Genomic DNA, 144,179 nt, shown 5'->3' with positions numbered 1-144,179 from the left:
AATGAATGACTTTTCGTCGATTTCGAGTTCTTTCACCAACCATTGTGGGGTTTTTTTCTTTCAAAAAAAGAGTATCAACAGTTTCGTCCACATCTGTATCATACTTTGTGTGCTCGTGTTGCTGCTCTTTAGATGTTCTTCCTTACCGTACGTGGTATTTGGGTTAGTTGGGTTGTGTTTGTCTTACAGGATAGTATATAAAACACAGACTTGTTAGCTTAATAGTTATTTTAACTAATGTTTATAAGCAGAAAAACAATCGTATTCCTTAGCAATGAATATGTTCAAAGACATGTGAACACTTGGCCCACATTATTGGTCTTTTAGACTCTTAATTACTGAGCCTGAACGTCTTCAGATAAATGTATCATTTTAGGGAATACATTTAATAAACCATCTCTAAGGCAGGGGCTTCACGGTGGCAGAGGGGTTAGTGCATCTGCCTCACAATACGAAGGTCCTGAGTAGTCTTGGGTTCAATCCCGGGCTCGGGATCTTTCTGTGTGGAGTTTGCATGTCCTCCCCGTGACTGCGTGGGTTCCCTCCGGGTAGTCCGGCTTCCTCCCACCTCCAAAGACATACACCTGGGGATAAGTTGATTGGCAACACTAAATTGGCCCTAGTGTGTGGATGTGAGTGTGAATGTTGTCTGTCTATCTACATTGGCCCTGCAATGAGGTGGCGACTTGTCCAGGGTGTACCCCGCCTTCCGCCCGATTGTAGCTGAGATAGGCTCCAGCGCCCCCCGCGACCCCAAAAGGGAATAAGCGGTAGAAAATGGATGGATGGATGGATCTCTAAGGCACACATAAAATCTGTTCATTTTCTCAAAAATCAACAGTGTATTTATATTTATGAAACAGATAACTTTTGTTAATATGTTAAAGGTGTTTATAACTATACAAGCATGTTTAACACATATAGATTCCTTTCTTTCATGAAAACAAGATTATAAGTTGGTGTATTATCTGATTCTGATGACTTGCATTGATTGGAATCAGACAGGACTCACAGTACTGCTCATTATTTCCACATTTTCGAATTTACATTGTGGAGGAGAAAACAAGTCCTCCTTTCTGTCCAATACCACATGATAGTGGTTGGTTTTTGGCATCTTATTTGTCCAGCTTCCATACTCGTTTTTATACACTTCACAATAAATACATTGACGGCAAACTCAGTAGCTTGCTAGCTTGTGTGTGCTAGCTTTCTGAGACTCTTATTTTGTTAGTGCAGAAGACAGGAACTGTACGGTCAGTCTTTAGGCTTTTGACAGCAGGTACGGCGCAAGAGTCTGTTGAAATAAAAAGTGTTTCTTGCCTTCCTGCCTGTTATTTTTTTATTAATACTGAATTTGCAGCAGCCAGCGTCATCTAACAAGATCCCCGAGTGCCGTGAATGTAAATCAAGTGTCGAAAGTGACATCATAATGAAGTTTGATGATTGCACATTTTTAGGTCTATTTTTTTAAAGCATGGCTGGCGATCAGCTAACACAACCTCCGCGATCGACCGGTAGCTCGCGATCAACCTAATGGACACCCTTGGTTTAGATTATTGTAATGCTCTGATCTCTGGCCTTCCCAAAAATAATTGCAGAACTCTACAATTATTACAGTACTCAGCTGCACGCGTGCTGACGAGGACCAGAGGTCGGGAGCACATTACACCAGTTTTAAAGCCACTGCATTAGTTTCCCGTCCGCTTCAGGGTGTATTTTAAAGTTATATTATTAGTTTTCAAATGTCTTAATGGCCTTGCCCCTTTTTATCTATCAGACTTGCTTTTACTGTATCAACTATTGTGGATCCTAAGATCCTCTGACTCTGGCCTTTTAGCTTTACCAAATACTAGAATTAAGACCAGTGCCATGCCAAGTTTTGTTTTTGTTTTGTTAATATCAATAGTGCTGTGTGTGTGCACGTGTGTATGTGTGTTTTTGTTTGCCACTTATCTGTGAATGAAAAATGCTATATAAATGAAGTTTGATTTGACTAGGCTACCGTAGGCAGCTGTGCTTCAACATACAGGTATTATTACGGTGTGCTTAATAAGGACCCTGATGTGGCACCTATTAGGAGACATTATCTGCCGTTTTGTTTCAACCTATTATGTAAACCCAACTTCTCTTAGCTATTTGTACCTGCTGATGTGTATTTGGGATCTGCATAAATCCTGAAAATGTGCGTGTGCTCGCCATAGTAGTTCGCGCCGTAGTCAATAAGCTCCTTCTTTTTTTCTATCCTCTCGTTGTGGGGCATTCATCATCCGCTGTTACCATTTCTAATATGAAGTATTGTACAGTTCTAATTTATATTTTTCAGTAGACTTGCTAAGGAAGTGCTAAAAACTACCGGTGTAACAAAGATGACGGGGAGGAGACACAGTCGAAGTGGAGGCACGTAAATAAGACAGCCAACAAAACGGTGCATCCTGAAAAGATAGCCAGAAAGCGGCATAAAAACTGTTTGTAAAACATCATCTTTGCAACATTTTGACCAAAGAACCATCATTACATGTTGTGTAGACCACAAGGAAGTGTGTTAAATGTACAAAAAAAAAATCATCATGTGACCCCTTTAATGCACCATTTGTATGAAAGTTGTCATGTCTGTGTGATCATGTTTTGTTTTAGTCATGTTCGGTTTTGTTTTTCGACTCTTTGTGCACTTTTGTTTGTTTTGTCACCATAGCAACCCATTAGTTTTCACCTGTCATGTCACGCACCTGTTTCACGTTTTGAGTCACGCACCTGTTTTCACTGATCATGTCACTGCTATTTAAGCCGGTCTGTTTATGTTGTTCATCCTGGTGACATTATGTATCCATCTATACTACCTCTGCTACCCATGATATTCCTGTTTAACATAGTTCTTGCTTCATGCCATGCCACAGTAAGTGTTTTTGTTTCATGTTCATAGTTAATTGCCTTTGTGCTAGTCTTTTGGTTTCATTAGTCAAATTTGTTCTCCGCCATTGTGTGCGCCTTTTGTTTGCTTCCTTTTTTTGTAGTTTGTTAGTGTTTTAATAAATCATGTACTTACATTCACGCCTTTCCCGCGCCAACTTTTCTTTGCATTCCGGGAAAACAAACCCCAAGGTCCACGTATTGACAAAAGTAGACCTGAATAGACCCGTTCATCGACAGTGCGCCTCATAATCCGGTTCGCCTTATGATCCGAAAAATACGGTACTAAAGGAAAATAATGCATATACTGTATATGTCTGAAATGATATCAAACTTGATCCTTTTATCAAAATATATTTTCTCAGAGGTCTCTAAGAGTTCAACTACTAGGACCGCAATGGGAGAATAACTCCAGACTGCACAGTTAGGTGGCATAGATATGGTGGAGAAGCAGAAAAACTCCGTCCTGAAAGTCCCGAGTAAAAAGAAAGATTAGAGAAACAAAAGAGAGGAAAGAGGGTTTAACGAAAACAAAGCTTGAGGGTTATATTCATCAGTGAGTTATATAAGGTTTCTAAATGAGTCAGTGCACACGTCTGCACTATCAAACTGGTGGAGGTGAAAGACGAGGCCAAGCAAACACTGAAAAATAATACAAATGAGAGTTTGAATGGTTCTTCATGACCAGTTGCCGCACTGTTTGTTGATGACAATTTAATCTAATCTAAAACCCAACAAATACTTCATGTTTTTGCCTCGAAACCAACTTTACTGGCCAGTACAGTCAAATCTGATTTTTGTTTTTCAAATCCATGAAATAATCACACACATTATTATTGCAGTCCCATTGTGTTGTACATTTGCCAACACACAGATATGCATAGTTGAATAAATATAGTAAAATTGTGTGTGAGTGTGTGTGTGTGCGTGTGTGTGTATTTTGGAAGGCAGCTAGCTGTAGACATAGATAAAGACGATTGGAGAACATGTGAGGGTATACAATTTCACTTCGCTAAATGCAACTTCCAAAATGACCGTAAGCGTTTGTTTTTAGGGACGTACGTGTGTGTGTGTTAGAGAAAGAGAGACGCCACAGAGGCCAGGCTGTAATGGGCAGCTCAGTTTGTTTGCACAGCCACCCAGCAGACCCAGCAGGTCTACAGATTCAATCAGAGAGGATGTGGTTTCACTTAACGCTTTGCTCAGTCTGCTACGCTATGAGTGGCTTTTGACTTGAGTAGTCAAGGTGTGTCTAAGTGTGTGTGTGTGTGTGTATGTGTGCTTGTGTGTGTTTGTGTGTGTGTGCATGCCCACACTTGTGTTTTATCTAGCATTCATACCTATCCTGCAAGAAGGATGTTGTTGGTGAAACATTGTGAGGACTATTTGCCAAGTTTGTCTGCACATGCATGTGCACACACACGCACACACTTACAAACCCTGTTTCCATATGAGTTGGAAAATTGTGTTAAATGTAAATATAAATGGAATACAATAATTTGCATATAATTTTCAACCCATATTCAGTTGAATATGCTACAAAGACAACATATTTGATGTTCAAACTGATAAACTTTTTTTTTTTTTTGCAAATAATCATTAACTTTAGAATTTGATGCCAGCAACACGTGACATAGAAGTTGGGAAAGGTGGCAATAAATACTGATACAGTTGAGGAATGCTCATAAACACTTATTTGGAACATCCCACAGGTGAACAGGCAAATTGGGAACAGGTGGGTGCCATGATTGGGTACAAAAGTAGATTCCATGAAATGCTCAGTCATTCACAAACAAGGATGGGGCGAGGGTCACCACTTTGTCAACAAATACGTGAGCAAATTGTTGAACAGTTTAAGAAAAACCTTTCTCAATCAGCTATTGCAAGGAATTCAGGGATTTCACCATCTACGGTCCGTAATATCATCAAAGGGTTCAGAGAATCTGGAGAAATCACTGCACGTAAGCAGCTAAGCCTGTGACCTTCGATCCCTCAGGCTGTACTGCTACAACAAGCGACATCAGTGTGTAAAGGATATTACCACATGGGCTCAGAAACACTTCAGAAACCCACTGTCAGTAACTACAGTTGGTCGCTACATCTGTAAGTGCAAGTTAAAACTCTCCTATGCAAGGCGAAAACCGTTTATCAACAACACCCAGAAACGCCGTCGGCTTCGCTGGGCCTGAGCTCATCTAAAATGGACTAATACAAAGTGGAAAAGTGTTCTGTGGTCTGACGAGTCCACATTTCAAATTGTTTTTGGAAACTGTGGATGTCGTGTCCTCCGGACACGTTATAGGCGCAAAGTTCAAATGCCAGCATCTGTGATGGTATGGGGGTGTATTAGTGCCCAAGACATGGGTAACTTACACATCTGTGAAGGCGCCATTAATGCTGAAAGGTACATACAGGTTTTGGAGCAACATATGTTGCCATCCAAGCAACGTTACCATGGACGCCCCTGTCTCCCATTGAAAATGTATGGCGCATTATGAAGCCTAAAATACCACAACGGAGACCCCCAGACTGTTGAGCAACTTAAGCTGTACATCAAGCAAGAATGGGAAAGAATTCCACCTGAGAAGCTTAAAAAATGTGTCTCCTCAGTTCCCAAACGTTTACTGAGTGTTGTTAAAAGGAAAGGCCATGTAACAGAGTGGTGAACATGCCTTTTCCCAACTACTTTGGTACGTGTTGCAGCCATGAAATTCAAAGTTAATTATTATTTGCTAAAAAAAAATAAAGTTTATGAGTTTGAACATCAAATATCTTGTCTTTGTAGTGCATTCAATTGAATATGGGTTGAAAATGATTTGCAAAAGTATTCCGTTTATATTTACATCTAACACAATTTCCCAACTCATATGGAAACGGGGTTTGTAGTATATATACTTTATTTGTCGTTATTTATACTTTCTGATTAAATTATGTGATAATGTTCATCAGTCAACTCATTGGTGTTAATTTTCAATCTATTTCAATTACAGGATGTTATTTATGTAGTTTGATCATTTTCCTCGACTGATGTACAAACATGTGGTTTATTTTGTGCATGTGTTACATTATCTACAAAGATACAAATAATTGCTATTCTTAGACTATCTTGTATCTTAGACTTAGACTTGTCTAAGATACAAAGAATTGCTATTGCGACATCAGGTGGACACATTTAGAACAGCTGTTTCCGTTTCTTTCAGGTTAATTTTTATACTTAACAAACTCATCCCGCGGATAATACCTGTTTGCGGGCCTAATCCGGCCCTCGGGCCGTACCTTTGACACCCCTGATCTATATGGTTGTTGAAAATCCCAACCATTGTGGGGAGCATATCAGAATATTTATTTTTTGTATTGTATTGTATTCTTGTATTAGACCTTGTTCTTTATTTCATTAAATCAAAATGTCTTCTAAGACAAACCAAACTGTCCAATTCTATTCGATTGAATGGCGTGAGAATACAATGACCAGGATGAATGAGAACATCCATAGACATTTTATCCTAATTATGTAGCATACAGTATAGTATGCTTTGGCATAATAGGCTTTGTTTTATTTGTCAGAAACGGTCTTTAATGTAACTTCTGAGACATGTAATTATTTTTGTGTGTTTATCTTTTGTTTTGTTGTCCAACTTAAATTGCTGTGTTTCTGCCATTCAATGTCTATCTGTCCAATTTTATTTTATTTTTTAAACAAGCACCTGGAGACAACCTTATTTTTTGTTGTTAGTGGTTTTTGCTCTCTATTATCTATCTCTATGCCTTCTGACAACAAGCCAAAACAAGCACATCAGCAACAAATATTGTTGTTATTGTTTGTGTTGTTACTGTCATAGCTTTTTGCTCTCTCTTCTTCTGCTATCCATCCACAGGTTTCCCACCCAGGTCCCAACAAGTACTGTATCAATGTCGTACTTGTTACTTCATGCTTTTGCTTACAGCATGGTTTACCCCAGTCATCTTTTTTCCTCCTCCCTTCACTCATACTTCCTCTCCATCTCCCGTCTTTCCCCTCTTAAACCATGCACTGTCTGGTGGCATTCCGAATAAAAAAATACACAATAAGAGGAGTATTCAAGACTAATTTGGGACAGGTCAGAAAATGGCACTTGAAGGTTGAATTCCGTATAGGTCAGATGTAAGCATATTGATATTTATGCATACTATCCATTGTTGTAAGCAGCACATTTGATATTCACTACAGTTGCCAACATTTTTTTATGCCCAGCATTTATGGAGAAACTATCAGGCTAGACAACCTATATTAAGTACTACGGCTGAGAACTTGAGGTTCTCATCTAAGATCTGGTACATGGCATCATTCATGGGCTCTTCATTGTAACCTTAGCAGAGAAAAACTCCTAAAGCAGAAAGTTTGACAGTGGGGATGGTATTCTTGGGGTCGGAGGAGCTCCATTTGATTCGAGCTGACCACATCGAGTTCTCTGTTCAGGCAAACTTTAGAACAGGCCTGGGCAATTATTTTGACTCGAGGAGCCACATTTAGAGAAAAAAAATGTGTCTGTTGGGCCGGTATATCTATCTATCTATCTATGTATACAAAATATACATATGTAGATACACATACACATACACACACGTATGTATACATATTTATACACACACACATACACATATATATATATATCAGTGACGTGCAGTCACTAGAGGCAGGTGAGGCGGGGCCTCACCTGCCATCATGGAAAGAAAAAAAATGTAAAAAGAAAAACAAATTAATTAAATTGTTATATGTATCCAGTGATTATACTAAAGTTATTTTCCATTTAACTTCACTAGTTTTAGATTATTTGTATTCAAAATCGCTGAATTTTCACATTTGCCGTTCAAATACTGAGAAGAGACGGTGCGGTGAACAGCAGCCAGTCGAGGCACGTCACTCAGTGCCTCAACATGGACAGACTCGGCTAACTGCCTGTCTGCTGTGCAGTGAGACCGTATTGCTATATGAACTATATTATACATTTCCATAGTTTAGTTAGCTGAGGTATATAATGTACAGTGTATTTTGTCAACAACTGTATGTGTGTAACGTATTATTTGTGCTGAGCATTCATAAAACGGCTGCAAAAGACGTACTGGCTGAGGCCAGCAGTAATCCGGCCTCCTGGTGGTAGAGGGCGGTAGTGATCCCAGAGATCATTCCTCGGCCCCAGAAGAAGTGAGAACAAGCAACAGTTAGCAAGTCAAGTGCAGCGGTCGTTTATTATTTCCTCTCGCCTGAACTTTTATTAAAAACATGGAGGATTACATATGTAAAATAAAACAGTTTTCTAAACTGGACTTTAAATCGAAGCAGGAGGTAATAATCAAAGGTAGACCAACGCCGGAGCTAAAAGGTTTGCTTCAGACTTCGGGACAGAAGACCCGTTCTTTTCAAACGGCGTGGTACACACGTAAAGGCTGGCTGTGTGGATGTCCAGCAAGAAAGGTAAGACCATAATAATGTTTTTTATTATTAAATGTGCTTTTTTGTGTGCTACAGTTTGTATGTGTAAAGAATAGGGCTGAAACGACGCGTCGACGTAGTCGACGTCATCGGTTACGTAAATACGTCGAGGACGTTTTTGTTCGTCGACGCGTCGCATATTTACGTCACACTACCGTCATGGCGGAGCGCAAAGCAGACGATGCGAGCGGTGCGAGCGAGGGGAAAAAAGCACGCCAAAAGTCGTCAAAAGTGTGGGAGTATTTCAATAAACGGCCTAAGAAGAAACGCTACTTTTACTCCGCTACTTTTATCTACATTCAGCTCGCTACTCGCTACTAATTTTTATCGATCTGTTAATGCACGCTTTGTTTGTTTTGGTATGTCAGACAGACCTTCAACGTGCCTGCCTTACTGGTGACCTTTCACTTCGTTCCACCAATCAGATGCAGTCACTGGTGACGTTGGACCAATCAAACAGAGCCAGGGGTCACATGACCTGACTGGCTCCGAGCTAACTTCGGGTGTTACCATTTAGTGGTCAATTGTACGGAATATGCACTGTACTGTGCAATCTACTAATAAAAGTTCCAATCAATCAATCAAAAGTGTGAAGGAAAAAAGACCCTTTTTTTATTTCAACCGTAAAGACTGACTGCACAGTTCCTGTCCTCACAATAAAAGTCCCGCTCCATCGCGCCTGCACTTTCAAAATAAGAGTCTCCGAAAGCCAGCGCAAACAAGCTAGCAAGCTACGGAGTTTGCCGCCAATGTATTTCTTGTAAAGGGTGTAAAAACGAATATGGAAGGTGGACAAATAAGATGCCAAATAACAACCACTTTCATGTGGTATTAGACGGAAAGGAGGAACTTTTTTTCTCCTCCATTTGAAAACGTGGACGTTACCAGCACTGCTTCCTGATTACAATCAATGCAAGTCATCAGAATCAGGTAATACACCAACTTATATTCTTGTCTCCATGAAAGAAAGGAATCTATATGTTAAACATGCATGTATAATTATTAAAACACCTTTAACATGTAAACAAAAACGGCAAAATAAATAAATATAAATTATAAACTGTATATATCAATGTATATATATATATATATATATATATATATATATATATATATATATATATATATATATATATATATGTGTGTGTGTGTGTGTGTGTGTGTGTGTGTGTGTGTATATATATACACACATATATATATATATATATATATATATATATATATATATATATATATATATATGATATGTGTGTGTATGTTACTCAGTACTTGAGTAGTTTTTTCACAACATACTTTTTACTTTTACTCAAGTAAATATTTGGGTGACTACTCCTTACTTTTACTTGAGTAATAAATCTCTAAAGTAACAGTACTCTTACTTGAGTACAATTTCTGGCTACTCTACCCACCTCTGCTAATAATGTTGTTGTATGCACACTGTGTCGAGCGGAAATGGCCTATCATAGCAGCACAACGGCAGCGTTCTTGCCATCACCATCAACTAGTCAATCGTCCGCGTGAGTATACGTTGTCATCATTACACAAAAACATGAATGTGTCATTTGTATCTGCGTTGTAAATTCATAAACTAAAGCACCGTTTCGCTCTGAGAGGAGCGTTTGGCGTGCCTGTTCAGTGTTTACAAAGACGCGCTCCTCTTTAACGCTAACGTTAATTAGTTGTGCAAATACCTTTTACAACATTAACAATTACGTATACTATGTACAAACGAACAATTAACTTTCACTTTAATCATACTATCATTGTTGTGTTATTAAGCAAAATAAGCAAAAGTTTTACTTTTGTTGAAATGTTTACACTGTTGTTACAGAATATTTCGTTTTGCACTTTTTTGTATTGGATGTTTATCGTTATTTTTGCACATTTTAGCAAATAAGCAATACTTTTACTTTTGTTGAAATGTTTACACTGTTGTTACAGAATATTTCCGTTTTGCACTTTTTTGAATTGGATGTTTATCTTTATTTTTGCACATTTTAAAGCAAAATAAGCAATACTTTTACTTTTGAAATGCTTATACTATTGCAGAATATTAAGATTTGCACTGGATGTTTACTTTTATATTTGCACATTAAAAGCAAATAAGCTACTTTTAATTTTGTTAAATGTTTACATTTTTACAGAATATTTTGTTATGTTGTTGTCAATGTTGACTGAGTGGCCATACTTTTTTTTTTGTAAATAAAATCCATGCCTTTTGAAAAAACTGGCCTACATTTATTTTTTCATCTTCATTTTAAATAAAAAAAATAATCGGTAAAAAGAAAAATAATCTATAGATTAATCGAAAAAATAATCTATAGATTAACCGATTAATCGAAAAAAATAATCTATAGATTAATCGATAGAAAAATAATCGTTAGCTGCAGCCTTAGTAAAGAATGCTGGTATGAGCTTTTAAACATAACCCTAACTGCTGCCAATCAAATGGTGAATAAGATACTCTTTAGGGTTCATATGTTTGTAAATCTGACTGTGATGAAGTCAGTGCCTCACCAGCCATGAACCTCACCGCACGTCACTGATATATATATATATGTAAGCTGTGAAAATCTGCTGTACAGTATGTGTTTGGGTCCTATTTTTTGGAACACTAATACAAAACCTCACAATAATGTTTGATTGAATGCTAAAAATTTTATGACAGACAGCCTTAAAAAACGAAATGCCATCCATCTTCTTCCGCTTGTCCAAGGTCGGTTCGTGGGGGCAGCAGCCTAAGCAAGGAAGCCCAGACTTCCCTCTCCCCAGCCACTTCGTCCAGCTCTTCCCGGGGGATCCCGAGGCGTTCCCAGGCCAGCCGGGAGACATAGTCTTCCCAACGTGTCCTGGGTCTTCCCCGTGGCCTCCTACCGGTCGGACGTGCCCTAAACACCTCCCTAAGGAGGCGTTCGGGTGGCATCCTGACCAGATGCCCGAACCACCTCATCTGGCTCCTCTCAATGTGGAGGAGCAGCGGCTTTACTTTGAGCTCTTCCCGGATGGCAGAGCTTCTCACCCTATCTCTAAGGGAGAGCCCCGCCACCCGGCGGAGGAAACTCATTTCGGCCGCTTGTACCCGTAATCTTGTCCTTTCGGTCATAACCCAAAGCTCATGACCATAGGTGATGATGGGAATGTAGATCGACCGGTAAATTGAGAGCTTTGCCTTCCGTCTCAGGTCCTTCTTCACCACAAGGATCGATACAGCGTCCACATTACTGAAGACGTCGCACCGATCCGCCTGTCGATCTCACAATCCACTCTTCCCTCACTCGTGAACAAGACTCCGAGGTACTTGAACTCCTCCACTTGGGGCAGGGTCTCCTCCGCAACCCGGAGATGGCACCCCACCCTTTTCCGGGCGAGAACCATGGACTCGAACTTGGAGGTGCTGATTCTCATCCCAGTCGCTTCACACTCGGCTGCGAACCGATCCAGTGAGAGCTGAAGATCCTGGCCAGATGAAGCCATCAGGACCACATCATCTGCAAAAAGCAGATGCCTTAAAAAACGGAATGGAATTAAAAAAAAATTTCACTGAATGAGACACCCACAATGTACATGAAAATAAAGAATGTGGGATTTACAATATTAACTATGAACGATAAAACACTGAATATTGACAACATATGAACGTCACACCCCCTCTCGGTCGACATATTTTACAATTAAGCGAAACGCAACAAAAATGCAACAAACAGCAAAATATGAACCCGAAGGGTAAAAAAAACTCCACCTACAATCTGATATATCTGATACATCACTAAGCTTTAGAACTTTGTTGTAAAAATCTCCTTCCGCGTCTGTCCCTGACACCCGCATTTGAGGCTGGCCGCTCTGGAAACACTCTGTGGAAACGCTCCCCACCCACACTGCTTGGTGCCTCATTTGAGCTGCTGTGACTTACATTACCATAGTAACTAATATATCATGCAAAAGCGCAGATTTCAACCATTAAAATACTTCGTATTGTTCAAGACTTGCAGCATACTTGCCAACCCTCCCGGATTTTCCGGGAGACTCCCGAAATTCAGCGCCTCTCCCGAAAACCTCCCGGGACAAATTTTCCCCTGAAAATCTCCCGAAATTCAGGCGGACCTGAGTCCGCTTTCCCACAATATAAAGAACGTCTACAGTAAAGCAGTCCGTCTGCCGTAAACAGCAATGTTGTGACACTCTTAAACAGGACAATACTGCCATCTAGTGCATTTGATGAAGGCACTTCTGTGCGTGCCACACAGCAATGCATCATCAGAGAGGGTGTTTAGCATGGTTAGAAAGATAGTGACAGAGAATAGAACAAGGATGGACAATTCAATCCTTAACTCAACAATGAGTAGTTGAGTGTTATGTGTGTGTATATGAGTAAATAAATGAACACTGAAATTCAAGTATTTATATATATATATATATATATATATATATATATATATATATATATATATATATATATATATATATATATAGCTAGAATTCACTGAAAGTCAATTATTTCTTATATATATATATATATATATATATATATATATATATATATATATATATATATATATATATATATATATATATATATCCATCCATCCATTTTCTACCGCTTATTCCCTTCGGGGTCGCGGGGATATATATATATATATATATATACATATATATATATATATATATATATGAAATACTTGACTTGGTGAATTCTAGCTGTAAATATACTCCTCCCCTCTTAACCACGCCCCCCGCACCCACCCCCCACCTCCCGAAATTGGAGGTCTCAAGGTTGGCAAGTATGACTTACAGTCATTTGAAAACATCACTGCACATCATAATGCCAGCTACAGTTTCCATCTTAAAGATCTAAAAAAATGTATTTGGGAATGTCCGGCGGGCCAGATTGAAAAGCTTAACGGGCCGCATGCGGCCCCCGGGTCTTAATTTGCCCAGGTCTGCTTTAGACCATCCTGTACATGTGGTTTCTTGAATTTGTGGATTTTGCGGGCACTGAGGATCTCAATCCGTCAGAGCAAAGTATGTTACCAATTAGGGATTGATAAGATTATTCCGGGTTCGATTCCACTTTTGATTCTGCTTAACGGTTCGGTTCTTTAACGGTTCTCTTATCGATTCTCATTTCGGAAAAAAATATAAGAAAAAGATAGATTAGCATCAATTTTATTTAGTTTAAAGCTACAATGGCCTTCCAAAGCCAAAGGTGAGGTCTTAAGAGGCATATAACATTTAAAAAAAACTCCGTAAAATTCAACAAAATAAAATGTTACACAAGAATGTAACATTTCGTAACATTTTTAAAACTTTGCCATCCACCTAGAAAATATACCGTGTAAAGGTTTGTTTAGATTTACAAGGTGAAACTAATATAATGACATAGGCTCATAACATGCAACACTAAATATTTCAAACCTTCTTTTGATATAATGTTGATGTTTATTGCTTACAGCTTATGAAAACCTTGAATTGAAAATCTCAGAAAATGTGGTGTACTGTAAGCCATGATCATCAAAATGATATTATATAAATGCTTGACATAACTCACTTTGCATGTAATGAGTTAATATCACATAGTTTCACGTATGAAGTTAATAGTTGACATAAATTGACTTTTACACAATATACAAATTGTTTTAGTTCCACCTGTATAATATAATGACTGAGAGAAAATGTGGTTGAAGGAAAACATGCAACTTCTCTGACTACAATTGAACATTCACCTACCGAAGGAGCCTCTATGTGGCAAACTGCTGTAAGCTTTTAACCACAAACTTAGTCACTGCTCAGTGACATTCGCCGTTCCTGGCCGAGTGGTACTCTTCCCTGCCGCAATGAAAGCTTGCGGCAGATGTGAACTGGAGCCATTACTGCCCGCATCCAAACCAGTCAGAATATGCCTCCTAACGCTCATCTAAATGAGAAGGCATTCATTTCAATTTAAAAGGTAACAGCGCTAATGTAAGATGGTGTTCGTCCATCCATCCATTTTTCTGGATTATTAGATGGTATTCGTGCCTGTTGTAGTTACATCAGATGACTTCTGCTGCCTGGGATGAGATTCATCGCATGCTGTGTGTTCAAATGTTTCAGCATATTGCTCGCTTGTCTTCCTCTCGATGAAATAGCAACCTTTGAATTATTAAAGTAGCGCTGTTGCAATCTTTTTTTGTAAAATGTCGGCAAACTTTGGTGCGCTTTTTCCGCCCGGTGTCGCCATGTTGCTGTTGTCACTACACACGTTGTGTAATGACGTCTTCCCCACCCGGAAGAACCGTTAAAAGAACCGCTAGACAAAATGACAAGCGATTCTAAGGAATTGATACACTGGGAACCTGTTCTGAATAAGAACTGGTTTTTGATTCCCATCCACTAATGGTTTTCTTGTTAACACCAGATGCCTAAAAACAATACATTTTACCATTAAAAGAAAAGTGGTACCGTTTTTATACTGTAAAAATCAACATAAATTGCACAGTAAAATTCTGGCAATTCCAGTTTATTTTACCGTAAAATCTTTTTTAGTGCATGTAAAAAAAAATAGTAAAACAAAGACGAATAATACAGTTAATAGTTAAATATTTAATTATTAAAATTATTTTTAAAATCCATCACAATAGTGTTACGAGGTCGGAAATTAAGATTTACGAAAGCTATTTTTGCAATTGCCTTGTTTGAATATAAACAAGCTTTGGGAAAATAAGCACTTTTTCTGCAACCTTTCTGCAACCGGTGGATGAAGAGGAGATGCAGACGCTTTTGCAAGCAATGTAGAACGCATAAAACACATGAAATGAATTTATTTTACGCTATAGTAAGCATTAGAGATGCGCGGATATGCAATTATTTCATCCGCAACCGCATCAGAAAGTCGTCAACCATCCGCAATCCACTCGATCTAACATTTGATCAGAACCGCATCCGCCCGCACCCGCCCGTTGTTATATATCTAATATAGACGATGCAAGGCATTAGTGAGGTTATAAAGCTTTTGCCTGTTAAAGAAAGGAGACTGATCCAATGCAGCACAGACATTCGCGTACCACGCTGTCACGACCCAGACGCACACCAGTGCGCAATCATATGGGAGCCGCGCTGAGCGCACCTCCAAGCGTGTCTCGCTGCCGGCGACGGCCGGGGATATGGGCCCGACGCTCCAGCGCCATCCATTTTCAGGGTTAGTTGATTCGGCAGGTGGGTTGTTACACACTCCTTAGCGGGTTCCAACTTCCATGGCCACCGTCGTAGCTGCTGTCTATATCAACCAGGGTGAGCCCCACCCCTTTCGTGAGCGCACTGCGCGCGGAGTGACCCCTGTTACGCGCCCCCGGCAACAGGGGTGGCGGGCAGGTCAGCTGCGCGGGCGGAGCGCGCGGAGTGACCCCTGTTACGAGCCCCCGGCCACGGGGGTGGCGGGCAGGTAAGCTGCTTACCTGCTGCGCGTGACGCCGGCCGCGGCGAAGGCGGATGAGGCGGGGTGTCGGTGCGGTGGGCGCGGTGGTGACCCTGGACGTGCGTCGGGCCCTTCTCGCGGATCGCCTCAGCTACGGCTCCCGGTGGGGCCCTCTCGGGGGAAGGGGCCTCGGTCCCGGACCCCGGCGAGGCGTCCCTTCTCCGCTCCGTAAAAGTGTCCATCTCTTTTCTTTTCTTTTTCTTCTGTTGTGGCATATGCTGCAGGTGCCTGCTCGTTTTTCGTATGTGGGTAACAACATTTAACTATGTATATATATTTCCGAATTGGTTTAACTGCCACCCGCCTGAATCTATTTAAAATCTAATTTTTTTTTATTTCAACCACCCGACCCGACCCGACCCGCGGATAAAATCTAATTTTTTTTAATTTCATCCGCCCGATCCGCGGATAATCCGCGGACTCCGCGGTTGTGCCCGCAAACCGCGCATCTCTAGTAAGCATATAAACATTCAACAATACATCGTATTGAGTGCGACAAAACCGAATTAGAAATGCTAATAACGGATATTAGAGAAGCTTACATTCAGAGAAACCATCTTTGAGACCAACTCGGGGGTGGTGAGGATGCTCCAACTTTCCAAGCCAGAAATCCGACCTCGAAGGACGTTTCAGTTGAAGTTCCAACTCCGAACTCGAAAAATCCGACTTCCCAGTACAAATGGAAGGCACCATAGGTCTGCGCCATGCGGGAGGACAATTGTGTCTTCCAAGCAATAAAGAGTTTATATATTGTTACACGTTGCTATTTCTGCTTCGTCTACACAAAAAACAAACATAAGTTTTGATTAGACAATTGACGTCATGCCACTCAGAGACAAATATTAATTGGCGAAAATCAAGATGAATGGCCAAAATGTGTGAGGAAGTTGCGGACATTGGACAAAGTTGGTCAAATGTGCGTGAAATGGCTTCCTTGTTCAGACCCAAATACATGTGGAAATGAATGAATTTCCCTTATTTTTGTCTTTTATACAGGCACATTATACATGGCTTTTTTTTCATACACTTTTGTCTTTGTCTTTAAAATGATTGGGTTCCTTAGTGGTAATTGTCACAGTGAGTGACAGCAATAATTGTGTTAAAATGTAAAAAATGCACAATGCTGTAAAGGTAAGTCAAATAGAAAACTTGCTGATACAAAAGCAATAGTTTTCAGTAAAAGTTGTGGTGTGGAGAGATTCACACATTACTCAATAATTCATTTTGTCAGTGCATTGATGTGGAAGATGACATACAAAGAAAGTCCTTTGGATGGCTCTGTTCTCTTTGATTCTACGGTTTTCCAGGTTTTTAAACGTCTGTGCCATAAGAGAACTATTACAAGTTCATGTTTCTTTTAATGCCCAAAGAGTCAGACAGGAGGAAGCTATTTCAGCTCAGATGACAATCATTCTGGCATCAGCAGGGATCATTTCACTGAAGTAAAAGTGGCTTCAGTGTTTCCAACATGTTGCATGGAGCTGCTTGCATGGAGTCTTATATGCTTCTCTTTTTTTTTTAAAAGAAAGACATTTGATAAACAGAGTGATTGTCTTCCAAACCTCCCATGGTGTCCTTCCTTCTGTAGGCCAAACCTCCCTGCTTCTTCTAAGGTTACAGTTGTTTATCTCTAACATCTGCAAGGAAAATTAGACCTCTGAAGAAAAGATTCTCCCATACTGGACAAAAAAACTCCTCTGCCTTCCATAGTGAATGACCTGTATGTTAGTGTATGTATGCATGTATGTTAGTAATACCCTGCACTGCTTGCTTTTGCTTTCAGTGGGCATTCATTATGAGAACTCTTGAGTTTCAGCATAGTAACTATTAGGATAAATACTTCAAGGTGGAAATCTAGAGTAAGGGCCATTTTGGTTCTTCAATGGCACGTAATGGAGGCCATTGAGCGATGCCTGGACAGGAAACCAGGGGCCGTTGGGGGTCGTTGACAGGTGTCACAGATCCCCTTCTCTACTCATCTGTAGAGAAACCAGAGCCCCCCCGGCTGACAAGACAGCATCTCCTCATATACGGAGCTGGCCAGAGATTTGTTGCTAATAGCTGAGGAATGTTGATTGTCCCCCACGGTCAGGTTACACAAAAGAGACCTTTACAGAAGGGCGACAGGGAAGAGATAGTGTAAAACAATTGCGGATGTAAGCGCCTAGAAACTTGACAGCCAATTAATTTACCTACCGTATTTTCCGGATTATAAATCTTTTAATTTTGTCAAAAAATCAACAGCGTGCCTTATAACCCGTTGTACGGATTTATTCTAGTTTTGCTTACCGACCTCGGGCAATTTTATTTGGTACATGGTCTACTGATAAGCATGACCAGCAGATGGCAGTCACACATAAAAAGATATGTTTGGACTGAAAGTTGACATCTGTTCAATAAATGACGCTAGCAAGTAAGGGTAAGGATGCAACACCAAAACTTTGACGTCTCATTGACAATATAGAACATTACACACGGTGCTCAAAAATGTTTTGGTAAGCTCCGAAGCCGCACCGCTTGATGGATTGTCATGGCATTACGGCTACCGTAGTCAGACGTACTGTGCTTCAACATAGTAAAGTTTTATTATGGTGTGTGTTTAAGGACCCCAAAATGGCACCTATTAGGAGATATATTATCTGGCGTTTTGTTTCCCAATATTATGCAAAACCAACTTTTCTTACATATTAGTACCTGCTGATGTGTATTTGGGATCTGCATAAGTTCCAAAAATGTGCGCGCGTCCGCCATTGTAGTCTACGCCGTAGTCAATAAGATTCTTTTTTTTTCTCTATCCTCCTTTCTCTATCCTTTTTCCTCCTTCCGCTGTTGCCATGCACAGTGCCTTATGTTACTGAAAAATTATTGAAAGATAATTCCATGATAATTTATTATGGAAATGTCTCATAACTGGTTGGGCCTGATCTGTTTGGTTTGCATGTATTAAAACAAGTGTAAGCTTGATTGCACACGCAAAGCTGATCTACTAAGCTTGTGCCCAAGATTGCTTCTCTTTAAAGAGCAGAATAGCGAGCACAATCCATTTAGCGTGTCTGTCCTAATGTAAATGTGAGCAGTACTAAAGTTACTTATGAGTAAAAATGCCAGTTTCTTAAAGAAGAGAGACCCATAAACCACACGCGGCATGAAGGACTTACGGCTTTATTTGAACAGAAAAACTTACAATACATTAAACATGTGTTTCTTATTGCACTCAAATAACCATTTTAGATGGTTAAAAATTAAAAGGCTTTTCTTGTTGCACTCAATGAACAATTTATAATTTTCCATATTACATGTAGTCTGCCATAATCAAGGATTAGGTTAGAATAGAATAAAAAATACAATTATTAGTAAGTACTAAAATCAAAGATATAGATAAAAGTACACAGATAAGCCATGTAGCAGGTAAAACACACATTGTTAAAGATAAAACACATTGTAGGAATTTGTAAGTCATTTCATTTGCATTAGTTGACGCTAGTTGGGCGGTTTTAACTCTGCTAATATTTGGTATCAAGCCAAGCAGCTGTGTGCGCGTCTACTAAAGATGCGCGGTTTGCGGACACAACCGCGAAGTCCGCGGATTATCCGCGGTTCGGGCGGTTAAAATAAAAAAAAATTAGATTTTAAATAGATTCAGGCGGGTGGCAGTTAAACCAATTTGGAAATATATATACATAGTTAAATGTTGTTACCCACATACGAAAAACGAGCAGGCACCTGCAGCATATGCCACAACAGAAGAAGAAAAAAAAAGAGATGGACACTTTTACGGAGCGGAGAAAGGACGCCTCGCCGGGGTCCGGGACCGAGGCCCCTTCCCCCGAGAGGGCCCCACCGGGAGCCCTAGCTGAGGTGATCCGTGAGAAGGGCCCGACGCACGTCCAGGGTCACCACCGCGCCCACCGCACCGACACCCCGCCTCGTCCGCCTTCGCCGCGGCCGGCGTCACGCGCAGCAGGTAAGCAGCTTACCTGCCCGCCACCCCCGTGGCCGGGGGCTCGTAACAGGGGTCACTCCGCGCGCTCCGCCCGCGCAGCTTACCTGCCCGCCACCCCCGTTGCCGGGGGCGCGTAACAGGGGTCACTCCGCGCGCAGTGCGCTCACGAAAGGGGTGGGGCTCACCCTGGTGAGCCGAGTGGGTCACTTTTGGTAAGCAGAACTGGCGCTGCGGGATGAACCGAACGCCGGGTTAAGGCGCCCGATGCCGACGCTCATCAGACCCCAGAAAAGGTGTTGGTTGATATAGACAGCAGGACGGTGGCCATGGAAGTCGGAACCCGCTAAGGAGTGTGTAACAACCCACCTGCCGAATCAACTAGCCCTGAAAATGAATGGCACTGGAGCGTGGGGCCCATACCCGGCCGTCGCCGGCAGCGAGAGCCGCGAGGGCTAAGCCGCGACGAGTAGGATGGCCGCCGCGGTGCGCGCTGAAGCCTCGGGCGCGAGCCCGGGTGGAGCCGCCGCGGGTGCGAGGGACATCGCACCTCCACGCGCTTGGAGGTGCGCTCCCAGATGATTGCGCACTGGTGTGCGTCTGGGCCGTGACAGCGTGGCACGCGAATGTCTCTGCTGCATTGGATCAGTCTCCTTTCTTTAAAAGGCAAAAGCTTTATAACCTCACTAATGCCTTACATCGTCTATATTAGATATATAACAACGGGCGGGTGCGAGCGGCTGCGGTTTTGATTAAATGTTAGATCGGGTGGATGGCGGATGGTTGACGACTTTTGTGATGCGGTTGCGGATGAAATAATTGCCTATCCGTGCATCTCTAGCGTCTACGTATCTACATGTGCACAACAGGGGACCTGGTTTACTTATGAGAGTAGCGTATGTGTGTTTGCGAGAATGGCAACGTGTTGGCTGAGTGACGTCAGTGAGTGAGTGGGCGAGTAAAGAGAGAGAGAGGTAGAGTGTGCAATATGCACTGCGCAGTAGAGTGATGAACGGGTCTGGTTGTGTCCTGAAAAACTAATAATGAAGCGATTGTCACAAATCTGACCTGAAACTGGAGCTTAGCAGACACTTTGCCGGGTAAAGTAAAGGGTGTTACCCCCGACGAAAACATCGGCCCTGGAGGGAACGTCGGCCTTGTGCTCCTCGACTATGGTCTGCATGGCAGCCGAACAGCTGGAAAGGTGTAACTACATTATTACCTGTCACTCTTTATAACTCGTTGTGCAGATCTGAATGCTTATTATTTAAATGTTTACCTAAGTTTTGGACGCAAAGGTGGTAATACTAATCGCCACGTTTGGCGAGGTGTCTTTTAAAGCAACACTTGCATCACCTTTATCGTTAGTTTATTGCGCTTCACACACCCTCTTTATGAACCAGTAGAATTTCCATTGTTTGCCATTCTTCCTCTCCACAACCCAAAATTATTTGGATAAAAAAACGGTGCTGGTATTGTTATTGTTATCGTTTCCAATTAATTAGTACCGCGGTATTTTATAAGTACTCGTATACCGCACAACTCAAATGCTTATGATAGCAAGGACAGGCATAGGCTCTTTTAGCGTGGGTACAAAAGTGACAAGCATCAACCTGAGTGAGTAGTCTTTTCTGTGAGTCCGTCACACGGCGTGTGGTTTAGTGTCTCTCTCCTTGAAGAGACTGGCCTTTTTACTTTTACTTTTACTTTTACTTTTTACAATGGCACATTTGCCATTGTCGACAGGATGGAACAAGTAAAATGTTATCTTAGCTACGAGGTGAGCTGTGTCCAATGCAGTTTAACTCTCATGGTGCCATCAGAGACATTTTTTTTTATTCTCAGACCCACGGCGCCTGCAACAGGAGAATATGCATGAGGTATGCTAAAAGAACAAACGTGAACTTCTCAAGTCTTGCAAGATTCTAGTATCATGGAGTGGGTGGCTGCTTTTGCTAGGTCTCCCACATGGTGCCCTGGGTCCTACCATCCCCCACGTTAAGTCTATGTACAATGTATGCAGATTATAATAATGTTAACAGTACTTATATAACGTCTGTATTTTGCACATTTGATCGTTACATGCAAGCTGGCACAGTTACATACAAATAGCTGCAGAATGAGGTGATCAATACAAAATGTAATATGATAGTGAACCTTCCAAAAATTCATATATTTTATCAAAAATACAAATCCACAGAAAAACGTTGGTGTCTGATAGTGTTTTTTAATTTATTTTATTTTGTTCGTTTTTTCATATATGAAAAATAAATATTCTTGCAAGATGCCTTTTCTTGCGTTTGGATCATTCCAGCACATCACCGGTTATTGTCGGTACCATGCGGTCTGTCAGAGTGCATCTTCAAAGTGCTAAAAATAGGTTCTGTTGCTTCTATATTGCAGAAAAGTTCGTACAGATTATATATGTGTGCTGCATGTTTCTCAACATAACAAAACACCACAGGTTGGAACATGATAACATGAATGTGCAGTAAATGAGTGTCTCCTTGTGGAAGCACTAAGCAAAATCCTTGTTTAAAATAGGGCGGTCTGCACCACTTTCACACTTGTTATCAATTGCACACGGAGTCTTAGATCATCCGCAACTCGCCCACTAATAGCGCATGCAATTGTATAGTTTGCAATTGCTATTTAGCGCTTATTGTTTAGATTAGGCCTTTTTTGTCTGTATTAAAGTGTTTTCTCATCATTAGACCACCCACTAAACAGGAAACACACAATAAATTACAAATAAGATTGGATTTAAACAACTGGTGAGGGATAAATGTGAAGCCTGAACATGAGACTCGCTGCGTCAACAGGCCTGGAGGGGGTCACTGAGACAAAGGTATTGTCCCTAATGCCTTTGTTGCAACAGCAAACACGAAGCCAGACCATGATCTAAACCTGAAAGGCATTTTGGGATAACACAGCTGACCGAGGGCCTAAATCCTCAACGGACATCCATCCATCCATCCATTTTCTACCACTTGTCCCTTACGGGATCGCGGGGGGTGCTGGAGCCTGTCCCAGCTGCACACCGGCGCATAGGCGCCGATCTACATTTCTGCCAATGGGTGCTCGGGCGGACGGTAAATCTGACGCTACTTTTCTGAGCATGCGCGGTTTTTGCTTGGTGGTGAGAAAGAATTTGCATTCAATCCCACGTGGGTGCTCGGCATTGTCCGTGGGTGCTCGGGCCCCGAAGCACCCACGGGATCGGCGCCTATGCGCAGGTACACCCTGGACAAGTCGCCACCTCATCACTGGGCCAACACAGATAGACAGACAACATTCACGCTCACATTCACACACTAGGGCCAATTTAATGAAACTGAAAATAAAATAGAATGAAAGGTGTAGTGCATTAAAGGCCTACTGAAATGTGATTTTCTTATTTATTCAGCAGGTCCATTCTATGTGTCATACTTGATCATTTTGCGATATTACCATATTTTTGCTGAAAGGATTTAGTAGAGAACATCGACGATAAAGTTCGCAACTTTTGGTCGCTGATAAAAAAGCCTTGCCTGTAGCGGAAGTAGCAGACGAGTAGCGTGACGTCACAGATTGTGGAGCTCCTCACATCTGCACATTGTTTACAATCATGGCCACCAGCAGCGAGAGCGATTCGGACCGAGAAAGCGACGATTTCCCCATCAATTTGAGCCAGCATGAAAGATTCGTGGATGAGGAAAGTGAGAGTGAAGGACTAGAGAGCAGTGGGAGCGATTCAGATAGGGAAGATGCTGTGAGAGGCGGGTGTGACCTGATATTCAGCTGGGAAGGACTAAAACAGTAAATAAACACAATACATATACATACTCTATTAGCCACAACACAACAAGGCTTATATAATATGCCACAAATGAATCCCGCATGACAAACACCTCCCCCCTCCCGTCCATATAACCCGCCAATACAACTCAAACACCTGCACAACACACTCAATCCCACAGCCCAAAGTACCGTTCACCTCCCCAAAGTGCATACAGCACATGTATTTCCCCAAAGTTACGTACGTGACATGCACATAGCGGCACACACGTACGGGCAAGCGATCAAATGTTTGGAAGCCGCAGCTGCATGCGTACTCACGGTACCGTATCTGCGTATCCAACTCAAAGTCCTCCTGGTAAGAGTCTCTGTTGTCCCAGTTCTCCACAGGCCAATGGTAAAGCTTGACTGTCATCTTCCGGGAATGTAAACAATGAAACACCGGCTGTGTTTGTGTTGTTGCTGGAGCCGGCCGCAATACACCGCTTCCCACCTACAGCTTTCTTCTTTGCTGTCTCCATTGTTCATTGAACAAATTGCAAAAGATTTACCAACACAGTTGTCCAGAATATTGTGGAATTTTGAGATGAAAACAGACGACTTAATAGCTGGCCACCATGCTGTCCCAAAATGTCCTCCACAATCCGTGACGTCACGCGCAGACGTCATCATACCGAGACATTTTCATCAGGATATTTCGCGCAAAATTTAAAATTGCACTTTAGTAAGCTAACCCCGCCGTATTGGCATGTGTTGCAATGTTAAGATTTCATCATTGATATATAAACTGTCAGACTGCGTGGTCGGTAGTAGTGGGTTTCAGTAGGCCTTTAAGTCTCTGCTCTCTGAAACGTTGTAACACAACGGTACCACGATTTTTGTACCCCCCACTTTTTGTAGGATTGTTTTTTTTATTTAACTTTTCGCTCACGGTTATTGAATGGCCAAACATTGAGCCCAATAAACAAGTCATTTTGCCAGGATACATTTTTGTGGACTCGGGTTCTCAGACGAAAAAAAATAATTTTACGCGTTGGTGACTTACCGTATTATTAACACAATCATTGGCTGACCTACATTCAAATTACTACTTGCAGCACCAGTTATGGATGGTGACACCATGGTTAATCAGGTCCAGCTTGCATGCTTACAGAAGCAAATGTTGCCTCTCGAGTAAATCTGTTAGTTTTTATGGTCAAATGTTGAATGGCAATGTGTTTGATAAGACTTTAATGAGGAATGTCCTTTTGACTAAATTACAGCCCATTAAAGAAACAATTGCACTAATGTAATTTTTGCACTGTTGCATCTCAAGAAAGTTCCAAGTAAAACTTCAAAATGCAAAAAGAAATAATAATAATTGAGGATGACATTATTGCAAACTACCAATAAGTTCATCAGCCGATTAAAAACCAAACCCCCGCTAAAATTGATAAAGATAGTAATACTTAGTAATTAGTCGCTGCACCATTGTTGGAAATTAATCACCTCAAAAATTGGTTTGGGAATGCTTGATGCCAGTGTTTCCAGGAGGCCGGTGGGAGTGTTGCTCCTAGTGGTAAAGATAGCTTCACGAAGGGCATCCACTGTCTGGTACTGATGTCTATTTTTGTAAAACTCCTCACCAAATCTCCTTTGTTTTAATAACAATATAATAATGGATTAGATGTTTATTTAGTGCTTTTCTAGACACTCAAAGCGCTTTACAGTGAGAACTGAGAAACTCATCATTCATTCACTCCACATTCACACTTTGCTGGTGGTAAGTTTCAATTGTACAGGCACAGCTGCCCTGGTGTGGAAACATGGCTGTCACTTTGCACCAATGGCCTCTTCCACCACCACCAAACATTCATTCACAGTCATAAACCTGTGTGAGTGGCACTGGAGGCAAGGTGGGTGAAGTCTCTTGCTCAAAGACACAACGTCAGTGACTAGGATGGAGGAAGCTGGATTTGTACCAGTGACCCTCAAGTTTCTGGACGACCACTCGGCCATCCATCCACACCACCAACAATTGGATTTAGATCAGGGGAAAATGCAGGTTGGTCCAAAAGAGTGACGTTTTTCCTCGCAAGAAGTCTTTTGCCAGGTGGGCATGTGTGAACTTCAGCATTGTCCTGCTGAAAAAGCAATTATTACCAATTAGACAAGGGCCTTCAGTCATGGGGGGTGCCCCCCGCAACATCTCCACAGAGCAAGCTGCCATTTGACATTCAAGCACAACTTGAAGCTCCATTGTTCCATTGAAGGAAAAATATGTTAGTTGATCTTAAAACCGTCTGATAGTTATTGGACTCCAAGAGGTAACAATCTTAATTTGGGCCGAAGACCATCTCGTGTCATGACGGTCAATTGGATACTCAAGCTAAGGGAATGTTTTTGTGTCTACCACTTAACTTCTTTTGTTTCATAGCCCCCGGGATTTTTAAAGAAGTTTAAAATAATAATCTTAATAATAACCCCTGCATCCAATCACATTGATTGATTGATTGAAACTTTTATTAGTACATTGCAAAGGAAGAGAATACATTATATGAAACAGTAGTACAGTTTACACGGTACAGTACATATGCCGGACAATTGGCCACTAAATAGTAACACCCGAATAAGTTTTTCAACTTGTTTAAGTCAGGGTTGACGTTAATCAATTCATGATAACAGCGATGGTGCGTGCTCAAGGCCTTGCTTATGCAGCTAAACAACCTGACCAAAGAGAGAAAGCTGTTTTACCTTTGACATCAAGAGATCATGACAGTGCGAATATATGACACAAAATGACCTTGAATCCACATTTCTGCAAAGATGTTTGGCTTTAAAAGGCTTTGGTCTTAAACTTTTGATCAGCTTATGAACAGCATATTTCAGTTTAATGGTTAAATAATTGTTTTCTTATTTCCTTTCTTCTTTTTGCATTTTGGAGCTCCAGTTAGAATAACTTTCTTAAGATCCAACAGTGCTAAATGTAAATTCTTGCAATTCTTCAACCGGTGTTGTAACTTATGGGTTATATAGTTCATGTGTAATGATCATTCATAATTTGCATGTTTGATTTAATTGCTGATAAATTGATCTATGAATATTTACAGCTAAAGAGTTAAAAGGGAATTAATTGATTTATACATGTATTTGATATTGATTATTTGAGAAACACTGACACTGAATTGAGTTGTTTTCTACTCAATAGCCGAACAAAGGGTCAACTAAAAGACTGCATGTTCCACAATGCATTGCGGTCAAAACCGGATGTTAGAAAGACCGGGAGCAGGTGCATTGAGGTTGTTGAGATTGAGGATTACGAGCCTACGGGTGATGAATGAATGACAGATAACAAGATATAAGGATCGTTTTGTACCGTTTTGTATGCCATTTTTTTCTTATATAAAGTACAACTTTATTACACATTTCCGACGTCCTGTCCAATACTTTGATCGTAGTTAATCTACAATCGGTCTTAACTTTTTTTTTTATCCGCATTGTATTTCGTTGGAATATTACATCTCACACCTAACCTACAAAATGGAGGCTTTGGCCTGAATTGTAGTGGCTATATTGCGGCAAATCCTTATAATTTACGCTAAAATGTTCAAATATTCTGTCCTAATTCTGAAATAGGAATAACACTCAGCCTCTTTTTTCCACTTTCACACTCTACCCAACATGGCAATTTACGCTGGCATTTCTGAAGTGCTATGATTGGGTGCTATTACCGAGTGAATTACAGTATACATCTAAGAACATGTGCTCGCTTCAATAACACTGCAAATGTACATGCAAATCTACACACACACTATAGATACACACTTACAGCAGCTGGTGCAAAGCTGTACACCTCAAATGCTGATAGAGCCCCATTACTTTAATATGAAAATTGCAACCACATGAAATTTCTCCCATGCTTCAAACATACAGCAGCTGGCAACCACACTGTATGGCAGCCTGTCGATCCAATCCCGTTTAGTTTTTTTTTCTTTCCTCTACTCTCGCAACTCTCGATCAGGCACTTCAAGGTTTGCCAAGAATAACACAGTTGGCACAGCATCTGCCCCCCCAATCACTGTCGTGCACGCAAGTGTTGTTTCACTTCTTTTTTTCTTGTATTTTTTTTCTCCATCATTTGTTTGTTTAGCTTTTTCATCTATTTTCCGAATGGAAATTTTGAGGTTGACTGGTGTTGCCAGTACAGAGCAAAGAGTTGTGCACACGACGGGTAAGATGGGCAGAGACTTGGAGAGAGACAGTGAGAAGTCACAAGGGAAAAATCGGATTTTAACCAGCATTGAGGGGGTTTCAAAACAACTTCCATATGTTCCTTATTTCAACTGGGTTTAAATTTGAAATAGAGTAAGGCCAGAGCTGACTAAATCCTTAATCTAAAACACAAGTACTGATGACAATGCACTAAACACGTTCTCTACACTAACTATCATTGTCTATCACCACCACTTCTATATGGTGTATAAAGTGATATACAACTTTATCTTTTAACTTCCTGCCATTTTGGACATTTTTATGAATATTGTTTATAGAAAAAACTGCAAATATTTTTTTCAGCAGTGTTTTTTGCATTCAGGCCAGGGAGAAATCGGTGGACTTCCTGCTGTGCTCAACTTCATTGTCAAATTAGATGTTTTCTTTTGTTTAACTAATTTTATTGTAATAATTTAAGCCTAATTGAAGACATGCACCTGGGGATAGGTTGATTGGCAACACTAAATTGGCCCTAGTGTGTGAATGTGAGTGTGAATGTTGTCTGTCTATCTGTGTTGGCCCTGCGATGAGGTGGCGACTTGTCCAGGGTGTACCACGCCTTCCGCCCGATTGTAGCTGAGATAGGCTCCAGCGCCCCCCGCGACCCCAAAAGGGAATAAGCGGTAGAAAATGGATGGATGGATGAAGTGCTAACTTTTGATTGTAAATATTGTACTTGGTCAGGTCGCTCTTGGAAACCTTTCATGTAACAAAGGCCAGCCAGTGTGACTGTGTAAGTGTATGTTGGTAAACCTCACTACCTCAACCCTTGAAGGAAAACTACACTTTTTTTTAATTTTGCCCATCACCCATAATTATTTTGTGAGACAAGAACACACGTCTTTCTCTTTTCTGTGCATTCTAAATTGTAAAAAAAAAAAACGCTAGTAAGAGGTGGACATGTTTCAAATAAATATACATACATTTTTTCAGCTAGATAAATACAGGATATAATAAACAATACATGTCAACATTTACATTTCAAAATATGGGAAATTTCCCAGAAAAATAAAGTAAAATAAGATTTTTCCATCGCCCCATTTGATTGAATCGTGTTATATGAGCCCTGGCTTTTATGTCCCTGTGCAGTGGTTTGAGCATGTTTTATTGGCAGGCTTTTATTTTGAAAGCCTGGCTTTCTACAGGCTGCAAAATGCATGTTACGTTAATGTTTAAAGAGTTTTGCTGAGGCTGAATTGACCAACAGCTGTGCAGCTTCCATAACTGCAGTAGGAAGTATATAAGGTCAAAATACGGGGACGTGAAGACACCAAGGAAGATGGGCAAAATAATTATTTCGCATGACATAGCCACAATTTCCATTTTGGAATTCCATGTGCAAATAGAAGGACATGAGATTGACCTACAGCGGAACTATTCAACCACATAATGAAAAAGGCCGCAGTTTCAGGAGCCCAAAGGCTCAGGGGCCAGACATTGAAATTTCTATGTTTCGTCAGAAAGTGCCTTCGCAGATTTATTCCTTTGAGACTGCGTTTACCTAATTCCAATATAAACACATCGGCTTTCACACTGCACTGACAATAAACTCATTATTCTGCCCTCGCTACTCGTTTCCAGCATGTGCAGCGAGACAGATAGTTAACAGAATGAAAAAACAGAAGCTCCAGAAGTTTTGTGGAGGGTTGATGTTTCCTTCTTTTGAATTATTTTTCTTCCTCAGTTTTATTTCTTTACACATATTTCCAAGGCTGATAATATAAACATAAAATAAACATTACAAAAGTATAACATCAATTTTGTATTCATATAAATCATGTCCATTGTGTATTTTACAATAATAAAACAGAGGGTTTAGTGTTGATACATTTACACAATAAACTACGGATGTTTATGTATATAGAAACTAAACAATATCCACATTGAAACCCAAGGCAAGGCCATTCAACTTATTTATTCTGGGGGCCACCATTTCAGAAAGCTAAAGGCTGGATTTCTCCCTTGACTATTATGAGAAACCAGCACCCTCTGTAGTGAACATTTGTTTTTGGGCTATTTCTTGTATTCCAAATTCCACAGTTCAGGACAAAATAGCCCTGTTATGTAAAATGCAAGGGACGCTGGCCTTTAGATGGTTAAAATGTCAATGCAAGGATCTGCCAATCTGCTTACACTGTTCCAAGTTCTTCTATACAACAGAAGTGCTCTATTGTTTTTTACGAATTTACTGCGAAAAAGTCTCCCACGTTTTGAACAGTTTGTTCAGATTTCAAAACAACTTTATCCCAAAACAAATAACTGAAAGTAAATAAACCTGTTGCTGTTAAACTGTCGCTGTTTTTTGAGCTGCAATTTGACGTTGTTTGTCATTGTTAAACACTCTAGTACTAATACAAAAAAATATTCTTCTGTGACGAAAGGCTAGGGTGAGATAAACGTAGCTCTGCAGATGTGCAAAGCTGCATATTGGGCCAATGAGTCTTAGCTGTGACGTTATCTTATATCCTATATTAAAGAAAACCTGTGTGTTGTATATAGGATGAAACTGTCGATCCCATGTGTATATGTATTCCTTTATGTCGTCATGGATACACAAGTACTGCAGAGGACGTTAAGCCCTTCTCAGTTTGTTCTGCTCTAAACATGAAATCACTTTCATGGTGGTGGAATGCAGAGACGTGTGTGTTTCTGTGTCTACGTGTGTGATTTTGTATATGAAGTTTTGAAGCACGCAGTGTCTGTTTATCCTCACCCTCACAAATGTCAGCAGTATTGCTCAGCCCTAACAAATCAGTTGTATCACTGTGTTGTATTTCATAGAGAAAACAGAGCTTGCATGCTCTTTGAAGGAAAATCCTTGAGGAAAAATGTTACATACATTATGGCTAAACTTGGCTTTTGATGGCGGACGTCACTCTAAAGCCCAGTTGATGCCAAAGTCTGAGTTCCACAATTTTTAGAAATATGTTGGTCTTGTAGTACAGTCTGGTGTGCTGTGGGAGATTATGCAGTTTCACCTATTTGGGTTAAAAATATTTTTTGCAAACTAGTAATTATAATCTGCAAATAATGTGCCGTTGTTGAGTGTCGGTGCTGTCTAGAGCTCGGCAGAGTAACCATGTTATACCATACCATATCAGTAGGTGGAAACCGGTAGCTAATTGCTTTGTAGATGTCAGGAACACGTCGTGTGAGACGACGATGGTTTGTCGTGATCACAATATGCAGGCAACAGCGGGATACAGCGTGCAGGTAAAAAGGTATGAAATGCTAAAACCAAAAATAAACAAAAAGTGAGTGACCCTAAGAAAAGGCATTAAAGCTTAGGGATGGCTATGTAGAATGAAACTAAAACTGAACTGGCTACAAAGTAAACAAAAACAGAATTCTGGACGACAGCAAAAACTTACAGCGTGTGGAGCAGAGACGGCGTCCATAAAGTACATCCTTACATGATATGACAACATTGTCCACACAAAAAAAGATAGCAACAACTTAAATATTCTTGATTGCTAAAACAAAGCAGGTGCAGGGAATTGCGCTCAAAGGAAGACATGAAACTGCAACAGGAAAAGCCACCAAAATAGGAGCGCAAGATAATAACTAAAACACTACACACGGGAAAACACCAAAAAACTCAAAATAAGTCACGGAGTGATGTGACAGGTCGAGACAGTACACCTACTTTGAGACAAGAGCTATAGTGATGCATGGTTGGTTATGGTTTAAATTAATATCCAACAATTGCGACAACGACTTTTTATTGTCTACTGAGTTTAATTTTTTTATGATTTCTGCTGGTGGTGTGCCTCTGGATTTTTTCAATGAAAAAAATGCGCCTTGGCTCAAAAAAGGTTGAAAAATACTGTTGTAGTAAACACATTCTGTGTGATTCAACGTTTTTCTCTGAAAAACACGGCTATTTAGTCAACACTATTAGAATAGTGATTTGTAGTGTAGTGTCTCTTTATGTACCCTGTGAATAACTGGCGACTTGTCCATTGTATACTTGGGACAGGCTCTCGTTCCCTGCGACCCAGAACAGGATAAGTGATACAGTAGAACATAGATGGATAGATTTCAGTGTTTCAATGCAGCCCGTCACAAATACATTTTCACTGCCACAAATAGATTTGCCGCTGACTGTTACGCCTCACTCAGAAACACATTATAATTAGACTGTCTGTGGAACTAGCTTGTTGTTACAGTTCCGTACAATAGATGACATTGTAACTCTTCCACCTAACACAGCTCATATGCATGTGGTGTGCCAGAGAATAAGAAGACGTAGCAGGAGGAGGGCAGTGTTGCCAACTTAGCGACTTTTTATTAACAAGTACACTTGACCGTATTTAAAAAAAAAATGAACTGGGAACAAATCTAGCAATTTATTCTGGCCTTATTGGACACTTTTAGGGACTCAAACTTTAAAGCATGTATTTGTCTTCTGAACAATACTCCATCTAAAAGCACTGACAACATTTGTGGTATACAAAAAATTATACATCTAGATTTTAAATTCTTAAGTGTACAATAGCCCACTCCCTGCCATAAAGCCTTTCACAAATTAATTTACAAGCTAAAATTGATTGAAAAGATGTGGAATTTTGATACAGAAAAATTTACAATATTATTAATTATGTTTTTGTGAATTGGTTATTTTAAGATAACGTGCTGCAACAAAATCCACTTTAAAACAACTAATTTATGGTATTGAGTTGAGAATTACTGCGATGAGGTGGCGGCTTGTCCAGGGTGTACCCCGCCTTCCGCCCGATTGTAGCTGAGATAGGCTCCAGCGCCCCCCGCGACCCCAAAGGGAATAAGCGGTAGAAAATGGATGGATGGATGGATGGAGTTGAGAATTAGTTGCCATAAAAATGCACAAGTATAGCACTGGCTATATTGGACATGCCCTCTGGATTATTGCACTGTGAAGTAAAATTATTTTTGTGCTCTTTTAGATAGATACTGTAGCAAGGTCAATGGCTGTTTAAACATTTTTTTAATATCAAAGCCCAGAAGACATCTGACTGACTGCTATGTGAGAGTTAAGTAGAGTGGTTTATGTTATACTTGTCAACCCTCCCGATTTTTCCGGGAGACTCCCGAATTTCAGTGCCCCTCCCGAAAATCTCCGGGGCAACCATTCTCCCAAATTTCTCCCGATTTTCACCCGGACAACAATATTGAGGGCGTGCCGTGATGACACTGCCTTTAGCGTCCTCTACAACCTGTCGTGGCGTCCGCTTTTTCACCATACAAACAGCGTGCCGGCCCAATCACATGTTGAAAGCGACTTCTGCAGACACACGTAAGTGACTGCAAGACATACTTGATCAACAGCCATACAGGTCACACTGAGGGTAGCCATATAAACAACTTTAACACTGTTACAAATATGCGCCACACTGTGAACCCACACCAAACAAGAATGACAAACACATTTCGGGAGAACATCTGCACCGTAACACAACATAAACACAACAGCACAAATACCCAGAACCCCCATCTCCCGAATTCGGAGGTCTCAAGGTTGGCAAGTATGGTTTATGTTGATGACATGCACATTTGGAAATGCATTTATTTTATCTATTTCATTTTGACATGCTAAGTAACAACACACTTCATAATATTTTCACAATGGCAAGATGGTGTTTTTATGTATGTTTTGTATAGGTTTTTATCCAGAAAAGAAAGGGTCTAAGGCATGATAGAGATTCAGGGAGTGTGGCTCAGGAGCTAGAGCGGGCCGTCCAGTTACAACAGGATTCCCAGGTCGAATACTATTTCCTCCATCTCAGTCACTGCTGCTGTGTCCTTGGGCAAGGCACTTCACCCACAAAGATCTGAATTATTCATTTTGTTCCATTTTAATTGAAATTTATTTGGAATAGCCCCTTGAAATGCTGCATCTCGTTATAAAAGCGACCCCTACACGAATACAGAAAATGTACAATAAAACACAACACAGAGACACACTGCTCTACCACTTCCACAGCACCCCACATCACGCTTGATAACACACTTTTACATAAAACATTGCAATAGATTACAATACAATGCAACATCAGGAGCAACAGAATACAGCTTCAACATCAGAAACAAGAACAACCTGTTTGCTAGTGGGAAAATACATTTGATTTAAAGATAAAAAAAATAAGTAATGGACTTTAAAGAAGCAAGAATATTAATCCAATGAGATGGGGCTTTAAACTTGAATGAAAATAAGTGGGCCTAAAACAGAACCTTGTGGACACCTCTTTCGACTAACATTTGATTGGATTGCCAACCATTGACAGAAACATATTATTATCTATTGTGAAGATTAGAGTTCAACCTAAGGACAACATTTTGACTTGGTCCAAGATGATGCAGTTGGTCCAGGAGAAGATAATGATCAACCATATCAAAAGCTTTTGACAAATCAATAAAAATTGCACCTGCAAGTTGGGGTATGTCAGATGCAGAAGACAAGTCATTTGGAATTGTACAGAGGGTCAAAGTTTTACAAAAATTGGGACAAAAACCAGATTGATTTGGAGATAATATATTAGCTTGAGTGACAAAATTAAATAATTGATGAAAAATAAGTTTTTCAAAAACTTGTTTGTGTAAAACACCAGAGATTAAGATATTTATTGTTACAGCAGACATTTATCAATGAAACTATGGAGAAGCTGCTGATTGTGTGTTTAATGGCAAAGCAGCTCAAAGGAGATATCGTAGAAGTCTCACTCTCTAATGCTTTACATTATTTTTATATTACTTCATAAAACTAGCGTAGTTGTTAGTAGTACATTCTATTGTATTGTTTTTCATTTAATATTTTCCTATCAAAAGTTTGTTTTTTTTCTTTACAAAAGACATGTTGCATGTTAATATGGCAAAGTTTTTTGGGGAGCTAAGCACTTCCTAAATTGATTTTAATTAAGTTCAAATGGCAATGCGGTTTCACAGTTTTTCGAAGTTCAAGCTGCGTCACATAACCAATTCAACGTGTATCCCCAGTTGCCACTGTATTAAATAGTTTCGCTAAAACAATGTTTAAAAATAATATTTAAATCTGTCCTTTTCATTTGGAATGCAACAAGTTAAACATCTCTAGCAGCGGAATAGGTTGTCTTAACAGCTGGACAGCTAAAAAAATAAGCTGCATAACTTGATTGTCATGTGACTGTGATTATGCGCCTAATGTCACAGAAATGTCAAAAGATCACTACTAAATCACTTGTGCTACAGCCCGAGTAGACATACACACATACACAGCAAGCACATTGGTAATGGCCTCCCTCCAAATTGGAAAAGGTATGAAATAATGGATGACTGGGTCATGCGTCAATCAAAACAATCATCACTCCCCAGGCTCTCTCATAATGTTTAAACACACACACACACACACACACACACACACACACACACACACACACACACACACACACACACACACAAACACACACACACACACACACACCCTTTTAACCGTTCAAATTGAACCAATCTTCCCATGTGGGAAGTTAACGGCACCGCGCATGTGGCTGAAATGCTGTTTTAACGTTATAGAAACTTCCATAGGAACAATCCATTACCCTCAGCAGAGCTCTTTCGGCACCTCATCATCAACACCTGCGCCACCAAGGCATAACAGTCTTGGGGATTGATTTAAGCTTCACTGCAGCAAGTGCAGGCACTCGATGATGGGGGCTGTGCAGCACAGTGATAAAATCAAACATTTGGATGTTTTATCTGTCTGAGTTTGGCAGTTGTGCTGTCTGGCTCTGATGTTTGTTAACATTGCTATGGAAATGTTGGACATAACAGTTATCATAACGGGAGTCATGATGAGGGGATTTCCACTGAAGGAGTGCATGTGTGCTTAAGAGTCAAGCGATGTGCACATATACTTGTGTGTGTGTGTGTGTGTGTGTCTGTGTGTTGTGTATCTGAGAAGGAAATGCAAGCACAGATTGGAGAGATACGTGTGTGGTGATACGGGTGGTTTGGAGTTGAACATCATGCAGGTTTGTGCAGCCAAGTCCTCCTCTCCATCTATGCTGCCTGCATCCGATCCTCACTCGTATTTCCCTTCTTCCCTCATGCATCCGAAGGATTTATTATAGCAATTATAGCGCTTTTTATTCTGTGACCTACCAGTTTTTGTAACTCAGAACTAATATGAAGCTTCAATAACACGACAAAAAACGTTCCCCTTGTACCTTTCGACTCCAGACTTTCTTTTGAGATAAATAATTTTTGGGAGGAATCAGTCTGGTATGTAACTGTCCAGTTAACATCATTAATTATAATGCATGATGAAGGTAAACATTCTCCTACTAGTCATTTAAAATCAGTGTTGTCAGAAATATGGTAATTATTGTATTTGTATGGTATTTTGTCATTTTACCCTCTGTACGATCCATCATTTCAAAAGTCCCATAATGTACGATAAGTTGACCCCTTCAATTTAAGGCTATTTGTAAACATACTTACTGTAGCAGATAATCAAGTTGGGTATGCACTAGGGTTGTACGGTATATCGGTATTAGTATAGTACCGCAATACTAATGAATAATTTTCGGTCATATTCCGCCTCTGAAAAGTACCAGTCCGCCAGCCCATCCCCCGATACCATATTGGTATCGGGACAACACTAGTATGCACAGTCATTTTCCTCAAAATATTATAATTTTAAGCTTCTGGTCAGTGAATATTCTGATTCATCAGGTCATTGCATTCTGAGGGCATTCAATCAATTGCAATTGGACTGTTCAGATTGTCTTAGAAGACTTTTCGCTTCTCATTCGAGCAGGCATCATCAGTTCATGCACACAGACCGAGAAAGGACAGCTCTAGTCTAAGAAGATGGTGCAGCATTCAAAGTCTTCTGAAAGTAGGGACAAGCCCAGATAAGGATGGTGTCCCTCCATTGACAGTTCATAAGATACAATCGAGTGAGGCCTCTGCCGGCACAACAACAGTTATTGGGATCGAATCACCGTCGTCACACGTGGGTTAAAATCAACACAACACCACCTATCTCCCACATACAATGCTGGTTTCAGGTGTGCACTTGACAATAGATACAACCATAGTTCATACTTGCCAACCCTCCCGGATTTTCCGGGAGACTCCCGAAATTCAGTGCCTCTCCCGAAAACCTCCCGGGACAAATTTTCTCCCGAAAATTTCCCGAAATTCAGGCGGACCTGAGTGACGTGTCGACAGCCTGTTTTCACGTCCGCTTTCCCACAATATAAACAGCATGCCTTCCCAATCACGTTATAACTGTAGAATGATCGAAGGCGAGTTCTTGGTTTCTTATGTGGGTTTATTGTTAGGCAGTTTCATTAACGTCCTCCCAGCGCGGCAACAACACACAACAACAGCAGTCACGTTTTCGTCTACCGTAAAGCAGTTCGTCTGCCGTAAACAGCAATGTTGTGACACTCTTAAACAGGACAATACTGCCATCTACTGTACATGCATATGTGACAATAATATATACGGCTTTTAGAGAGTGCAGTGCATAACTGTGCACACAACATGGAGACGACGCAGAATGCATTATCAGAGAGGGTGTTCAGCATGGTTAGAAAAATAGTGACAGAGAATAGAACAAGGATGGACAATTCAACCCTTAACTCAACAATGAGTAGATGAGTGTTATGTGTGTGTATATGTGTAAATAAATGCAACACTGAAATTCAAGTATTTCTTATATATATATATATATATATATATATATATATATATATATATATATATATATATATATATATATATATATATATATATATATGAATATATGAAATACTTGACTTGGTGAATTCTAGCTGTAAATATACTCCTCCCCTCTTAACCACGCCCCCGCCCCAACCACGCCCCCCCCCCCCCTCCCGAAATCGGAGGTCTCAAGGTTGGCAAGTATGCCATAGTTGTACACTGTTGTTGTGCTGGTGGAGGCTGCACTCTATTGTATCGGTTGTTTTGCACAAGAACAGAGAGAACTATTTTTGTCTGGACATGTCTCCACTTTTAGAGGATCATTTATTTGGATCCAGCACCATCCTCTCAGACTAGTGCTTTCTATCCAAGTGTGTGAGCAAGAACTGACGATGCCTACTTAAATGAAATATGAAAGTCTTCTAAATCAAGCTAAACAGTCCACTTTCAATCAATTCAGAGTCATGAGAAATTCTTCTATAGTCGTTTTTCATTTGCTACTTGCCAACACTGGTTAAAAAGAAAATATTATTCGTTAAACACCCCTAACTTTAATGACAGATGATGACTGATATCAGCTGTTGCACCTCACACATGTTATATTTAATATTAACTCTTACACAAGTGCAAAACAAAGTCAACTAATTCATGCAAAATGGTCAAACATGATACATCCATAAAATATACATGTTATACAGGTGACATGCACCTGGGGATAGGATCACTAAAAGGCCCCTAGAGTGTGAATGTTGTCTCTCTGTGTTGGCCCTGCGATGAGGTGGTGACTTGTCCAGGGTGTACCCTGCCTACCGCCCGAGAGCCAGCTGGGATAGGCTCCAGCTCCCCTGCGACCACGAGAGGGACAAGCAGTAGAAAATGGATGGATGGATGCGCCTATGGCAGCTAGCCTCTTAATGATTAGCTAGTGAATGGCAGCTAGCATGAAAAGCTAACTTGTCAAACAGCACATACAGATAAAGTATAAATCATTAATCTACAAAAAGTGCCTGGATAACAGCCCTGTCAAGCAAACGGCAATTGAACAAAAGTAGACAAAAGAGACCAAACTATTACTTAGACGTAAGTAGATGTATTTTAATTATCCCATAACAGCAATTATATTGCTAAAGATTTACATACATAAAGTCACGTGTCCATATGTTTGCACTTATTCCTTGTGGATTTTGGTACTTGCTTTGAATGATTGTGAACCGGAGGACAATTTCATGGTTCACTAGTCCTCTGCTTCTTTGTGTCTCTGAGTGATGAAAGGCTAAGCATTAGAGTCTCACAAGCACTGCTTCTTAAAAAAACATATATATTTTTTTGGTTTTGCTATTTTTTCAGTAATTTTTTTCTACCATAAAATTTCACGTAGATAGTTTCATTTCAACATCTTGACTCATCAAAATTAAATCATCTATACATGTGTCAAACTACAACTGTAGTCCATTTTGTTCAACAATCAAGAGTTGCTTTATCCATCCATCCATGCATTTCTACCGCTTATTCCCTTTGGGGTCGCGGTTTAAATCTTTAAAAATTAGGAACTGCACTTGTTTTAGAATTTTGCACATCAATCATAATCCTTGTGTCAGCAGTAATACATGTATTTCTCTTTTCTGTGCCTTCTAAATCATAAGAAACTGCTAGCAAGAGGCAGGTAACAATGTTTGCTATCCTACGTGTCCATGCATCCATCCATCTTCTTCCGCTTATCCGAGGTCGGGTCGCGGAGGCAGCATCCTAAGCAGGGAAGCCCAGACTTCTCTCTCCCTAGCCACTTCGTCCAGCTCTTCCCGGGGTATCCCGAGGCGTTCCCAGGCCAGCCGGGAGACATAGTCTTACCAACGTGTCCTGGGTCTTCCCCGTGGCCTCCTACCGGTTGGACGTGCCCTAAACACCTCCTTAGGGAGGCGTTCGGGTGGCATCCTGACCACATCATCTGGCTCCTCTCGATGTGGAGGAGCAGCGGCTTTACTTTGAGCTCCCCCGGGACGGCAGAGCTTCTCACCCTATCTCTAAGGGAGAGCCCCGCCACCCAGCGGAGGAAACTCATTTCGGCCGCTTGTACCCGTGATCTTGTCCTTTCGGTCATAACCCAAAGCTCATGACCATAGGTGAGGATGGGAACGTAGATCGACCGGTAAATTGAGAGCTTTGCCTTCCGGCTCAGGTCCTTCTTCACCACAACGGATCGATACAGCGTCCGCATTACTGAAGACGCCGCACCGATCTGCCTGGGGATCTCACGATCCACTCTTCCCTCACTCGTGAACAAGACTCCTAGGTACTTGAACTCCTTCACTTGGGGCAGAGTCTCCTCCCCAACCCGGAGATGGCACTCCACCCTTTTCCGGGCGAGAACCATGGATTCGGACTTGGAGGTGCTGATTCTCATCCCAGTCGCTTCACACGCGGCTGCGAACCGATCCAGTGAGAGCTGAAGATCCTGGCCAGATGAAGCCAGCAGGACCACATCATCTGCAAAAAGCAGAGACCTAATCCTGTAGCCACCAAACCGGATCCCCTCAACGCCCTGACTGCGCCTAGAAATTCTGTCCATAAAAGTTATGAACAGAATCGGTGACAAAGGGCAGCCTTGGCAGAGTCCAACCCTCACTGGAAATGTGTCCGACTTACTGGCGGCAATGCGGACCAAGCTCTGACACTGATCGTACAGGGAGCAGACCGCCACAATCAGACAGTCCGATACCCCGTACTCTCTGAGCACTCCCCACAGGACTTCCCGAGGGACACGGTCAAATGCCTTCTCCAAGTCCACAAAGCACATGTAGACTGGTTGGGCAAACTCCCATGCACCCTCAAGGACCCTGCCGAGAGTATAGCGCTGGTCCACAGTTCCACGACCAGGACGAAAACCACACTGTTCCTCCTGACTCCGAGGTTCGACTATCCGGCGTAGCCTCCTCTGCAGTACACCTGAATAAACCTTACCGGGAAGGCTGAGGAGTGTGATCCCACGATAGTTGGAACACACCCTCCGGTTCCCCTTCTTAAAGAGAGGAACCACCACCCCGGTCTGCCAATCCAGAGGTACCGCCCCCGATGTCCACGCGATGCTGCAGAGTCTTGTCAACCAAGACAGCCCCACAGCATCCACAGTATCCTACGTGTATTCAAGTTAAAAAAGATAAGGTTGTAAATCATCATTTGTCCCAAAGTAGTCGTCGTTGGCTCTCACAAAGTCTGTCATAAGGCCTTTTTCCACCGCAAGAACTTGAACAAGAACTTTCCCATTTACCCAGGTAAATGGAATACACCCCTGCATTTCCACCTAAATATACCCGAAAAAGAATTTATCCACAGGAACTATTTTAGCTCCAGGTAGTGAGGTGGGACTTTCAGAAGTTTCTATGGAACTTTAGAGGGACAGGTTGTGCTGTGGAACACAGTTAGGGCGGTCCTAAAACGTTGTATTTGGAATTTCAGCCGTCATTACAGTTTGCAGGGACAACTTTTTTGTATCTTATTTCGTGTGTATTTCTATCACAGCATACAATGACAATGGAGAGAAAGTAGAACAATAGAAACTTTCGACTTTCAGGAACTGTTGTGGGGGATCACATTTGACTAACTACACTAGAGCAAGCCCGGTCACAGGCAATTACAGAGCCTGCTAGTCCGGGTGAGGAGTCAGTTAAGCTAGAACTAGCCAGCACCAGGCTGGATAATTCCTGTACGCATAGCAATTTTCTTAGAATAACACACAACTCACATAATGTGTTTTCTGTTGTGAATGTGTCCGGGGTAGATATGCATTCTACTGAGGTGGCAAATCATGATGCGTTCAGTCGATCGCAGCATCAAGCAAACAATCTGAAAATTCCCGTCGTATCAATTCCTAGATATGGTCGAAACTATTTAAAGTGCACTACGTATAATAAACGCAACATTATTAATATTTCTACTACGGATAATTTAAACAAAAACTCGTCAAAACAGCCCAATACTTATAATATGGGCTTTTTAAACATAAGATCATTGTCTCCCAAAACGTTATTAGTTAATGAGGTCATTAGAGACAACAATCTTAACGTCATTGGTCTTAGCGAAACCTGGCTCAAACCAGACGAATTTTTTGCCCTAAATGAGGCATCTCCTCCTAACTATACGAATGCGCATATTGCCCCTCCCCTTAAAAGGGGTGGGGGGGGGGGTCGCACTAATATACAATGAAAACTTTAACCTTACCCCTAACCTAAATAATAAATACAAATCGTTTGAGGTGCTTACTATGAGGTCTGTCGCACCGCTGCCTCTCGATATGGCTGTTATCTACCGCCCCCCAGGGCCCTACTCGGACTTTATTAATGAATTCTCAGAGTTCGTTGCTGATCTAGTGACGCACGCAGACAATATAATCATAATGGGGGACTTTAATATCCATATGAATACCCCATCGGACCCTTAGTGCGTGGCGCTCCAGACTATAATTGATAGCTGTGGTCTTACACAAATAATAAATGAACCTACGCATCGCAACGGCAATACGATAGATCTAGTGCTGGTCAGGGGTGTCACCACCTCCAAAGTTATGGTACTCCCGTATACTAAAGTAATGTCCGATCATTACCTTATAAAATTCGAAGTTCTGACTCATTGTCAACAAACTAATAATAATAATAACTGCTATAGCAGCCGCAACATTAATGCTGCCACAACGATGACTCTTGCTGACCTACTGCCTTCGGTAATGGCACCATTCCCAAATTATGTCGGCTCTATTGATAACCTCACTAACAACTTTGACAATGCCCTGCGCAAAACCATTGATAGTATAGCACCGCTAAAACAAAAAGGGCCCCTAAAAGGCGCACCCCATGGTTTACAGAGGAAACCAGAGCTCATAAATGATCATGTAGAAAGTTGGAACGCAAATGGCGCGCGACCAAGCTTGAGGTTTTCCATCAAGCATGGAGTGATAGTTTAATATCGTATAAACGCATGCTTACCTTAGCTAAAGCTAAATATTACTCAAATCTCATCCGCCTCAACAAAAACGACCCTAAATTTTTGTTTAGTACAGTAGCATCGCTAACCCAACAAGGGACTCCTCCCAATAGCTCCACCCACTCGGCAGATGACTTTATGAATTTCTTTAATAAGAAAATTGAACTCATTAGAAAGGAGATTAAAGACAACGCATCCCAGCTACAACTGGGTTCTATGAACACAGATACAACTGTATCTACGACGGATACTGCAATACAAAATAGTCTCTCTCTTTTTGATGAAATAACATTAGAGGAACTATTACAGCGTGTAAGTGGGATAAAACAAACAACATGTTTACTTGACCCACTTCCTGGGAAACTTATCAAGGAGCTTTTTGTATTATTAGGTCCATCAGTGCTAAATATTATAAACTTATCACTTTCCTCTGGCACTGTTCCCCTAGCATTCAAGAAAGCGGTTATTCATCCTCTGCTCAAAAGACCTAACCTTGATCCTGACCTCATGGTAAACTACCGACCGGTGTCCCACCTTCCCTTTATTTCGAAAATCCTCGAAAAAATTGTCGCACAGCAGCTAAATGAACACTTAGTGTCTAACAATCTCTGTGAACCTTTTCAATCCGGTTTCAGGGCAAATCACTCTACGGAGACAGCCCTCGCAAAAATGACTAATGATCTACTGCTAACGATGGATTCTGATGTGTCATCTATGTTGCTGCTTCTTGATCTTAGCGCTGCTTTCGATACCGTCGATCATAATATTTTATTAGAGCGTATCAAAACACGTATTGGTATGTCAGACTTAGCTTTGTCGTGGTTTAACTCTTATCTTACTGACAGGATGCAATGCGTCTCCCATAATAATGTGACCTCGGACTATGTTAAGGTAACGTGCGGAGTCCCTCAGGGTTCGGTTCTTGGCCCTGCACTCTTTAGTATTTACATGCTGCCGCTAGGCGACATCATACGCAAATACGGTGTTAGCTTTCATTGTTATGCTGATGACACCCAACTCTACATGCCCCTAAAGCTGACCAACACGGCGGATTGTAGTCAGCTGGAGGCGTGTCTTAATGGAATTAAACAATGGATGTCCGCTAACTTCTTGCAACTCAACGCCAAGAAAACAGAAATGCTGATTATCGGTCCTGCTAAACACCGACATTTATTTAATAATACCACCTTAACATTTGACAACCAAACAATTACACAAGGCGAATCAGTAAAGAATCTGGGTATTATCTTCGACCCAACTCTCTCGTTTGAATCACACATTAAGAGTGTTACTAAAACGGCCTTCTTTCATCTCCGTAATATCGCTAAAATTCGTTCTATTTTATCCACTAGCGACGCTGAGATCATTATTCATGCGTTCGTTACGTCTCGTCTCGACTACTGTAACGTATTATTTTCGGGTCTCCCTATGTCTAGCATTAAAAAAATTACAGTTGGTACAAAATGCGGCTGCTAGACTTTTGACAAGAACAAGAAAGTTTGATCATATTACGCCTATACTGGCTTACCTGCACTGGCTTCCTGTGCACTTAAGATGTGACTTTAAGGTTTTACTACTTAAGTATAAAATACTACACGGTCTAGCTCCGTCCTATCTTGTCGATTGCATTGTACCATATGTCCCGGCAAGAAATCTGCGTTCAAAGAACTCCGGCTTATTAGTGATTCCCAGAGCCCAAAAAAAGTCTGCGGGCTATAGAGCGTTTTCTATTCGGACTCCAGTACTATGGAATGCCCTCCCGGTAACAATTAGAGATGCTACCTCAGTAGAAGCATTTAAGTCCCATCTTAAAACTCATTTGTATACTCTAGCCTTTAAATAGCCCCCCTGTTTGACCAGTTGATCTGCCGTTTCTTTTCTTTTCTCCTCTGCTCCCTTTTTCCTTGAGGGGGGGGGGCACAGGTCCGGTGGCTATGGATGAAGTGCTGGCTGTCCAGAGTCGGGACCCGGGGTGGACCGCTCGCCTGTGCATCGGCTGGGAACATCTCTGCGCTGCTGACCCGTCTCCGCTCGGGATGGTGTCCTGCTGGCCCCACTATGGACTGGACTCTTACTATTATGTTGGATGCACTATGGACTGGACTCTCACAATATTATGTCAGACCCACTCGACATCCATTGCTTTCGGTCTCCCCTAGAGGGGGGGGGGTTATCCACATATGCGGTCCTCTCCAAGGTTTCTCATAGTCATTCACATCGACGTCCCACTGGGGTGAGTTTTTCCTTGCCCGTATGTGGGCTTTGTACCGAGGATGTCGTTGTGGCTTGTGCAGCCCTTTGAGACACTTGTGATTTAGGGCTATATAAATAAAGATTGATTGATTGATTGATTGATCTATGTGCTGAAAAACGTCGATTAGTAGAACTATCTTGCAGTGTTTTTCAGCTGTAGTCTTTAAACTAGTATACAGTTTAATGTTGTTTATTGTTTTTTTAAAAACATAATTTCAATATGCAAAGCTAGAGAAGTGGACGGACTCTTTTAAAACTTATTTACAGAGGGTTATGAAGTATTTGGCTGGTCTTTGAAGCAGGGAGGCGAGCTTTTCACTGGGGCTGTTTGTTTTTTTCCATATACATTTGAAATAAAGGCTGAGTGGAATTAATATTTACTTTTCACTTTGTTACATGTTGTAAAGATATTCAGTGACACAGCATTTGTGTAGTTATTAGTCTCAACCCAAATGAACCGAATGCTAATGCTAAAAGGCAACAACTAAATCTGATGGGTTTGTGTTGTGGCCATGAGATAAACACTGGCATTTATTATTTATGTATTGTTATTTACAGCGACTTGTCCAGGGTGTATTCTGCCTCCCACCCGAATGCAGCTGGGATAGGCTCCAGCCTCCCCGCAACCCCGAAAGAGATAAGCGGTAGAAAATGGAGGGATGTTATATACAGCTGAAATGGACCATGCATCATCGCCTAATTCATGATTTACTGAGGGGACAACTTTTTGACTGTTGGACATGGTGTTTTTTTTCTGTATAGCTCTTTGTGTTTGCCATTTGCCTGTGCATGAAATGTGCTAAATATAAAACGTTTGATTTGATTTGATATTTCATGTAGTTACACTTAAATTAAAGAAATATGATCTAATATTGCCTGTTTATATACACTGTATCAGTGTAGAAATATACTTGACCACTCATCTATACGTTATCAGCCTGATTTGTATAAACTACCCTAAATTGTGAAATGCGGTGGACACACAAACCACACACTTCTACAGGAAGGTTTACTTGCCTGAACTTTTAGTGGAAAAAGGCGTATAGATGCTGTTGATGTAATTAGCTATCCTTGATATGCGCACTGTAAAATGAATGCGCCTAAGAAAGAAGTTCTGGTAATGCTTAACATTACCAAAATACTGTAGGAAAAAGACATGTGTGTTTGTGTCTTGCATAATTGTGAATTAAGTCCAAAACAAGTGCAGCTTTTATTTAAATGTGTCATATTATTGGCACAGTATCAGCCACAGTGATGGCGATAAACATAAATAACTGGCAGGTGCATTGAACCAAAACATTATGTGAAGACGGTCTTAAAGCATGGCGGTGTGGACTGGGCTGCCTGCCTTAGGCTTCACTACACTTCCCAGGCCCAATCAACATGCATCTGACCTCCCCAAATCCCGAATTTTTCATGTTGACAGCAAGTGGATGTTGAAAAAAAACTAAAAGACTAGGTCAAGATACATTTATTTTCCAACAATAGGTATATTAAAATAAGAAAATATAACGAAACCCTCTTAAATGCCGTTTCATGGCCTCCATCGGGTCACCTGCTCCTCTTTTTTTTCAATGATACAAGGCTAGGAATTTGTTATTCCATTGCGCACTCAGCGACAGTGGGGAAATTATTTGATTTCTTTGATCAAAGCAGCCCTACATTAAATAATAAGTAAGCAGACACAGAAGGTTGGAGTAAGATCCAAGGAGAAAGCCATTATTTTCTTTTCTTTCTATTAGTTTCCCCCACCTACAACTTCATACACTTATGTCCTGCAATCAAGAGCAAGCAGGAAGGATTAGTTGGACATTAACTATGATTAATGAGAAATATAAAAGAGGCAGCCAAACAAGGCCTTGACTTGGCATCTCTTCGCTGCTTTGAAGAGGCCTCCACTTTCTTGTTCTTCTTGTGGGCACTCTGCAAGCAAACGCACATGCCGCAGAGAGCACACACACACCACAATATGCATAGCTACACACTCCCCCCGACACGAGACACACTTTTCCATATGCCTTTTACTCTGACTTGAGGATCTATAAATCAAAACTTGGAAGAAAAAGGGACCTTGGGCTTGTGTTTCGGCACGGTATAAAGTGGCAGTGTGTGCAGATGTGTGTGTTTGTGAATGATTTAAAAGAAACCGTAGAGCTATAAGCGCCCTGGATGGAGAAAAATACTCTGGGCAGACGTTCATTAATCTCTTTTTGCAGGCCTCCATTGGAGTGCAGTCAAACAAACCCTTGCACACGCACGACCATTTATAGAAAACAACCTGCCTGTGGGAATACAAACTCTTAAAAGCAACATTTGCTCTACTGCTTCATATATGTATTACAATCCTGTGCAAAGGGAAAATAATGATTTGCGTGTATGGCAAGAAGTTCCCATGCTATGGAGTGTCAAGCAGCTGGCTGGACTGCAGCCAAGACAAACCTGTGGCCAATGGAAGTAAAGCAGGCCAACACTGAGATCTCAGTTCCTATTATCCAAATCACTGGGCAATAGAGAAGAAAACCTGATGAGACGTCTTTCCTGTTTCAAATTGATAGACCTGGGAAAGCAGGATCAACTGTCTTGTAAATGTCCAGCGTCTGCACAAAATGAAGCCACATTTCCAAATTTCACTCAGAAGGATGGACGCATGACTCTCCTGTTTCTACTCGTTGTCTTCATTAGGGAGGCCGACCACCGGGCCTCACGCTGAAGGAGGTCGAGTTGAACGATCAGGGGGGGTTTACTTACAGACTCCATTTGGAAGCCGTTCTTTGCTCCGTTGGGAATGTTTGCACTTCTATGTGGAGATGACTGCAGTGATGTCACACACTGGCACAGCGTTGCTGTGTCAGGAAAGAGGGGGCGAGGAGAAATAAGGGAGGAGGGAAGCGGGAAAGAGAGAGTGAATTGCTGAAACGCCAGTTTTTTTCCCCCCTTTCTTACCACACTGTAAATTAGTATGCCGGTTCCTTGATGGAAAACATTTGGGGGGTGGAGGGCTGCACAGAGGGGGCCTCTGAGACCCTGGAAATGCGAGAGTCAAAGTGGGGGCGGTTCTGGTTTTGGTGTTCTTTCAGTTGAAGAGGTTGAGGTCCCAGTAGAGGAACTGGAGCCTAAGCGAGCAGATGAGCATGGCTGCTTCTAATAAAGTCCCTACAAGCTCTGTATTTTATGGAAAAATCAAAGGCAGTATAAACAGCCCGGCCTCGCACACTTCTGGAGATAATTAGGTCAGAATAGGCCAATTTCCACTCTCTAATGTTGACTGTTTCTTGAAGTGGGACATACTGCAATCTCAGTACTGTACATACTCCAAGTTTATTTTCCCTCACAAATCCATCACAGTCCGCTGTTGAGTAGGATGAAAAAGTGTTTGTCCTAATTAATGTCAACATAATTTACAGTCAACCTGTCAACCACACTCTTACCATTGCAATAATATTTATTATCCTAGGGCCAGTTCAATGTAGGGCTGCAACGATTAAACGCGAATACAACAATTAATTTGATAAGAAAAAAGCTTTGATTCATATTATGTTGATTCGATTAATCGTTAATTGATTGTAACTAATACAAGTTGATAAAAGCCGGACCGCATGGATTTCCCAGAATACGCGGACATAGCTTACACACAGCCACTGCAATAGACTTAGACTTAAACTTCCTTTTTATTGTCATTCAAATTTGAACTTTACAGTACAGATGAGAACGAAATTTCGTTACATAAGCTCATGATAGTGCAGGATAAAAAAGCCATAAGGTGCATATATAAATAAATAAATATATATAAATACTATACAAATATATATATAAAATAAATAAATATATATAAATAAATAAATAGATTACTGTACAGATAAATATATTGCACTTTTTTACATGCGTCCACGTTTATGGATGTATGTTATATTGTCTTTTTTATACCAGCGAGTTTATCCATTTTGGGGGGAGTTGAGGGGATAATTTAATTATGATGTGTTCAAGAGTCTTACGGCCTGAGGGAAGAAGCTGTTTCAGAACCTGGAGGTTCTGCTTCGGAGGCTGCGGAACCTCTTTCTAGAGTCCAGCAGTGAAAACAGTGGGGGTGGGAGGAGTCTTTGCAGATTTTCTGAGCCCTGGTCAGGCAGCGGCTTTTTGCGATCTCCTGGATAGGAGGAAGAGGAGTCCAGATGATCTTTTCCGCCGTCCTCACCACTCTCTGGAGAGGCATTGCAGGCTCCAGTCCAGATACAGTATATAATATAATAGAGCGCACATCAGAGCAGTGATCTGTGTTCTTATTATTACACACATGTTAAAAGTGTAATTTCAGTGTTGATAATGTGCATTTATTAGAAAAATGAATGGAGGTTATGGCAAACAGAACATTTGTTGATTTCAACTATTTTTCTACCATACACATCGAGGCTGTAAAGTGTGTTTAATTAGAATACTTGATTATTCGATAGATTACTCGTTTACTAAAATATTCGATAGCTGCGGCCTTAGGTCGTTGTCAAGGTTTGACTTCATCTACCAAACGTAAAAGTTGGTTTGCAGGTTAATTATTTAGATAATTAGCAGGATTATGCAAAAACTACACAAGTTATTTTACATTCACTTTTTGCCATTTTGGTTCTCTGTGAGATGTTGACACCACACTAAAAGGAAATTGGTACATTCCCATATCTACTCATTCACTTCTTCCAGCGGAATTTTTTTTCCACAATGAAAATACAATGTATTGAACATGTACCTGTAAGGCTCGCAACTATTTTTTTTTTTACATTTGGGAACTGTTCATCTTTTAGAGAGGTTTATCAGTTTAACTATTAAAAATAGATAAAAACCAAACACAAACGTTCCTGTGTGGACAGGGCCTTAGTTAGTAATCTGGTTTATCTATTATTCTTTCGTAAAGTTTGAAAATGCCAAAGTTTATTGTTAAGCTATCAATAAACTACCTTGCTGTGGCAAAATTGACTTGGATAAGGTTGATAGTGCCCTATAGTGCTATTGAAACCTTGATTTTAAGGGACGGTGTGGCGCAGTGGAAGAATGGTCGTGCGCGACCCGAGGGTCCCTGGTTCAATCCCCACCTAGTACCAACCTCGTCATGTCCGTTGTGTCCTGAGCAAGACACTTCACCCTTGCTCCTGATGGGTGCTGGTTAGCGCCTTGCATGGCAGCTCCCTCCATCAGTGTGTAAATGTGTGTGTGAATGGGTAAATGTGGAAGTAGTGTCAAAGCGCTTTGAGTACCTTGAAGGTAGAAAAGCGCTATACAAGTACAACCCATTTATTTTTTGTTTTCCAAACTTGTATGTACTTGCTCAATTTATTATGCGTATTTTATATTGAAATTTGAACATAAAACAATATATCATATCTTATTATTAGGGGTGTCCCGATACAACTTTTTCACTTCCAAACAATAGTTATATTGGAGCCTTGACTGACACTGATATCAGCACAAATCATACATACTTTTATTATTTTGTAGTGTGGAATGTTATTAAAGGCCCACTCAAGTAAAATTACTGAAACAGAGAACAATGATAGGTATAAAAAACACTAACCTACCAGTATTTATTACTAACTGGAATGGATTTAAATTGAAGTGGAGTGGTAATTGTTTTTGGTGACACCTAGTGGTCACAGTAATGCATGAAGTTAAGCTCATGAGTAGGGATGATACTCGAAACCGGTTTTCCCGGTTGTTCGATAAGAAAAGAACCGAGTCCTCGGACTCGAATCCCTTTTTGAGAACCGGTATCCGTTATCGAGACCACTATAGTAAAGAAAAATAGTTGGTTCTTTATTCGAATCCCTGGGAACGAATCCCGTCTCGACCAGAAATGCCCTTTGAGACATCACAAGAAATGACGTCACGTAGCTCAGTCATTAGGCGCAGATAGGGAAAGCAGGAAAAACAATGGACCGGAAAAAGCGCTCCAAGGTGTAATAAAGTTCAAAACAAAAAGGTATAATCCATTGAATAACTTTACTGAGAGATTTGAGCAGGGTACAAACACATGACGAACACTTTTATGACCACCGGAAACATAGCAACCAGGCTAGCAACGCACCTCATTTACGGCAGCTGTCGCAACATTCTTCAAGCAACCGCAGCACATACATATATATACAACATATATGACATGATCTCCCTTTTTTAACTTTTGTTTTTCTTTCCTTGTAAACAAAACAAAATCACACTGTATATGTGTTGTCTGTCTAATTATAAATAATGCAGACGAGGCGTGTTGGCTGAGTTCTTGACGTTTACTTTCACAGCGTGCTCATAACCTCATTCTTAGCTGCCAGGTGGCGACATGCAACAACACTTTTCGGGGCTACAGCGCATGCTTGTCACTCCCGTTGCATGCTGGGTAGTGTAGTTGTTATATTCCCTAGCCTAGCTCATAACATCACATCTTTCCCCCTATAAAGAAATAATGTTAACTAAATAAAGTGTATTTCTATTTTTAGCTTTAACTTTTCATTTTTTAGCATTGTAACCACATTTGCAAACAACTTTTCTCTTCATAGAATTTTCTTTCAATAAAGAAATAAAGTGCAAAAATGTCAAAGCATCATAACAAACAGTTATGTCAAATAGCAGCAGAAGTGCACTTTTTGTAGAGCTGTATTATTTTAAGTTTTGTGCCCAAGGGACTGATTTTATTTAACACTATATTATTATTTATACACCTATAGTGATCACAGAGACAGGTTGTTTTTGTGTTACCGTATATATTTGTTTTTCTGAAAAATCCCGCTTAAAGGGGAACATTATCACAATTTCAGAAGGGTTAAAACCATTAAAAATCAGTTCCCAGTGGCTTATTTTATTTTTTGAAGTTTTTTTCAAAATTTTACCCATCACGCAATATCCCTAAAAAAGCTTCAAAGTGCCTGATTTTAACCATCGTTATATACACCCGTCCATTTTCCTGTGACGTCACATAGTGATGCCAATACAAACAAACATGGCGGATAGAACAGCAAGGTATAGCGACATTAGCTCGGATTCAGACTCGGATTTCAGCGGCTTAAGCGATTCAACAGATTACGCATGTATTGAAACGGATGGTTGTAGTGTGGAGGCAGGTAGCGAAAACGAAATTGAAGAAGAAACTGAAGCTATTGAGCCATATTGGTTTGAATCGTATGCAAGCGAAACCGACGAAAACGACACGACAGCCAGCGACACGGGAGAAAGCGAGGACGAATTCGGCGATCGCCTTCTAACCAACGATTGGTATGTGTTTGTTTGGCATTAAAGGAAACTAACAACTATGAACTAGGTTTACAGCATATGAAATACATTTGGCAACAACATGCATCAGGTTAACCATACCTAAATAGACACAAAATACTGCATTACACAAGACTACCCGAATGTACTCGAATGATTGAAAAAAATTAATGTTTTTAAGCTAAATTATTGGTAAACACAGTTTATGTATAATAATTTACGTAAAACCGCGAGTAATGAATAAAGTTTTCATCAATTAATATATTCTGTAGACATACCCTCATCCGCTCTCTTTTCCTGAAAGCTGATCTGTCCAGTTTTGGAGTTGATGTCAGCAGGCCAGGGAAGCTAGGGTCGATATTCTTCTCTTGATCATCTTCGGTGGCATAAGGGACGGTAGAAGCGGTGTGAGCCAAGACATCCAGGGGGTTTAGCTCGCTCGTCTGCGGGAACAAACTGCCGCCATTGTTTTCTGTGCTACTGAGGTCCTTTGTCCCTGAATAGCTCACACACTCCGGCAGATTCAATGGGGGTCTGGCGGCAGATTTCTTTGACTTTATCGTTGGAAATGAATCTGCTTTGAGTGTCGCAGGATATCCACACATTCTTGCCATCTCTGTCGTAGCATAGCTTTCGTCGGTAAAGTGTGCGGAATAAGGCTGAAACGACGCGTCGACGTCATCGGTTACGTAAATACGTCGACGCCGTTTTTGTGCGTCGGCGCGTCGCATATTTACGTCACACTACTGTCATGGCGGAGCGCAAAGCAGACGATGCGAGCGAGGGGAAAAAAGCACACCAAAAGTCGTCAAAAGTGTCGGAGTATTTCAATAAACGGCCTAATAATGTTGTTGTATGCACACTGTGTCGAGCGGAAATGGCCTATCATAGCAGCACAACGGCTATGAACGAACATTTGAAAAGAAAACCCCCGACAGCGTTCTTGCCATCACCATCAAGTCAATCGTCCGCGTGCGTATACGTTGTCATTATTACACAAAAACATGAATGTGTCATTTGTATCTGCGTTGTAAATTCATAAACTAAAGCACCGTTTGCTCTGAGAGGCGTGTTTGGCGTGCCTGTTCAGTGTTTACAAAGACGCGCTCCTCTTTAACGCTGTGGAGAGGCGGCGGCGGCGAGCGAGCGGCGAGGCGGGGCGCGCCGGGAGCGACGCCGCAAGAGACAGGGGACGACGAGCGAGCGAGGAAGAGGAGCTGAAAAGTGAGGAAAGAAAGAGAAAAGAGTTGGAAGAGAAAAGACTTTGTGTAAAATTAAAAGATTGTAAACCTGGCAAAGCCGTCTGGCGTTCAGTCTGTCGGTCCTGAAAGAACCCCACGGCACAAGACGTGTCACAAACGCTAACGTTAATTAGTTGTGCAAATATCTTTTACAACATTAACAGTTACATATACTATGTACAAACCAACAATTAACTTTCACTTTAATCATACTATCATTGTTGTGTTATTAAGCAAAATAAGCAATACTTTTACTTTTGTTGAAATGTTTACACTGTACACTTTTTTGTATTGGATGTTTAGCTTTATTTTTGCACATTTTAGCAAATAAGCAATACTTTTACTTTTGTTGAAATGTTTACACTTGTTACAGAATATTTCCGTTTTGCACTTTTTTGTATTGGATGTTTATCTTTATTTTTGCACATTTTAAAGCAAAATAAGCAATACTTTTACTTTTTAAATGCTTATACTATTCCAGAATATTAAGATTTGCACTGGATGTTTACTTTTATATTTGCACATTAAAAAGCAAATAAGCTACTTTTAATTTTGTTAAATGTTAAAAGTTTTAAATGTTTACATTGTTACAGAATATTTTGTCATGTTGTTGTCAATGTTGACTGAGTGGCCATCCTTTTTTTTTTGTAAATAAAAGCCATGCCTTTTGAAAAAACTGGCCTACATTTATTTTTTCCTCTTCATTTTAAATAAAAAAAAATATTCGGTAAAAGGAAAAATAATCTATAGATTAATCGAAAAAATAATCTATAGATTAACCGATTAATCGAAAAAATAATCTATAGATTAATCGATAGAAAAATAATCGTTAGCTGCAGCCCTAGTGCGGAACAAACGACTGACCATTTCGTCGGCTTGCTTCCCGATGTGACGTCACAACGTCATCGCTCCGAGAGCGAATAATAGAAAGGCGTTTAATTCGCCAAAATTCACTCATTTAGAGTTCGGAAATCGGTTAAAAAAATATATGGTCTTTTTTCTGCAACATCAAGGTATATATTGACGCTTACATAGGTCTGGTGATAATGTTCCCCTTTAATATACTTTGGGTAACAACAGTCAATATTTATTTATTTTATTTTATTTTTTTAGGGGGATAACAGTCAATATTTATTTATTTATTAGATTATTATTTTTTTCTTATGTAATAAAAGTGAGCTTTTGTTAAACCAAATATTGTGTGTTTTTTTTTCCATATACAACAACCTATCTGGACTCGATAAGAGAATCGATAAGGAATCGGTTCGATAAGAGGATTCGATAATAGGCTCGAACTCGATAATTTCTTATCAAACATCATCCCTACTCATGAGTCCATCCATACATCCGTACATCCATTTTCTACCGCTTGTCCCGTCATGACACAGTATGTTGAATGATGCAGACACATTTGTTACTGGATACTTTCCAATATACTCCTGCCTTGAAAACTTTGTATCTGTAAGTCATATGCAATTATAGTTATTTGCTATTTGTTTTGATTGACAAATATTGTATTTTAGACTTTAATTTTGTTCAATTTGAGACACTTATTAAATATGTCCAACTTGTGTGCTTAGCTGTTGTGTTTTGTGTTAGCCGCTAGTTCCTTACCATGTCTAACTTTAACTTGGAAAGACCAACCTTTGGCCCTGCGATGAGGTGGCGACTTGTCCAGGGTGTACCCCGCCTTCCGCCCGATTGTAGCTGAGATAGGCTCCAGCGCCCCCCGCGACCCCAAAGGGAATAAGCGGTAGAAAATGGATGGATGGATGGAGACCAACCTTTGGAGGTTTAGACGTTAGATGTTAACTGACAGTGGAACTTTGCAGGAGTAAACACACTGCAGGACTGCTTGTATCAGAGCTTTTATCTGAGATTATAGATGCAAGCCAATATAATGTTTTTTTACTGATATTGGACAGGTATCGGATATTAATATCAAATCTGGACACCCCTACTATTAATACTTTAGCATCTACAGTAGTCTACAACCATCCAAGAGTGTGCGGATACAGCCCTTCACACATAACGGAAGGATCTCACATAAAATGTGGACAGTAAAAAGATAGGATGATCATAATGAGTCTCGGTTGCACTGGCGGTGTCATGAATATATACAAAGGGTAACCCCTTATCATGCACACCTAAATTTAAATCTTTCCCAGAGGCCATGCCAAACAAAGCATCAGGAAAAAGGCCCCTGCCTTGGTGTCGAGTCCCAGCACAGTGCTGTTAAGAGTGGAAAAACAACAGGAAACACATGTGGAGGGCTCCATAGAGGGAGGAATAGAAGGGCAACGGAGCAGCCAGGAACCAGACTGAGACCCATACTCACATGGACTGTTCCACTGACACTTCCTCATCCGCTACATGAGGGCAAAGGTCGGGCCAGTGGGACACACAAAGCTGCTATCAATGCTGAGTTCAGCTGCAGGAAGTGCCTGGCACCGAGTTAGGCCTGAAAACAGAAAAAGGAAGGGATGATGGATCCGAATGGAAAGAGTTACCTGTAGTATTGTCATACTTACAGTAGTTAGGAATTAGGGATATTAGACTTATTGCAACACTTCTGGTATGAGGAGAGCATTAAAACTTATTTTTTAAGAGCTAATTTCAATTCTAGCACATGTGTAAGATTTGGGAAGAAAATGTTAGGGTGTGAATGTGACTGTTGTCTGTCTGTGTTGGCCCTGTGATGAGGTGGCAACTTGTCCAAGGTGTACACCACCTTCCGGCCAAGAGCAGCTGGGATAGGCTCCAGCCCCCCCGCGACCCTGAGAGGGACACACGGTAGAAGATGGATGGATGGATGGATGATAACAATGTGGCCATTATTGTTATTATTCATTATCAATAGTGCTATTTCTATTGGTATTTGTATTGCTACATTTATAGTGTAATAATGTTCATTGGGGACGGGGTGGCACGGTTGGGAGAGTGGCCGTGCCAGCAACCTGAGGGTTCCTGGTTCAATCCCCACCTTCTACCAACCTCGTCATGTCCGTTGTGTCCTTGAGCAAGACACTTCACCCTTGCTCCTGATGGGTCGTGGTCATAGCAGCTCCCGCCATCAGTCTGTGAATGTGTGTGTGAATGGGTGAATGTGGAAATAGTGTCAAAGCACTTTGAGTAACTTGAAGGTAGAAAAGCGCTACACAACTTTAACCCATTTCATTGTCATTTATGTATTATTAATATTTATTTCACTAACTGCTTCTTTGCTATCACTTTTACCATCATATTTGTACATATCCTATTTGCTGATGTTGTTCTGTTGTTGTTGATGTTGTTGTGTTTAATAATAATAACTGGGATTTATATAGCGCTTTTCTAAGTACCCAAAGTCGCTTTACATGTAGAACCCATCAATCATTCACACCTGGTGGTGGTAAGCTACTTTCATAGCCACAGCTACCCTGGGGTAGACTGACGGAAGCGTGGCTGCAATTTGCGCCTACGGCCCCTCCGACCACCACCTATCATTCATCATTCAATTCACCAGTGTGAGTGGCACCGGGGGAAAAGGGTGAAGTGTCCTGCCCAAGGACACAACGGCAGCGATTTTTGGATGGTAAGAGGCGGGGAGCGAACCTGCAACCCTCAGGATTCTGGCACGGTTGCTCTACCCACTACGCAATGCCGCCCCGTGTTTGCTGTTGTTGTTGTCTCTCCGTCTTATCCTGCTCTCGTCCCCGCAATTTCCCCCTCTGTCTTCCTTTTTTTCTCTTTCTATCCCCTCCTGCTCCGGCCCGACTGCACCAAATGATAATATAAATACATTTAATGAAGTCAAATATACAAGAAGAGAAGTATCTCACACTTCTCTTTTGTAAAGTAAATGTGTACAGCCGATATGGGCATCTACATCAACTAGAGATGTCCGATAATATCGGCCTGCCGATGTTATCGGCCGATAAATGCTTTAAAATGTAATATCGGAAATTATCGGTATCGTTTTTTTTATTATCGGTATCGGATTTAAAAAAAAAAAAAATGTTAATTTGTTTTATTAAATCAACATAAAAAACACAAGATACACTTACAATTAGTGCACCAACCCCAAAAACCTCCCTCCCCCTTTCTGTTATTAATATTCTGGTTCCTACATTATATATCAATATAAATCAATACAGTCTGCAGGGATACAGTCCGTAAGCACACATGATTGTACGTGCTGCTGGTCCACTAATAGTACTAACCTTTAACAGTTAATTTTAGTCATTTTCATTAATAACTAGTTTCTATGTAACTGATTTTATATTGTTTTACCCTTTTCTTTTTTATTCAAGAATTGTTTTTATTTTTATTTATCTTATTTTATTTTATTAATTTTTTTAAAAAGGACCTTATCTTCACCATACCTGGTTGTCCAAATTAGGCATGATAATATGTTAATTCCACGACTGTATATATCGGTATCGGTTGATATCGGTATCGGTAATTAAGAGTTGGACAATATCGGAATATCGGATATCGGCAAAAAAGCCATTATCGGACATCCCTAACATCAACTATATGATTTGCCTGAGAAGCTGGACAGGACAAAAAATAAATTAAAAAAATACTTATAGTAGTTAGAAATTAGGGATATTAGACTCATTGCAACACTTCTGGTATGAGGAGGGCATTAAAACATATATTTTTAAGAGCTAATGTTATTTCTAGCACGTGTAAGATTTGGGAAGAAAATTTTATAGTGTGAATGTGAATGTTGGTCCTGCGATGAGGTGGCAAATTGTCCAAGGTGTACCCCGCCTTGGATAGGCTCCAGCCCCCCTCCGACCCTGAGAGGGAGACGCGGTAGAAAATGGATGGATGGATAGATGGCTGATAACAATGTGACCATGAAGTGGCTCACCTTTCACATTGCAATGAAAGCCACATGTGTTAAGTACCATTACTTTTTCTCAGATGCTTGACATTGAAAACCTTTTAGGAAAAGAGGGGGCTTATTTCCTTTTAGCATGTATACATGTGTTGCTTTTCCGGTTGACCTATAACGTCACACCAAAACAAGGCATCCTCACAAATTGCTCTTGCTCAGTTCTTGTTGTACGTGATGTCCGCAGTGATATTGGCACATATTAGAAATATCACGTCTCTAATGGCTAAGCTGACGTTAAATAGCGGTAAGCATTGAGAAATGATCCCAGACTGCGCCACTAACATGACACTACTACCAAAAAGTAGGTACAGTATGTGTTTAATTGTCGCTGGCTGGATATCCACAGCTTGATCTCACAATCTCAAATTTTATGTCACTTACAAAGCTAATTTCGTGAATCAATTAAAAATACACCGTAACGGTTAAGCCTCTTTTCGCTGTTTCTTCGTTTAGCAAGCTTTCCAATCATACCAACCTTTTTAAAATGTTGTAAATATTAAGAAAGATATGTCAGTTTAAAAAAAAATGATACACCTAAATTCATTGAACCCATTGAGTTAGTATTAAGAAGTTGACCATAAATTAGTGCATTTTGACCGGTTTTAAATATCCTTAACTTTCTTAACATGTATCGCAGGAAAATGATACTTACAGTATATCACTTTACAAGATCTGTCTGATAATACTACTAAATAGTCCTTGGAATTTTACACACATATCTACAAGAAGAACTTGGAGTTTCTGGATTCGGGTCTGAAGCAAAATCTGGTGGGAGAGAGTTGTTCACCAGACAAAGATTGGAAAGAAAACTTTCAAATGTCTCGAAGTTCATTCAGTAAACTCTGGATTAATGGAAGAAGTTTTAAGTCCGAAGTAAAAGTTTGTGCCCCGTTACCGCTTTAAATGAAGGTTGCTATTGTTCTGTACAAACTTGCCAGTTGTGCGGAATAAAGAGTTATTGCTAATTAGTTTGGAGTGCACAAATGTAGCGTGAAGAAGTTTGTGTACACCTTATTCTTTGCCCTGTCAAATACCTGCTTCATTCTCTTCCATTTAACGTATTTATTCCTGGTGTCCAAAAGAAGACATCTCCATTTCCTCAACTATCTATTTATACTAATCTCCTTTTATTTTATTTCTACCATCGAGGCACTTTAAAATGTTCCCTTCTTTTAATTTGTGAAGCAAATAAACAGTTTCCTCCGCATCCAGATGTTGCCTATGTTTTGACCGAATTGGACCCGCTTCCGGGTTGTATCCCACACGTTGAAACTGGCGCATACGCCACACTAAGGGTTCCCTCCAGCAGTCAGTTTGCCCGCATATAATTATGACGCGTAATTCGGAATGTTTGTTAAATTCAATATTTTCATGTAGAAATGTTATTTCAAGTGTTATTCAAGTGCTTTGTCTTTCTTTCTCGGCAGTTTCAGGTTCTAAATGGCTCTCACAGTGTTCCAACTTGTCGGATGAGCTACTCAGACGTCTCATGTCTTGTTGAGATACATGATTTATGATCTACAATAATCTTACAAGAAGCAAGGAAGTAAGAAAGCAGCAGACCACTTAATGATATAAACATAGGGACATGTAGAGATCACGGCGCAGCTATAAATAGTTTGTCTGTGTTAGCGCTTATAATAACAATATCACTAATACTTGGATAATATTCAAGTTAGGAAATGTAAATGAAGTATTGTTGGCGGTTTATGAATGATTATTTATTGGATTTTAAGGGCGAAATAGTAGAGCTCCCTTAGACAGACTTTTAAATATGTTTATTTAACAATTAGAATGCGTTAAAAAAAATCCATCCGTCCTCATGTCTTTTATAATTATTATGAACGATAGGCAAAATCCCCAAAAAAGAACGGTTCCCCTTTAACAAAATTATTTGCGAAGGACATTGAGAAGGAAGACAGCAAGAATTCACCCACTATTTCTTTTCACCAGGGATTATTTTGGCGAAAAATTCTGACATGTCGCTTTTTGATGACCAATGGGTTGGATTAACGCGACCCAATCGTTTAGACATGCAGATTTATATCCACATATAAAAGAGGCATGGGTCGAATTTGAAAAACTCAAAATAGTACTGTTCACACTGACATGAAAAAATCTGATAGATCGAATCAAATCTAACTTTATACATATATCACTTTTCATACGCAGGCAAGTGGCAAAATAGAAAATAGAAGAGAAGAAAACACACACGCATTTACACACACACACACGCACACACACACACACACACGCACACGCACACACACACACACACCACTATTGATAATAAAAAAACAAAAACGATACAAATATGGCAAGTTACTGAGGATTTGAGGAAAAACGCCACCTTTGAGGCATCCACACTGGAGAATAACTAAAATGAACACCATCTAAAAAATAGTATTAAACATATGATCAAATAAGTATGTAAAAAATGTAATGTAAATAATATAAATATTATATTAACAAGTTGATAAAAAACATAACATTGAGAGGATGATAATGATAGTAATAATACAAATAACATAAAAACAACACAACAAAATAATTATAAAACATAAGAGTTTAAGATGATAAGTAAAAAGCCTGATTAAAAAGGTGTGTCTTTAGCCTTTTTTTAATTTCAACGTCTCTGCAGTCCTGAGGCTCTCTGGCAAGCTGTTCCACAGGTGGGGGCCATAGTGGCTAAATGCCACCTCACCGTGGGTCTTTGTTCTGGTATTTGGTAAAGATCAAAGTTTGGTGTCAGAGGACCTCAGAATCTGCTAGGTAATTAAGACATTTTAAAACTACTAATAGAACTTTAAAAATGACTCTGAAGCGGACGGGAAGCCAATGCAGCAACTTTATAATTGGTGTAGTGTGCTTCCGCCCTCGTCTTTGTCAGCACGCGTACATCTGAGTTTAGTAATAATTGTAGACTTCTGATATTATTTTTGGGTAGGTCAGAGAGCAAGGCATTACAATAGTCTAAACGACAGGAAATAGAAGCATGCATTTGCACCTTCGTGTTGGTTTGACAGAGAAACGGCAAACTCTGGCTATGTTCTTGAGATGATAATAAACTATTTTTGTAATATTTTTAATATGTGAGACAAATGTCAGCTCGGAGTCAAAAATCACATTCAGATTTTTTATAGACTGTGTTGATTTAAAATCTTGTAATTTTGGTAAAAGTTTCTCCCTTTGGTCTTCAGGGCCAATAACTAAAACCTCTGTTTTGTCCTAGTTGAGCTGTAGGAAATTCACTGCCAACCATGACTTGATGTCTACAATGCAGTTAAAAAGGGTATCATTTGGTCCTCTGTCATCAGAAGACACGGCGATATACAACTGTGTATCATCAACGTAACTGTGGCAACTGATGCCGTGTCTCCTAATGACTTCCCCAAGAGGCAGTATATAAACATTAAAAAGAATGGGACCTACAATTGAGCCTTGAGGAACCCCACATCTTATCTCATGGGTTCCTGGGGAACATGCATCCATACTTACATAAAAATATCTGTCTGTGAGAACAAGTTAAAAACAGTACCAGAGAGGCCAACCATGTATCTAGTCCATATAATAAAATGTGACGGCCTACCTAATCAAAAAGCGGCGCTTAGATCCAGCAGAACCAACACTGAGCTTTTTATTATCTAGATTCCACCTAATGTCATTGTCAATCTTTAAAAGGGCTGTCTTTGTACTGTGGTTCATCCTAAAACCAGACTGATGGCTGTCTAAAATGTTATTTATATTTAAAAAGTGGTTGACTTTTCTAAAACCTTTCCTAAGAACTGTAAGTTAGATATAAGTCGGTAGTTATTAAAAATGTTTGGGTCCAAACTGCTCTTCTTCAGAAGCGGCAGGGAAGACCCCTGTCTGAAGAGAACAGTTCCTTAAAGATTCCATAAAATGATTGTAAAAGTGATGTAGGAATTGGATCTAACAGGCAGGTTGTTGGGTTTACTTGGGAAAAAACTCAACCAAGTATCCTTGTATCAACCAGGACAAAACTCTCTGGTGTTTCCTCAGGCAAGGACAACAGATCAGATCTTGTTGTGTTTGGAGACCAGATCTGATGCATTTGATCTCAGTTCTGAAATGGTCTGCAAAGTCCTCGCAAAGGGTGTCTGATGGTGTTTTATAAACTAATTTATTCAAATGTGTTATCGTTAATTTAGATAAAGTGGAGAAGATGAACCAGGTGTTGCTTTTATGGTCTGTGATGAGTTGTGAGTAATGTTGAATTCTGGCCTGTTTGACTGAGTTATTGTAGGTCTTAAATCTGATAATGGTTTGTTAATTTGGATTCCCATCCATCTCCTCTCTGCACTCCTGCAATTTATTTTTAACTGATGTAATTGTTCATTGTTTCTCCACCCAAGTGTATGTTTTGTTTTGATTGTTTTTGTTAAAAATGGAGCTACTCAGTTCAGAGTTAATTTTAGTTGACTGTTAAAATGATCAACGACGACGTCGCATGATGTAGGTAAAATTTTAGCAGGAGCTTTCTGTAAAATCTCAATAAAAGGTAGCGTTTCCTTACTGTTCTCACCGGGGGCCTAACTGGTTAAGACTGGTGATATTAAAAAACAAACAATAGTGGTCAGACACAGCCAGGTCAACAACAGAGGACACACCAATGGACAGGCCATGGCTTATGACCAAGTCCAGGGTGTGTCCCCTGTTGTGAGTCAGCTGTGTGACGTGCTGCTTAAAATCAAAACAATTTAAAACGTTTAAAAACTCTTTTGATATAAAATCTGAATCATGATCAACATGTAAATTAAAATCACCAGTTAATAAAATCCTGTTATAGGAGGTGTGGTTAAATGATAAAAGTTCCAAAAATTATCTGATAAAATAGCTATATTGTCAAGGGGGTCTATAACAGTACACAGAATGGGGGGGCTGCTAAAAACAAAGCCGTGCTACTCAAATGATGTGTAAGTGTTTTTAAAAGACACTCCATTTAAAATCAGTTATTCAGTCCCCCCTCCTCTTCTGTCCACTCGAGTAGAAACTAAAAAGTTAAATTTTGGTGGGGAAGCTTCGGTGAGAACAACAGGTTTGTCAGTGCCGAGCTATGTCTCAGTTAAAAGAAGACAGTCTTAACTTTTTGTCTAAAATCATATCATTCTTTAAAAAAGTTATGTTGATGGTGACAGGTGCAGAAGTGGATTGTTGTTGTTTTGGTGGTGAAAGTTGACAGAATGTGTATGGAGGTGTCTGGTATACTCGTGTGTTATAATGGTGACAGGAATGTGTGAAGTGTTTGTAACGGTACATTGGGAGAAGGAGACGGCACGGAGGCAGGGACGTCGTTAGCTTGCAGCGTGTTTATTGAAATATACATAAGTGTGTGACTAATCCAAATGTCTACGGTGTGACTATGTGTAGTAATTATATGTGGAGTGTTACCGGGTGGTGTTGAGATCGGTGCAGAAGTCCAGAAAGGGCAAGGCAGGCTCGGAGGTCCAGGGACAGGCAGGAGGTCAGGGGCTGGAGCGAGGCGTCGTTGTCCGTGGGCAGGCGTGAGGTCGAGATCCAGGAAGGCAGCAGGGAGTCCAGAGGGGATCTGGGGAGACGAGACACACAGCTCAAAACCAGGTGATGACGAAGGGCTGCTGTATGACGACACAGGACAAGACACAATGAGCACAACGGCTTACTGTACAGGTACAAGTAACTACGTTCTGGCACTGAAACGCAGGACACGCTGGCATATGAAGGCAGGAGTCTCATCATTGCAGGTGTGTTGATTGCAGAATGATTGCAGCCGAAGAGGAACGCCCGTGGGTGTGTCCCGAGGCGCGTTCAGCACAGTGAGTGAGAGGCGGCAGGTGTTAGAACCGTAACAGTGTTGTTGTGAATGACAGGTCCAGGTCCAATGACGTGTGTATGGTGGTCAAAAGTGGAACTGAATGTGTGTGATCTAGGACCTGGGGGACGTCAATCAGTGACAGCTGAGCTGGCGCAGGTGTAGGTGCGGGGAGATTGGCGTGCAGCACTTCGAATGTCAGGTTGGCAGACAACGTGCGCGATCCAGCTCTGTTTAAATGGAGCCCGTCTGGCCTAAAGAGATGTCATCTCTCCCAAAACACATCAAAATTGTCAATGAAGCTGGCATTGTGAGAGCGACACGCAGATGACAGCCAGGTGTTGAGGCTAAGGAGTCTACTGAAGCTGCTTATCCCTCTGCCGCAGGTGGGGGTGGGATGAAATGTTTACCTGGAACTGTGCGACGGTGTTGAGGAGGTGGATGAAGTCCTGCTTTAGGAGTTTGGACTGCTGCCGTCGTTTGTCCCTGTGTGGATAATGATCGTTTTCATCGTCGGGATTTGAATAGCTCACAAAGGGTCAAATAATGTGTGCTTCCATTTATAGTAGTTTTATGACTGATATATCCAGACATTATGCCTTTATTTTAATGACACATTACCACAAAATAGCATGCATTCTTGGTATAAAAATGAAATACAATGCTTTGTGCTTCATTGGCCAATAAAAAGATTGACATTTGTAACTAAACGGCGTGAAATTGTGTAAAATCCTTAGCAAGCATGAGCAAAGGGCTACAACAAATCCCTTTTTCTAATATCCATTAGGACTACATGAAAATCATGTACTTTAATAATCAAATTCTTGATGATGACATCAATGGACTTTTAAGAAAAGTTTTTGTACTGAGGAGTTGGCGACACTGCAGGAACAGGAAGTCACAAACACTATGGAAATTACTTCAAAATAGCATAATAAGAATAGTAAGGACATTTTATTTCTACTGAATTACTGTTCTATATTACAACTTTGCATGATCAGCATGTCAAAATGTCCGGTCAGAAAGGCTTACTAATAATTTCCAATGTCATGATTTCCTCATAAAGGAAGGTGGAAGTCTGCAGGTAACTTATTGGAGAGAACAGCTAAAAAGATGAGAGACCTGATCCTTTGCACCCCAGCTGGATTGTTCTCTTACACTTTAAATGAGTTGAAAATGATTTGTTTCCCATTTTCTTTCTGTCACCATCAGTGATCAAGTGTTAAAGAAAATAAATACAGGCCTTGGGAATCCACAGTACGACAGTTCCAAGAGACATTTATCAATGAAGTAACATTCTCCTTATATAACAACCCCCAGTTGGGTTCAGTTCTTGTCACACTTTATTTAACTTGATTTCCCCTAAATAGGAACCTTATTTTTATTGCATAAGTCCTCAGTGGAGCAGAGGCGGGGTATGGTGGGAAGAGAAAATGAGAAAATTAGTGGAAAATATAACTTGGCTGAACAATGACAAGTTAACTTTGTGCTTTGATCTTTGGCGTCATTTACCTTAAGACTTTTTTACAAATGCTACCCCGGCTCTGGAGGTGTGGTCAGTTTACCAGTCAATATATGTTTCTACCTGCACCTGTGATAATGAGTTTGAGGTATTGACCAAAAACGGCAAGATCATGAATACAAGCGGTTAAAATGAGCTTTCTTCCTCCACAGGGGTCACCCCTAGATATAGGGTGAGGAACTGGGTAATTCAGGATCCGTAGACCCACAACAATCAGTGTAAGGAATACAAAAGAACAGCATTATTGTGGTGATGTGAAGCAAACAAGATATAGTCCGACAACTATGTACAACGCTGCAAGGCATGCTAGGAGGTCCTTCCCATGGTTACATTATTGTGATGCCCCGCTTGTGGACAAAGAGAAACAAAGTCACTAAAGCAGCTTCAACCCAAGAATAATTTAAAAACTATTCTGAATCCAGACAGCAATCCAGATCATCCCCAAAATCGTAACCCTTTTGCCTTATCACATTGCTGTCATTTCCTGACAGTTTAATCGAAATCCGCCCATAACCAAGCGTCTTTTCGCGTCGTTCTTGCCATTTCCGGGTACCAAATGGCTGTCAAAGTGACCCAACTTGTCGAACTGTCCTCAGCCTTCTTCTGCCCAGGTGAGAGGCATGATTTATGATCTACAATAAACTTCGTAGGAGCAGGGAAGCGAGGAAATAGCAGACCACCCGATGATGTAAACGTAGCGACACACGGTAGTGATCACGTCGCCGCTATAAATAGTTTGTTTGCGTTAGCGCTACAATATCACTAATACTTGGTTAATATCGAAATCACGAAATGTAAATGGAGTATTTTTTGCGCTTTTTGGATGGTTATTTATTAGGTTTTATTGGCGCAATAGAGGACCTCTCATTGGCTCCGCTGCAAGAAGACATTTATTTACGAGTTAGAATGCATTGTAAAAAAATCTTCTTTTATAATGATTGTGAACTGTAGGCAAAATTCCAGAAAAAAGTCCAGATACCCTTTGAGGAATAATTACAATAATTCCTGTTATTTACTGCACGTCCATGATTAAACATCACTTACGTACCACCGTCGGTGCTTGCAGTAATTATACTACTGATATAGTCCTACCTTATGTGCAGAGAGGAGCCAGTTGATGAGGCTCAAGCCTCTAGTTCTATTGCCTTTCTGGTGAGCTGTTCTGGGCATTCCAGAAAGAAGCCTTGCGGGAGAACTAGGACACGCTGAAGGGACTATGTCTCATAGATTCCCCAAGGTTGAACTACAGGAGGTGGCTCAAGACAGGCAAGTCTGTGCTCCCAGCCTTAGACTGCTGAATTATGGGTTACGAAATATGGCTGGCAGTGAACTTAATCATGCAGTGGTTAGACCTTTTGCCTCAGCTACCATTTTGTATCTGACATCCTCCAAAATCAACAAAAAGAGAAATATTTATCAAAAATACAGGTTCAAAGAATCAAAAAATAAAGGTTAAAACTGATGTCAGCTACTTTGGTCACCTTGTGTTGGATATAATTAATATCATTATGCCAAAAACATGCACCTCTGGATAGGTTGGTTGGCAACACTAAATTGGCCCTAGTGTGTGAATGTGAGTGTGAATGTTGTCTGTCTATCTGTGTTGGCCCTGTAATGAGGTAGCGACTTGTCCAGGGTGTACCCCGCCTTCCGCCCGAATGCAGCTGAGATAATAATAATAATAATAAACATCAATCAATGTTTATATATATATAGCCCTAAATAAATAAATATATAAATAATAAATAAATCTCAAAGGGCTGCACAAGCCACAACGACATCCTCAGTACAGAGCCCACATAAGGGCAGGGAAAAACTCACCCCAGTGGGACGTCGATGTGAATGACTATGAGAAACCTTGGAGAGGACCGCATATGTGTCCAGTCCATAATGGATTTAACATATTAGTGAAAGTCCAGTCCATAGTGGGGCCAGCAGGAAACCATCCCGAGTGGAGACGGGTCAGCAGCGTATTAATATGTATATGTATATATATATATATATATACATGTATATATATATACATATATACTGTATACATATACTGTACATATATATACATATACATGTACTGTACATATACATATGTACACATATATATACATATATATATATATATATATATATATATATATATATATATATATATATATATATATATATATATATATATATATATATATATATATGTATATATATATATATATATATATATATATATATGTATATATATATATATATATATATATATATATATATATGTATATATATATATATATATATATATATATATATATATATATATATATATATATATATATATATATATATATATATATATATCCATCCATCCGTTTTCTACCGCTTGTCCTTCCCGGGTTCGTCGGGGTGGCTGCAGCCTATCCCAGCTGCATTTGAGCAGAAGGCGGAGTACACCCTGGACAATCCATCCATTCATTTTCTCACGCTTGTCCCTCTCGGGGTTGCGCGGGGTGCTGGAGCCTATCCCAGTTGCATTCGGGCGGAAGGTCGCGTACATCCTTGACAAGTTGCCACATGTATCAACATTGTTTGCTCGGGGGTAGATCTTGCCTTGGTTCATGGCTAAAACCAGGGTTGTTGGGCTCGTAAAGGTTGGTGATTAGGGATGTCCGATAATGGCTTTTTGCCGATATCCGATATTCCGATATTGTCCAACTCTTTAATTACCGATACCGATATCAACAGTCGTGGAATTAACACATTATTATGCCCAATTTGGACAACCAGGCATGGTGAAGATAAGGTACTTTTAAAAAAATTAATAAAATAAAATAAGATAAATAAATTAAAAACATTTTCTTGAATAAAAAAGAAAGTAAAACAATATGAAAACAATTACATAGAAACTAGTAATTAATGAAAATTAGTCAAATTAACGGTTAAAGGTTAGTACTATTAGTGGACCAGCAGCACGCACAATCATGTGTGCTTACGGACTGTATCCCTTGCAGACTGTATTGATATATATTGATATATAATGTAGGAACCAGAATATTAATAACAGAAAGAAACAACCCTTGTGTGTCAATGAGTGTAAATGGGGGAGGGTGTTTTTTTGGGTTGGTGCACTAATTGTAAGTGTATCTTGTGTTTTTTATGTTGATTTAATAATAAATAAATTTAAAAAAAATGTTTAAAAAAAACGATACCGATAATAAAAAAACCTGATACCGATAATTTCCGATATTACATTTTAACGCATTTATCGGCCGATAATATCGGCAGGCCGATATTACCGGACATCTCTATTGGTGATCACTGGTGTACAGTGAGCGCAGGGAAAGTTTACGACAGGCTGATTGGCTCACCCTAACCCAGTGTTTTTCAACCACTGTGCCGCGGCACACTAGTGTGCCGTGAGATACAGTCTGGTGTGCCGTGGGAGATGATGTAAATTCACCTATTTGGGTGTTGTTGTTGAGTGTCTGTGCTGTCTAGAGCTCGGCAGAGTAACTGTGTAATACTCTTCCATATCAGTAGGTGGCAGCCGGTAACTAATTGCTTTGAAGATGTCGGAAACAGCGGGAGGCAGGGTGCAGGTAAAAAGGTGTCTAATGCTTAAACCAAAAATAAACAAAAGGTGAGTGCCCCTAAGAAAAGGCATTGAAGCTTAGGGATGGCTATGCAGAGCGAAACTAAAACTGAACTGGCTACAAAGTAAACAGAAACAGAATGCTGGACGACAGCAAAGACTTACTGCGGAGCAAAGACGGCGTCCACAATGTACATCCGAACATGACATGACAATCAACAATGTCTCCACAAAGAAGGATAAAAACAACTGAACTATTCTTGATTGCTAAAACAAAGTAGATGCGGGAAATATCGCTCAAAGGAAGACATGAAACTGCTACAGGAAAATACCAAAAAAAGAGGAAAAGCCATCAAAATAGGAGCGCAAGACAAGAACTAAAACACTACACACAGGAAAACAGCAAAAAACTCAAAATAAGTCACGGTGTGATGTGACAGGTGGTGACAGTACACCTACTTTGAGACAAGAGCTATAGTGATGCATGCTTGGTTATGGTTTAAAGTCATATCCAACAATTGCGACAATGACTTTTTACTGTCAACTGAGTTTCGTTTTTTAGTGGTTTCTGCTGGTGGTGTGTCTCCGGATTTTTTCAACGCAAAAAATGTGCCTTGGCTCAAAAAAGGTTGAAAAACACTGCCCTAACCCACCTAAAGCAAAGTACGTATAATCTCATTGGATTGTTTTGTTAAATCAGAGCTATTTTTTTATATATCGGATTTATCGTGTGGCATAATAACTCCTCATATCTGTCCGATATGTATCATACAGCCCTAGTTAAAATGTTAAGAGTCTTGAGAAGTTAATTTCTGAAGCTTTTAAAACACTTAAAAGTACTTTTGATCTCAGATACTTAGGTTATTTTGTGTCAGATAACTTTCTACATGAATAAAGTTTTTCTTAGATTATGAAAAATAATCTCAACAATTTTAACTAGCAACTGGGCAGTAAGCACAGAAACGACTTTGACAACATCATTACATTTTAGGTGCTCTCGTTTGCGAAATCACAAACATGTTAATGCAGATTATCATGTAGTTGTTTTTTTGAATATGCTGTCAAATACCTGTCAAATATTTTACCTTGTAAAATATATTTTCTGTCCAGAAGGTTGAGTCTCTCACTTTTGAGTAAGTACAAATTAAATAGTTGTATACAAGAGTTGAGTTGTAGCCAATCAGAAAAGGTTTTGACTACCTTGATCCTTTGGGTTTTTTGGACGCTGATTTTGTATTTTTTTATTGATGCATACCCTGTCTAGGCATTGCATAATACATATTTGCTTAACAATGATATAACAAACCGGTAAATATTCTAATGATAAATGAGATTTCTACTGACAAGAAACTGGACACTTGGTTTTCCTTCCCACGCCTACTTGTATCACAAAATACTTTTCCAGATATTTGGCTGCACAAACTTTGCGATCAGTACATCCAAAATAAATTTGGAGTTCCAGTTGTGTGAGACAATAAACCAAAAGCTTGTCTGATGAGTTATTCAGAAGGATTTTTAAGAGGCGGGAGAAATCTTACAGACTGCAGACATAGCAACTGTTGGGCCAATAGGTGCACCAACATTTCCACACAGATTGGCCTTTTGGTCTCTAAAGTCTGACTTAACCGCACTCTTTACACGAACAAACAGGTGCATTTGGTGGGATAGTGTGAGAATGCGGTGAGAGACTGCTAACAACGCAGGCTTTATGTATACTTTTCAAGGTCGAGAATTTTCTCCCACACGTCTTGTCTGGTGAATAGACTTCTGTGTGGCGCAGTGGCTAGTCCGTTATCACATCCGGATGCCGATGCGATTACCATGGGGATCTTGGGACTGTATTGCCGAGTGGCCACTGTCATATTTCATTATTAGTTACTATGTTTGACAGTACAGTATAACGTAATTTCATTATCAATGTAAGACACTGTCTGGTCTGGCTGCTTACTCACACAAAGTCCAACTGTCTGTTTCCTATCTGTTCCTCCTGGATACTTTAATGTCAAAAACTGAAGTCTTTTGAATTATGTCTCTTTCTGTTCTTGGCTCTTGTGCAGATGCTGTCCAGAGCACTGATCCCCGAGAGGATCCGTCTTTAGAGATGGGAGGTGATGAGCAGTGAGAAGCATATGGACTATGAGATTGGCCTCTAAAGCATCCGTGATTTGGGTGAAGACGGACTGCTGCGGCGTCCGACCAGAAGACCGTGAGGAAGCAGGCTTCATAAAATGCCAGCATGAAAAAAAAAAAAAAAACGTCTTCTCCTGTTCTCAACATCTGCAGATACTCACAGTTTCCATGTTCTGGCCTGATGAGCCACAACACTTGTTGAGTTTGAGAGAACACTTATACAAGCACAAATCCAAGCACACAATGACCAAAGGCTTGTATTTGTACACTTGAGGCAAGGCAAAATATGTTGTTGCCAGAGTACAATCAGGACTCAGACATCTTGTTTGGCCAAACACACTTGGTTTTGTAGACCCACTAAATCACAGCAGTTCTTTAATGACAACAATTATACTTTGCTACAGACTGCAGCCCAGCCTCCGGCATTTAAAGGCATCAACAACAACAATTGCTTTAAATAAATATGATTTATTTGAAATATGGAAATATATACAAGTATGTATAAACAAGTAAAATAGTTAAAATCATTGTTAATAAATTGGCATTGAAACATTTCTCTCTAAAATCTAGGGTTAAAAGTACAACGAGTGTAAGTAAATAAATATACAGTAAACAAGTATGGTCCTAATACAACTTTTTCATTTCCGATATTTGAGCCTTGAGTATTGGCCAATACGATAATAATTCGATACGATGTAAGCACAAATCCTAGCACATACTTGTATTATTTTGTTGTGTAGAATGTTAGGAAAGGCTTGATCAAGCCACATTACTCAGAGAACAATGGTTAAAAGGTATAGGTATAAAAACACTGAAGTTATGATAGATGTATTTTAAAAATTGTATATATTACCAAATGTCGTCTATTAGACTGCAATATTGTTAATTTAAGGACACCAGCCCGACCATAGTACAATCACCAGCTAACTGCCATCGAGCCCGATCACAACATCGGCAGGAGCAAGCTGTCATCCGGCAGTGACAATGGAAAGATGCATTTTAATGAAGGGTGGTGTTTTTTGCAACAGGCTTGACAGAGGAACAAAACAATGTAAAACTATTTCTGTATTTTAAAAACTATTTAAAATCACGATGATGAAAAGATATGACTGAGTAAAATGATGTCTTCATTTTTTGGTTTATTTGTTGTGAAATGAAAATATGGCATTGCTATCTCCTACTTTGAAAAACAATCGCTGTGGGGGGCAAATATATGTTTTTAACTGTTTTCTGCTCCTTTTCATTCATAATTTACTTTAAAGTTATTTGGATATATTTTTCTCTGTTTGATTTTAATGAATTATTTTTAAAAAATTATTAAAATAATCAGCTTTTGTGCTATTGTGTGCAGTTACTATCTCCTAGTAGTCTATAGTCTACCATGTTTATCTTTTGTAAAATACTTAATTAAATACAATAAAAGATTAACCTAATGCTTATTAGAAGACATATAGATGTTAACTGGTTATCCAGCTTTGCACAAGTAAACGCGCAGCAGGACTGCTTGTATCGGAGTGCTTTTCTGGGAGGTTTTAGATGCAAGCCAATATCATCCGATACTTGATTTTTTCTGCTAAAATCCAACTGATATCAATATTGGAATATGACACCCCTAAGTACGCTCCAAAGTGACTGTATCAACAGTCAACATGATGATTGCATTTGTTGTTGCTGAGGGGTGCAGATCTGAACAAAAGTTTAAAGCATAGTTGTGCTTATTTGTCCATCTGTTGGTTAGCTATCAGGCTGTTTTTAGACTGGTGATACCATTATGATTCTGAGGATTGGATTGCATTGTTATGGTATTGCTGTGTATTGTTTTGTTGGATTTATTTATTTATAAAAATTAAATTAAATTAAAAAAAAAAATGTCAAGAAAAAATATAATCGATTTTTGAAAAATGAGAATCGATACTGAATCGCACAACGTGAGAATGCCAATTTGAATTCGAATCGATTTTTTCCCACAACCCTACGAGTAACAAAAAACAGATTTTTGGGTGCAATAATAGATCCTAAAATTAATAGGAAATCTCATATAAAAATATACAAAATAAAGTGGCAAAAAATATTTCAATAATGAACACAGCCAAATACTTTCTGGACTAAAAAGCACTTCATATTCACTACTGTTCGCTAGTGTTACCATATCTGAGTTTTTATGCAGAAATATCCATCCATCCATCCATTTTCTACCGCTTTTCCCGTGGAAATATTTACAAAAGTGCACTACATATGTTAGATTAATACATAATGTTGGATATGGAGAACATTCAAATCCGTTTGTTATGAACTCTAAATTACTACATTTTAATGATTTTGTGCAGCTGCATATTGCGAAAATTATATCCCAATTCTTCTCACCCAAAGAAGGTAAATATAATATTTGAGAAAAATCCAACTTAAAACATTTGTATGCAAGTACAACACTTAAAGGGGAACACTATCACAATTTCAGAATGGTTAAAACCATTAAAAATCAGTTCCCAGTGGCTTATTATATTTTTCAAAGTTTTTTTCAAAATTTTACCCATCACGCAATATCCCTAAAAAAAGCTTCAAAGTGCCTGATTTTAACCACCCGTCCATTTTCCTGTGACGTCACACAGTGAAGCCAACACAAACAAACATGGCGGAAAGAACAGCAAGCTATAGCGACATTAGCTCAGATTCAGACTCGGAATCCAGCGGCTTAAGCGATTCAACAGATTACACATGTACTGAAACGGATGGTTGTAGTGTGGAGGCAGGTAGCGAAAACGAAATTGAAGAAGAAACTGAAGCTATTGAGCCATATCGGTTTAAACCGTATGCAAGCGAAACCGACGAAAACGACACGACAGCCAGCGACACGGGAGAAAGCGAGGACGAATTCGGCGATCGCCTTCTAACCAACGATAGGTATGTGTTTGTTTGGCATTAAAGGAAACTAACAAATACGAACTAGGTTTACAGCATATGAAATACATTTGGCAACAACATGCACTTTGAGAGTGCAGACAGCCCAATATTCATCAATTAATATATTCTGGAGACATACCCTCATCCGCGCTCTTTTCCTGAAAGCTGATCTGTCCAGTTTTGGAGTTGATGTCAGCAGGCCAGGGAAGCTAGAGTTGATAGGGGGTTTAGCTCGCTCGTTTGCGGGAACAAACTGCCGCCATTGCTTGCCGTGCTACCGAGGTCCTTTGTCCCTGAATTGCTCACACACTCCGGCAGATTCAATGGGGGTCTGGCAGCAGATTTCTTTGACTTTATCGTTGGAAATGCATCTGCTTTGAGTGTCGCAGGATATTCACACATTCTTGCCATCTCTGTCGTAGAATAGCTTTCGTCGGTAAAGTGTGCGGAACAAACGTCCAATTTCTTGCCACTTTCGCATCTTTGGGCCACTGGTGCAACTTGAATCCGTCCCTGTTCGTGTTGTTACACCCTCCGACAACACACCGACGAGGCATGATGTCTCCAAGGTACGGAAAACAGTCGAAAAAACGGAAAATAACAGAGCTGATTTGACTCGGTGTTTGAGAAAATGGCGGATTGCTTCCCGATGTGACGCCACGTTGTGACGTCATCGCTCCGAGAGCGAATAATAGAAAGGCATTTAATTCGCCAAAATTCACCCATTTAGAGATCGGAAATCGGTTAAAAAAATATGTGGTCTTTTTTCTGCAACATCAAGGTATATATTGACGCTTACATAGGTCTGGTGATAATGTTCCCCTTTAACACTTAAGACTTTTAGTATATCAGTATGTGGAATTAAATTATGAATGGACTAAGCAAAGAAGTCAAACAATGTACTCGTATGACTCAGTTCAAGAGGCTGGTCAAAGTGTTTACTAAGTACAAAGAAGAAAAAAATGTTGATTAACATCTTGAACTTATTGAAAATGGTACAAAAATCATCTAATGAGAATCAGAGTTGATTTGAAGCTGTAACGATCTGGGCGCATGGTGATGCGGGGGTCATTCTCCCAAGATGCAGACGGACTCCGGACAAAGCGTGCAGGGAGGAAATTATTTATTTAAGCAATAAATCAGGCAGGAACTAACAAAAGCGTGCTCATAGCACGAAAGGCAAAAGCTAAGGGGGCTAGCGTGGGAGCTAGCAAACAAAATGAGCTTAGTATGGAAGTTAGCATAAACAAAAGAGCCTAGCGTGGAAGCTAGTATACAAAAACAGGAATCAAACCGTCGTTAACTGTTGCATGTAGCAAATTAGGAAGCTAGACTTGAGTGTGGATAGAAACAGGAATAAATAGCACTCTGATTAGTGCCTGGCAGCAGGTGAGTATCCTAGACACTAATCAGAGGCAGCTGAAACCAATCAGCACCCATGGTAACCAAGGAGACACAAAACAGGGGTGCTGAAACAGAACCGAGGGAGTCCAAAAACCAAACAGAACATGATCCGGGCAGCGGATCATAACAGAAGACTTATAAAGAAAACTATTGTATTTAGAATTCACAATAGAATATAAACTGCGTTACAAGATGAGAACAAGAAGTGAGCATATGTGTAGAAATTGATTTAAGGCCGAAAAGGTGTAGGATTAATTAAGCCTTGCTTCTTTCTACTCCTTTTCGGACATGTAAACAGAATTGAAAATTTGCAAGTTTTATGATGTATCACATCGCAAACGTATGCTTCTTCGAAATGAATACATAAAATACCAAACCTGCTGCGACTGTATACATCTTGTTCATAGGGTGCTTTGCCCACATCACCTTCTCCTTTGATATTGGATCAACGTTTGCAATAAAATGTGTTGAATTTGCAATATGAACGATGTAATAAACATTTCCTCGACTTGGCAGGTCTGATGTCTCCTAAAATGTTCTGTTTCATGTTGTTTAAATAACTGCTGTGAAAAATGAAATCAAATCAGAAATGTTAGTAATAACATAGGACTTTGGCTCAGTAATGTGCCTTTCATTTTACATGTTTACATGATCACATTTGTTTTGATGGATTAGGAATGTCCAAAGAACAGAGGGGGTAAGGAGAGTGTCAGGGGTGTTACATGTGTGAATGGCTCTCCAGAGATCAGATCCATTGCAAAGGGATAAGTTCAAGGATCACTGATGAGGTTACACATCACACAGCTGTGAGGTACACATGGTTGAGTTTTTGAGCCTGGGAACGAAGACACACACATGGACCTTATATGCAGACCCACAAGCAGCTCAGACACAATGTTGTTACTGTGTGTCTAGGTGGTGGGCTGGCAATGGAGGCCTTCAAGGCTCCAAACTGCCCACAGCATTGGAGTCAAGTGTCAGTCTTGCCACCGCTGCCATTCAACACTCGAACCAAACCTACACGATGTGGAACGCTGGGCAACCACTGCCTCAGTGTGCGTGTGTAAAGAACAAGAAAAAGTGTTGTGGTATCCAAAGTTGCAGAGGACCGAAATATACAGCATGCCTGATTGGTTGACGCTTAAATTGAGTCACACTGACCAGAACCCTTTTTTTGAAATTACACTTTAAATTCAGAAAATTGAAAAGATCAGAATCAAAAATCAATCTAAAGCAAATCATTGCCAGGCTTGCTACTGACAGTTTGGTCACGTTTGTGTTTTCCTGTGTTTGGCGTTTTAATTCCTCTCCAGTCATACTTGCCAACCTTGAGACCTCCGATTTCGGGAGGTGGGGGGCGTGGTTGGGGGCGTGGTTAAGAGGGGAGGAGTATATTTACAGCTAGAATTCACCAAGTCAAGTATTTCATATACAGTATATATATACATATATATATATATATATATATATATATATATATAAGAAATACTTGACTTTCAGTGAATTCTAGCTATATATATATATATATACATATATATATATATATATATATATGTGAATTCTAGCTATATATATATATATATATATATATATATATATATATATATATATATATATATATATATATATAGCTAGAATTCACTGAAAGTCAAGTATTTCTTATATATATATTTATACATACTGAAATTCAAGTATTTCTCTTATTTATATGTATATATATATATATATATATATATATATACAGTATATATAAATAATAGAAATACTTGAATTTCAGTGTTCATTTATTTACACATATACACACACATAACACTCATCTACTCATTGTTGAGTTAAGGGTTGAATTGTCCATCCTTGTTCTATTCTCTGTCACTATTTTTCTAACCATGCTGAACACCCTCTCTGATGATGCATTCTGCTTCGTCTCCTTGTTGTGTGTGCAGTTGTGCACTGCACTCTCTAAAAGCCCTAGATGTTAATGTCACATATGCATGTACAGTAGATGGCAGTATTGCCCTGTTTAAGAGTGTCACAACATTGCTGTTTACGACAGACGAACTGCTTTACGGTAGACGAAAACGTGACTGCTGTTGTGTATTGTTACCGTGCTGGGAGGACGTTAATGAAACTGCCTAACAATAAACCCACATAAGAAACCAAGAACTCGTCCTCGATCATTCTACAGTTATAACGTGATTGGGCAGGCACGCTGTTTATATTGTGGGAAAGCGGACGTGAAAACAGGCTGTCGACACGTCACTCAGGTGCGCCTGAATTTCGGGAGATTTTCGGGAGAAAATTTGTCCCGGGAGGTTTTCGGGAGAAGCGCTGAATTTCGGGAGTCTCCCGGAAAATCCGGGAGGGTTGGCAAGTATGTCTCCAGTGCACTTATTTCTAGTTTCTATTTCCTGTGTTTTTGAATAAATTCATGTCCTGGTACTCTATGTTTTGTCAGTATTTACTGTTTGGTCTCTGTGATTTGAAGCACCTTTACTTTCTGTTCCATGTCCTGCCAGCACACCTGACTCTCATTAATTAGTTGTATTTAGTTCCACCTGAGTCTCCCCTTCTGTCCTGGATCATTCTACTTGTAAGTCGACTTCCTGTGCACCTCCCTATTGCCAATAAATATACTCTTACCTGCACGCTGTCTGCTATTTCCACAAACAACGCGCACCGAAACCATGACAGAAATGATCCAGCCAGTGAATGACCCCGCAGAGATTTCTATGGCCCAGCGGCCAAAATGAGTTTCCTCCATCGGGTGGAGGGGCTCTCCCTTAGAGATAGGGTGAGAAGCTCTATCATTTGGGAGGAGCTCAAAGTAAAGCCACTACTCCTCCACATCGAGAGGGGCCAGATGAGGTGGTGTTTAGGGCACGTCCAACCGGTAGCAGACCACGGGGAAGACCCAGGACACGTTGGGGAGACTATGTCTCCAGGCTGGCCTGGGAACGCCTCGGGATCCACAAAGTGGCTGGGGAGAGAGAAGTCTGGGCTTCCCTGCTTAAGCTGACGTGGGATAAGCGGAAGAAGAGGGATGGACTTATAAACTAACTGAAATCTTTGAATCAAGTTGTATTTAAAAAAACTAAATAAATATAAACTCATTATACAAAACCCAATTCCAGTGAAGTCGGCACGTTGTGTAATTCATAAATAAAAACAGAATACAATGATTTGCAAATCCTTTTCAACCTATATTCAATTGAATAGACTGCAAAGACAAGATACTTAATGTTCCAACTGGTCAACTTTGTTATTTTTTGCAAATATTAGCTCATTTGGAATTTGATGCCTGCAACATGTTTCAAAAAAGCTGGCACAAGTGGCAAAACAGACTGAGAAAGTTGAGGAATGCTCATCAAAAACTTGTTTGGAACATCCCACAGGTGAACAGGCTAATTGGGAACAGGTGGGTGCCATGATTGGGTATAAAAGCAGCTTCCATGAAATCCTCAGTCATTCACAAACAAGGACTGGGCCAGAGTCACCATTTTGTGAACAAATGCGTGAGCAAATTGTCGAACAGTTTAAGACCAATATTTTTCAACCAGCTATTAAAAATAATTTAGGGATTTCGCCATCTACGGTCCGTAATATCATCAAAAGGTTCAAAGAATCTGGAGAAATCACTGCACGTAACACTGAATGCCCATGACATTCGATCCCTCAGGCGGTACTGCATCAAAAAGCGACATCAGTGTGTAAAGCATATCACCACATGCAAGTTAAAACTCTACTATGCAAAGTGAAAGCCATTTATCAACAACACCCAGAAACGCCGCTGGCTTCGCTGTGCCCGAGCTCTTCTAAGATGGACTGATGCAAATTGGAAAAGTGTTCTTTGGTCTGACGAGTTCACATTTCAAATTGTTTTTGGAAGCTGTGGACGTCGTGTCCTCCGGACCAAAGAGGAAAAGAACCACCCGGATTGTTATAGGCGCAAAGTTGAAAAGCCAGCATCTGTGATGGTATGGGGGTGTATTAGTGCCCAAGGCATGGGTAACTTACACATCTGTGAAGGCACCATTAATGCTGAAAGGTACATACAGGTTTTGGAGCAACATATTTTGCCATCCAAGCAACGTTACCATGGACGCCCCTGATTATTTCAGCAAGACAATGCCAAGCCATATTCTACACGTATTACAACAGCGTGGCTTCGTAATAAAAGAGTGCGGGTATGAGACAGGCCTGCCTGTAGTCCAGACCTGTCTCACAAATGTGTGGCACATTATGAAGCGTAAAATACGACTACGGAGACCCCGGCCTGTTGAACAACTTAAGCTGTACATCAAGCAAGAACGGGAAATAATTACACCTGAAAAGCTTCAAAAATTGGTCTCCTTACTTCCCAAACATTTACTGAGTGTTGTTAAAACGAAAGGCCATGTAACACAGTGGTAAAATTGCCCCTGTGCCAACTTTTTTGCAATGTGTTGCTGCCATTAAATTCTAAGTCAATGATTATTTGCAAAAAAAATGAAGTTTCTCAATTCGAACATTAAATATCTTGTCTTTGCAGTCTATTCAACTGAATATAAGTTGAAAAGGATTTGCAAATCATTGTATTCTGTTTTTATTTACGATTTACACAACATGCCAACTTCACTAGCTTTGAGTTTTGTACTTTCTTGGCAGAAGAAACATTAAATATTGTTCTGGCTTCTTGAGAGCCCTAGTGTTTCATTTCACTGTTGAATGTTTGTCTTCTTCTGTTTTATTTGTGAAGTTTTTAGAGTGTTTATTTTTAGTGATAAAGGTCAAAAGGAGGTTTGCACGTACGACGTTCTAGAGATACAGTACATGTTCCCCAGCAATGTGAATTCTAATTGAAGGAATATTTCATGTGAGTAGAATCGTTACACTTAGAACGCTATATTTTGTATTTTGGAATTTTAATATACATGTTTCACACTACAAATGATGAAATGCATGTTTTATTAGGTTATGTTTTTTTACTGGTGGGAAACTGAAGACGCTCCCAGCATGCCATGTGGCGCTTGAATTTCGACATCTTCACATGAAACCTAATCATAAATTAGATCGCTTAATAGCTTGTGCACAATCGAATAGCTTAGTTGGTCAGACATCAATGTGTTTATACAAGTTTAAATTGTTGTATGTTGTTTTTTAATGTGGAAAGACGTCATATTTATCTTGTATTTGTGTTAGCATTTAAGCTAGCTAGCTATAGCCATTAGCACGCTAGCTTCTTAAGTAAATGAGCAGGGTTCGTGAGCTTATCAAAATGTGGTAATCAATATCGATTTAATGATAATTTTCATTTGAAACGTTAATACAAACTGTCAGGAGTTTTATAACGGTTTATCATTGATACTGACAATCGTTACATCCCTACTTTTGAGTCGAGGAAGTGTCATGTTTTTCAGAATTAAGTTGCTTCGTAAAACTTCGGCATGCAGGACATAACAACATATAAAAGCATTCCCTCTTACATGCTCGAGCAGCTCACATTAATTTTTCCCCCCGCTCACACACACACACACACATCTGTTTATTAGTGGCCAGTAGTGCGGCTTTAATGCTGGCAGTGTGTTTTCTGCTGCGCTATGTAAAAAAAACAAAAAAAACAGCCAACGACCGTTGACTACTACTGCACCCAGATTGGCCCTCATACTGAAGGCATGAATCCCCAGCCTGCTGCACTTAAGTGTAGTCTCGATAAAGTTATTGGAAATGCAAAACAAAAAAAAATCACAGCCACGGATTCAATAATTCAACAACAATTAAAGGGTTAAGTGTGAGGCAGAAATGGAAGACTGTAAAGTGTCTCCAAACTTTTTGACTCTGGGCCGCATTGGGTTAAAAACATTTGGCCGGGGACCAGGCTGTGTGTGTGTGTGTGTGTATGTATATATATATATATATATATATATACAAACCCTGTTTCCTTATGAGTTGGGAAATTGTGTTAGATGTAAATATAAACGGAATACAATGATCTGCAAATCCTTTTCAACCCATATTCAATTGAATGCAATACAAAGACAAGATATATTTTTTTTGCAAATCATAATTAACTTAGAATTTCATGGCTGCAACACGTGCCAAAGTAGTTGAGAAAGGGCATGTTCACCACTGTGTTACATCACCTTTTCTTTTAACAACACTCAATAAACGATTGGTAACTGAAGAAACTAATTGTTGAAGCTTTGAAAGTGGAATTCTTTCCCATTCTTGTTTTATGTAGAGCTTCAGTCGTTCAACAGTCCGAGGTCTCCGCTGTCGTATTTTACGCTTCATAATGCGCCACACATTTTTGATGGGAGACAGGTCTGGACTGCAGGCGGGCCAAGAAAGTACCCGCACTCTTTTTTTACGAAGCCACGCTGTTGTAACACGTGCTGAATGTGGCTCGGCCATGTCTTGCTGAAATAAGCAGGGGCGTCCATGAAAAAGACAGCGCTTAGATGGCAGCATATGTTGTTCCAAAACCTGTATGTACATTTCAGCATTAATGGTGCCTTCACAGATGTGTAAGTTACCCATGCCTTGGGCACTAATGCACCCCCATACCATCACAGATGCTGGCTTTTGAACTTTGCGTCGATAACAGTCTGGATGGTTCGCTTCCCCTTTGGTCCGGATGACACGATGTCGAATATTTCCAAAAACAATTTGAAATGTGGACTCGTCAGACCACAGATCATTTTTCCACTTTGCATGAGTCCATCATAGATGATCTCGGGTCCAGAGAAGCTGGCGGTGTTTCTGGATGTTGTTGATAAGTGGCTTTCGCTTTGCATAGTAGAACTTTAACTTGCACTTACAGATGTAGTGACAAACTGTATTTAGTGACAGTGGTTTTCTGAAGTGTTCCTGAGCCCATGTGGTGATATCCTTTAGAGATTGATGTCGGTTTTTGATACAGTGCCGTCTGAGGGATCGAAGGTCACGGTCATTCAATGTTGGTTTCCGGCCATGCCGCTTAAGTGGAGTGATTTCTCCAGATTCTCTGAACCTTTTGATGATATTATGGACCATAGATGTTGAAATCCCTAAATTTCTTGCAATTGCACTTTGAGAAACGTTGTTCTTAAACTGTTTGACTATTTGCTCACGCAGTTGTGGACAAAGCGGTGTACCTCGCCCCATCCTTTCTTGTGAAAGACTGAGTATTTTTTGGGAATCGGTTTTTATACCCATTCATGGCACCCACCTGTTCCCAATTAGCCTGCACACCTGTGGGATGTTCCAAAAAAGTGTTTGATAAGCAATCTTCACCTTTATCAGTATTTATTGCCACCTTTCCCAACTTCTTTGTCTTGTGTTGCTGCTATCAAATTCTAAAGTTAATGATTATTTGCAAAAAAAAAAAAGGTTTATCAGTTTGAACATCAAATATGTTGTCTTTGTAGCATATTCAACTGAATATGGGTTAAAAATGATTTGAAAATCATTGTATTCCGTTTATATTTACATCTAACACAATTTCCCAACTCATATGGAAACGGGGTTTGTATATATCCATCTATCCATTTTCTACCGCTTGTCCCTTTTGGGGTCGCTGAAGCCTATCTCAGCTGCATTATAAATATATATATATATATATATATATATATATATATATATATATATATATATATATATATATATATATATATATATATATATATATATATATATATATATATATATATATATACACAAATTCCTCACTCTGATCGACAAACACTTCCCCAAAGGCAACACCCTAAGAAAAGTATTCAACAAGAATAACATTAAATTGAGCTACAGCTGTATGAACAATATATGACAAATTATTTCAAACCACAACAAAACAATTGCAAATGAGCCGTCTGCCCCCAGACAGAGCGACTCCAAAACCAACAAAGGCTGCAACTGCCGCAAGAAACCTCATTGCCCTCTCAACAGGGGGTGCTTACAAACATCAGTTGTTTACCAATCAAAGGTAACACGCAAGGACATTAACACATCCGACACATATGTAGGATTAACCGAGGGAGAGTTCAAAACCAGATGGAACAATCACAAGGCTTCTTTCAGGAACCAAAACCTGCGGAATACTAAATGATAATGATAAATGGGTTGTACTTGTATAGCGCTTTTCTACCTTCAAGGTACTCAAAGTGCTTTGACACTACTTCCACATTTACCCATTCACACACACATTCACACACTGATGGAGGGAGCTGCCATGCAAGGCGCTAACCAGCACCCATCAGGAGCAAGGGTGAAGTGTCTTGCTCAGGACACAACAGACATGACGAGGTTGGTACTAGGTGGGGATTGAACCAGGGACCCTCGGGTTGCGCACGGCCACTCTTCCACTGCGCCACGCCGTCCCTACAGAACTCAGCAAACACATTTGGGACCTCAAAGACAATAATGTTGAATATTCAATAACATGGCAAATTCTTGCATCCAGCACACCTTACAATAGTGGTAATAAAAGATGCAACCTATGCTTGAAAGAGAAACTGTTTATTATAAACCGTCCAGACCTTTCATCCCTCAACAAGCGCAGCGAAATTGTATCAGCATGCCGTCACAGACAGAAACACCTCCTAGGTAACAATGAGCCAATCACCACGCCCCTACGCCAGCCTGTACCTACCCACTCTGTGCCCTATATAAACCATGGTATGTGAATGCTTCAAATAAAATCTCCTGATGATTGAGGGAACCCCTCATGAAACAGGCCTGTAGAGATGAAGTAGTCTTGTGATTTTTTTCCCACACATACATATATTGCTCTCTACCACGGTATCGAGCACTATTTTTTGGATAATCTTATTAAGACATATATTAAAAAAAAAAAATAATATATATATATATATATATATATATATATATATATATATATATATATATATATATATATATTAGAGATGCGCGGATAGGCAATTATTTCATCCGCAACCGCATCAGAAAGTCGTCAACCATCCGCCATCCACCCGATGTAACATTTGATCAGAACCGCATCCGCCCGCCATCCGCCCGCACCCGCCCGTTGTTATATATCTAATATAGACGATGCAAGGCATTAGTGAGGTTATAAAGCTTTTGCCTGTTAAAGAAAGGAGACTGATCCAATGCAGCACAGACATTCGCGTGCCACGCTGTCACGACCTAGACGCACACCAGTGCGCAATCATATGGGAGCCGCGCTGAGCGCACCTCCAAGCGCGTCTCGCTGCCGGCGACGGCCGGGTATGGGCCCAACGCTCCAGCGCCATCCATTTTCAGGGCTAGTTGATTCGGCAGGTGGGTTGTTACACACTCCTTAGCGGGTTCCGACGTCCATGGCCACCGTCCTAGCTGCTGTCTATATCAACCAGGGTGAGCCCCACCCCTTTCGTGAGCGCACTGCGCGCGGAGTGACCCCTGTTACGCGCCCCCGGCAACAGGGGTGGCGGGCAGGTAAGCTGCGCGGGCGGAGCGCGCGGAGTGACCCCTGTTACGAGCCCCCGGCCACGGGGGTGGCGGGCAGGTAAGCTGCTTACCTACTGCGCGTGACGCCGGCCGCGGCGAAGGCGGACGAGGCGGGGTGTCGGTGCGGTGGGCGCGGTGGTGACCCTGGATGTGCGTCGGGCCCTTCTCGCGGATCGCCTCAGCTACGGCTCCCGGTGGGGCCCTCTCGGGGGAAGGGGCCTCGGTCCCGGACCCCGGCGAGGCGTCGGGGGCCTTCTCCGCTCCGTAAAAGTGTCCATCTCTTTTTTTTTTTCTTCTGTTGTGGCATATGCAGCAGGTACCTGCTCGTTTTTCGTATGTGGGTAACAACATTTAACTATGTATATATATTTCCGAATTGGTTTAACTGCCACCCGCCTGAATCTATTTAAAATCTTTTTTTTTTTATTTCAACGAAGTACAACCCATTTATCATTTATTTATTTATAACCGCCCGACCCGACCCGACCCGACCCACGGATAAAATCTAATTTTTTTAAATTTCATCCGCCCGATCCGCGGATAATCCGCGGACTCCGCGGTTGTGCCCGCAAACCGCACATCTCTAATATATATATATATTCCTCACGCACTGATTGACTAAAAGAGTGCGCACTTGCCGCACACTCGCCTGACACTGCGGTGCGAGCGCGATAATGTCACGTTATCATTAGGAAAATGCATATTTTGACAATATTATTTGCCTGAGCGGCTAGGCAACCCCGAGAGTAACAAGCAGTAGAAAATAGATTAGAAAGGACAAATAAAATAAGATAAACTTTGAGACTTCCTGCGGGCTGGATTATGGACGCTGGCGGGCCGTATTCAGCCACTGATCTAAACTTTACCTCTGCCGGGTATTTTTTTCTTTACTTTTATTGTAATATTTTCAGAATATGTTTGCTCTATTTTTGGCCAAAGTAGTACAAAGAAAACTATCTGAAGTTGTCTTCATTTTTTAGTTTTAATGCCATGATTTTAATAGTCCGGCCCGCGTGTGCACAGATTTATCCCTCCATGCGGCACCTGAACTCAAATGAGTTGGACACCCCTGTACAGTATGTCTAACAGCTACATCCAAAAAAAGTGCAGCATAAAATAGAGAGTAGATCCAGCAGAAAATAGATATTATAAACAAAGAGAGGAAGCTAACTTAGAAGCGGTCGGAAAAATTAAAAAAAAAAACTTGAGACTTCCCGCGGGCCGTAGATTGGGGACCCCTGGTGTAGGGTCAGAAATAATGAGGGATGAAAAGGTTGAGCCTCAAGTTATTATTATTATTATATCAAAGTGACCACTAATGGACTGAACTAACAATCTTGTATTATTTGTAAAAGGTGAAGGGTCAAACCCAAAATTCTTCTTTGAATCCAAAAAATCTTGCTAGGTACTGGTAATCATCAACTATTTAATTCAATTCCGTAGTTTTCACTCCGAGGTTCATAGTCCTTTACTCTTTACAATTGTCAGGACCACACCCTCACTCCAGAGATCCTCATCTCCAGTCTATTAACTTCACTCAGCTGTCTGCTCATCTGCTCATTGCCTCAAAGCCAATCAGACTCTGCCATTCCACACTCACCTGTGACTCATTACTAAACATCTATATATATATATATATATATATATATATATACCCTCCTCAGCCCAGCTGCCTCAAGCAGTATTGTTTGACTTTGGAAGACTTTAGCCTGACCACACGGTCCTGTCTGTTTGTAGCATTTAGCTTTAGTCTTTGTTTGTTGCTGAACTATTTTTAACTTTTAACTTGCCTACTCCCTTGTACCTTTGCTTGAACTACAGTAAAACCTTTGAAACCTGCGCCTGCATCCAAAAATGTCATTACAACAATTGGGACGGCATGGCGCAGTGGAAGAGTGGCCGTGTGCGACCCGAGGGTCCCTGGTTCAATCCCCACCTAGTACCAACCTCGTCATGTCCGTTGTGTCCTGAGCAAGACACTTCACCCTTGCTCCTGATGGGTGCTGGTTAGCGCCTTGCATGGCAGCTCCCTCCATCAGTGTGTGAATGTGTGGGTAAATGTGGAAGTAGTGTCAAAGCGCTTTGAGTACCTTGAAGGTAGAAAAGCACTATACAAGTACAACCCGTTTATCATTTATCATTTAACAATTGAAATACCATTACTCCCATCAAATGCTGGTGTCTACAGACTTCATTGTTAAAATTCAAACATTTTTTCGATGCTAAAATGAATTTAAGAGGCAATTGCTTGCTTTTTTTGTTTGTATTAAGGCAATATCTTTCCAATTATTATACACAATCCAGATGACGAACACAGCAACATTGCATTTGCTGGTAAAAAATTGGCCTCAACTTACGAGTAGATTGAGATAAAAGCGGCCTCTCTGCTTTATATTATGCTGTGTCCAGGCGATCTGTCCGTGCTCCGAACTGGTGGTGTCCTCCTCCCCTGTCCCATTGCTGCCCAGCCTTGTGTGATAGCAACCCTACCAGCATATCACCTTGAAAGTAGGGATGGGAACCAAATCTGGTACTTTTTTGGCACCGACTGAATCCCGCTGGGGCACTGATTCACGTAAAATCCAACGATGCCGTGTTACTGTACCTGGGTGGAGCGTGGCGTCATGTCCTGTTGCAGACCCAACCGGTTCTAACTAGGGATGTGGCGATAAACGGCACCAATGATAACCATGGTAAAACTCCCGACAATTAGGATTACCATTTTAAATTAGGTTGATCGAAAAACCATGATTGCTACCTGCACTTTATTTTAAGAAACAACACACCTCGATCTAAACTTGTATAAACACATTACTGTCTGAGCAACTAAGATATGCAATTGTGCACCTTTTTAGCACACAACTCTGATTGCGGAGATAGCATAACTAGAAATATCTGCCTTTTCAACGTCATTACTTACTGATGTCTCAGCTTTATTGACCAGCCTTCCCCCATTGGTAACTGATCTGCTCATTGTCCATGTTGGATCTAATGAGACTGCAAGATGCCAATCAGAACAGACCAAAAATGATTTCACAGTCTTCTTCAGTCTGCTGGAAGAGGTAAATGCTGTTGTATTGTTTTTACAAACCCCGTTTCCATATGAGTTGGGAAATTGTGTTAGATGTAAATATAAACGGAATACAATGATTTGCAAATCATTTTCAACTCATATTCAGTTGAATATAATAAAAAGACAACATATTTGATGTTCAAACTGATAAACTTTTTTTTTTTTGCAAATAATCATTAACTTTAGAATTTGATGCCAGCAACACGTGACAAAGAAGTTGGGAAAGGTGGCAATAAATACTGATACATTTAAAGAATGCTCATCAAACACTTATTTGGAACATCCCACAGGTGAACGGGCAAATTGGGAACAGGTGGGTGCCATGATTGGGTATAAAGGTAGATTCCATGAAATGCTCAGTCATTCACAAACAAGGATGGGGCGAGGGTCACCACTTTGTCAACAAATGCATGAGCAAATTGTTGAACAGTTTAACAAAAACCTTTCTCAACCAGCTATTGCAAGGAATTTAGGGATTTCACCATCTACGGTCCGTAATATCATCAAAGGGTTCAGAGAATCTGGAGAAATCACTGCACGTAAGCAGCTAAGCCCGTGACCTTCGATCCCTCAGGCTGTACTGCATCAACAAGCGACATCAGTGTGTAAAGGATATCACCACATGGGCTCAGGAACACTTCAGAAACCCACTGTCAGTAACTACAGTTGGTCGCTACATCTGTAAGTGCAAGTTAAAACTCTCCTATGCAAGGCGAAAACCGTTTATCAACAACACCCAGAAACGCTGTCGGCTTCGCTGGGCCTGAGCTCATCTAAGATGGACTGATACAAAGTGGAAAAGTGTTCTGTGGTCTGACAAGTCCACATTTCAAATTGATTTTGGAAACTGTGGACGTCGTGTCCTCCGGACCAAAGAGGAAAAGAACCATCCGGATTGTTATAGGCGCAAAGTTGAAAAGCCAGCATCTGTGATGGTATGGGGGTGTATTAGTGCCCAAGACATGGATAACTTACACATCTGTGAAGGCGCCATTAATGCTGAAAGGTACATACAGGTTTTGGAGCAACATATGTAGCCATTGAATCAACGTTACCATGGACGCCCCTGCTTATTTTAGCAAGACAATGCCAAGCCACGTGTTACATCAACGTGGCTTCATAGTAAAGGAGTGCGGGTAATAGACTGGCCTGCCTGTAGTCCAGACTTGTCTCCCATTGAAAATGTGTGGCGCAATATGAAGCCTAAAATACTGCAACGGAGACCCCGGACTGTTGAACAAATTAAGCTGTACATCAAGCAAGAATGGGAAAGAATTCCATCTGAGAAGCTTAAAAAATGTGTCTCCTCAGTTCCCAAACGTTTACTGAGTGTTGTTAAAAGGAAAGGCCAAGTAACACAGTGGTGAACATGCCCTTTCCCAACTACTTTGGTACGTGTTGCAGCCATGAAATTCTAAGTTAATTATTATTTGCAAAAAAAAAATAAAGTTTATGAGTTTGAACATCAAATATGTTGTCTTTGTAGTGCATTCAATTGAATATGGGTTGAAAAGGATTAGCAAATCATTGTATTCCGTTTATATTTACATCTAACACAATTTCCCAACTCATATGGAAACGGGGTTTGTATATTAAAGTATACCAAAGTTAGTTTTTATTTTTCATAAGCATGTTACATGTTAAAAATGTGGTGTTTCGTGGAGGGGCGGCAGTATACGAGTGTTGAGTAAGGAGATCAGTTAAGGAACCAATTGAGCTCGCAAGTTGAGATACTACTGTACTCCAAAAATGCCACCTGAACAGCGGCTTTCAGTTGATCTCAAGGTAAAACTGCATTATAAAGTATATAATTGTCTGTATTGATGCTTTACTGCAGCAGATGGTCCTGAGCAACATTAAGTAGGGTAGCCTGTCAACAGGGCTGCCTTAACCTAACAACTGCAACCACCAATCTCAACACCACCCCCCAAGAATAGTGCTGGTGATTGCCCGTGCTTTTAGCTCAATAGCACACAGGCCTCTCACACCGGCGACCTGAGTTTGCGCCCCGCTCGAAGCAGTAGGAAAAAAAACAACGCAGCCGATAGAGTACACAATCGCTACACAAAGCTGAGCTGTCTGTGATTGACAGCTATGAACACCAATCATTGCATACCGCAGTCAAAATCAGGGGCCATCTGATTGGGTGGAGACCCCTGGGCTTCATCCCATATACGCCTGTGCATTTTTAAGATTAGGTAATCTGTCATTTCCTATCTGGCAACCCTGTTTAGTGTAGTTGCTTTGCGTAATTGTTGTATTATTCTCTTTTTAGACGTTTATTAATTTACTTGCTAATTTTCTGTTTATGCCCTAGGTACACTTGAGTGTAACATGGTTCCAGCCAGGGGCACCGCGGGGGATTTTGGGCCCCATGAAAATAATCTTTACAGGGCCCCCAACACAGTGTCATTATTTTTTCTGTATTATAATTGTATCATCATTAGGGGCCTCTCTGGGCCCCCCTCCATCATGGGCCCCTAGAATCTGTCTCCTTTACCCCCCCTTTTCGGTGCCCCTGGTTCCAGCTACACTTCTATTAAAGCGTACAAAGCACTTATTCTGTCGTTTTGCTACTTTACATTATAGCTAGTTTCGCCGTTAACATGGGTTTTTGACTCATTCCTGATATCTTGCTCGGTGTATTGCATGTTAAGATAGTCCTCTAGTCCGGTGTTTTTCAACCTATTTTGAGCCAAGGCACATTTTTTGCGTTGAAAAAATTCGGAGGCACACCACCAGCAGAAATCATTAAAAAACGAAACACAGTTAACAGTAAAAAGTTTAAAATCAATTGTTGGATATGACTTTAAAGCATAACCAAGCGTGCATCAATGTTGCTCTTGTCTCAAAGTAGGTGTACTGTCACCACCTGTCACATCACGCCCTGACTTATTTTGAGTTTTTTGCTGTTTTCCTGTGTGTAGTGTTTTAGTTCTTGTCTTGCGCTCCTAATTTGGTGGCTTTTTCTCTTTTTTTGGTATTTTCCTGTAGCAGTTTTATGTCTTCCTTGACCGCTATTCCCCACACCTGCTTTGTTTTAGCAATCAAGAATATTTCAGTTGTTTTTAATCCTTCTTTGTGGGGACATTGTTGATTGTCATGTCATGTTCAGATGTACTTTGTGGACGCCATCTTTGCTCTACAGTAAGTCTTTGCTGTCGTCCAGCATTCTGTTTTTGCTTACTTTGTAGCCAGTTCAGTTTTAGTTTTCTTCTGCATAGCCTTCCTTAAGCTTCAATGCCTTTTCATAGGGGCACTCACCTTTTGTTTATTTTTGGTTTAAGCATTAGACACCTTTTTAGACATTTACAACGCAATTAGCTACCGGCTGCCACCTACTGATATGGAAGAGTATTACACGGTTACTCTGCCGAGCTCTAGACAGCACTGACACTCAACAACAACACATAATGTGCAGACTATAATTATTGGTTTGCAAAAAATATTTTTAACCCAAATAGGTAAAACTAGATGATCTCCCACGGCACACCAGACTGTATCTCACGGCACACCTAGTGTGCCGCGGCACAGTGGTTGAAAAACACTGCTCTAGTCTACCGGTGATAATGTTACGTGTAAGAAATGCCGTTTGTTTGCCCCCATGGAGGCGAGGCTTCATTAATTAGCTGTTCCGCACCGTGGATGGACAGACCTTTGCACTCAGGACACCACATTTGTTGAATTGTTTGTTGAAACTTGTCAGTCCCAGTTGTGCGGTACTTGGCTAAAATATGTCAACGCGCATCATCACGATGGCACGATTTCATCAAAATTCATCATAGGCTAAAGTTATATTATTTCTATCGTATATCGTGCAACCCTATGCTCAACCAGCGTAAGAGGATGAGAAGAAGTTTTTGTTTTCGGGGAACTAAAGACCTAGGGGCTGATCTTCTAAATAGCCTGAACAGATTATAAAATTGTGTGTACCATTAGTGGGCGTGTTGCGTGTGATTTACTAAGACTGCGTGGACAATTGATAACTGGTGCAGGCCGCCTTACTCAAATTAAGTTTTTGCGTGTACTTACGCGACTTTCGTTATGGAGAGACTCACTTACTACCAGAGGTGGGTAGAGTAGCCAGAAATTGTACTCAAGTAAGAGTACTGTTACTTCAGAGATTAATTACTCAAGTAAAAGTAAGGAGTAGTCACCCAAATATTTACTTGAGTAAAAGTAAAAAGTATGTTGTGAAAAAACTACTCAAGTACTGAGTAACTGATGAGTAACATACACACTCATATCATATATATATATATATATATATATACATATATATATATATATATATATATATATATATATATATATATATATATATATATATATATATATATATATATATATATATATATATATATATACATACATACATTTACATTGATATATACAGTATAAAATTTATATTTATTTATTTTGCTGTTTTTGTTTACATGTTAAAGGTGTTTTAATGAATGCATGTTAAACATATAGATTCCTTTCTTTCATGAAGACAAGAATATAAGTTGGTGTATTACCTGATTCTGATGACTTGCATTGATTGTAATCAGACAGTCGTGATGATAACATCCACGTTTTCAAATGGAGGAGAGGAAAAGTTCCTCCTTTCTGTCTAATACCACATGAAAGTGGTGGGTTTTTGGCATCCATTTGTCCAGCTTCCATATTCGTTTTTATACACTTTACAAGAAATATATTGGTGTCAAACTCCGTAGCTTGCTAGCTTGTTTACGCTGGCTTTCGGAGACTCTTGTTTTGAAAGCGCAGGTGCGATGGAGCGGCACTTTTATTGTGAAGACAGGAACGTCCTCATGTGCGGCCAGTCTTGAGGCTTTTGACGGTACGGTTGAAATAAAACAAGTATCTTTTTTCCTTCACACTTTTGATCGATTGATTGGAACTTTTATTATTAGATTGCACAGTACAGTACACATTCCGTACAATTGACCACTAAATGGTAACACCCCAATAAGTTTTTCAACTTGTTTAAGTCAGGTCATGTGACCACCTGGCTCTGTTTGATTGGTCCAACGTCACCAGTGACTGCATCTGATTGGTGGAACGAAGTGAAACGTCACCAGTAAGGCAGGCACTATGAAGGTCTGTCTGACAGACCAAAACAAACAAAGCGTGCATTAACAGATCGATAAAAATTAGTAGCGAGTAGCGAGCTGAATGTAGATAAAAGTAGCGGAGTAAAAGTAGCGTTCCTTCTCTATAAATATACTTAAGTAAAAGTAAAAGTATGTTGCATTAAAACTACTCTTAGAAGTACAATTTATCCCAAAAGTTACTCAAGTAGATGTAACGGAGTAAATGTAGCGCGTTACTACCCACCTCTGCTTACTACACATTGATGGTGTCATGCTCCTACCCCTAGCGTTTTGCTATGTTTTGAAACATGCAGCAGACATGTACAGTATGTCCCTCTGTTTCTGGGCAATTTAGAAGCAGTCCTGCAGCGCATCTACAACAAAACCCACTTTTTTAGCGCGCTGAAGGCTGCGCTCATGGGAGATGCTGGCACTTACTGCAAGCATGCCCTGGAATGTTCCAGACGCAAGAAAATACATATTGCGACACATTTTTTCCATATGTACTGTATGTACATATTAGGGGTATGGGAAAAAATCGATTCGAATTCAAATCGCCATTCTCACGTTGTACGATTCAGTATCGATTCTAATTTTTCAAAAATCGATTTATTTATTTTTCTAACTAATCAATCCAACAAAACAATACACAGCAATACCATAACAATGCAATCCAATTCCAAAACCAAACCCGACCCAGCAACACTCAGAACTGCAATAAACAGAGCAATTGAGAGGAGACACAAACACGACACAGAACAATCCAAAAGTAGTGAAACAAAAATGAATATTATCAACAACAGTATCAATATTAGTTACAATTTCAACATAGCAGTGATTAAAAATCCCTCATTGACATTATCATTAGACATTTATAATAAAAAAAAATTAAATAAAAATGAATAAATGATAAATGATAAATGGGCTGTACTTGTATAGCGCTTTTCTACCTTCAAGGTACTCAAAGCGCTTTGACACTACTTCCACATTTACCCATTCACACACACATTCACACACTGATGGAGGGAGCTGCCATGCAAGGCGCTAACCAGCACCCATCAGGAGCAAGGGTGAAGTGTCTTGCTCAGGACACAACGGACATGACGAGGTTGGTACTAGGTGGGGATTGAACCAGGGACCCTTGGGTTGCGCACGGCCACTCTCCCACTGCGCCATGCCGTCCTGTCACAGTGGCTTACACTTGCATCGCATCTCATAAGCTTGACAACACACTGTGTCCAATATTTTCACAAAGATAAAATAAGTCATATTTTTGGTTCATTAGTTAAAACAAATTTACATTATTGCAATCCGTTGATAAAACATTGTCCTTTACAATTATAAAAGCTTTTTACAAAAATCTACTATTCTGCTTGCATGTCAGCAGACTGGGGTAGATCCTGCTGAAATCCTATGTATTGAATGAATAGAGAATCGTTTTGAATCGGGAAAAAATCGTTTTTGAATCGAGAATTGTGTTGAACTGAAAAAAATTAATCGATTTTGAATCGAATCGTGACCCCAAGAATCGATATTGAATCGAAACGTGGGACACTCAAAGATTCACAGCCCTGGTATGTATGTATGTATGTATGTCTATGAAAAAGCGAATGTCATTAAAAAAACAAAAAACAGCAGACACCAAAACACATCTATTGAGTTTGTTTTCATTTTCCCCTTAAGGCATCCTGCAGCTACTCGTGCCAAATTTTTGAAATTACATTTTAAAAAATAAGATACTTTTATTTTTGACCCCACATAGGATGGAGCTACAGCGTGATCACCTCTTTTCTCACAGCCATTTATGCGCAACTGACAGTTTGCACTTTCTTTGTAGGCGTACTAAATTAAGACGCAAAACAACGGCCGCAGAACAGTTTTATTCTCGACAAATCACGCTGTGTGTGCTAAATAATTGTATTTGCATTTTTCTCCCATTATTGTGGACATTCTGATAATGATCATATATTCTGTAAATACATGAGCACAGACACGCTAAATGGATTGCGCTCCTTATTTAGACGCAATCCTCTGCGCACAAGTTTAGTAGATCAATTTTGTGTTTGCAGTTTTAATATACACAAATAATGAGTAGACCAGGCCCATACTATGTTCGTAGCTGTCAATAATGTAATTATTCAAATTAATCAGATTATTCAAGTCAAATATTATATACACTTCTGAACAAAATATTTTGTTGCACAGTATATAAATGTTAAATAAAACCGCAAACATACACAAAATGCTGTCGATGTTTCTGACATTGCCAGTGACATAATCAGCTTGAATTAGCAATGTTGCCAACTCCTTAATAAGAAGAGTAGCTGTTGACTGTCCTAAAAGTCGCTAGATCAGTGTTTTTCAACCACTGGCTAGTGTGCCGTGAGATACAGTCTGGTTGCCGTGGGAGATTACCTAATTTCACCTATTTGGGTTAAAAACATTTTTTGCAAACCAGTAATTATAGTCTGCAAATGATGTGTTGTTGTAGAGTGTCGGTGTTGTCTAGAGCTCGGCAGAGTAACCGTGTAATACTCTTCCATATCAGTAGGTGGCAGCAGGTAGCTAATTGCTTTGTCAATGTCGAAAACAGTGGGAGGCAGGGTGCAGGTAAAAAAAGGTGTCTAGTGCTTAAGCCAAAAATAAACAAAAGGTGAGTGCCCCTAAGAAAAGGAATTGAAGCTTAAGGAAGGCTATGCAGAACAAAACTAAAACTGAATTGACTACAAATTAAAAACAGAATGCTGGACAACAGCAAAGACTTACTGTGGAGCAAAGACAATGTACATTCGAACATGACATGACAATCAAAAATGTCCCCACAAAGAAGGATAAAAACAACTTAAATATTCTTGATTGCTAAAACAAAGTAGATGCGGGAAATATCGCTCAAAGGAAGACATGAAACTGCTACAGGAAAATACCAAAAAAAGAGAAAAGGCCACCAAAATAGGAGCGCAAGACAAGAACTAAAACACTACACACAGGAAAACAGCAAAAAAGTCCAAATAAGTCACGGCGTGATATGACAGGTTGTGACAGTACACCTACTTTGAGACAAAAGCTATATTGATGCATGATTGGTTATGGTTTTAAAGTCATATCCAACAATTGCGACGACTTTTTACTGTCAACTGAGTTTTGTTTTTTAATGATTTCTGCTGGTGGTGTGCCTCCGCATTTTTTTAACGCAAAAAATGTGCCTTGGCTCAAAAAAGGTTGAAAAACACTGTGCTAGATGACTTAACCACCTCATTTGCATAATTTATTTCAATGGACCTGTAGGAGAGAGGACTACCGTTGTGGAAAAGATAAAAAGTGAGTTTGAAAAAATGCTGAGTATGATTAGAACTGCCAATAAACTTTCTTTTGTTGACTGTGTTTTTTTTTTTTTGGAATCAGTTTTGTTCTACATTGTAAAATGTTTGAGTATCAAAACACTGGAGGGTTGTGACTTTCACGAGTGAACCACAGTTGACAGGCTCATTAACATGAACAATGGGATTTGGACGTTGCAGCAATGTATTTTTCTAGCCTGACCGTGAATAAACATTTACATCTCGCTCTGTAAACCGAAGAGGAATTTCATTTGCAGTCTGGACGCGCAGGAGTCTGAGTCTTCCCTTTCCTCTGACTGCAGCTGGGACTGCTGCGCAAGGCTACTGTAACCTGTACGCCTGTAAGGAGGCTCTCGACAGCACCCGCTGTTAAGGACATTCACTGCAGAGTGATACGTGCTTTCATGTCTCCAAAACATCAAAAAAAGTTGTGTAGTGGATTGTCCGAAGCTTAAACAGCAACAAAAGTGAGTTTAGTACAAAAGGTTTATTTACCCATAGTCAAAAAGTACAAAGTTGGATTGAGTTGCCCGTGCAGACGGAACAAACGTCCTCCGGAGGACACAAGAATCAAGCAATCACACATAGCCCTTGTCTCTTGGCCATTTTATCTGTTTCTTTCATGCGTCAAGGTCCTGTTGTTTTCGACCTGTTTGTTCTGCAACATCCTTGAATCCCTTAGTCATGATGGACAATCAAAACAATGTTGTAGAATGATCAGAGCGACTCCATATTCATCTTTTACCTACATCTGGTCCTCCAATGGTTTAGAATAGAAAAGAATGAAACGAGCAGACATTCTTGACAGACACGAAATGAAGTTCAAAAGTCAGAAATTCCACTACAGTCGCTAGATTTGTCGCAAGTCGCTTTTGAGAAAAATAAAAAGTCTCCAGCAACACTGCAAAGTAGTAATCCAATCAAATATGTTTAGAATGGCCAAGAACTTAATTTTGGACCCAGGTCCTGTGTTCCAAACCTGCATAAATCCTGGTTAAACCAGGCTTTTTATGTCCCATAACTGTTCTGGGATAAAGACAGATCTTTAAAGAAACAAAAACTGGTCTGTCTGTGGCCAGTGTGGGTTCAACCTTGGCCACAAGAGGCCTTGCTTGTGCAGTTCAACAATATCACCATTTTCAAAATTACAAAGCCTTTCGCCTTCAACATCAGGAAACTTTAGAAACTAATGTTTCCAGTATCTGTGGTTGTGGTGGAACATCAACCAGTTACATAGAGCTATAGCTCTGTTTCTTAAAAGGATAATAGAGGTTCTGGGCAATGCAGTGCAAGTACTGTAACATAGGTTTTTCATTTACTCCAATATCATTTCCATGCACATATTTTAAATGAGTAGTTGAATCAGTTAAAATGCCATGGGGGATTATAAGTGAGTTACTGTTCCTTAATATTTTAGGTGTTTTGTAAGCACGGTCTAATTTGATTTTCATGTGAGACAAACTGCAGTAAGTTATTAAACCATCATGAAATCTGTACAACATTCAGTGACACCACCTTCTCTCCTCATCCTGTTTGACAAGAAGCCAGCACCTTTAAGAGAGCAGCTGTTTCTTATTTTACCTCATCACGCCCCTGAATCCCCCCTTTGCCTCCATCAGCACCCCTCAATGTGGCCTCCTCCCCTTCACATGGGAACCACACAGCCTATCATACCTGATAGCCATTTTCTACATGAACACACACACACACATGCATGAGAAAAAAACATGCTTTTCTTTCTTATGAATATTATGGAACTGCAGCACCTAAAATTATTTTACATCTTTTTTGAATAAAACAATTCTTAATACAAGCATATCTCTGTTCCGACATTATGAAAATATTCTATATGGTAAGTAACATACTGTAAATTATCTTTTGGAGCTTTTACCACTCTGTTTGTTTTCTGTGTCGAGTCATTTTAGTGAATCATTAAATGTTCCATGTATTAAGTCTTGATCAGAATGGTCCTTCTGCAGAATGGGCCTTAAGCACCCCTGTAATAATTAGGGTTGGTCATTGTTTGAATCCAGACAATGTCTTCAATTCGATTGCAATTGTTTTAAGAGGGAGGGTTAAAGTAAGATTTTCATTGTACGGCAAACTGTCTGTTTAACTGTGCATATGACAATAAACAATCTTGAATCTTGAATCTTGAAAATGTGCGATGAATTTCTCATATGATTATTTTCAAGCAGTAATCACATGTATTAACTGTCATTTTTCAATGCATTTATGGTGAATGTTATTGGGCAGCACGGTGGAAGAGGGGTTAGTGCATCTGCCTCACAATACGAAGGTCCTGAGTAGTCTTGGGTTCAATCCCGGGCTCGGGATCTTTCTGTGTGGAGTTTGCATGCCCTCCCCGTGATTGCGTGGGTTCCCTCCGGGTACTCCGGCTTCCTCCCACCTCCAAAGACATGCACCTGGGGATAGGTTGATTGGCAACATTAAATTGGCCCTAGTGTGTGAACGTGAGTGTGAATGTTGTCTGTCTATCTGTGTTGGCCCTGCGATGAGGTGGCGACTTGTCCAGGGTGTACCCCGCCTTCCGCCCGATTGTAGTTGAGATAGGGTCCAGCGCCCCCCGCGACCCCAAAGGGAATAAGCGGTAGAAAATGGATGGATGGATGGAAAATGGATGTTATTGACAGTGAAACAATATCAACACATTTAAACTTGTTCATTATTTATTTTTATTTCATTCAATTGTTTTATCAAAACAAAGTCAATAGGCCACTTTAAACAAAAGTAAAAACTATTCTCATTCTTAATCTATTATTAATTTAAATCATTTGTGTTTTATCTTCAAAGTCCTCCTGTGCTCTGGGAATTGTTCCCTGAGGTTGTAAACACTAAAAAAACGGTAACAAAAAATGTTTGGGGAAAATAAAAATATATATTTTTTGGTTTGTTTTGTCCTGTCCAGCTACTTAGGCAGACACCCATATCGGCTGTACAAATTTACTTTACAAAAAAGTAGTGTGGGATGCTTCTCTTGTTGCCTTATTTGTATTTGACTTTATTTAAATGGATTTATATTATTTGGTGCAGGAGGGGATAGAAAAAGAAAAAAAAGAAGACAGAGTGGGAAATTGTGGGGATAAGACAGAGAGACAACAACAGCAATCACAACGACAACAATAGAACATCATCAGCAAATAGGATATGTACAAATATGATGGTAAAAGGGATAGCACTGAAGCAGTTAGTGAAATAAATAATACAGACATGACAATGAACATTATTACACTACAAATGGAGCAATACAAATACCAATAGAAATAACACTATTGATAATGAATAATAACAATAATTACCTCTATCAACAATACATACGGTATATGAAATGATAACTTGAAATACAAAAGAAAGCAGATAAATGGAGGGGAAGAAAGAGAAGCCAACTATATTAACCTTGTAGATTGTTATAGTAACAATAGGTTAAGCTTTGTCAGTGTGCCATGTGTTACCCAGTTTCCTGTAGGGCAACAACGTTAGTATGTTTGGTGAAATGTGATTATATGCATGAGTATGTATGTATATGTACAGTATGTGTATATCGGACTGTCTGATTTTGGCGGTCCGCTCCCTGTATGATCAGTGTCAGAGCTTGGTCCGCATTGCCGGCAGTAAGTCGGACACGTTTCCAGTGAGGGTTGGACTCCGCCAAGGCTGCCCTTTGTCACCGATTCTGTTCATAACTTTTATGGACAGAATTTCTAGGCGCAGTCAAGGCGTTGAGGGGATCCGGTTTGGTGGCTGCAGGATTAGGTCTCTGCTTTTTGCAGATGATGTGGTCCTGATGGCTTCATCTGGCCAGGATCTTCAGCTCTCGCTGGATCGGTTCCCAGCTGAGTGTGAAGCGACTGGGATGAGAATCAGCACCTCCAAGTCCAAGTCCATGGTTATCGCCCGGAAAAGGGTGGAGTGCCATCTCCGGGTTGCGGAGGAGACCCTGCCCCAAGTGGAGGAGTTCAAGTACCTCGGAGTCTTGTTCACGAGTGAGGGAAGAGTGGATCGTGAGATCGACAGGCGGATCGGTGCGGCGTCTTCAGTTATGCGGACGCTATATCGATCCGTTGTGGTGAAGAAGGAGCTTTGGGTTATGACCGAAAGGACAAGATCATGGGTACAAGCGGCCGAAATGAGTTTCCTCCGCCGGGTGGCGGGGCTCTCCCTTAGAGATAGGGTGAGAAGCTCTGTCATCCGAGGGGAGCTCAAAGTAAAGCCGCTGCTCTTCCACATTGAGAGAAGTCAGATGAGGTGGTTCGGGCATCTGGTCAGGATGCCACCCCGTCGCCTCCCTAGGGAGGTGTTTAGGGCACGTCCGACCGGTAGGAGGCCACGGGGAAGACCCAGGACACGTTGGGAAGACTATGTCTCCCGGCTGGCCTGGGAACGCCTGAGGATCCCCCGGGAAGAGCTGGACGAGGTGGCTGGGGAGAGGGAAGTCTGGGCTTCCCTGCTTAGGCTGCTGCCCCCGCGACACGACCTCGGATAAGCGGAAGAAGATGGATGGATGGATGGATGGTGTATATTTATGTTTGTACAGTGAATGTATATGTACAGTATGTGTGTATGTATCTTTGTACTGTGGATGTACGAACTTTTAGTCTAGGTATGTACTGTATTTGTGTATGTATGTATGTGGGAGCGCCTATGTATACATGTAACTGTGTATGTGAGTAATGATGTGTATTTGTATGTACAGTATATTTGACTCCCCGTATGTGCGGGAGACAGAGTACGGCCCCAGCCACCCAGAGAGCCCAACCCAAAACAGCAGGTGTGGCGCCCAAGGAACAAGGGACCACTGGTCCCACGCAGCCAGGCCAGCCAGCGACAGGAATCCCAGAGCCAGGCCCAACGTGCCGCCCGGAAGAGCCAGCAGCAGGCCGTAGGCAGACGCGGGGACAAGGCACGGGAGAAGCAGGGGACAGCCAGCCTACAAGCCAGCGAGAGACCCCAACCCACACTGGCAGAAAGGCGGGACGCCCCGCCCGAGGGGCCCAGAGACTCCCCGCAACCGGACGGGAACACCGCCCCTGTCCCACCAGCAACCGGGCCCCCACGTAGAATTTTAGTAGATTAGGCCTTTTTGAATTTGTTTTTTTGATACAAATTAGTTTCCCCACATTTTGTGGAAAACATTGTTCCTGAAATTATTATTTTGTTTTGTGCTGGTTCGCAATGTTATTTTAATTTGTACTGCACTTCAATGTATTTTCATTAAATATAAGCTATTTGAGTTATAAAATATAGGTCACTTCTTTCCAGTGGGTCGCACACCACTGGTTAGAAGCACTGGTGTATACAATTTGTCCGAGTCCAGGTAAAAACACCTAAAGGGTTGATATGATTTTTTTTCTTCACATTTAAAACTTTTCCTTGTGGTCTACGTAACATGTAATGGTGGTTCTTTGGTCAAAATTTTGCATATTTTATAGACCTTCTTCAAGCTGCAGGATGCGCCGTTTTGTGGGCGGTTCTATTTACATGACTCCACTTTGACTGTCTTCTCCCCGTCAGCCATGTTGTAGATTTTAGTGCTTACAGTACGTATAGAGTCTACCGATAAATTTTGAATTATACGGTAATTTTTATAAAAAAATAATAACGGCGGAGGATGCATGTTCGTCTGCCCCACAAGAAGAGGATGTAGAAAAAGAAGGAGCTTATTGACCACAGCGCAGACTTCAATGACTGTCCCGCGCAAAGCACTTTGGGCAAATCTCTACCATGAATAGATAATCCACTCATGTCACCAGGGCCGCTTTAACAGGGCCCCCGGGCTGAGGGGATTTTGGGGGGCCCCCAAACCTAAAAAAAAAATGCCACAACCCCATTTTCTACAGCCTCATTCCTTGCCAAAAAAACAGTTTGGAAAAAAAAAATCATGATTTTACCTAACAGAACAGCAACAATCCATAATAAATACCTTTCGTTTTAAAAATCATTTTGTTAATGAATACATCTCCTTTGCAACAGAAGCATGCACGTCTGTGCGAGTGTGAGAGAAGCCAGTCAACTTCAACCATTGTCAACACCCTGGCCTCTCACACCAGCAACCTGGGTTGGAAAAAACAATGCAGCTGAAAACATCAGTGCACAATCACTACACAGGCTGAGTTTTCTGTGGTAGAAAGCAATGAACACCAATCATTGCGTTTCGCCGTCAAAATTGGGGGCCACACATTCGGTGGGGGCCTGTCTCCCATTGAAAATGTGTGGCGCATTATGACGCCTAAAAAAACACAACAGAAACCTCGGACTGTTGAAGTACATCAAGCAAGAATGGGAAATAATTCCACCTGAAAAGCTTCTAAAATGTGTCTCCTCAGTTCCCAAACGTTTACTGAGTGTTGTTAAAAGGAAAGACCATGTAACACAGTGGTAAAAATGCCCCTTTGCCAACTTTTTTGCAACGTGTTGCTGCCATGCTAAGTTAATGATTATTTGCAAAAACTAAATTACATTGCCCAGTTCGAACATTAAATATCTTGTCTTTGCAGTATATTCAGTTGAATATAAGATGACAATTATTTGCAAATCATTGTATTCTGTTTTTATTCACGAGTTACACAATGTGCCAACTTCCCTGATTTTGGGTTTTCTAATAATAGATTTTCTGCGATGAGGTGGCGACTTGTCCAGGGTGTACCCCACCTTCCGCCCGATTGTAGCTGAGATAGGCTCCAGCTCCCCGCGACCCCGAAGGGAATAAGCGGTAGAAAATGGATGGATGGATAATAATAGATTTTATTTGTATTGAACTTAACATTTGAATAACAAATCTCAAAGTGCTACAGAGTATAAACATCATAAAAGCATTAAAACAAGACAGTAGAAAACAATATTAAAAATAGTTATAAGCTTTTTTAAAAAGGTCGGTTTTTAGCCCTTTTTCTAAAGCATCCACAGTCTGTGGGGCCCAGGTAAGCCCGTCCATTAATGCAGCCCTGGACTTCACACCCAGGAAAAACGTCACACTTGGGGCACATCCCAAACAGCCCGTTTGGAGGAAGTATGAGGGAAGGCAATATTGTTTTATCAATATCTTTGACATTCCTCCATAGTTTGATTTCAAATGTTCGGAACTTATGCAGATCCCAAATATAAATATCTGAGTTATTGTGTAGAAATATGGGGAAATAACTACAAAAGTACACTTCATTCATCAACGGTGTTACAAAAAAGATCAGTTAGAATAATACATAATGTTGGATATAGAGAACATACAAACCCTTTATTCATTTAATCAAAAATACTGTAATTCCATGGCATAGTGAATTTGCAAACAGCTAAAATCATACACAAAGCAAACTATAACCTGCTACCCAATAATATACAACAATTATTCTCAACAAAAGAGGAGAAATAAAATCTTAGAGAAAAATGTAATTTAAAACATGTGTACGCACGTACAACACTTAAGACCTTCAGTATATCAGTATATGGAAGAAATCAAAGTACAAAGAAAAAGAACCACGATAAACATTCTGAATTTATTTCATCCATCCATTCATTTTCTAGATTATGATACTCATATCATCATATGAAATATAACTTACTTCACCAATTATTATGTATTGATTGTTATTACTTATGGAGTATATTGTGAATAAATTGAGAACAGAAAGAGAACAAAAGTGTTAGCAACTGCTATGTAAAGGAAAAGGGGTAGGATTAAATAAAGTCCTGCTTCTTCCTACTTCTTTTCGAACATGTTGAATAGACAAACTGGAAATTGTGATGTATCATGTGGTATGCATGCATGTTCCAAATAAACTCAAACTCAACTCAACTCAACTCAAATACACAAAAACAGGTACCAATAGGTAAGAAAATTGGGTTTTGCATAATGGGGCCCCTTTAAGAAAATGTTTATAGTATTCGGTACAGAATTGATACTTTTTGTATTGCAAAATGCAATTTTTGCACAAAAGCAAAATAGAGACACAATTTTAATTAGAAAATAGTTGCTCTCCTTAAACACAAAATAATCCACCGAACATGAATCGAAACCGTGGCCAAAACATTAAGTTACAGACCGTACCGTGGGTTACCTGTAACCCTTGCACCCCGACGCACAACTCTATGAATTTAAATTGGCATGATCATAAGACTGTTCCTCACGGTGTTATTGATTAAAGATGGGAAAACACAGTCAGTTTGCATTTGTTCCAAACCAGTCCCTCCAACGATGTCACTGCCATCACTCATGCATGCACACCCTTTGGTAACGAGCACAAACAAAACCACAAAAGCATTTTTGCTCTCGCCCTGTGTGGAGTGGGCGAAAAGTAAACATGCATTCTTTTAGTGGAGATAAAAGAACGTTGGGAGTGAATATAAGGTGGGAGGAGAAGGTGCAGATAAGATCTGACCCTAATTATGAGTTGGACATAGAGCCCTGTTATATACTACACTCAGATAAGGATTGTTGGGGACGGCGTGGCGCATTTGGGAGAGTGGCCGTGCCAGCAACCTGAGAGTTCCTGGTTCAATCCCCACCTACTACCAACCTCGTCACGTCCGTTGTGTCCTTGAGCAAGACACTTCACCCTTGCTTCTGATGGGTTGTGGTTAGGGCCTTACATGGCAGCTTCCGCCATCAGTGTGTGAATGTGTGTGTGAATGGGTGAATGTGGAAATAGTGTCAAAGCACTTTGAGTACCTTGAAGGTAGAAAAGCGCTATACTAGTATAACCCATTTACCATTGTTCATTTGGATTTGGACATCAGAGAAATGGAAAACTTAATACTCGGACATGGCTTTAAAGGGCCTTTATTTGTTTTTGTGTGAATTAGCTCAACTTATTAGCTCAACTTATTAGCTCAACTTATAGAGCACCATTTGTCAGAAACAAAAAACACATTCTTGCTCCAAGTTAAGCACACTCTACTGCAGTGGTTCTCAACCTTTTTTCAGTGATGTACCCCCTGTGAAAATGTTTGTAATTCAAGTACTCCCTAATCAGAGCTAAGCATTTTTGGTTGAAAAAAAGAGATAAAGAAGTAAAATACAGCACTATGTCATCAGTTTCTGATTTATTAAATTGTATAACAGTGCAAAATATTGCTCATTTGTAGTGGTCTTTCTGGAACCATTTGGAAAAAAAGATATAAAAATAATTAAAAACTTGTTGAAAAATAAACAAGTGATTCAATTATAAATAAAGATTTCTACACATAGAAGTAATCATCAACTTAAAGTGCCCTCTTTGGGGATTGTAATAGAGATCCATCTGGATTCATGAACTTAATTCTAAACATTTCTTCACAAAAAAAGAAATCTTTAACATCAATATTTATGGAACATGTCCACAAAAAATCTCGCTGAATATTGCATTGTTGCATTGTAATGAATGGAATAGCCTACTTGATTTGATGTTCAGTTTATGAACTTACATTCATATTTTGTTGAAGTATTATTCAATAAATACATTTGTAAAGGATTTTTTGAATTGTTGCTATTTTTAGAATATTTAAAAAAAATCTCACGTACCCCTTGGCATACCTTCAAGTACCCCCAGGGGTACGCGTACCCCCATTTGAGAACCACTGCTCTACTGTATATATTTCTGTATTACTGACATAACAATGAAGCGTTAGCTTAATTTAGCGGAATGCCTTGAGAATAAAGATATTTGCACCTGTACAAATATAGTCAAACCATTAAGTCTATTGTGTAATGATATGTTATCCCCTATAGGGAAATAATTGATGAGAACAAGCCTCAAGTATTCACTTGCCTGCTATTATTGATAATTATTTCAGGGAAGGATTAGGTATTCTTTAGCTAATGCTCAGCTTAAATGCTTTGGCCTATGTCATGACACCAACTGTATTTTCAGTACCGGCTGAACTAACACAGATGGTCAGTAGGTGATCAAATCAAATCTCTCTCAGGAAACACAGTTTAACTCAAAGAAAGCAAAGTGTTGACTGGTAAAAACAGTTATGTAGTATAACAATAACATGTCGACTGGAGGATGTTTCATCTCAACTAAGTCAATAAAGCACTCCCGTGGCAACTCTGTTTCAAAATTATTTCTCAAGGTCAGTACACAGCAAAAATGTATTAAACATTGAAATGTATTATTGGAAACTCACCGCTCTGTTGAACAACTTACTTTCATGTACGTAGTACCTCAAATCATACAAAAACTGAAGAAACTTTTTACATTTAAAACATGTAAGTGTGTATTCAATTAATGAATTTACACCCGAAAATACTGCCACAACTTCAATAAGAATAATTACACTTTTACATGCAAAAAACAATGTAAAATACACACAAGTGATGAATATGAAATGGACAAGTGAACATTTCCCATCACTCTTATCTTTATTGAGTGATGGCGAGATGCAGATAAAGGGGTGGGAGCCTACCTTTGCACATTGAGTTCTTTCTTGAATTTAATAATATTTCCCACCTTGTTTATCATTTATTTATGGGCTTTTGTAAAGTTTAAATCTTTTTTGTCATTTAAATATAAAAGCGACGTCATAAATGTTAAAATAGAATAAATACACAGGTGAAAGTTCAATGATAAGGTTGCTTGAATCAAATTAAAAATGTGTCAGACCTGGATAGCGGCAAACCTAACTTTGAACAATTCACTCAACACAGACGTGAATTCACATATAAGCATCACAGCACCAGCATTTTGGAACACGGACATACTTGCCAACCTTGAGACCTCCGATTTCGGGAGGTGGGGGGAGGGGGGTGGCGTGGTCGGGGGGTGGGGCGGGGGCATGTTGGGGCCGTGGTTAAGAGGGGAGGAGTATATTTACAGCTAGAATTCACCAAATCAAGTATTTCATATACATATATATATATATATATATATATATATATATATAATAAATACTTGACTTTCAGTGAATTCTAGCTTTATATATATATATATATATATATATATATATATATATATATATATATATATATATATATATATATATATATATATATATATAAAATAAATACTTGAATTTCAGTGTTAATTCATTTACACATACACACACACATAACACTCATCTACCCATTGTTGAGTTAAGGGTTGAATTGTCCATCCTTGTTCTATTCTCTGTCACTATTTTTCTAACCATGCTGAACACCCTCTCTGATGATTGATGCATTGATGTGTGGCACGCACAAAAGTGCTTTTATGAAATGCACTAGAGTCTGGAATCTTCCATCTCTCCCTAGCATGGCCCAAAACCGGTTAATCCTTGCTTCCTGAGGAAGATCTTCACTGCCAAGCACTTGGTACTCCACTACTTCTTCCCGGATGCTATTCAGGTCCAATCGCAGCTGCGGCTTGGAACTTACAAGCGTATTTCTTCATCTTACTTGTCGTCGGCGTCGCCATGGCTGTATCTTCCTTGTTCTTCTGCTTCATCTCCTTGTTGTGTGCGCAGTTGTGCACTCTCTAAAAGCCGTAGATGTTATAACGTGATTGGGCAGGACTCGGGTCCGCATGGAGCTGGAGGAGGCGTGGCCTCCAGCGCCGGCTGAAAATCGGGAGATTTTCGGGAGAATATTTGTCCCGGGAGGTTTTCGGGAGAAGTGCTGAATTTTGTGAGTCTCCCGGAAAATTCGGGAGGGTTGGCAAGTATGAACATGGATGAAGTGATAGAGTGAAGGTAAAAATATAATACATCTATTTGTGGCAGCATAAGAGAAAGTTATGTACAATTTTCACTTTTGCATCTCATTGCATACAACTGTGGTGTGTTCAAAGACCCTTGATTAAGGTTAGAAATAGAGGCATCACTAGGTTTAAAGGAGCTGCACTAACAATAATATAATCATTTTAATAATGATGTATTGATGATATTGTTATGGTTCACCGTTCATATTATCCACTGATGTCTATCAGCTAGTCTACTTTACACTTTGAAGTAAAGGGAAAAAAAATCATATTCTGGCTACTTTATATTTAATTTTTTGCACTTTTGTTGTAAAAAAACTACTTTTTTTCACAAACAAAATCAATTTAATTAGGGGGTTTAGTTAGATATGTTCTAGATCATGGGTGTCAAACTCTGGCCCGCGAGCCAAATTTGGCCTGCCGTGTAATTTCACTTAGCCCTTGAGGTGATATCAAATTAACACTAGAGCTGGCTCGCCGATTATATTCAGCGGCAGTGCCGCGGTAACACCGCATTCACTGCTAATTCTCATACTTGCCAACCCTCCCGGGTCAATTTCCAGTGCCCCTCCCAAAAATCGTCACGTCTGCTTTTCACCCAGTCCAGCGAATGCTGGCCCAGTCACATAATATGTGCTGCTTCGGCACCCACACGCACGTGAATGCAACATACTTGGCCAACAGCGATACAGATTACACTGACGGTGCCCGTATAAATAACTTTAATTTAGAAAAAAAAAAAGAATAATATGACTCCTATAATGCGCCCTATAATACGGTGTGCCTTATATATGAAAAAATTTCGAAAATAGACCGTTCATCGACAGTGCGCCTTATAATCCGGTACATGTTCCTATGAATACATTTGATTTTTTAAAGCAATTATGTTTATCAGTCAAAACTTGATTCCAGGGAACACACATATATTATTAGCTTAGTTATAACTATTCACACCCTGAGGCCATAGATTACACAGGAACCAAACCCAAACTGTTTACTCCTCCAAGGTATACGTGTGTACGTGTGTCTGACTTAATGGTGATGCAACGAAAAAAGTTTGAATAGTTTGTTTGTATTAACAGTAAGTTGCGTAATCTACACCAGATGAGAGTTGGCAGGAAGTGAGAGTGTGTGCGTGTCCAATAGGGGGGCCAGATGTCCACTTTTGCAGAGAGAGTTTAGTACACACACAAAAAGCATTTTAACATGCTTTCTTCTGCTGCGCTGCTGTGACTAATCAGTTACTCTTCATGCACTCACTGTCATTAAATCCACAGGAGTTGTTGAACAGAAAGTACAGTATCAATATTACTGTTCATCAAAGTTTTCTTTTAACAACATATTTCAGCTTTTCTGTTGGCATTAATGAACTGAAGATAAATGTGTTGTCTTTTTGGATAACCAAACTAGAGTCAGGCCTAACGTATGACTACATTTGTTACTGACATTATTATTTTCCTACATACAAGTAGTTTTGACTAAGTGATAAAATATAATATTAGCTTGTAGTTTGAAGTCACTAAATCAAATATTGTCATTGAAATATGGCTACTGTTTCAGTTGTGGAGTAGGATAATAATCAACAGTCAAAAAAGACAAGGATCTAAAGCTGAAGTGTTTTTCCCATTCGCTTACTTTCCCCATCCTTACACGCTCTGATGCTTTTCATCCTCTCAGATGGTGACTGCTGTCTGTTTTTCAAGATCCAAGCAATAGTTCCCTGTAGGACGAGGGCCATGATATTTAGCAGATGTGTGTGCATGTGTGTGCTCTTAAGCGTGCCAGTGGAGTTTCCACTGATCTGTTCTTGGATGTACCAACATGCCTAAAAGCAGACAACGATTTCAAATGTTGCTGCAGGTTCCAGATCACCATAGATACGGCAAAGCCCAAGTATGTTTGCATTTGCATGCATTTGTTTGGACATACAATATATATGAGTGAATGTGCAGCTTTGCCTGCCAAGCAGCTTTCTGCTCCATTTTCTTAAAACCGGCCCTAACAAGCCTTCCTTTATTAACTACGCCAGTCCTTTGGCAATCCCAAGAAAACCTAGTCCTTTAAACCCTCCAAAAAGTTTACCTCATTCGTTACCTCAGATCCACAGAGGCTTTGCCTTTCAAACCACCATTGACAATCGAGATAGAGAACACCCGCCATTAAATAAGGCTGATTGAGTGGTAGGCAGACTCGAAGGCAGCCAGCACTCGTCACTGTGTTATAAAAAAAAGTTCAATACAGCCACACTTTTGGCGTTCGCATTTTCAAGGGTCCCAATTTATCCAACACATACAGCATACGAGGACCTAAAAGGGAACCTTGAGGAACACTACTTATAGAACTGAAGAAGTTGAACAAATGACTACTGACTGCATCTGAAGTAAACAAGCTACAGCAACACCTTAGTGATATAAATCACATTACGAAAATGTTTTTATTGTTCACAGTGGTCCAACTTCCAGTCGAATAACCCTGCTGTAGCATACTTTAATGCAGAGCATTGGCACAGGATCGTGATGTTTTAAACAATGGAAGCGTATATATGTCTCCATGTTTAACTACAAACCGTCCAGGGGCCGCAATTACAATTAAGTATGAAGCCGTAAGTTTGAGACCACTGCTCTCGGCTGAGGGGGAAGGTCAGAGCCAAGATTCAAACATGGGCTGTGTGTCGAAGATTTACAAAAGCTAAAACTTATAGTTAAGGTAGTGTGTATGCAAGTCATTACAGTACATTGATTGGAGGGGAAAGCAGTTAACACTCAGTGCAATCAAGCATGTGAGTGTTTTGACAATAAAGTAACGGAACATTACCTATGTCTTTGGCTGTACTCCAAACCGGTTGTTGTCCGTACTTGAGGATTACGTGTCTGTCAGCACCTTAAACCTGCTGCCAAATGTGACAAATGATCACACAGAAATAAAACTGCCATGACTGCACGGGTCCAGACCTGTTTAAACTATCCCAATCGCTATTGGCACACTTACACAGTAACTGGGCTATGAAAACTGAATCATGGCATAATTTATACATAACTGTCGTGTTTTAAAATGTACAGGAGATGTATGTAGAACAGTCATTTTGTCTCCACACACATGCGCATGTGGCGATACAGAAATGAAAGAGACAAAGACAATGCAGCAGCCGAGGCTAATGACAAATACAATAGTAGGAGCGACTGTCGCAAGACTGGTGGTAATCTAACACAATTGTGAATTCATTTCAATCAACCCCATAAGTCATCCAGCAGCCATAAAATCATAAAAGGAAGTTGCTGAACGCAGGATGAAGGATTCTATGTCCATTGTATGTCTTTGCAATGCCAGTACTTCTTTTCTCACAGCTGTGTGCGCGAGAAAAGAAGTACATTTCTTGACCTTCAAATGAAAATTTTTAAAGTTGAGGAAGTACATTGTTATATACCCACAAAATGTAAATATTACAAGTTATAAGTATTACAAGATTATCCGCACCAACGGAGAAATCCGCCGGAAAATGGTTAGGCTACAACACTCATGTCATTGTTCCTCTTTTCTGTCCATCACCTGTTTTAGGCTCCGCAAGTCCACACACACACACACACACACACACACACACACACACACACACACACACACACACACACAGACACACACACACACACACACACACACACACACACACCCCTCCCCTCAGCCCTCAGTAAACCAGTGTTGTCGAATTAAAAACAAGACAAAAAGTTGTCACAAAAGAAATTCAATCATGTTTAATTTTGTCTTGTAAATGGGTGGGAGAAGTTTCGGAACATATCTACAGTTCTTTAATAGCGTACAGTATGAAAGGTCACCGATGAAGGTGGGCCAATCAGATTTGTTTCATAGTGAGGGGAGAAAGTTGAATTTCTCACCGGCAGCACCAAAACAAAAAGGTGATGTTTTAAGGTGTTATACATCATATGTGAGGAAGTGAAGAGGACACATATTAATGTTGACGCTATATGATGCCATCAGCAGGCGAGTCATCGATCGTGACATCTACATAACCGTAAGTTAAAGTTGTGTGTATTTGCTGCTTATAGGGTTCAGTGCAAGTGAGCTGTTTCGTCAAAAAAAGAGCTATCAGTTGCTCTTCCTGTTTAAACGGTGATGAAAACGAATATGTAGGCTACCATTATTTGTGTCAATCATTATGTTTCCATACGATTTCTCAAATAGTTTGTTTTTGTGTATTTTCACACCTACGTGTGAAGTCCAAGCGTCTATGCACTTTCTCTAATGCGACTATTGGTCATACGCAGTGTACTTCCCGTACACTGGAGGGCGCATATTTCCTTTTATCGCAGTTAATTTCTTTACTTTCTGGTTGACCTACATGATGTCACACTAGGCGTCTGTGGCTTCTAGCAAGTTAAGAGCCTAACTATGTTGTGATGTCCGCTGTAATATTGACACTGATTAGAAATACTACGTGTTTAATGGCTACCGATATGTTGATATTAAATAGCAAACAGCATCAAGAAATGATCTTGGAACATGCGAACATGACCCTACTACCAAGAATGTATCGAAGCGGAAGCAGGTCCAAAGTAAAGAAAGACCAATGACAGAGTTTTTTTGAAGGAATTTTTGGACCGAGAATCATGAAAACAAAACGTTTTAATGTCTCGGAGTTCATTCATAAGGCAGCAAAGTGTGGATTGATGGAAGGAGTTTTAAATCCGAAGGAAAAGAGTGTTTGTGCCCCGACAAGATATTGTTCCAGATGAACTTGGTTGCTGTTTTTCTGGACTATCTTGCCAGTTGTGTGGACTACGGAGTTATTGTTAATTATTGTTATTGTAATTTGTACAAACCCCGTTTCCATATGAGTTGGGAAATTGTGTTAGATGTAAATATAAACGGAATACAATGATTTGCAAATCCTTTTCAACCCATATTCAATTGAATGCACTACAAAGACAAGATATTTGATGTTCAAACTCATAAACTTTTTTTTTTTTTTGCAAATAATAATTAACTTAGAATTTCATGGCTGCAACACGTGCCAAAGTAATTGGGAAAGGGCATGTTCACCACTGTGTTACATGGCCTTTCCTTTTAACAACACTCAGTAAACGTTTGGGAACTGAGGAGACCAATTTTTTAAGCTTCTCAGGTGGAATTATTTCCCATTCTTGCTTGATGTACAGCTTAAGTTGTTCAACAGTCCGGGGTCTCCGTTGTGGTATTTTAGGCTTCATAATGCGCCACACATTTTCAATGGGAGACAGGCCAGTCTAGTACCCGCACTCTTTTACTATGAAGCCACGTTGATGTAACACGTGGCTTGGCATTGTCTTGCTGAAATAAGCAGGGGCGTCCATGGTATTGTTGCTTGGATGGCAACATATGTTGCTCCAAAACCTGTATGTACCTTTCAGCATTAATGGCGCCTTCACTGATGTGTAAGTTACCCATGTCTTGGGCACTAATACACTCCCATACCATCACACATGCTGGCTTTTCAACTTTGCGCCTATAACAATCTGGATGGTTATTTTCCTCTTTGGTCCGGAGGACACGACGTCCACAGTTTCCAAAAACAATTTGAAATGTGCACTCGTCAGACCACAGAACACTTTTCCACTTTGTATCAGTCCATCTTAGATGAGCTCAGGCCCATTTCTCTGCGTTTCTGGGTGTTGTTGATAAACGGTTTTCGCCTTGAATAGGAGAGTTTTAACTTGCACTTACAGATGTAGCGACCAACTGTAGTTACTGACAGTGGGTTTCTGAAGTGTTCCTGAGCCCATGTGGTGATATCCTTTACACACTGATGTCGCTTGTTGATGCAGTACAGCCTGAGGGATCAAAGGTCACGGGCTTAGCTGCTTACGTGCAGTGATTTCTCCAGATTCTCTGAACCCTTTGATGATATTACGGACCGTAGATGGTGAAATCCCTAAATTCCTTGCAATAGCTGGTTGAGAAGGGTTTTTCTTAAACTGTTCAACAATTTGCTCACGCATTTGTTCACAAAGTGGTGACCCTCGCCCCATCCTTGTTTGTGAATGACTGAGCATTTCATGGAATCTACTTTTATACCCAATCATGACACCCACCTGTTCCCAATTTGCCTGTTAACCTGTGGGATGTTCCAAGTGTTTGATGAGCATTCCTCAACTTTATCAGTATTTATTGCCACCTTTCCCAACTTCTTTGTCACGTGTTGCTGGCATCAAATTCTAAAGTTAAACAGTTAAAGTTAAATTTCCCAACTCATATGGAAACGGGGTTTGTAATACATGCTTCATTTTTTTTCATATTTCGTTCGGGAGTCCACATTAAGCCGGCATTCAAGATTTCCTTTGTTACCTCATTAAATAAATCTTAGTTTCTTATTTCCTACCATCGATGCGCTTGAAAATGTTTTTATTTTTTTATTTGAGAAGCAAATAAACAGTCTCGTCTTCATTATAATTGTTTATGTTTTTATTGAATGGTATCTGCTTCCGGGTTGTATCACACGCTTTGAGACTGGCGCATGCGCGACAAGAAGGGTCCCCTCGGCCGCAAACCCTCCCTTCGAGAGAACTGGTTTCCGATCACATAATCCAGGTGTGTTAATGCGACCGGATTAAGGTATTTAATTTAGAGCTGAATTGTTCGAGAAATCTGACTAATTTAGTGCATGGACACGTACTGAATGTGAACTTTCTCACGCTGCAAGTGTCTACATTCTTACTGGTCAAAGAACACAATGAAATTAATATAATTTAAAAGAACAGGGGAAACTGTCGACTTCCTATTAGTTGGTACAGTAAAGCACAACCTGGTAGACGGCTGCGTTGACCCTGGATCTCAGGAAACAGAGTGGACCGACACCAGCAGATGACATGGCACCCCAAACCATCACTGATGGTGGAAACTTTACACTAGACTTCAGGCAACGTGGATCCTGTGCCTCTCCTGTCTTCCTCCAGACTCTGGGACCTCGATTTCCAAAGGAAATGCAAAATTTGCTTTCGTCAGAAAACATGACTTTGGACCACTCAGCAGCAGTCCAGCTGGTGTTGGTCCACTCTGTTTCCTGAGATCCAGGGTCAACGCAGCCGCCTACCAGTAAGTTTTAGAGCACTTCATGCTTCCTGCTGCTGACCTGCTCTATGGAGATGGAGATTTCAAGTTCCAACAGGACTTGGCGCCTGCACACAGCGCAAAATCTACCCGTGCCTGGTTTACGGACCATGGTATTTCTGTTCTAAATTGGCCCGCCAACTCCCCTGACCTTAGCCCCATAGAGAATCTGTGGGGTATTGTGAAAAGGAAGATGCAGAATGCCAGACCCAAAAACGCAGAAGAGTTGAAGGCCACTATCAGAGCAACCTGGGCTCTCATAACACCTGAGCAGTGCCAGAAACTCATCGACTCCATGCCACGCCGCATTAACGCAGTAATTGAGGCAAAAGGAGCTCCAACCAAGTATTGAGTATTGTACATGCTCATATTTTTCAATTTCATACTTTTCAGTTGGCCAACATTTCTAAAAATCCCTTTTTTGTATTAGCCTTAAGTAATATTCTAATTTTGTGACACACGGAATTTTGGATTTTCATTTGTTGCCACTTCAAATCATCAAAATTAAATGAAATAAACATTTGAATGCATCAGTCTGTGTGCAATGAATAAATATAATGTACAAGTTACACCTTTTGAATGCAATTACTGAAATAAATCAAGTTTTTCAAAATATTCTAATTTACTGGCTTTTACCTGTATATATATATATATATATATATATATATATATATATATATATATATATATATATATATATATATATATATATATATATATATAAATAAAAGAAATACTTGGATTTCAGTGTTCATTTATTTACACATATACACACACATAACACTCATCTACTCATTGTTGAGTTAAGGGTTGAATTGTCCATCCTTGTTCTATTCTCTGTCACTATTTCAGAACACACACATTATACAAATATACATTATAAAATCAATAAGAAAACGCGAGCTCTAATTTGGGAGTCTGAATTAGGATCAGAAAAAGAGATGATTTATTTACATAAATCATAGGCAAACAGAAAGCAAGCAAAAGAAAAGCGTGCCGAATGCACGGGAAGCTAAGGCTAACACTTAGCACACAACTGAGACAACTAGGCACAGAGTCTAGAACAGGATACATAAACGTAACTGTTGCTTACCGCAAACAAGGAAGCCAGGACGAATGAACAGAAAGACAGGCTTAAATAGTGTCCGTCATGGCAAACAGGTGCGCGTCGGGAACACAAGCGGCAGGTGAAAATAATAAGTAACCATGGTAACAAACTCAAACAAGGAAGTGCAACCAAGAACTAAGGAAGTCCAAAACTAACAGAACATAACTAAACTAAACATGATCCGGACCACGGATCATGACATTAAGGGCATGATTAAAACAAATTCAAGTGATGCATTTTGGTGTGCTTTAGTATTTTTAATAACTAAAATAATTTTTTCACATAGAATATATATCATTCAAATGTTTCTCGGAGTAAGAGAAACCTCTCTCCCATCCACTCTCAGCGGTAAAAAACAGGAAGGAAAAAAAAGTGGTGTTTATGTAGATGCACTGCACGACTGCTTCTAAAATGCCCATAAAAAGTGGTAGATGTCTCCTTCATGTTTGAAAACACAGCAAAATGCCACAGGTAGGAGCGTGATAAAATGAATGTGCCGTAAATGAGTGTGTCTCCATGGTGATGCCCTGTACAGAACACGCAAAATCTTCATTTAATTAAGGCGGTTTGTACCACTTTACAAATGCACACACAGTCTTAGCCCGGATTTCCGCTCATGCTTTCTAGTGTGTGGTATTTGGATCTTTGTAAATCAGGCCCATGCTGTAGCTAACAACCAAATTCTACGAAATGGGCAATGTTACTACTGTATTAGCACAGAAAAAAGTGCTGGAGCATGATAGAGCAGCGTGTACACATGATGCCACCTTCACATTTCTGACTGCCCCCCTCATACATGCCTGCCGAAAACCCTGATTTGTATAAATATATTATACCCCATTAAAAGAGGGACACATGTTTCTTGTCTTTAATCATCTCTCCTTTCCACTTCCTGTGTCACAGTTCGGCAGGTGCTGCTGTGGGTGCTTGACGACGACTCACCGAATAACAGATACCGAGTGAACAAACTACGAAGTGATGCATGGGTTCCAATGAATCATCGTTGGTCACTGAACCTGTAAATAGCTTTTAGACTCTTCCATTAACACTTGTCCTCCTTGTGTTGTCAAGGAGGGATCATTCTTGCAGGAGTCCCACCCTGGAGAGTCGGCCTTGTACTGGACATTTGAAGTTTTCCCTTTTTTGTACTCCTTCCGTGGTTGGGTTAACAACTCCAGGGTGATTGTTGTATGTTTGAAAATGTTGAAAGATACAGAAGGCTAGCCAATTCAGTTTTGGGATGATCTTTAAGAATACATTTTTACGCGAGGCCAAATTACTTAAAACATTCTATTTACAGAAATTAACTAAACTTCTCTATCCTGGCTACATTGGAAATAAGTTGACAATAATGGCAACAATTTTTTTTTTTTTAATGATGTATGGTTGCATCTCGGCTTTCATTCACCCCCCTTTTGTATTATTCTATATTGGACAAAGATTTTTGCCCAGGTTATAGTATACCGTCTCGGTTAATGTACTGCAATCATTGTTTGGAACAAATCAGTCCGTTTGTTCGCGTATCATTACACATAATTAAGTGCCCAAATAAAAGAATCCCAAGCATTTTTTTTTTATTATTGCATATGACTGCAAAAAAATCCACCATTGGATCAAGTAAACTTGCAACTGCCAGTACTTTGATAAAGAAGGTAAAAAACAATTAAAGACATCTCCCCTTTCCACTCATCTTCATCTTCACCAACAAGTCTTCAATGAAGGTAAAAGTTAAGTGTTCATTTATCCATTTCCTTCTTCATGTATATGTGTTTTTCTTTGTTTTCTGCATGACAATGTGTTTCATTAATATTTATGGAACGGGTTATTTGGATTTACATTATTTGTTACAGGAAAAATTACTTTGGTTTCCACATCATTCAGTCATGATCGAAAATGAGAAAACAAGATACCACTGAATGTCTCTGTGTAAATATCTATAAAATCCTAAAAACCTTGTGTTCATCACTTTATCAGTCATCCAAATCAATTAATCTTTATTTATTTTTCATACATAAAAGAAATGCAACACGAAAGTCCTTTACATACTAAAATTCAAACTAATGCTACCATGTAAACTACGATAGTCCTGTGTCCATAATAGTATGTTTCCAAAAGTGATAATTTAGGGTCCTATGTCCGCACTGAATAAACGACAAGTAAAAAAAAAAAAGTTAGGGTTAAAGGTAAAAATGAAAAGAGCACTTGGCAATTATCTTGGCTAAGATGACAGAGCGGCCATCTAGCAACTTGAGTTTTTTTGGTACAAATCCAGCTTCTGCCATCCTAGCAACTAGTGTCGTGTCATTGGGCAAGACTTTGCTCTCAGTGCTGCTCACAGTGGTGAATGAATGTTTAGTAGTGATCGTAGAGGCCGTAGTCACAAATTGACAGCCATGTTTCCATCAATCATTGGTATGTTTTCATTTACAAAACCATTCTGGGTATCACTCCATTTTATCTGTCTTGTCTTTTAACAAGGAAACAAGGAAGTCACAATCTTCGTTCAATGAATGTTCTGCAATTTGTCGTCCCCAAAGTAAGAACTGAACTGGGCAAGAAAGCATTTAGGTTTTCAGCACCGAAGGCTTGGAATAACCTACAATCGAATATTCAACTTCAAACCCTTGTTACATTGAATGAGTTTAAAGCTTTTGTGAAAGGATTGCAGTCTACCTTGTCTGTATGCACATGTGTTATGTGAGCAAGTTTTAATGTTGTAAATTTGATGTTTTATGTGTTGTTTACTGTTTTTAATGTAACCTTGCTGCTGCCCTCTTGGCCAGGTCTCCCTTGGAAAAGAGATCTTTGATCTCAATGGGATTTTTACCTGGTTAAATAAAAGCTAAATAAAAAAAATAAAAAATTAAAATTCAACCCCAGGGCAGCTGTGACTTCAAATGTAGCTTACCACCATCATAGTGTGACTGGAGTGAATGAATGTTGGGTTCTCAGTTGTCGAGTGTCGAGATAGAGGTGCTATTTAAGTCTAATCCATTGTTATTATTATTATTATTATTATCAGTTTTTCCAGTACATTTTGACATTATTTTTCAATGTATTGGCCAGTAAGAATTAACAAAATATCAAGGGCAAAAATGATGCAAGTGTAATGTAATAGTGACCAATTTCGGTGGAGTTCATACCATTCCAAAAAGTTACAGTCGAGTAAACAAACATTCTAATGATTTCCCTGTTGTGTATAACATATTATTAATCTCACCCCTCAATAGACATGGTTTGATAGACACGTGAAATTATCAGCAAGAAATATATGCCAGTATTTTTGAGTCCTGGATCAGAAGAGAAGAGAGGAAATATTTAGCAGTGAGTCTCTAGCTCCCCCAGTGGGTCAGTTGAGGCGACTCCTAGGCCCTCCAAATCGTTTTTTTCATGTTCTTATCTGACATCCATTAAACCATAATGCAGAGCAGATGCCCTGGAGATGGAGAGCTAACCATAACACCCACCCACGCACACGTACACACACTAAAACACGCACATCTGCAGCATCGATAGAACTAGGTCTAATTACATAACACTTGCCTTACTCACCATGGAACACTAGCAACCAGGCCAGGCTTTCCTAAATCAAGAGATGCTGGACTGATACACACAAGCACACAGACATAATCAGATGGGTGAGTCCATAAAAAAAGAGTTTTCCATTGATCAGAGGTTGAAAAGGGCAAATTACTTATTCATAAATTCAATGTGGTAATGTAGCACAGAGGGGGGAAAAAAGAGTGACTTATCGGTAGAGAAACACAGACCAATTAGCCAGGATTAGCTCACGAAGAGAACGAAAACAGTACAAAAAGAGGGGAAAATATGCATTGTCACTGGAACTGAGCCACAGGTGTGCCAAGAGAAACAGTCATCATGAGCAATGCAGTAGGAAGCAAAAGAGAAACAGATATGAACTGAACCAGTCGAGTGAGGTGAATGGAGAGATGACGAAGGACAGACAGGAAAGAATAAACAGTGTGAAATGTATGGAGGTCAACATCCTTCTGGTTGCGATGATGACATTGGTAATAGATGGTGGAGAAGGGCCAACTCTGTAGGAAAAGGGTCAAAGCAGAGACTCGTTGACATGGAAACGAACATTGTTATGTATACACTTTGTCCCCTGATGTCATGCTGCTGTTTTTTTTCCTAAACCGTGGCATCCATATGTTGGATTCACACACTAACACAGAAACATACACAGTTCCATACAGAGTTGCAAGTCAGACAGAGCAACAACTGATGGCACTAACTGAAATAACCAAATGTCAAATTACCCAATGCTACTGGTCACAAACATTACACAGCTAGAGTATTTGTGATTGAGACAATATTCAATATAATTCATTAAATTACAACAGTATGGCATTAGGGGTGGTAATTTTGAACTGCGTGAAAAACCGAGCAGGAAGCTATTTATAAAGCTGAAAGAACAGACATGAACATGTCCGGTACAGTTTGCCGTGTACCCCAGTATCCCAATACCGGGACAAAAATTGTTTATTTTATCGTACGGTATATTACATCGGTAAGGCCATGAAATACTAAATACTGATCTACTAAATGTTGCAAACTTGATATCCCATGCAAAGCTGATCTCCTAAGCTTGTGCACAGAGGATTGCGCCTCTAAAGTGAGCAAAATAAAGAGCACAATCCATTTAACGTGTCTATGATCATGAATATGCAGACTTATATGCTGATCATCAGAACGCCCACAATTCTAGGAGGAGAAAATGCACATTTCAATCAATCAATCAATCAATCAAAGTTTATTTATATAGCCCTTATTCAGAAGTGCCTCAAAGGGCTTCACAAACCACAACCTCCTCCTCGTGGTTTGCTTGAATCAGAACCCACATCCAAGCAAGAAAAAACTTGATGGGACAATGAAAAACCATGTCAGTATCACGCAGCATCATGTCAGTAAGATAGAAGTTAAACCAAGTATAGATCAAGTCTGACATACCGATACGTGTTTTGATTCGTTAAACAAATACTTAGGATTGTTTTAATTGAGTCGGATGGGATTGGAGTAATAATTACTTATTTGTTAAGTAATAAGTTATTAAACTATCACTTTGGAAAAATTGGAGAGGGATTACATTATTAATACCAGGAAAGATTCTGAAGAGTGACTGAGAATGGAGTACTCATTGGATAAACAGTTAGAAGAGCAAGCAGGATTCAGGAAGGGGAGGTCCTGTACAGATCACATTTTTACACTATTATCAACAATACAGTTGTTCAAATGCAACAATACATATACGTAATGATAACTAGAGATACAGAAGAAAGCAGAAAAATGGAGGGGAAGAAAGAGAAGCAAGCTATATTAACCTTGTAGATTGTTATAGTAACAATAGGTGAAGCATTGTCAGTGTGCTATGTGTTACCCAGTTAACCTAGGGTAACAACGTTAATTTATGTTTGATGAAACGTGATTATGTGCATGAGTGCATGTATGTATATGTACTTGTATATATATGTACAGCATGCAGTAGACCCATCACCAATCCGACCGCCCCTAAGCATGCCCGTAGATCCCAACTACATTCGCTCCGGTAACCCATCTCCCTCGCTCTCAAAAAAAGATATATACACACACACACATATATGTATATATATATATATATATATATATATATATATATGTATGTATGTGTATATATACACATATATATATACACATACACACATATAAAATACATAAAATAAAATAAATAAAAATAAACAAACAAGAGGCCTGGTCGCCAACAGTGCCCAGCGCCATCAAACCCTGCAACCCATCCCGCACGTCCAGGACCCCCCGCTCACCACCCACTAGGCATCCCATCCGGCAAAAGGCCATAAGGACCCAGCAGCGGGAGGTGAGGGGAGCAGTGCGAACATTGTTGGACGATTGTCTCTCTTTGATGAAACCGGTTTGATCAGGATGTGCTATATATGGAGTGACTTTTTCTAATCTTTGAGCTAATACTTTGCAGATAATTTTAAGATCAGCATTAATCAGGGAGATTGGCCGGTAACTGGATGAAAGTGTTGGGTCTTTATCTGGTTTTAGCAAGAGACTGATCGTGGCAGAGTTCATATTCGGAGGAAGGAATGAGTTTTCTTTCATCTCGCGTCAAAGTATTGGGTACGCCCACTCTCCTCGCCAGTCGCCGGTTACTCGCGGGACTTACGTGGCCGTACCCGTCCCGTTTAGCTCTGCCTCTTGGTCGCTCCCGGGGGTCGCCGCAGGTCTCTGGGTCCCAATCGCCCCCTGTCCACAGAACCACACAGCCAGCGTACAACGCACAAGCCCGCAAGCCCACAGCCCAAGGCAGTTGGTTGCCCCCACAGATCCACAACACACGTCACTTACTTCGGAGGCAGAGTTTCCTCTGCCCCTGCGTGTTGTGGGCTTCTTGGGGTTCGCTCCGGTAGCCTGCGGGCCTGCTGTGTAGTCCTGGGGTTGCTTCCCAGGCTGCGTGCGTCCACCCGGTCGCTCTTGGCAAAGCCTGTCGATTCTTCCCCTATCGCTCTGCTGTCGCTTCCCTCCTCGTCGATCCTACCTGTTCTCTTTTAAATGGGTGCAGTCCTAATGCTCCACAGGTGCGTCTAACTTCAGGTGTTGTTTGATTGGGCACTTCGGTTGTTAGAGGCAACAAGCTAAAAAGGGGCTTAAAATACCAGCAAAGTCCACAAGGAGTAAAAACATGCAATTAAAAAGACAATCAAATTCTAAAATGTAAAAACATTCAATTTAAAATACAATCAAATTCTAAAATGTAAAAACATGCAATTAAAAATACAATCAAATTCTAAAATGTAAAAACATGCAATTAAAATCCACAGCAATAAAACACTATAAGACATGCATGGCAATGAAACAAAAAAGATAAAATCCCCTACTTGTGTCTCATCACATTTACATGAGCTCTATGATGACGCACAGGTGTATTGTGGGGGGGGGGGGGGGGGGGGAATGACGCATATTGAAATAAAAAACAAAAACAACATTTACCGTGTTTCAGACGTAATAATACAGCCCCGGCGTGGCTTCCGGATCACGGTAAAGTTGACCGTTGATAAAAAGTTTATTTACCGTGATGACAGCACGGCATCCTTCGGCGATAAACTTCTTACGAAATGGGAACAGATGGCGGCGCCTGTCGAGGATTTCCTTCGGAAACTGGTCTTTGATGCTTATGTTGGATCCTTTCAGCTCTCGGACCTGGCTCCTCACCTGCTTCTTCTGCTTGAAGTGTTCGAATTTAGCTACGATGGGTCTCTGCCTCCTGTTCTCCGGCTTTTTGGCTCCAAGCCGGTGGACGCGATGGAAGGTGATGTTCCTGGTGGTTTCCGCTGGAAGCTTGAGTTGGTGTTCCATGAATGACTTGATGGTTTCCTCGGGATCTTCCTCTGTCTTTTCCGGTATTCCCGCAAAGACCAGATTGTCCCTCATGCTTCTCGCCTGGAGGTCCCGCATCGTCTCCTTCATGCTCCTGTTTTCCCGGGTGAGTTGCGCCACTCGGTCGGTGAGAGATTTTACATACTCACAAAGAGCGGTGTTCTCCCTGGCGAGAGAGATGATCTGTTGTTGTCCGAGGTCCAAACTCTCTCATATGGCTTGGAATTCCTTATGGAGCACCTTGACAAGTACGAGGCGGCCATCCAAACAAGTCAGCCTCTTGTCAATGGAATCCAAGATGTCAGTGAAGCTTGTACCCGGCGGTGACACATAGCCAGGTGAGTCTTCCGGGCGGCTTCTTTTGGACGTTGGCGTCTTAGATGTAGCCTTCAAGTGCCTCCAGATTTTGATATTTAAGTTTTATTTGCTTTATTTTTTTGCCTTAGTTTAATTTTGGCGGATGTCTGAATGAATCAGAATTGTTTGGCAGCCGAGTGTTCCGCTTGATTCTTTTTATTTACCCGCGTCACGTACACTCTCTCTCGTGAAACTACAGCATTACTGACGCATTCACAGCATTAAAATATCTGAACATACACTGAACAAAAATATAAGCCCAATACATTGGTTTTTGCTCCCATTTTTCATAAGTTGAACTCAAAGATCTAAAATGTTTACTATACACACAAAATACCTATCCCTCTCAAATATTGTTCACAAATCTGTCTCCATTTGTGTTAGTGAGCATTTCTTCTTTGCCAAGAAAATCCAAGCTTAGGCTGCCCACAACAAAAGGCCACTCTGAAATGTGCAGTTCTATCACACAGCACGATGCCACAGATGTTACAAGTTTTGAGGGAGCGTGCAGTTGGCATGATGACTGCATTAATGTCCACCAGAGCTGTTGCCCGTGAATTGAGTGTGCATTTCTCTACCATAAGCTGTCTCCAAAGGCGTTTCAGAGAATTTGGCAGTACATCCAACCAGCCTTACAGCCGCAGACCATATGTAACCACACCAGCCCAGGCCCTTGAAATTCAGCAGGTGCACCTCCATGATCGTCTTAGACCAGCCACCCGGACAGCTGCTGCAACAATTGGTTTGCATAATCAAAGTATTTCTGCACAAACTGTGAGAAACCGTCTCAGGGAAGCTCATCTGCATGCTTGTCTTCCTCATCGGGGTCTCGACCTGACTGCAGTTTGTTGTCATAACCAACATTCGATGGCGTCTTCACAGATGAATCCTGGTTTTTACTGTTCAGGGCAGATGACTGATAGCGTGTGTGGTGTCCTGTGAGAGAGTGGTGCTGATTCAACGTTGTGAATTATGTGGCCCGTGGTGGTGGTGGGGTTATGGTATGGGCAGGCATACTCTATTGACAACAAACACAACTGCATTTTATTGATGGCATTTTGAATGCACAGAGATACCGTGATGAGATCCTGAGGCCCATTGTTGTGCCATTCACCCGAGACCATCACCTTATGTTGCAGCATGACAATGCACAGCCTCATGTTGCAAGGATCTGTACACAATTCCTGGGAGCTCAAAACATCCCAGTTCTTGTATACTGGACATGTCATCCATTGAGCATGTTTAGGATGCTGTGGATCGGCGTATACGACAGTTCCTGCCAATATCCAGCAACTTCACACAGCTATTGAAGAGGAGTGGACCAACATTCCACAGACCACAATCAACAACCTGATCAACTCTGTGTGAAGGAGATGTGTTGCACTGCGTGAGTCAAATGGTGTTCACACCAGATACTGACTGCTTTTCTGACCCCTATAAAGCAAAACTGCACGTTTTAGAGTGCCCTTTTATCGTGAGCAGCCTAAGACACACCTGTGCAACTATCATGTTGTTTAATCAACATCTTGATATGCCACACCTGCGAGATGGGATGGATTATCTTGGCAAAGAAGGGCTCACTAACACAGCTTTAGACAGATTTGTGAACAATATTTGAGAGGAATAGGTATTTTGTGTATATAGTAAAAGTTTTCCATCTTTGAGTTAAACTCGTGAAAAATGGGAGCAAAAACAAAAGTGTTGTGTTTATATTTTTTTCCAGTATAATTAAATATATTGTAGCGTCCCGGAAGAGTTAATGTTGCAAGGGATTGTGGGTATTGGTCCTGTTGTGTTTATGTTGTGTTGCGGTGCGGATGTTCTCCAGAAATGTGTTTGTCGTTCTTGTTTGGTGTGAATTCACAGTGTGGTGCATGTTTGTGAATGTTGATGTTGTTTTATAGGGCCACCCTCAGTGTGATAGGTGTGGCTGTTGACTAAGTATGCTTTGCGTTCACTTGTGTGTGTGTTTTTGAACTTGACGTGATCATTAAAAGTACATATGATCGCACATTGCGTCAGCAATTCTTGACTTCTTCAAGGAAAGACGTTTGTCAAACCCATCCAACGCTACATTGGTGTCAGAAGTGGGATGGCTTTCTCAAAGAAGCTTGAAGATCTTATCAAGTGCTGGGAGAATGCACTTCCGGATGGAGACCACCTGCCTCGTCACCAGGAAGAGGAAAGGAACAAGCGCCGCCCTGGTGGATTGGAGGCTCAACTACCTCATCAACAAGTAAATGAGAGGAACCTGCGCCGCCCTAGTGGACGGGAGGCTCATCCATTTGGAGGAAGAATGGAAGCTCAAAATGATGGGATAAGATTGGAAGTTCAGCCAGATGGAAAAAGTGCGCCTCGTGTGGGAAGGAGTGCCTGGCGAAGAAGTGCCTCTCCTGCGGTGATGGTGGACACAAATTCCCTGCGAGATGACTACAGGCCAAGCATCGCCACACCAAAGCTTCCTCACTATAGTGGAGAAGGCTCTATTGAATCCTTCCTTCTCCAGGTCCAGCTAGCAGCACGTTTGAATGGCTGGTCTGATGTGGCAACCGCAGGGCATGTGGCGCTGTCCCTGGAAGGCCCAGCCCTACAGTGTTTGGTCGATTTACAAGAGGAGGAATTGGCTGATTGGGGGGCCATGCGTGAGGCTCTTCAACGACGTTACGGGCGACCAATCCATGCAGACGAAGCACGAGAGCAGCTGTACAAGCGGCGACGCCTTTTGGGAGAAAGTCTCGGAGCTTATGCTGCCGACCTTCGCCGTCTGGTGCAAAGGGGCCACCCAGCGTTTCCAGAAGTATTACAGGAAGAGCTCACCGTGCAAGCCTTTGTCCGTGGTCTACAGCCTGAACGACTTCGGGAACATCTCAGACTGTTTGCTAAACACTCTCTCTCTGCCGCATTGACTGAAGCCGAACGTGTGGAGCACGTTCTGTGTCCAGATGGCCGCCGTGATGTTCCGCGAGTCCGCCAGGCTGGATGGGACGGGACAGAACGAGAGGGAGCCGACCAAGTGACTGCAACGCCACGGCCACGCTCCTCCCGGAGAAGGCAGACCGAAGTGAACTGTTACCGCTGCGGTGTCCCTGGCCACATTGCAAGACACTGTCCAGCCCCTGCCCCCATTGATGTTGCCGCTGAGGCGTCGTCAAACTAGAGAGGGGTGTCAGTGTCGGGGAACTGACACCCGGGATGGTTTCCACTGTACCCGAATGTGATGCACAGCGCCTGGGCCGCCTGGGCAGGGCCCGGGGGCTATATCTGGAATGTGAGCTTGATGGAACAGTCTGCAGAGCCCTGGTTGACACGGGGTCCACTATCTCCATCATCCGGCCGGGTGTCCTTCCCCACTTGCAACACAGCTTGCCATCAGGCTGGACTAACACCAACGCCCGAATTACAACCGTCACAGGGAGCAAGGCTGCCATGCTGGGCAAAGGGACAGTGTGCATTAAGGTGGCGGGTCAAGAGAGACGACATCCATTCTGGCTGGCCAACATTCAAGACCCCTGTATTGTTGGGCTTGACCTGTTGGAGATGTGGAGAGCTGTGGTCGATGTGCCTAGGGCCATGCTTCATCTTGGTGAGAAAACAGTTTCCCTCCAGGGTACTGATGAGCCAGGCGCCTGCAGAGTGACAGCCCCCACAGAGCCATCCGCGGCTACGGCCTTCATGGTGGACCAGAAGAAGTCTCACCCTAACCCTTCTACTAATAGGCCGCCTACTATAGAGACCCAGCAGGCTATTGCAGAACTGTTTGAGCGAAGCAGTCAAGGCCTGGATACCACCCAGCAGGAGCGACTGAAAAGCTTACTGAATGCCTTCCAAGACATTTTTGCAGCGAAAGATGAAGACTGCATGCACACCAGTCTCGTACTCCACGACATCGACACAGGAGACGCACGACCAATCCGGCTACACCCACGCCGTCTGCCCCTTGCCAAATGAGTGGCTGCCCAAGAGAAAATCGAGGAGATGCGCCAGGCGGGCGTCATCGAGCCCTCCAGCAGTCCATGGGCAGCACCCGCAGTTCTGGTCAAGAAGAAGGACGGCTCGTGGCGGTTCTGCGTCGACTACAGACGGCTCAACGATGTAACACGCAAGGACTCCTACCCGTTGCCGCGCATAGATGATACGCTGGACTACATCACTGGCTCCTCCTGGTTCAGCTCCCTGGATCTCCGCAGTGGCTATTGGCAGGTGGAGTTGGCCGCCGAAGCTCGACCAAAGACAGCGTTCACAATAGGTCAAGGACTCTGGCAGTTCAAGGTGATGCCGTTCGGGCTTTGCAACGCACCTGCCACGTTTGAGCGGTTGATGGAGAGAGTGCTGGCATCCATCCCCCGTGATCGCTGTGTGGTGTACCTGGATGACCTCCTGGTGCATGCTTCAGGATTTAAGGGGGCTCTACAGAACCTCCAGCATGTGTTCCAGGCCATTCGTCAGGCTGGGCTGCGATTGAATCCCAAAAAGTGCCATTTGCTTCGGCGTGAAGTTTCCTTCCTGGGGCATGTCGTCAGTGGGCAAGGTGTTGCCACTGATCCAGCCAAAGTTGCCACTGTCCGTAACTGGCCGGCGCCAAGGGATGTTAAAGAGTTGCGGAGTTTCTTGGGACTGGCATCCTATTACCGGAGATTTATCAAGGACTTTGCAACCATTGCTGGCCCCTTGCACCAGCTCACACACAAGGGACAGTTATTTGAATGGACTGACAGCTGCAATGAGGCCTTTGCACAGCTGCGAGAGGCCTTGGTCCGAGCCCCAGTGTTGGCCTACCCAGACCCCAGCCGACCTTTCGTGGTTGATACAGATGCCAGTGATGTCGGTGTGGGGATTGTGCTGTCACAGGAAGGGAATCACGGTGAGCAGGTTGTGGCCTTTTACAGTCGGGGGCTGAGCAAGCCAGAGCGGAACTACTGCGTCACCCGTCGGGAATTGTTGGCAATTGTCCTGGGCCTTCGTCATTTCCGTCCCTACCTTTATGGTCAACGGTTTGTGTTGCGGACGGATCATGCCTCCCTCACCTGGTTGCTGAACTTCAAGGAACCCGAGGGGTAGCTGGCCAGGTGGGTCGAGATCTTGCAGGAATATGACTTCACGATTTCTCATCGACCAGGCCGCCTGCACGGCAACGCTGATGCACTGTCCAGACGGCCCTGTGAGGAGGCGTGTCGTTTCTGCCAGCGGGCGGAAGAGCGGTGCATGCCAGACCCATCAGTAGCTGCAGTCAGGCAACATGACATCTCAGTCGACCTGGACAGCTTCACCCCCCAACAATTGATTGACCATCAAAGACAAGACCCAGTGCTTGAGAGAGCTCGCAGCTGGGTGGGGGCACAGCAGCAACCGGAATGGGCCACAGTGGTGCACTTGGACACTGAGACCAAAGCACTGTACTCCCAGTGGGACAGCCTCCTGTTGTCTCGCGACCTGCTATATCGTCGCTGGGAAGCCCCGACAGGACAACATGCTGCCCTCCAACTTGTGGTGCCCCGTGTGCTGCGGCCTCAGGTCCTCGAAGTGATGCATGGCTTCCCAGGGACTGGCCATTTTGGAGTGACCAAGACCTTGCTCCGACTGAGGCAGCGCTTTTACTGGCCAGGCTGTCGCCGTGACGTGGAGATGCACGTCCACCGCTGTGATGCCTGCACAGCAAAGAAAGGCCCCACACGCCGCTCCCATGCTCCCCTACAGCAGTTCCAGGTGGGGGCCCCCATGGAACGAGTGGGTGTGGACATTCTCGGCCCATTTCCGGTCCCTGATAGCGGAAACCGTTACATCTTGGTGGCCATGGATTACTTCACGAAATGGCCAGAAGCGTATGCGGTACCCGACCAGAGCGCTGCGACAACGGCAGAGAGATTGGTTTCGGAGATGTTCTGCCGATTTGGAGCTCCAGAGGAGTTGCACAGTGACCAGGGACGGAACTTCGAGTCCCAGGTATTCCAAGAGGTGTGCCGTCGCCTGGGTGTGAAAAAGACTCGCACCACGCCGCTGCATCCTCAGAGTGACGGGTTGGTGGAGCGTTTTAATAGAACCTTGGCCACACAACTTGCCATCTTCACCGATAAGCGGCAGAGAGACTGGGATTTACACCTCCCACTCATTCTTTGGGCCTACAGGACAGCGGTGCAGGAGTCCACACGCTGCACCCCTGCATCATTGATGTTTGGTCATGAACTGCGCACGCCTGTTGATTTGGTTTTTGGCTCAGCCCCAGAACCAGAAGTGAGAGGAGCACCGGGCCTGGACTACTACTACAACCTTGTGGAGCGGCTGCGGGAGGCTCACGATTTTGCCGGCACCAGCCTGACGGAGGCTGGGGTCCAACAGAAGCGGGCATATGACCTCCGCAGTCGAGGCCAGGACTTTGAACCAGGCGCGCATGTCTGGGTCTATAACCCGGTGAGAAAGAAAGGACTCTCCCCGAAGCTCACCAGCCACTGGGTGGGACCCTGCAAGGTCCTCCAGAAGTTGTCCGACGTGGTCTATCGGGTACGACTGGCACCTCGGAACCGGCTGGTGGTGCTGCACCGAGACCGCTTGGCCCCATACCAGCCATTGGACCAGAGCCGGGGGAACTTGGAGTCAAGCACCCTGCCGCAGGGGGAGATACCCCCAGGAAGCAACGAGGATGCTGAGGTAACCCCCACTTCCGACCTACCTGCAGACAGTGGTAGCAGCCAGCCGACATCAGAGGGGCGTCGACGACGCCGGTTGCCTCAGCACTTGCGGGACTTTGTGATGAACGCATGGGCTGTTGGGGACAACGAACCCAGCTAGGTGGGGGCTGTGTAGCATCCCGGAAGAGTTGGTGTTGCAAGGGATTGTGGGTATTGGTTCTGTTGTGTTTATGTTGTGTTGCGGTGCGAATGTTCTCCAGAAATGTGTTTGTCGTTCTTGTTTGGTGTGGATTCACAGTGTGGTGCATGTTTGTGAATGTTGATGTTGTTTTATAGGGCCACCCTCAGTGTGATAGGTGTGGCTGTTGACTAAGTATGCTTTGCGTTCACTTGTGTGTGTGTGTTTTTGAACTTGACGTGATCATTAAAAGTACAAATGATCGCACATTGCGTCAGCAATTCTTGACTTCTTCAAGGAAAGACGTTTGTCAAACCCATCCAACGCTACAATATGTATTAGGAGTATAGTTGCACAGTGAGATACACTGGAAAACAGTGGATGGTTTAATATAACATCAAGCGTCAGACAGGGATGCATACTCTTGCCATTTCTATTTTTGACTGCGATTGATTGGGTCATGCAAAGAGCTACAAAAGACGATAGAGAGGTGGAATGGACTTTGATTAGTTTCTTGAAGACCTGGATTTTGCAGACAATATCTGTTTGACATCACATACAATAAATCATATGCAGGAAAAGACAACCCAAGTTGCCATGGAAGCTCGTCAATTTGGACTAAAAATAAATCAAAATGAAACAAGAACGATGGTGATAAATGGTAGAAGCCATCCGGATATACAACTCAAAGAGACAGCGTTTGGACAAGTTGATTTTGTTACCTGGGAAGTACTCCCAAGTAAAAGGAGGGTGTCTAACAGAAATTTAAATTAGGATTGGAAAATCAACCGCAGATTTTAACATATGGAAGTCCAGAGGTATATTAAGAAATACCAAAGCAAAACTGTTATTGGACCCGATGTGTACTACTATGTTCGAATGGTACGATTAGCCTGTTGTACTTTTTTACTAGGGCTGTTGCAAGTCGGCTCACTAAGATTAGCTTCAATGTCAGGTGCTCGGGTCCCGGGGAATACAGATTATTTGGGCTGCTTTACTAAGATTTTTGTTCCGGGTGATGGAGTCCCCTATAACTAAGGTGTGGTGGCCGGTAGATTGGGGTGTAAGACTTGGTAAAGGGCTAAATCAGTTAAGTGTCATAACCGGCTAATCACAGTTTTTAGACCATTTAGGGCTGCTACAAACTGGGCTCGTTAGCTTGCTACGGCTAACGCTAGTAAATGTGTTGGTGGCATCAAGTTACTAAGTTACTCTGATCTAGCTGGGTCAACCTATCCATGAGAACGTTGCAAGAAGAACAGGAAGCCATACTAACGTTATTTCTTTCACTGCGTCATGTTCTTGATGTCTTTAGAGTGGGGGGAGTTGGGGACTTTGGAACGGGACTATATTAGTTTTGCTAGCTTAGCAGGTAGCGAGCGAGGGAAGCGGTGAAAAGGAGAGGTGGTGCTTTGTAAGTTTGATAAAGAGAGCTGTAAAACAATTGGAAGCACACGGATAGAAAGATAGCCCTTAGCTTTGAGCGAGCAGCGTCCGGGGGCGAGCAGCGTGCGGAGCTGATTTGCGTCTTTAGTTCGTACGTCGAGAAAGGAAGTGCAAACATGCAGCTGCGCAGAAATGGCTGTGGGAAAGGAGGTGATCACGCCTCAGCTCGGTCCTATGTATGTTTGTCAACATCCAATCCAATCCAATCCAATCCAATCCAATCCACTTTATTTATATAGCACATTTAAACAACAAAATGTTTCCAAAGTGCTGCACAACAATATTAAAAACAATATTCAAATATTATCCTTAGCTCCACCAATGACTGAATAAAAACAACAAATAAATACATATAAAACCAATATGAAAACATAATAAAATAAATATGATTAAAAACGATTTTAAAGGGTAAAACCAATTAAAACAGTAAATAGAAATCAAAATTTTAAAAACACAAAGGACCACAGAGTTGTTTTAATACAACTCACGTATTGTTAAAAGCCAGAGAATAAAAGTGGGTCTTAAGACGAGACTTAAAACACCCCACTGTGGGAGCAGTTCGAACATGGAGGGGCAGATTGTTCCAGAGCTTAGGGCCGACCACAGAGAAGGCCCTGTCTTCCCTGGTTTTAAGTCTGGTCTTGGGCACCACGAGCTGGAGCTGGCTCTCGGACCTCAGAGCGCGCGCAGGAGTGTAAATTTGGATGAGGTCTGAGATATACTGAGGTGCCAGTCCATGTAAAGCTTTAAAAACAATCAATTCTAAAATGAACAGGGAGCCAGTGCAAACTCTCAAGAATTGGAGTTATATGCTTGCGTTTCCTGGCCCCTGTTCAAAGTCGTGCTGCCGCGTTCTGGACTAACTGCAACCGGGAGAGAGCTTTTTGGTTAAAGCCAGTATAAAGTGCATTGCAGTAGTCCAGGCGACTTGAAATAAAAGCATGCACGACTTGTTCAAAAAGGTTAAAATATAAAAACGGTTTGGTGTAAACCAGAGGGTATCTGTGTTTTTCTGATCGAAATTTAAAGGCATTAATTGGCAATGGTGATCATTGACTTTTTCACGAAAATCAGAGGATACTGATTGTAGCCGATCGACCGGCACATCCTTACAAAAAATGTCTGGTCAAGGTGAAGCTTGCTAGGGACATTTATTGAATGTCCCCAATAGGGACAAGTGGTAGAAAATGGATCAATGGATGGATAGTTGGGGTATATGTACATATTCGATTCTGTAATTTGATCCAATAGTGTAGTGACGACTATGACTGGTTTAATAGGGATTAGCAATCACTTCAGGGTGTCGGGTCAGGACAGCAATTATTCATCCAGGTGAGTGCAGGAGAAATAATAGATTGTCCAAGTCCAGATTTGCAGGTTCAATTGTATATTGAAGATATGCATGAGTTGTTTGTTTGCTTGTGTATGGTTTCCTATACAAAACAAATACAATCATTATAAATCAACTAAAGTGACCACAATGCAATGAAATATAGGCACAAGCCTGCAACAGGGCTGTTAAATATACATCACTTAGCTCTGTATACACATACATAAATGCACCGAATTTGAACATCCCAGCCCTAAGCAATGTAATTATGAATAGAATGTAAATAGCATCACAACAATAATTCTAAATTGTAAATTGGGGCTAACAAACATGTCCAATACTACAAACAGGCCCCAACCAGGGTATGCTACTCAGCTAGCATTTAGCTTGTGAACCTGATGCCAAACAGCCATTAGACTACAATAAAACTGACAAAATGAGTTGCAATACAGTTTTAAGCACACAACAAGTGATATTAAAGTGTCTATAAAGTAACTCATTTTGAATTGACGCAGACTGACAATTAAACAATTGATGTCGAAGTTCACCGTAACTTTCAGACCTTGCTGATGTAATGATGCGTTCAATGCCCTCTCCAGTGTCGTTAAAGTGAACTACACACAAGCAACCCAATGACACAAAGAGAAAACAAGCGCTACAGAGACAGTTTTTTGTACAAATAGCGAAAATCCAAAATAGCAGATAATTAAAAATGACTCAGGTAAAAGTATAGTTAAAATTAATAATGGCCCTAAAATTAATTTGAGTGTACAACTCTGTCTTTGGTTAATGAATAAAATATAGAATACAAGTGCAAACTTTACGTTTATTTGGTGTGGCCTTTCAGCCAATCACTTTTGTAGAAGGCAGTTTCCATAGATTGTCAACATAAAACTGTTTTTGTTATGCATAACGACAGTATATAGTACTGTTTTGCAGCCATCTGATCACAACTACAATGTTGTTTTAGAATGTACTGTACCATTGTGAAGCTGACAATAGAAAATGACAGATATCACTGGCGGAAGTGATAAGGCATTAGCACACTATTGTGACTGAAGCTCCACAGGTAAGTAAAACATTTTGTCTTGTCAATGGAAAATGACCTTCAGGTCTTCAGTATCTCAGGATTATTTCATTTCCTCCTCGCCTGTCTGCCCCAGCAAGATGTCTTTCATGCCATTGTAGATATGGCACACAATGAAGCAAGTATGAATTCAACACTACACTTCCCCTGACATCAGCAGTGCATTGTGAGACACAGTGGGAGCAGACGCTGGGTGAGAGGAAACTTAACTGGCAGTCTTTGCACTCGCAGAAAAACATTTTTCAGTTGAGCAAGTAAAGACAAAAGCGATAATGATAAACTCTACTGTTGACCTTTTGCAGATTGTGTGGTTATCACTCTTTACCAACTCTAAAATCTCTTGGCAGACTAAGGTGAAGCATGGTTTGTTATTTGGCTTGCAAATATTAAGTATCAATAATGTGTGCACTTAAAATACAATAATACACAAGGATTCTTTACACATAACAGAAATGTTCGTAGATAATTTCTGTTTAAATGTCAAATTAAAATTGACCATCCATTGAAAACATAGCATCGTCTCGTATTTATAAACAAAAGTATGTGTCCTATATAAAGCCTAAAGAAAGACACACTTCCTATATTCCGTATGGCCATGAGGATTAAAAAGTTTGCTCAACGCCAATAGAGTTAATGAATGTCAGGGTGCCTTATATACAATTTTATAGCAAACATACATCCCAGCTCTTTCTTGCTCTGTCACCCGTAAGGATGGGTACTGGAACTCGGTCGCATAATGGCACTGGTACTAACAACACTACTACACTACACTACTAACAACACAATACTAACCAGACTGAAAAAAAGTAGCTACCGATGCCTCATTTCTCCTTGTGTAGTAGTCATGATCATGGTGAGCGTGGCGCATTAACTAACCCAGGAATTACATGGCAACACAAGCAAGTTGTTTTTTTTGGCACATTCTCTATGCTCTGTATTTCTGTTGGTTTAAGACAATTTGCTGTGGATTTCTTATCTTATTTGTGAACGTTTACTTCTCTTGTTGTCATGTTATTTACATGATTGAAGTATTTGAATTACCAAACTGTTCACCTTGATTCTCACACAATTCGGTAAAAATTTAAAGACATGATGTTCTAAAAAATACGTTTTCCATTTTTTGAAGACCCATTTAGGGCATTGTTTAAGCACCGTCACTGTTTTAAAAATACTGATTTTGGTACAACTAGCAGCAAAATGATACCCATCCCTGGTAAGCAATGAGGGAACAAAATGTCAGAAATCAACAAATGTTCTGGTATCCTTAGTGGTGTAATGGTATACAATTCTGCCTTTTCTCCTCTTTATTTAAAATAACTTACTGGCTCTTGTGGATGAACTGATGCTACATGAAAAGTTACTGTGAAATGTTCTGGTGTAAAAAATATATTTTTTTCCCATTAAATATTCAACAGTGCAGTGCGAAAGCTCCATTGAAGTGTGAAACTGTAAATATGTAATATGTGACGAACCACAATGCAACCTTGTATGCAGCATGACTGAAATAGACCATTGTCAACGAGAGATACTTGTCATTTATCAGTTTTAGGAAAAAACAATATTAAAAGGTAAGTGTTTATTAATCTGTTTCTGCAACAATGTCAAACTATTTTCAGAGACAAACATTTAAACGAGCCCGTTCCAAGACCTTAAAATGAAACCATAAATACTATCCGTACTATTTTTGTACTATTGCAACTCTTGAGAATGGTTTGGAATATGCAGACTCACAGCTATATTTGAGGCTTTTTTTTCAGCCAGCTGCTGTTTTTACAACATTCAAGAACATTCTTACCAGATGTGCAAACCATGCATTGCAATAAGTATGTCCTAAGACTATGGTTGATGTTGTATCATGTAGTTAAATAAAGCAATAATAAGGCAGATTAAATGTACAATAATAAACATTTCATCCTCACTGACTGTGCCAGTCACAAGAGAACATTGTTATTATTGAAAAGGTCATGTGTATATATATATATATATATATATATATATATATATATATATATATATATATGTATATACGGGCTCGGGATCTTTCTGTGTGGAGTTTGCATTTTCTCCCCGTGACTGCGTGGGTTCCATCCGGGTACTCCGGCTTCCTCCAACCTCCAAAGACATGCACCTGGGGATAGGTTGATTGGCAACACTAAATTGGCCCTAGTGTGTGAATGTGAGTGTGAATGTTGTCTGTCTATCTGTGTTGGCCCTGCGATGAGGTGGCGACTTGTCCAGGGTGTACCCCGCCTTCCGCCCGATTGTAGCTGAGATAGGTTCCAGCGCCCCCCGCGACCCCAAAGGGAATAAGCGGTAGAAAATGGATGGATGGGGATATATATATATCAGTGACGTGCAGTCAGGGGAGGCAGGTAAGACGGGGCCTCACATGCCATCATGGAAAGAAAAAAATGTATAACTATAAAGTTATTTTCCATTTAACTTCACCAGTTTTAGACTATTTGTATACAAAATCGCTGAAATTTCACGTTTGCCGTTCAAATACTGAGAAGAGACTTGCGGTGAGTCAGCAGCCAGTTGAGGCACGTCACTGAATTGAGCCTCACCATGGATTGCGCAATGACTCGGCTAACTGCAGGCCTGCTGTGCAGTGAGACCGTTTTGCTATATGAATTATATTATACATTTCCATAGTTTAGTTAGCTGAGGTATATAATGTACAGTGTATTTTGTCAACAACTGTATGTGTGTAACGTATTTCTTGTGTTGAGCAATCATAAAACGGCTGCGAAGACGCACTGTGTGAGGCTCACAGTAATCCCGCCTCATGGTGGTAGAGGGCGCTAGTGATCCCAGAGATCATTCTTGCGACTACTCGGCTGCAGAAGAAGTGACAACAAGCAGCAACAATTAGCAGCGATCGTTTATTTTTTCCTCTTGCCTGGACTTTTAACATGGAGTATTACATATCTAAAATAAAACAGTTTTCTAAACTGGACTTTCAATCGAAGCAGGAGGTAATGCTTAAAAGAAGATCTCCATCAAAACAGAGAGACTTTTAAAACTGAAGAAAGATAAGGAAGACTTCTATAAACAAGTTATCGATGCTTTTGTTCAAAAGGAGCAGCGCATGGACTTCATTTATAAGTAAAGGTAAGACCATAATAACTTTTTTTTAATTAAATTTGCTTTTTTGTGTGCTACAGTTTATATGTGTAAAGTTAAAGTCAAGTTAAAGTAGCAATGATTGTCACACAAACTAGGTGTGGTGAAATGTGTCCTCTGCATTTGACCCATCCCCTTGTTCACCCCCTGGGAGGTGAGGGGAGCAGTGGGCAGCAGCGGCGCCGCGCCCGGGAATCATTTTTGGTGATTTAACCCCCAATTCCAACCCTTGATGCTGAGTGCCAAGCAGGGAAGAATGCTGGTATGAGCTTTTAAACATAACCCGTTAACTGCTGCCAATCAAATGGTGAATAAGATACTATTTAGGGTTCATATGTTTGTAAATCTGACTGTGATGAAGTCAGTGCCTCACCAGCCATGAACCTCACCGCACGTCACTGATATATATATATATATATATATATATATATATATATATATATATATATATATATATATATATATATATATATATATATATATATATATATATATAAAACTGTATATATATATTTATTTATTTATTTTCAGCTCTTGTATTGGGTTTCATTAGATTGAGCTGAACACTGCAATCAAAGGTTCTCATTGAAATTACATTTATACAATTAGAGAAACAGCCCTGACCAACTCTGTAGAGTGCCTGCAGGTGCTGAATAGCTACAATCACACCCACCACACAACCCATTAGAAACACACAATACCCCTAATACCTTTTTATCTCCTGGGCAAAAGCTCATCATCCATCTGCAGTATCGCTTGAGTCTCCTCCTCCAAGAACAGATCTGATTGCAGGCTAAATGATACAGATAGACTGTATAAACATTATAAACATGTGAATGGTATGGGAAGGACTATAACATTTTTCCTCAAACACACACTATTATTTATTTGTGTTTTAAAATACATTACAGATTGTTCTATTTTCCTGTCTCCTAAATTCAATTTTCCACCACACATGTAATCTGTGCTACGTATTTAACTCCATCATATGTTTAGTCATGGTCTGTTGAGCGCTAACATCGATCGGTCTACCCCTGCTTTGAAGGCAGTCAATTAGAGTAATCCTATTGATCCCAAACACACCTAACCCTGTCATTAGTTGCTATCTCCAGCATCAGCCACAAGCAGTGATGCAGCCTCTCGTTGTATACATTCATGCAGCGGATCATCTCCACTTATATTCATCAAAGATGAAAACCAGTATCAAAATCAGGCTGTTTTTTCCCAATCGTCCTTTGGGTTAGAAGTGTAAAAGAAAACCACCACATTTAGTTGTGGTTATGTACAGCTGTCTACGGTACAGACAGGCTGGATTTATGTTTACATGCTAGCCTTGAACAATTAGTGAGACCAACTTTTAGTGCTGAGAAAAAAGACCTGGAAAGTCAAAAATGATGTTTAAAAGTGTGTAAATTATTGTGATTACGTTACGGAAAAACAGTAAAAAAAAACCCAACCTTTTCTTGAAAGCATACAATGGAGCTTAAATTTACGAACTTTCCGGTTCACAAACCTTTAGGTTGCGCCAAATATGCCTCTGAGTGCGTAAGCTTCATTAATTAATTCATTTTGTTTGCAGCTGGAAGTCCTAGGGCACCTCCTGTGCAGTACAGTACACACTGGATGTTGCCATTTTGGGGAGGCGTTTTTTTCTTAACGTTTTTGAGGGCACCCAAGGGACGTTTGTGTTTGTAAGCGTGTTGACGTTCAGCTTGCTGTTGTTGTTGTGTTATTTTGATAATTAATTGATGCATTAACCCCTTCTTTGTTTGATACTTTATTGCCAAAAGTATTTGGCCACCTGCCTTGACTCACATATGAACTTGAAGTGCCATCCCATTCCTAACCCATAGGGTTCAATATGATGTCGGTTCACCTTTTGCAGCTATTACAGCTTCAACTCTTCTGGAAAGGCTGTCCACAAGGTTGCGGAGTGTGTTTATAGGAATTTTCGACCATTCTTCTAAAAGCGCATTGGTGAGGTCACACACTGATGTTGGTCGAGAAGTCCTGGCTCTCAGTCTCCGTTCTAATTCATCCCAAAGATGTTCGATCAGGTTCAAGTCAGGACTCTGTGCAGGCCAGTCAAGTTCATCCACACCAGACTCTGTCATCCATGTCCTTATGGACCTTGTCATGTTGGAAGAGGAATGGGCCATCTCCAAACTGTTCCCACAAGGTTGGGAGCATGGAATTGTCCAAAATGTTTTGGCATCCTGGAGCATTCAAAGGAACTATGGGGCCAAGGCCAGCTCCTGAAAAACAAGCCCACACCATAAGTCTGATCGTTTGAATGGGTGGCCAAATACTTTTGGCAATATAGTGTGTGTATATATATATATATATATATATATATATAATACGAAGGTCCTGAGTAGTCGCGAGTTCAATCCCGGCCTCGGGATCTTTCTGTGTGGAGTTTGCATGTCCTCCCCGTGACTGCGTGGGTTCCCTCCGGGTACTCCGGCTTCCTTCCACCTCCAAAGACATGCACCTGGGGATAGGTTGATTGGCAACACTAAATAGGCCCTAGTGTGTGAATGTGAGTGTGAATGTTGCCTGTCTATCTGTGTTGGCCCTGTGATGAGGTGGCGACTTGTCCAGGATGTACCCCGCCTTCCGCCCGATTGTAGCTGAGATAGGCTCCAGCGCCCCCCGCGACCCCGAAGGGAATAAGCGGTCGAAAATGGATGGATGGATGGATGGATATATATATATATTAGGGGTGTGTTAAAAAATAGATTCGAATTTGAATCGCGATTCTCACGTTGTGCGATTCAGAATCGATTCTCATTTTTTTTAAATCGATTTATTTATTTATTTTTTAAATTATTATTATTATTATTTTTTTAATTAATCAATCCAACAAAACAATACACAGCAATACCATAACAATGCAATCCAATTCCAAAACCAAACCCGACCCAGCAACACTCAGAACTGCAATAAACAGAGCAATTGAGAGGAAACACAAACACGACACAGAACACACCAAAAGTAGTGAAACAAAAATTAATATTATCAACGGTATCAATATTAGTTACAATTTCAACATAGCAGTGATTAAAAATCCCTCATTGACATTATCATTAAACATTTATAAAAAATAAAAATAAATAACAATAGTGTCACAGTGGCTTACACTTGCATCGCATTTCATAAGCTTGACAACACACTGTGTCCAATATTTTCACAAAGATAAAATAAGTCATATTTTTGGTTCATTTAATAGTTAAAACAAATTTACATTATTGCAATCAGTTGATAAAACATTGTCCTTTACAATTATAAAAGTTTTTTTCAAAAATCTACTACTCTGCTTGCATGTCAGCAGACTGGGATAGATCCTGCTGAAATCCTATGTATTGAATGAATAGAGAATCGTTTTGAATCGGGATAAAATTATTGTTTTTGAATCGAGAATCGTGTTGAACTGAAAAAAAAAAAAATCGATTTTGAATCGAATCGTGACCCCAAGAATCGATATTGAATCGAATCGTGGGACACTCAAAGATTCACAGCCCTAATATATATATATATATATATATATATATATATATATATATATATATATATATATATATATATATATATATGCATATATATATATATATGCATTCTTTTACTGAAATAGGGACTTTTGTCAAGGCTAGAACCAATTATTCATGTTTACATTGTTTCTTATGGGGTACTACGCTTCACAAGACACATTTTTCAATTCACCAATTATGCTCAAGAACCGATTACGTTTGTAAATCGAGCTTCTACTATATTGTGCATATTTTGGGCCTAATTTGAGTGTTAAATTAAGTCTTATATAGAGTAAGGCAAATACTACACTGTAATATATATGATTGTATTTTGTTTTAGCGATCGATAAAGATAGTCACCGAGCAGGAATTCCATTTCCGGGTTAAAGGGGAACATTATCACCAGACCTATGTAAGCGTCAATATATACCTTGATGTTGCAGAAAAAAGACCATATATTTTTTTAACCGATTTCCGAACTCTAAATGGGTGAATTTTGGCGAATTAAACGCCTTTCTATTATTCGCTCTCGGAGCGATGACGTCACAACATGACGTCACATCGGGAAGCAATCCGCCATTTTCTCAAACACATTACAAACACCGAGTCAAATCAGCTCTGTTATTTTCCGTTTTTTCGACTGTTTTCCGTACCTTGGAGACATCATGCCTCGTCGGTGTGTTGTCGGAGGGTGTAACAACACGAACAGGACGGATTCAAGTTGCACCAGTGGCCCAAAGATGCGAAAGTGGCAAGAAATTGGACGTTTGTTCCGCACACTTTACCGACGAAAGCTATGCTACGACAGAGATGGCAAGAATGTGTGGATATCCTGCGACACTCAAAGCAGATGCATTTCCAATGATAAAGTCAAAGAAATCTGCCGCCAGACCCCCATTGAATCTGCCGGAGTGTGTGAGCAATTCAGGGACAAAGGACCTCGGTAGCACGGCAAGTTTGTTCCCACAGACGAGCGAGCTAAACCCTCTGGATGTCTTGGCTCACACCGTCCCTTATGCCACCGAAGATGATCAAGAGAAGAATATCGACCCTAGCTTCCCTGGCCTGCTGACATCAACTCCAAAACTGGACAGATCAGCTTTCAGGAAAAGAGAGCGGATGAGGGTATGTCTACAGAATATATTAATTGATGAAAATTGGGCTGTCTGCACTCTCAAAGTGCATGTTGTTGCCAAATGTATTTCATACGCTGTAAAGCTAGTTCATAGTTGTTAGTTTCCTTTAATGCCAAACAAACACATACCAATCGTTGGTTAGAAGGCGATCGCCGAATTTGTCCTCGCTTTCTCCCGTGTCGCTGGCTGTCGTGTCGTTTTCGTCGGTTTCCCTTGCATACGGTTCAAACCGATATGGCTCAATAGCTTCAGTTTCTTCTTCAATTTCGTTTTCGCTACCTGCCTCCACACTACAACCATCCGTTTCAATACATGCGTAATCTGTTGAATCGCTTAAGCCGCTGAAATCCGAGTCTGAATCCGAGCTAATGTCGCTATAGTTTGCTGTTCTATCCGCCATGTTTGTTTGTATTGGCATCACTGTGTGACGTCACAGGAAAATGGACGGGTGTATATAACGATGGTTAAAATCAGGCACTTTGAAGCTTTTTTTAGGGATATTGCGTGATGGGTAAAATTTTGAAATAAACTTCGAAAAATAAAATAAGCCACTGGGAACTGATTTTTAATGGTTTTAACCCTTCTGAAATTGTGATAATGTTCCCCTTTAAGGTTGAGAACTGCTAGCAACAAAGCAGCTAATTTTGGCACAACTGTATGGTCACTACAACAATTCAGTTGACCAACTTGTAGCAGAACAATTTTTGATGCACTTTATTTTTAACGCCTGCCTGGTCAATAATACATCTCCACATTGGTGAGTCTTTACCGCGAGCAATGTCTAAAGACGAGACCAGACTCGGAGCGCTATTATTGCTAACAAGACTGCTTATAGCTCTCAGCAGCTGTCAATGCGAAGTGGGGATACATTCTGTTGATTTTATGTTGCGCTTTATCTTCGATATCAATAACACAGCTTTGACATGATCAATGTGATGTGACAGTGTGGGACACACAATGCTAACATAGAATGCTAACAACACAGCTAATGGTCGTAGCTGCAAGGTGGTTTCAGCACTCAAAGCCCAGTTATAACTTACAAGGATATGTCCAAGATGTGACTATCCAAGTATTTCCACGTCGTGTCCGTGTTGTAGTCATTGCTACTCCAAGTGTAGCAATGACGCATGGAGTAGTGATGTGCGATTTCATTGATACCGAGTAAAATTCTGTCTGGTATCGACGATACTGAGCCGATACTTTGTGCAAATACACCTAATAACTCTGCTAAAATAAAATAAAAAAACTTGTGTGTTTCAAATAATAAGATGTCTCATAGAAAAAAAAGAATACAAGAGTTTATTTTATTTTAAACTCAGAAATATATTGAGGTAGTTGCATGAATAACAATATATAGTCTAACTAATACAACAGGAATAACAGGACAAAATAACACAATGTACACGGAGATGGTGTTTCAAATCATAAAAAAAAACTAAATGAGTAAAATAATAAAAGCATTAGAATAAATCTATTATTAAGAACTACCTTTATCATAAAAAATAATTCACAATTCAGTTACACGAACATGTTAACATGAAAATACTGAACATGTAAATGACACTCCACAAAAGCATTCAGCGCTGACTCATTGCCCGACTATGTTCACAAGTTTAGTTACTTTTTTACACCGTGTTCCTATTAATTAGATACATTATCTCAAATAACTAAAGTATCGATATTTTGAGTAACGATATTACAGCATAAATATCTATTATTGGCGGTATCGATAATTCAGTATCGATCCAC

General features: G+C 40.7%; 1 long non-coding RNA gene across 1 annotated transcript; it reads right to left on the bottom strand.

The window, feature by feature from the left end:
* Window positions 1-55,226: 55,226 nt before the first annotated feature.
* Window positions 55,227-116,286, bottom strand: LOC133608837 (uncharacterized). Its single transcript, XR_009815638.1, has 4 exons — window positions 116,202-116,286; window positions 64,297-64,372; window positions 63,487-63,643; window positions 55,227-55,647 (listed from the first exon to the last, which is right to left on the bottom strand). It is a non-coding gene; the product is annotated as an uncharacterized lncRNA (long non-coding RNA).
* Between the last annotated feature and the right edge of the window lie 27,893 nt (window positions 116,287-144,179).

The sequence above is a fragment of the Nerophis lumbriciformis genome, linkage group LG02 (genome assembly GCF_033978685.3).
Source record: "Nerophis lumbriciformis linkage group LG02, RoL_Nlum_v2.1, whole genome shotgun sequence".
Lineage (NCBI taxonomy): Eukaryota > Metazoa > Chordata > Actinopteri > Syngnathiformes > Syngnathidae > Nerophis > Nerophis lumbriciformis.
The sequence above is the reverse complement of the archived record's forward strand: the minus strand, read 5'-3'. Positions and strand labels throughout refer to the sequence as shown.